The sequence below is a fragment of the Theropithecus gelada genome, chromosome 4 (assembly GCF_003255815.1).
Source record: "Theropithecus gelada isolate Dixy chromosome 4, Tgel_1.0, whole genome shotgun sequence".
In the NCBI taxonomy this organism is placed as follows: Eukaryota; Metazoa; Chordata; class Mammalia; order Primates; family Cercopithecidae; genus Theropithecus; species Theropithecus gelada.
In genome coordinates, this window is record NC_037671.1 from 163,955,281 (window position 1) to 164,099,459 (window position 144,179).

At 40.5% G+C, this 144,179-nt stretch overlaps 1 protein-coding gene and 1 pseudogene across 1 annotated transcript; one reads left to right on the forward strand and one right to left on the reverse strand.

Moving 5' to 3' along the window:
- Positions 1-29,050: 29,050 nt before the first annotated feature.
- Positions 29,051-81,119, reverse strand: TXLNB (taxilin beta). The gene is made up of 10 exons (XM_025383769.1): positions 80,900-81,119; positions 77,920-78,363; positions 66,585-66,676; positions 59,216-59,386; positions 51,361-51,555; positions 49,126-49,245; positions 44,349-44,423; positions 36,753-36,845; positions 33,591-33,686; positions 29,051-32,309 (listed from the first exon to the last, which is right to left on the reverse strand). Exons 2-10 carry the CDS (start codon positions 78,347-78,349, stop codon positions 31,515-31,517), a joined length of 2,067 nt encoding a protein of 688 aa, XP_025239554.1. The 5' UTR covers positions 78,350-78,363; positions 80,900-81,119; the 3' UTR covers positions 29,051-31,514.
- A 52,852-nt stretch (positions 81,120-133,971) lies between these two features.
- On the forward strand, positions 133,972-135,540 carry LOC112623539 (annotated as a pseudogene).
- The last annotated feature ends 8,639 nt before the right edge of the window (positions 135,541-144,179 follow it).

Consider the following 144,179-nt stretch of genomic DNA (forward strand, 5'->3'; position numbering starts at 1 on the left):
TCAGCAGCACTTGATAAAGCTGCCTACTCCCTTTTTCTTGAAACACTTTCTTCCCTGGTTTCCATGACAATGTACTCTTCTGGCTTTTTTTCCCCCTACCTCTCTGGATGCTTTTTAGTTTTTCACTACCCATCTCTTAAGTCTTCTCATACTATACACCCTGTCAAAGGAAGAGAGAAATTCCTCAGCAGTCTAACAATTCTCTTAAAAGTCATCCACACCCATCAATGTTTCCCCTCTTCATCATTCATGTTTTCTCAAATATAAGCTAAAGGTGGTTGACAGACCAGTGATGGTGATTTGAGGCCACTTCCTAAAATTTCTGCAAAGACAGTCCAGTTCCACTCTAGAATGTGAGGTACCTTAGCACTTATACTTAGTCTTGGGACTTGAGTTGAAATTGGGGCAAGAGGAAAAAAAAAAAAAACATTGGTGTTCTGGTATATGCATGAATTTTTTTAAAAAAATTCCTATTTAAAGCCTTGGTTTAGAGCAAACTGTGCTTCTCTAAACTTGAAGTGCATCTCTCTATTCTCTGACATGTTAGACAGCTTGCTGAAATGAAGTTTCCATTAATGTCCTATTTTTTTTTTCTAGATGGAGTCTTGTTCTGTCGCCCAGGCTGAAGTGCAGTGGCACGATCTCAGCTCACTACAACCTCCGCTTCCTGGGTTCAAGCAGTTTTCCTGCCTCATCTTCCCAAGTAGCTGGGATTACAGGTGCCTGCTAGGGCTACCATGCCTGGCTAATTTTTGCATTTTTAGTAGAGATAGGGTGTCACCATGTTGGCCAGGCTGGTGTTGAACTCCTGACCTCGTGATCCACCTGCCTCGCCCTCCCAAAGTACTGGGACTACAGGCATGAGCCACTGCTCCCAGCCTAATGTCCTAATTGTTATATTCTTCTGGATGGAGGCACTCCCATTCTGCAGCACTCCCATTCTCCAGCTCAAGCCCAGGGAAGCAATCCCTGAGTATATCTCATAGGGGCTTTTGGGGAAGGCAGCCAGTGAACCCAGGGAGGGGTCACAGGGTGAAAGAAGCTCCCAACTGAATTTTGTGATATGATTTTGAGTGGGCATGAACTTCTTTCATTAGAATCTGGGGGGCAGGTGGGAAGTGTGCTGCAGACACAAGCACAGGAGTTAGGCACCTGGCATTGTGGGTAGGTGGGAGGGGCGAAGCCTAAAAGCCTAAAAGCCCTGCTTGCTTTCTCAGTGCAGAAGCTTAGAGCCTGGGGCAGGTCTGAGTTCTGTGTGTGGGCTGCCTGGATCTAAACCCAGTGCTGTTAGCAGGGCACTGCAGGATTGAGACCAGCCTCGCCAACTGCATGGGAGCTGGGTGAGGCCTATCATTCACCCAGCTATTCTCCACTCCCCTTGTAAACTCTACTGTACACCAGAGTCAGTTGTACTCCCCTATGGAACATTACCCCAGTGGCCTGAGAACCACCGCCCATCCCCACAGTGGCTGTGGCAAGCCCTGCCAAGGAGAGTCTGAGCTCAGACCTGCCTAACCCTGCCGTCACCTGATGGTATTTCTCTACCTGCCCTGATAGTTTAACAAAAAGGACATAAACTCTTGGGAACCCATTGCCTGAGAAACCAGAATACTTCCCCTGGCCAACTTAGGGCAAGTTCAAATCCCACTGTTACTGCCAGAGCTGGTGCTCTCTTGCAAGCACCACCTCCTGGCTAGAGGCCAACCAACTCAGGGCATTACAGCAGCTCTTGGCAGCCCTCTGGTTTCAAGCGATTCTCTTGCCTCAGACTCCCGAGTAACTGGGATTACAGGCATGCACCACCACACCTGGCTAATTTTGTATTTTTAGTAGAGACGGGGTTACACCATGTTGGCCAGGCTGGTCTCAAACTCCTGACCTCAAGTAATCCACCCGCCTCAGCCTCCCAAAGTGCTGGGATTATAGGCTACTTAAAGAAATTTAAAAACCAATCCAGGATATGGATGAAAAATTTTCCAGATAAATAGATATCATAGAGAAAAAAACAATCAGAACTTCTGGGAATGAAAGACACACTTAGTGAAATACAAAATGCAGTGGAAAGTTTCTACAATAGACTAGAACAAGTAGAAGAAGGAATTTCAGAGCTTGAAGAAAAGGCTTTTGAATTAACCTGATCAGACAAAGACAAAGAAAAAAGAAAAGAAAGAAAAAAAAAGAACAAAGTCTCCAAGAAATATGGGATTATGTAAAATCTCCAAACCTAAGAATATTTGGTGTTCTGGAGGAAGAAAGCTGTAAGTTTGGAAAACCTATTTGAGGGAATAACTGAGAAAAACTTCCCTGGCCTTACTAGGAATCTAGACATCCAACTATAAGAAGCTCTCCTGGAAAAGTCATCGCCAGAAGATCATCACCAAGGAACCCATTCATCAGGTTATCTAAAGTCAAGATGAAGGAAATAATCTAAAGAGCTATGAGACAAAAGCATCAGGTAACCTATAAAGGAAAACATATCAGACTAACAGCAGATTCCTCAGCAGAAACCTTACAAGTCAGAAGGGATTGGGATCCTATCTTTAACTTTCTGAAACAAAATAATTGTCAGCCAAGAATTTTGTATCCAGCAAAACTAAGCTTCATAAATGAAGGACAGATAAAGTATTTTTCAGACAAACAAATGCTTAGAGAATTTGCCACTACCAAACCAGGACTAAAAGAAACGCTAAAAGGAGTTCTAAGTCTTGAAACAAAACCTGAAAATATAGCAAAACAGAGCATTCTTAAAGCATAAATCTCATAGGGCCTATAAAATAATAACACAATGATAAAAAAACAAAGTAGGCAACAACTAACATGATGAATAGAACAGTACCTCACATCTCAATACCAACATTGAATGTAAATGGCCACTTAAAAGAATGTAAATACTCCACTTAAAAGACACAGAATGGGTCAGGCGCAGTGGCTCAAGCTTGTAATCCCAGCACTTTGGGAGGCTGAGGCGGGCAGATCATGAAGTCAGGAGATTGACACCATCCTGGCTAACATGGTGAAACCCCGTCTCTACTAAAAAATACAAAAAACTAGCCGGGCGAGGTGGTGGGCGCCTGTAGTCCCAGCTACTCGGGAGGCTGAGGCAGGAGAATGGCGTAAACCCGGGAGGTGGAGCTTGCAGTGAGCTGAGATCCGGCCACTGCACTCCAGCCTGGGCGACAGAGCGAGACTCCGTCTCAAAAAAAAAAAAAAAAAATACAAAAAATTAGCCAGGCATGGTGGCACATGCCTGTAGTCCCAGCTACTTGGGAGGCTGAGGCAGGAGAACTGCTTGAACCCAGGAGGTGGAGGTGGAAGTTGTAGTGAGCCGAGATTGCACCACTGCACCCCAGCCTGGGCGACAGAGTGAGACTCTGTCTCAAAAAAAAAAAAAAAAAAAAAAAAAGGATACAGAATGGCAGAATGGATTTTTTAAAAACCTACCAACCAAGTGTCTGCTGTCTTCAAGAGACTTACCTAACACATAAGACCTCACATAAACTTAAGGTAAAGGGGTGGAAAAAGATATTCCACACAAATGAAAACCAAAAGCAAGCAGGAGTAGCTATTCTTAGACAAAATGGACTTTAAACCAACAACAGTAAAAATAGACAAGGACATTATATAATGACAGAAGGATTAGTACAACAGGAAGATATTACATATGCACCTAAATATATATGCATCTAACACTGGAGCTCCCAAATTTATAAAATAATTACTATGATACCTAAGAAATGAGATAGATAGCAACACAATAATAGTGCAGGACTTCACTCCACTGACAGCACTAGGCAGATCATGAAGACAGAAAGTCATCAGAGAAAAAATAGATTTAAACTATACCCTAGAATAAATGGACCTAACAGATATTTATAGAAAATTCTACCCAATAACTGCAGAATATGCATTATTCTCATCAGCACATGGAATTTTCTCCAAGACAGACCATATGATAGGCCACAAAACAAGTCTTAATACATTTAAGAAAATCAAAATCATATCAAGGACCTTCTCAGACCACAATGGAATACAACTGGAAGTTAACTCCAAAAGGAACCCTCAAAACTATACAAATACATGGAAATTAAATAATCTGCCCTTGAATGATCTTTGGGTTAATAATGAAATCAAGATGGAAATTAAACAATTCTTTGAAATGAATAATAGTTACACAACTTATCAAAACCTCTGGGATACAGCAAAAGCAGTGCTAGGAGGAAAGTTCATAGCATTAAACGTCTACATCAAAAAGTCTGAAAGAGCACAAATAGGCAACCCAATGTCACACCTCAAGGAACTACAGAAACAAGAACAAACTAAATACAAGCCCAGAAGAAGAAAATAAATAGCAAAGATCATAGCAGACTGAAATAAAATGGAAACAAAGAGAACTACAAATGACAAATGAAACAAAATTTGTTTCTTTGAAAAGATCAGCAAAATTGATAGCCCATTAGTGAGACTAACCAAGAAAAGAAGAGAGAAGATCCAAACCAGTTCAATTAGAAATGAAACAGGGCCAGGCGCAGTGGCTCACGCTTGTAATCCCAGCACTTTGGGAGGCCGAGGTGGGCAGATCGCTTGAGGCCAGCAATTCGAGACCAGCCTGGCCAACATGGCAAAACCCTGTTTCTACTAAAAGTAGAAAAATTAGCTGGGCATGGTGGTGCACACCTGTAATCCCAGCTAGTTGGGAGGCTGAGGTACAAGAATTGCTTGAGCCTGGGAGGTAGAGGTTGCAGTGAGCCGAGATTGCACCACTGCACTCCAGCCTGGGTGACAGAGTGAGACTCACTCTCAAAAAAAAAAAAAAAAAGAGAGAGAGAGAGAGAGAGAGAGAAATTGGAGATATTACAACGAATACCACAGAAATACAAAAGATCATTCAAGACTACTATGAACACTTTTATACACACAAACTAGGAAATGTAGAGATGGATAAATTCCTGAAAATATACAACCCTTCTAGATTAAATCAGAAAAGAAAATGGAAACTCTAAACAGACCAATAACAAGCAATGAGATTGAATCAGTAATTTAAAAAATTACCAACAAAAAAGTACAGTACCAGATGGATTCACTGCTGAATTCTACTAGACATCTAAAAAAGAATTAGTGTCAATTCTGAAACTATTCCAAAAGATAGAGAAAGAGGGAATCCTTCCTAAATCATTCTATAAAGCCAATATCACCCTAATACCAAAACCAGGAAAGGACATCACACAAAAAAAGAAAACTACAGACCAATATCTGTGATGAACATAGATGCAAAAATCTTCAACAAAATACTAGCTAACCAAATTCAACAGCCTTTCAAAAAGATAATCCACCATGATCAAGTGGGTTTCATACGGGTTTCATACCCAGGATACAGGGATGGTTTAACATACACAAGTCAGTAAATGTGATATATCACGTAAACATAATTAAAAACAAAAATCATGTGATCATCTCAATAGACATGGAAAAAACATTTGACAAAATCCAGCATCACTTTATTATAAAAACCTTCAGCAAAATTGCCATAGAAGGCACATAGCTGAAGGTAATAAAAGCCATATATGACAACCCACAGCCAACATTATACTGAATGGGGAAAAGTTGAAAGCATTCCCCTTGAGAACTGGAACAAGACAAGGATGCCACCTTTCACCACTTCTATTCAACATAGTACTGGAAGTCCTAGCCAGAGCAGTTAGACAAGAGAAAGAAATAAAGGACATCCAAATCGGTAAAGAGGAAGTCAAACTGTAGCTGTTTGCTGATGACATGATCATATATCTAGAAAACCCTAAAGACTCATTCAAAAAGCTCCTAGAACTGGTAAATGAATTCAGCAGTATTTCAGGATACAAAATTAATGTACACAAATCAGTAACTCTGCTATACACCAACAATGACCAAGCTGAGAATCAAATCAAGAACTCAACCTCTTTTACAATAGCTGTAAAAACAAACAAATGAACAAAAACTTAGGAATATACCTTATCAAGGAGGTGAAAGATCTCTACAAGGAAAACTACAAAACACTGCTGAAAGAAATCATAGATGGCACAAACAAATGGAAACACATCCCATGTTCATGGATGGGTAGAATCAATATTGTGAAAATGACCATACTGCCAAAAGTAATCTACAGATTCAATGCAATTCCCATCAAAATACTATTATCCTACTTCACAGAACTAGAAGAAACACACCTAAAATTCATATGGAACCAAAAAAGAGCCCACCTAGCCGAAGTAAGGCTAAGCTAAAAGAACAAATCGTGTACGTAGACCAATGGAACAGAATAGAGAACCCAGAAATAAAGCCAAATACTAACAGCCAACTGATCTTTGACAAAGCTTACAAAAAGATAAACTGGGGAAAGGATACCCTATTCAATAAAAGGTGATGGGAAAACTGACAAGTCACATGTAGAAGAAAGAAACTGGATCCTCATCTCTCACCTTATACAAAAATCTACTCAGGATGGATCAAAGACTTAAATGTAAGACCTGAAACCATGAAAATTCTAGAAGATAACACTGGAAAAACTCTTTTAGACGTTGTCATGGACAAAGAATTCATGACTAAGAACTCAAAAGCAAATGCAAGAAAAACAAAAATAAATAAATGGGACCTAATTAAACAAAACAGATTCTGCACAGCAAAAGAAATATTCAGTATTGTAAACAGACAACCCACAGAATGGGAGAAAATATTTGTAAACTATGCATCTGACAAAGGATTAATATCCAGAATCTACAAGGAACTCAAACAAATCAACAAGAAAAAAATATTCCCATCAAAAAGTGGGCAAAGAACATAAATAGACAGTTGTCAAAAGAAGATATACAGTCAACAAACATATGAAAAAATGCTCAACATCACTAATTATGAGAAAAATGCAAATTAAAACCACAACAAGCTACCACCTTACTCCTGCAAGAATGGCCACAAATAAAAAATTAAAACAAAACAAAACAAAAAAACAGATGTTGGAGTGGGTGTGGTGAGAGGGAACACTTTTATGCTGCTGGTGGGAATGTAAACTAGTTCAACCACCATGAAAAACAGTACGGAGATTCCTTAAAGAACAAAAAGTAGAACTACCATCCAATCTAGCAATCCCACTACTGGGTATCCACCCAAAGGAAAATAAGTCATTATATTAAAAAGACACATGCACACATGTTTACAGTAGCACAATTCGCAATTGCAAAAATGTGGAACCAACCTAAATGCCCATCAACCAACGAGTAGATAAAGAAAATGTGGTATAGAGACAACATGGAATATTACTCAGCCATAAAATGGAATGCAATAATGGCCTTTGCAGCAACTTGGATGAAGCTGGAGGCCATTATTCTCAGTGAAGTAACCCAGGAATGAAAAACCAATTATCATATGTTCTAATTTATAAGTGGGAGCTAAGCTATGAGGATGCAAAGGCATAAGAATGATATAGTGGACTTTGGGGACTTACAGGGAAGAGTTGGAGGGGGTAAGGGATAAAAGACTACATATTGGGTACAGTGTACACTGCCCAGGTGTACCTGATGCACCAAAATCTCAGAAATCACCACTAAAGAACTTATCCATGTAACAAAAATCCACCTGTACCCCAAAACCTATTGAAATAAAATAAAAATTAAAACAAAGGGACCTAGACAAGCTACAACGCCTATCCTTAGAACAGTGCAGGTATTTTGGCGAGAATGAGGCCTGCAGTGGTCTCAGAATTTTGTGAAAGGTTCTGAGAGATGTCCAGGGTGGTATGTGCCTGTTCTCCTAGCAGCACACCTAATGGCTAAATGTAGACTTGTAGCAGCTGACAGCAGCCTAGAACTTAATACATTTAGTACTTGAAAACCACCCTTTTGACTACATCATGGGAATTAAAGAATAAGTCATATAAGAAAAGTCTATGAAGTCAGCAGCTGAAAGATTGAGTGGAAACATGTTTTCAAAGCCACTTTGCACAGAAGCTTGATAAAAGAAGGGAGAGGGGATGGGGAGGAAACATAATAATGGAATATTTATGAGTGAAAATAAGAGGTAATGTAAATATTTATTGCATAATATTTAAATTATTGCCCACTTCAAAAGTAAAATCATAGTCAAATAGCAGACACTTTAGCAGGATTAACGTCTGCTTCATCCTGCTTCACATATAATTTTCACAGTAGTTGCTTAAGAAATTTTAGCTTAGGCTGGGCATGGTGGCTCACGCCTGTAATCCCAGCACTTTGGGAGGCTGAGGCGGGCAGATCACGAGGTCAGGAGATCGAGACCATCCTGGCTAACACGGTGAAACGCAGTCTCTACTAAAAAATGCAAAAAATTAGTCTGGCATGGTGGCAGGTGCCTGTAATCCCTGAGGCTGAAGCAGGAGAATCACTTGAACCTGGGAGGCAGAGGTGGCAGTGACCTGAGATCGTGCCACTGCACTCCAGCCTGGGCGACAGAGCAAGACTCTGTCTCACAAAAAAAAAAAAAAAAAAAAAAAAGAAATTTTAGCTTAGTTTGTGAATATTGCAATCAGTCTTAAAGCTATGAACATTGTGTCCAACATGACACTGATTTGCCCGTTTCCAATAATTTGTATTTACCTGGTCTCTCCTTTGAGAAGAGGAGTCACACCTATATAACTCATTAGAATATGCTTAGACGTCAGCCGTACACGGTGGCTGAAGCATTAGTATCTTTCAGTAGAGTAGGGTCTCCTTCAGGGTGTTCAGCTTCTACTGCTCAGCAGCAAATGTGTGACCAATTCACTATGTGTTGGGTTCTTGGCTTAATAGGGTGCTTAATTACTAACTTATATAAGCAAGTACGAGTACGTTTGTATGTATGCACATATTTAAGTAAGGTTTTCTGATGTCATTAGACACTGAAAACATAAAATATATTTTATTAATAATTGCCAGAAATGTGCTATTAACACACATAGATGAATCTGTGAAAACCATGAAAAGATTTAGCACTTTGAGAGTTGTCCTGGCAAGATTTTCCAAGAGGCAGGCCCAGCAGATACTTAGGGCATCTGCAAAGCAGCAATTTTGTGAAGAAGATTCCTAATATAGGCCAGGCACGGTGGCTCACACCTGTAATCCCAGCACTTTGGGTGGATCATCTGAGGTCAGGAGTTCGAGACCAGCCTGACCAACATGGTGAAACTAAATGTCTCTACTAAATACAAAAAATTAGCCAGGCATGGTGGAGCATGCCTGTAATCCCAGCTACTTGGGAGGCCGAGGGAGGAGAATCGCTTGAACCTGGGAGGTGGAGGTTGCAGTAAGCTGAGGTTGCACCACTGCCCTCTAACCTGGGTGGCAGAGCAAACTCCATCTTAAAAAAGAAAAAAAAGATTCCAAATATAATATTATTTGTTAATTGATGATTTATAAAAATCAAAAAAAAGCACTGAAGAAGTCATCATGGCTTCTGGATCTCAGCTTGGCGACAGCAGCCATGGAACCCACGGGAAAATAGAAAGCTGGTTCCCCCAAATTCCATCCTCGGAGATAGGCTCTCTGTGGAGTAAATCGTGGTTGAGTTCTTGGAGTGTATTTTGCCAATTGTGGAATACTGGTATAGGTTCGCTATCTTTCTATTGCTTGTCTAGTGTAGTTCATTCATACTTCTATCCCAGTGCCTCACCCAGTGTCTAGCACGGGTTAGTACTCATTATTTGGTGTTCAACTCCACAATTACTGACTCGCCCATTTCTCACTGAAGTGGGATACAGCCTGGATCCCAACTGCAATTTGGTTTCATTTGTTCAGAGAAAAATAAACTTCCTTGAGACTTTTTCAGCCTAACAGTGGTAAACAATCACTCAGGTTGGCAGAAGAGGAGGCCTACTTAGTCACTGTACAAAGGTGGTTTTCAGTCCGGTTGCTGAGTACACAGTCCTGCCAGATTTAGTGACAAGCAGGCCTGAGCTGACCGAGTTGCTGGCTACATCTCCAGCGGTTCAGTAGGTGGCACTGCTGTTCTCTCTGTGCAGAAGCTGGCGGCCGCACGGAGGCTGTATGTTTGGGCAAGCAGGAATGCAAATCATCAGCTCAAAGCAGCCTTTCTGGGCAAGCGGCAACACAAACCCATTATCAGTGCGGTGGCAGCTGCTGCTGTTTGTCCCTGCTTGCAGGCAGTTTCAGAGTGAGGGCCTTTGGAATGTGACCATGAGACTGGAGACGTCAAGAAGCAAAGCCACTGGGCTAAAATAAGCAGGTTAGGAGTCAGTTATCTGGTTCTCCACAGATGTGTCTGGGAGCAGCTGGGAGGCTGAGGCGGCAGGCAGGCCTTTCCTTCTTATAACTCTGGTCTGGAAAATCTCATCAACCTGGCCAACTCTCTAAAGCCCCATCTTGGAACCAAGTCAGCAAAAATCTAGAATATCTTGAACTGGTGGCAGAATTATATTTGTTATACCTATGAGCTGACTTTTCCTGATCAGTCTTGATTTCTAATGTTCTGTTTTCTGACTGATATAAGAGTATTAGGCTTTGTCCAACCGGATTTTCAGTTGTGGTTTAGAAAATATGGTTACCATAATTACCCTTCATTTCCTGACAGCTGAATCTCAATTGATATTATGGACTGACTGTGTCCCCCTCAAATTCATATGTTGAAATCCTTACTCTGAAACTGATGGTATTAGGAAGTGGGGCCTTTGGGTAATAATAAGATCATGGGGGTGGAACCCTCATGAATGGGATTAGTGCCCTTATAGAAGAGACCTCAGAGAGATCTTTTGCCCCTTCCGCCATTTGAGGTCATTGTGAGAAGATGGCTGTCTATGAAGAAGCAGACCTCACACACACTGAAACTTCCGGTATCTTGATATTGGACTTCTCAGCCTCCAAAGGGAGGCAAGAGTGAGGTAGCCGTAAGTCTCTCAAATTTAAGTGGATACAAAGCAACTGCTCAGAGAGCTGGATCCATATGTGTGTCACCATATCTGTGTCTGACAAATATATGCTGCCCCTTCACCTCCTTCTAGGGTTGGCGTTATTAACTTATTATGACACACTTTCCTCCCAGACCAGTTTTGGCCTCAGACAGATTCTTTGGCACATAGGATAAAACTTACTTGCACAGTTTCAACCATGGTTGACCTTTAATATTTCCATTATATCAGATAATGATAAAGGTCAAAATCTTAGCTAAAATAAAAAATCTGATCCTCCATAGCTGGCTCTTAAATAAAACAGAAACTCAGAGGAGCCCAAATCATAGAGCCCAAATACTAGAGCTCAAAGGAAATATGATGCATCTTCAGAATCTCAAGATAATGAAATTGATGCTCAAGAGACAAGCTGGATGGGAATTCTGCTTCTTGTAAGGGTAGAATCAGTTGTTGCAGGGTAACCCTGCATCCAAGAATAACTAGGAAAACCTGATATAACATGTAGAATGTCTGTTGGAAGGTACTGGAGAGCTACCTAGGCAAAAAAACTTGAAGGGTCAAGAAAAGCAAAAAGAGAAATGAAGTAACATTCGGACTGGCTTTACCCTTGAAGGTTCTTGCAAATATGCAACCTGTGACTGAGGATCAGATGCTAAGCAAAGCATCCTTCAGTTTCATGGGACACCAGAAACAAAAATTGGATTTTAGAGACAGTGAATGGTTTAGGGCCTTGGCAAACACTCCATGCTTTTAGTTGGGACCCTCAAAAGATTACACTACAGAAAATAAAGTTCCCCAAAAAGTCTGAAGCCCAACTTCAAACACCTCAGTTTATGATTGGGTGGGATAATTGGTTCCATCTTAACTGCCTGCTGGGAGCAAAAATAAGTACTCTCTTCAGGAAGATAACACTATCCAGAGATTTAAATCATCTCAAGTTTTCTTTCTTCCTTTTTTTTTCCCCAGGAACTGCCTTGCATTCAAACAAAAAATATCTAGTATATCTCTAGGCAAAATTGCTGAAAACTAAGACAAAAAACACTTAAGATATCCAGATATTGCAATGATCGGATGTGGACCTGAAAATAATTGTGATTTGTACATTCAATAAATTAAACAATGAGATAGAGAATTGTACAAGAAAACTGGAAACTATAAAAAAATAAGATACAATGTCTAAAACTGGAAAATATGATAGCTGAAATTAAGAACTCAATGAATTGGTATAACAGTGGCTTAGATATAATTGAAGACAGAATGATCATAGGATGGATGATGAATCAGAAGATAGGAGTAAAGGATTAGATGGAGTTAAAATGTTCTAAGGCCTTGTTTTGGCCAGGAAGTGGCAAAATAATATTATTCATTAGACTTTAGTAAGTCAAAGATGAATGTTGAAATGCCTGTGGTGTCCACTAAAAGCTTAAGGAAAAATTGAATAACTAAAAATAGCTAACAGAGAGGGGAATATGATAATAAAAATAATAAAAATAGATAATCCAAAGTCCAAAAGAATTTAAGAAGAAAGGAATAAAAATAAACATAAAACAGATGGCACAAGTATAAAATAAATAGCAAGGTGATGAGTTTAATTTTATATATATGAATCAAAATCTCTAATTAGAAGACAAAAATTGTCAGATGAGATAAAACAAACAACATAAAACAAGCCTCTATATTGTACAGAAGTACATATTGCAAGTTAAAAGAATTTGGGAAAATTGAAAATAAAAGCGGGGAGAAAGATACAGCATGAAAATATTAACCACAAGAAAGCTCATGTACCTATACTTCTAGCAAAGTGGACTTTAAGGCAATAAGCAATACTACAGATAAAAATAGATAATTCACAACAAAGTGGTCAATCCAACATAAAGATACACAAGTATAAATTTTTATACACCTAATAATAAGACAACACCTAATAGAACAAAATGGAGACATATGAAAATCTACAATGGGCTGGGCGCAGTGACTCACGCCTGTAATCCCAGCACTTTGGGAGGCCGACGCAGGCGGATCACAAGGTCAGGAGAATGAGACCATCCTGGCTAACAGGGTGATACCCCGTCTCTACTAAAAATACAAAATTAGCCAGGCCTGGTGGCACACACCCGTAATCCCAGCTACTCTAGAGGCTGAGGCAGGAGAATTGCTTAGAACCCGGGAGGTGGAGATTGCAGTGAGCCGAGATTGCGCCACTGCACTCCAGCCTGGGTGACAAAGCAAGACTCCATCTCAAAACATAACAACAACAACAACAGAAAAACCAAAAACTACACTGATAGTAAGAGCTTTAACTGACAGGACTGAATATATTGGTCAATGGACCAAAAACTGGTCAATAGTTTGGTCAATGGACCAAAAATAAACAAATGAATAATCAACAGGGGTAAAGAAGATTTGAACAACAGGATTAATAAAATGACCTAACTGATACATATAGAACACTGCCCGCACTCAACAATTGCAGGTGGAACATTTACCAGAATTGACTATATGTGAAACTGTATAGTTTCAACATGTTTCAAATGATTTAAATCATACAGTATAGTCCATGACTGTAACACAATTAAACTATTAATTAAAAGATAAAAGTTAAGTAGAAAATTTCTCATGTTTAGAAATGAATCAATATACTTTTAAACATATGTGAAGGATGAAATCACAGAGAAAATTTAAAAATATTTTGAATGGAGTGATAAGAAACATAATAGATCAAAACTTGCGGGATGCAGTTAAGGCCATTCTTAGGTAGTCTTAAATGCATTTATTGGGATAGGGGAAGGAAGCAAATGAATGATCTAAGACTCTAGCTCAAGAAATGAGAAAAAGAACAACAAATTAAGTATTAAGAAATTAACACAATGAATTAAATAGAAAACAAATGTACAATAGAGAAAATAAAATAGAGAAAACCAAAGGCCAATATTTGGTCTGTAAACAATGTAATATAATTGATAGCTTTCTGATAAGACATAAGGAGAAGACATTATCACTATCAGGAGTGGAAAATACTGCAGATATTACAGGATTTCCAAAATTAACAGAATATAATAAACATTTGTGCCAATAAATATGAAAATTAAGATGCAATAGATTAATACCTTGAAAAATATAGCATACCACAACTGACACAGAAAATTGAAAACAATTAAAGAAAATTAAATCCACAATTTAAATCCTTTCCACAAAAACTCCAGATCTAGATAACTTAACCAAAGAATTCTTCTAAATATTTAAGAAAAAAAAAGAACACTCAACATATACAAACTTTTCCCCAAAAATAGAAAAGTAAGGCATACTTCCCAACTTATAATGACAAGAACATTGTAAAAAAATGAAAATTACAAAGAATTTCTCTCATGAACATAGATGCAAGAATCCTAAACAAAATACTAGCAAACCAAATCCAGTAATGTACAAAAGAATATTACTTTTTTACCAACCTGAATTTGTTCTAAAAATGCAAAGTTAGCTTGACATTTGAAAATCAATCACTGTAACCCACCTCATTAACAGAAGAGAAAAATCATGATTATCTAAACAGAAACAGAAAATGCATTTGACAAAATTCACACCTATTTATGACAAATACTCAAAACAAATTAGAATGAAAGTGAATGTCCTTAATCTGATAGAAAATGTCTACAGATGCCATATAGTAAACATTCTATTTAATAGCAAAATATGTAAGCTTTCCCTTGAGATCAGGAATAAGCTAAGAAGTCCACTATCACCATAAATATTCAAATTCTACAAGAGGTCCTTGTAAGTACAATAAGGCAAGAAAAATTAATAAAAGAGACAATGAGTGGAAAGGGAGAAAAAAATGCCATTATTTCTAGATGATATGATTGTGTGTTTAGAATATCCAAAAACATCTACAAATAGCCTATTGTAATTAACTAGTGGATCTGATGAGGTTGCTAGCTACAAGGCCAATAATAAAAAAATTATATTTCTGTATATCAGCAGCAAAGAATTAGGAAGTGAAATTTTAATAACTGTATCATTTTCAATTGTATCATAAAACATCAAACATCTAGAATTAAACCTAATGAAAAATAAACCAAGACACCAAGAAAATATAAAATGTTACTGAAAATAGTCAAAGAAGAACTAAATAAATTGAGATATTTACCACATTCCTGGATTGGAAAACTCAGTATTGTAAAAACCTCAATTCTCTTCAAATTGATTTATACATTAAATTCAATCCCCATAAAAACCCCAGTGTGGGTGTGTTTGTGTGTGTAGATTGATAAGCTGATTCTAAATTATATATGGAAGTAAAAGGGCTAAGAAGTTAAAAATACTTTGAAGAACAACAAAGCAGGAAGACTTACATTACCAGCTATAAAGATTTATTATGAAGCTACAGTAATTAAAATTATATGGTATTGGTACAAGGATAAACAAATCAACTGAACAGAATAGAGTTTAGAAAAAAGACACACAGAGGTCAGGTGCAGTGACTCATACCTATAATCCCAGTACTTTGGGAGGCCGAGGCATGTGTATTGCTCTAGCACAACAGTTCCAAACCAACCTGGAGAACATGGAGAAACCCTGTCTCTACTAAAATTACCAAAATTAGCCAGGCTGGTGATGTGCTCCTGTCGTCTCAGCTACTCAGGAGGCTGAGGTGGTAGGACCACTTGACCCAGGATGCAGAGGTTGCAGTAAGCTGAGATTGCTCCACGCCACTGCACTCCAGCCTGGGCCACAGTGAGACCCTGTCTCAAAAAAGAAAAAAAAAAAAAAAGAGAAAAAAACACATATACACATGAACATTCAGTTTATGACTAAAATAGCACAAAAATGACAAAAACAGAATACAAATGTATTTGTCAAAAAAGGTAAAAGATTGATAAATTGAGCACTATTAAAATTGATAAATTCCTTTTATCAAAGTATATCATTAAGAGAATAAAAAGGTAAACCACAGAATAAGAGAACTGATTTGTAATTGTGTTAATAAAGTACTACTTTCCAGAAATATAAAGCATTACTACAAAGGAACAAGAAAAAACAGATAAACCAATAGGAAATGAGGGAAAAATCATGAATATGCATGTCACGAAAGAGGCTATACACTTGACCAATAACTATACAAAAAGATGCTCAACCTCATTAGTCATCAGAGAAAGGTCAATTAAAACTACAATGAGGGTCAGGTGCGTGGCTCATGCCTGTAGTCCCAGCACTTTGGGAGGCTGTGACAGGTTGATCACTTGAGATCAGGAGTTCAAGACCAGCCTGAGCAACATGGCAAAACCCCATCTCTAAAAAAAATACAAAAATTAGCCAGGCGTGGTGGTGCACACCCATAGCCCAGCTACTGAGGAGGCTGAGGCACGAGCATTGCTGGAACCCAGGAGGTGGAGGTTGCCGTGAGCCGAGATTGCACCACTGAACTCCAGCTGGGGAGACAGATCAAGACTCTGTTTCAGAACAAAACAAAATGAAACAAAACAAAAAAAAACTACAGTGAGAGGCCAGGCACGGTGGCTCACACCTGTAATCCCAGCACTTTGGGAGGCCGAGGTGAGCGGATCATGAGGTCAGGAGTTCGAGACCAGCCTGACCAACATGGCAAAACCCCGTCTCTACTAAAAATACAAAAATTAGCCAGGTGTGGTGGTGCGTGCCTGTAATCCCAGCTACTCAGGAGGTTGAGGCAGGAGAATTGCTTTGAACCTGGAAGGAGGAGGTTGAAGTGAGCCAAAATTGTGGCACTGCACTCCAGTCTAGGCGACAGTGAGACTCCCTCTCAAAAACGAAACAAAACAAAACAAAAACTACAGTGAGATATTACTATACACCTCCAAATGGCTAAAATGAAAACAAGTGATACATGATGTGTGGGGAGGACATAAATCAATGGGAACACTCATACACTGGTAGTTGAAATAATTGTTACAATCTTTGGAAAACTGATTGGCAGTATCTCCCATACCTGAAATAGATACATGCCATATAACCCACCAATTTGTCTCCTACATATACACATAGGAAATGTCACAGCAACATTTTTTATAGTGGACACTAATTGGAAACAATTCCAATGTCAGTCAACATTGGAATAGATAAGTTGTGGTATATTCATACTATAGATCACTATATGACAATGAAAATCAGTTAATTACTCCTGCAAGCCACAACATGGATGAATTGCACATATATAGTTTTGAGCAAAAGAAGCCAGACATAAAAGGATGCCTTCACAAAGTAAAAACAAAAACAAAAAACAGTCCCTTTACACACGCAAATGCACACATGCACACGCACCCATATACACACATAGGCAAAACAAATGTGCTTTTCTCTAAGGAGAAGGGAGGGGTAACTTGTAGGATGCTTGACTGTGCTCTATTTCTTGACCCAGGTGATGGGTTACATGAGAGAATTCACTTTGTAATAAGTCATCATTTTTGCAATAAAGAGTTTTTAAAGATATGTTGAGAAATTAAAATGAGAAATGAGATTTTGGAATATTTCCATAGAAGTTAATTATTAGAATTTGGACCCCTTTTCTTTTGGTGTGCCACCATGGTGTAGCCATTCACACTTCTTCTCATCTCTGCTACTCATTGCTCTTTGGATGCAGATGACAGCAACCCGACCAGCAATGCAACAGCATCCTCTTAAAAAGGGAAAGTAGGCTGGGTGCAGTGGCTCACACCTGTAATCTCAGCACTTTGGGAGGCCGAGGCAGGTAGATCCCCTGAGGTCAGGAGTTTGAGACCAGCCTGGCCACCATGATGAAACCTCGTCTCTACTAAAAAAACAAAAAATTAGCTGGGCGTGGTGGCGGGCACATGTAATCCCAGCTACCTGGGAGGCTGAGGCAGGAGAATCACTTGAACCTGGGAGGCGGAGGTTGCAGTGAGCTGAGATCATGCCACTGCACTCCAGCCTGGGCAACAAAAATGAAACGCTGTCTGAAAAAAAAAAAAACAAACAAACAAAAAAGGAAACTGATTGATCTAAAAAGACCAACATGTTCCAGGGGTTGAAATACGGTCACCAGGATTAAGTTTTTCTTTTTGCAACTCCACTTACCTCCTCTTGGCTTCATTCTATATGTAGGTGATTCCTCTTGGTAGGCAGAATTCCAGCAGAAAAACCCCAATAGCCAGGTTAGACTGGACCCCACTTGGTACACGTGGGCACACTGGATCGGAGTGGCTTCAGTTCACACAAACCCCCAGATAACATATGAATAAAATCAGTGTGAAAGTGCAACTTCATGACAAGCCAAATAGTCTCCTGCCTCACTTTCAACCCAACTGCAGTCCATAAGCCTTCTTCTATGGCAATTCTGGAGCTGCCACTGTCTTCGAACTAAATACTATATCAAGTGTTACACTGTTTTAGGCCTGTCCCCTCAGGCCAGGACTGGGTGAGTGGGTAGGGCTCTGTACTTGATGGTCCCATCTAGACTGCATGTATCCAGGACAAAGTATTTTTTCCAAGGAAGGGACGTGGGCAGGCAAAAGTAATATGTCTGCTCTTTGCTAAATAATTTTTATTTTTGCACATTAGGGAAAGATGATCAATACTTCCAAATTGCCCTTTGGAAGAACTCCTACAAATGTATAAGAAAAGGACAGATGATCCAATACCATACTGATCATTTCTGCCCTCATCCTTTCTAATACTGGGTATTACCAGTATTGAAGTTTTGTCAGGCTAATAATCAAAAGTGATTGCGTGTCATTTTAAAATTTTATTTATTTATTTATTTATTTTTGAGATGGAGTTTCTTTCTTGTTGCCCAGGTTGGAGAGCAATGGCGTGGTCTCGGCCTACTGCAACCTCCACCTCCTAGGTTCAAGTGATCCTCCTGCCTCAGCCTCCCAAGTAGCTGGAATTACACGTGCCTGCCACCACGTCTGGCTAATTTTTGTATTTTTAGTAGAGACGAGGCTTCACCATATTGGCCAGGTTGGCCAGGCTGGTCTCAAACTCCTGAATTCAGGTGATCCACTGCCTTGGCCTCCCAGAGTGCTGAGATTACATGTGTGAGTCACCATGCCCGGCCTTTTTTTTTTTTTTTTTTTTTTTTTTTTTTACCTGATGTGTTTTAGTTATTTGCATTTCTTCTTCTACAAACTGCCCATTCATATCCTGTGCCGGGAGCTTACAAATGGGGATGGGACACACAGCGGGAGTGGCCCCTTCTGGTGGGGAGGAAAACTACCACTCACATTATTTGGGACTGCTGTGCATGATGACAATAAAAAGCAGACTGGCTTGTGGTTGGTCTTATTACTATTAAACATTCTCTGATAGACAATGCACCTCCCACCCCATCTTCGATTGCCCTTGCCCACTTTCTTCTGAGTTGTTTGTCTTTTCTTATTACTTCGTGCTTTTTCTTTTTTTTCCTGGACATTAATGCTTCATTGTATTTACTGTGACTATATTCTCCCATTCTATCCTTGGCTTTTATTTATGTTTACCTATTTTGCTCCCTTTACCTTTTGAAGATTATTAATTAACATGTGTGGCAGACAGTTAATTTGTTATAAAAAGCTCTTCTTCTCCTTCCTCTGGGTATTGCTTTAAATTACTCCCAGACTGAATTGAAGGACTTCAATATCGATTTTCTAATAATGGGCAAGGGAGAAGCCAGATGGTCCACCTACAACTATATAGCTAGTCAGTGCTAAATATTTTGGGGAGATGAATTGTATCACAGCAAAAACATCTCTTGGCACAAAGAATGAGTTATGGGCATGGCTGATGGGCCAGTAGGATCTGCAATCAGCCCTGGTTTGCTACCTTCTGACTCACTGATTAAAACATAAATGTATTGGACACTATTTCTCTTTGGCTTTTGGTTCAGGGAAACTCTTCAGGGGCTTGATTTCAGCTGGATAATAGCAGAGAAAAAGGAGAATGGGACTCTGCCTCTAAGGACGTCACCCTAGTTAAAGATAGTAACCATCTGAAGAGCTCCGCTCCCACTTAGGCAGGCCAGAATGGATTTAGCCTGTTTGCTAACCCTTCTTGTGCTCCATGCTCTGCAGCTGGTCTCTGTGAGGAATGGCATGGAGAATTTCTCAAGACATACTCCTTGCCTTGCCTGGGGATGGAATTGTGAGTCCATGTTGACTGTCACATTGGGCTGGTAGTGCATGCAATTATTTCATGAATAGCTGACACTATACTTGCAGCCTCACACACCTGCCTGTTTGTTCAGAAGCCAAAAAAAGTGAGCCTTGTGACATTGTAAGCAAAAGAGGATTAGTTGAGCTAACAAAAGTCTGCAGCAAGATGTGATCCTATGAAAAAGTAGTTAGCCACATGACTCAAATTACATCTGCAGTGTTTCAGCTTTTCAGTTCCCAGCCCCAACACATAAACATTGTAAACTTGCGTATAACCATCACCCTTAAATAGGCTCCATTACTTTTATTATGCATAAATACAGTCACATGCAACTACAAGCATTCATACAGAACTACATACATACAATGCACTTCCAGAAAACTACACATGCTGGCACGTTTTACACACAAATACTCATATATACCCTCACACACAAGTACACACTGACACATAACTACATGAACACACAAATAACCACACACACATTTCATAAAACCCCCATTCTCTATCAAGAATCTACAGTCTCTACTTGGAGATCTGGGTATCGTTTGTAATAAACATGCTTTCAGAGGTTTCCTTCTTGTTTTTCAGTTGCTGAACATTTGGGGGTGAATGAGACAGCCCGGAGTCTCTTCCAGGCCCTTCCCATGGTGCTGAGTTCCTAGCACTGGAAGTGGAGGGAGTCCTCAGGCCTGAGTCACGCAACAAGATGCTCTGATCCGGAGCAGACAGGGTCAAGGTTTGGGTGGTCCCGAAACCCTTTGCTTAGCCTTGTAACCACTGTCATTGCAGGGGCTAGCACAGAACCTCATGCAGAGAAGGCCCTCAGTATACGTTGAACAAATCCTTCATCCTTCCCTATTTAATTTTTAAACTTAAAAGAAATTATATGAGTAATTTCTTGTCTCCTTTTTCTTTCCTGACTTAACAGAAGTAACCCAAATGATGTGCAGGTCTCATAGAATAAAACCCTCCCTGGAGGTGGGGAAACTTCATAGTCTCTTGAGATTTTAATTGGAGACACCAAAATCCTTATGTATTTAGTAAGGAATCTCTAGTCTGAGGTTCTCATTTTATAGGTGAGTGAACTGAGGCCCAGAGATGTTAAGCAATATCTCCAAAGTCACCCAGCTAGTTGGCAGCAGAGCAGGGACTAAGCATTCAATAGGCTGGTTCCTGGATGAGTACTATCCTTGATTAAACTTGGATAATTTTATTCCAGGAATAACTTGTTGATAAGAATGTTAAGAAGACAAATGAATTGAACATGAATTTCTTTACTCAGAGCATTACAATAGTCTGACTGTGAGGAATTATACTGGTTTGCATAGAGCATTTACTACATTCTAATAAATCTGGCCTATGGTATCACACTGTGTATTCATCTGTTCTCACACTGCTATAAAGAACTGCCCAAGACTAGGTAATTTATAAAGGAAAGAGGTTTAATGGATTCACAGTTCCACATGGCTAGGACTGGACATGGGGAGGCCTCAGGAAACTTACAATCATGGCAGAAGGGGAAGCAGACACATCTTACATGGCGGCAGGCCAGAGACAGCATGTATGAAGGAGGAGATGTCAAACATTTATAAAACCATCAGATCTCATAAGAACTCACTCACTATCATGAGAACAGCATGGGAGAAACTGCCCCCATGATTTAATCACATTCAACTGGGTCCCTCCCTCAACACTGGGGGTTATGGGGATTACAATTCAAGATGAGATTTGGGTGGGGACACAGAACCAAACCATATTATACTTGTAGTACTCTCATCTAATATATATTTAATCTTATGACTTTAGATATGATTAAAGTAGTCCTGTTGTACTAGTTCTATAAATTTGAACTCTGACTTTGACATTTTCTTAGTATATGGGATTTCTGAATACTCCATGGCTTGTTACATCTTCCTGGTAGCTATATTAGAGCACTCTCAGGTTCATGACAGTTTTTATCCTTGCTCTTCTTAACAGGTATGAAACAGCTAATGCTGGTGACCATCATTTCCCTAGAGCAACAAAACCACTAACTGTCTCACCAATTTTGAAATGTTTGAATTTGTTTTAGAACCTTGACCTTTAGCCAATGCTATGATTTATGGTATTATCATATCTTTCATGTCACTTTATAAACAGTTTGACTTTTTCTCTTGTTTTGTTATTTGCCACATTTATATTTTTCCTGAGTTGGTCTCTTATGTATTTTTTGAGCTGTGTTGAGTTTAAACATCTTGCTCTATCCCATGTCCAGGAGGTTTATGTGGAAACCTGTATATGTGTGTTGAAATGTTTAAGTACAATGTGTGGCAAAGCTTTGTAACAACATGTATGAATGCTGGGTATTTGTATTTACATAGTCATGTTTATTCAATAAATAATGTAATACGCTTCTATGTTTTCATGATAAAGTGAAATATATAAAATTTTACTACACAGTGTAAACACTCAAATCTGATACCTACTAGTAGCTATAATTCTCACCTGTACTACTGTGCCCTCCCTAAAAGCCAAACTAACATAATGTTAAACTTAAAAACACATTCAAATAATTTAAAATATACTATTTTATATACTGGATGCTGACAGTGGTTACATTAGAGTGATATAATTATGAGTAGGTTTTCTCTATTTTCTGAATGTTTATTATGTAATTTTATTATTTTTATAAGAGAAGAGAATGCCTTTACTACACACACACACACACACACACACACACACACACACACACATATATATATATATATATATATATTTTTTTTTTTTTGAGACAGTATCTCACTGTCAGCCAGGCTAGAGTACAGTGGCAGGAACATGGCTTATTGCAGCCTCGACCTCCTGGACTTAGTGAGTCTCACGAGATCTGATGGTTTTATAAGTGTCTGGTGTTTTCTTTGGTTGCACTCACTCACTCTGTCCTGCCACCCTGTGAAGAAGGTACCTGCTTCTTCTTCACCTTCTGCCATGATTGTAAGTTTCCTGAGGCCTCCCCAGCCATGCAGAACTATGAGTCAATTAAGCCTCTTTCCTTTATAAATTACCCAGTCTCAGGTATTTCTTTATAGCAGTGTGAGAATGAACTAATATACTAAATTGGTACCAAGATAGTGGGGTGCTGCTATAAGGATACACAAAAATGTGGAAGTGACTTTGGAACTGGGTAACAGGAAGAGGTTGGAACAGTTTGGAGGCTCGGAAGATGTGGGAAAGTTTGGAGCTTCCTAGAGACTTGTTGAATGGCTTTGACCAAAATTCTGATAGTGATATGGACAATGAAGTCCAGGCTGAGGTGACCTCAGATGGTCATGAGGAACTTTTTGGGAAATAGAGTAAATGTCACTCTTACTATGCTTTAGCAAAGATACTGGCAGCATTCTGCCCCTGCCCTAGAGACCTGTGGAACTTTGAACTTGAGAGAGAGGATTTAGGGTATCTAGTGGAAGAAATTTCTAAGGGGTAAAGCATTCAAGAGGAAGCAGAGCATAAAAGTTTAGAAAATTTGCAGCCAGACGATGTGAAAGAAAATAAAAATCCATTTTCTGGGGAGAAAGTCAAGCCTGCTCTGCAGAAATTTGCGTAAGTAACGAGGAGCTGAATGTTAATCACCAAGACAATAGGGAAAATGTCTCCAGGGCATGTCTGAGACCTTCACAGCAGCACCTCTTATCACAGGCCTGGATGCCTAGGAGAAAAAAATAGTTTTGTGGGCCAGGCCCAGGGTCCCACTGCTCTGTGCAACCTCAGGACATAGTGCCCTGCAACCCAGCTGCTCCAGCTCCAGCAGTGGCTAAAAGGGGTCAAGGTGCAGCTCAGGCCATTGCTTCAGAGGGTGCAAGCCCCAAGGCTTGGTAGCTTCCACATGGTATTAGGTCTGTGGGTGCACAGAAGTCAAGAATTGAGGTCTGGGAACCTCTGCCAAGATTTCAAAGGATATATGGAAATGCCTGGATTTCCAGGCAGAAATTTGCTGCAGGGGCAGAGCTGTCATGGAGAACCTCCACTAGGGCAGTACAGAAGAGAAATGTGGGGTCAGAGTCCCCACTGAGACACTGCCTAGTGGAACTGTGAGAAGAGGGTCACTGTCCTCCAGACTCCAGAATGGTAGATCCACCAACAGCTTGCACCAGGTGCCTGGAAACGCCACAGGCACTCAGTGCTAACCAGTGAAAGCAGCCAGGAAGGGCACTGCACCCTGCAAAGCCACGAGTGGAGCTGTCCAAGGCTATGGGAGCCCACCTGTAGCATCGGCATAACCTGGATGTGAGACAGGGAGTCAAAGGAGATCATTAGGGAACTTTAAGGTTTAATGACTACCTAGTTGGATTTCAGACTTGCGTGGGGCCTGTAGCCCCTTTGTTTTGGCCAATTTTTCCCATTTGGAATGGGTATATTCCCTTGGGCCTGTGCCCAGGGACCTAGGTGAGGACAGGCACTCCAGCTTTCACACCAAAATGTTGCATTTTCCAAGACCACCTGGGCCTGCCATGCCCCCCATCCTGTGCCTATAAAAACTTTGACACCCTAGCAGGCACAGTGGCTGGATGTCAAGAGGGACGCATCGGTGGAAGAACACACAGGCAGCTGGATGTCAAGAAGAGCAGAAGAGCACACCAACAGGCACCAGCAAATGCTGGTAGGCCATCAACGGTGGAACAATGTGGAATTTGGCCGGGAATGGTCAGAGAAGAGTCTGGACGCTGGGCAGCCTGACTCCAGGGGAAGACCACCTTCCCACTTCCTCCCCATTCCGGCCTCTCCATTCACCTTACTGAGAGCTACCTCCACTCAGTAAAACTTTGCACTTATTCTCTAAGCCCTCATGTGATCCAATTTTTCTGGTATACTAAGGTAAGAACCCGAGAGACAGAAAGCCCTCTGTCCTTGCGATAAGGCAGAATCTAATTGATCTGATTAATGCAAGCCACCTGCAGATGGCTAAACTGAAAGAGTGCACTGTAACACACGCCCACTGGGGCTTCCAGAGCTGTAAACACTCAACCCTAGATGCTGCCGTGGGGTCAGCGCTCTCCACGACCTGCCCTTCTGCATGCTCCCCTAGGGGTATGAGCAGTAGGGCACCAAAGAAGCAAGCCACACCCCCATCACATGCCCTGCCATGGGGATAAGGGCACTTTTCCCATTTCAATAGTGAGTGAGTTCTCACAAGATCTGACGGTTTTATAAGCATCTGCATTTCCCCTGCTTGCACTCACTGCATCCTGCTGCCCTGTGAAGGCACCTGCTTCTCCTTTGCGTTCTGCCACGACTGTAAGTTTCCTGAGGCCTCCCAAGCCATGCAGAATGGTGAGTCGAGCCTCTTTCCTTTATAAATTACTCAGTCTTGAGTACTTCTTCATAGCAGTGTGAAAATAGACCTAATACACAGGCTTAAGTGATCCTCCTGCCTCAGCCTCTCAAGTTGCTGGGATCACAGGTGCCTGCCACCACACCTGGCTAATTTTGTAATTTTTGTAGAAGTGGGATTTTGCCTTGTTGCCCGGGTTAATCTACAACTGCTGAGCTCAAGCGATCCTCCTGATCCGCCCATCTTGGCCTCCCAAGGTCCTGGGATTACAGTCCTGAGCCACTGTGCCTGACCACCTTTATTATTCTAAAAGAAACACAAATAAGAAAACAAGGCAGCAACCCTACAAACCCTGTTTGTAAAAATTCCCCAGGTTGGAGCTGTGGTGTTAAAGTGTATTAAGGTCATCATGAGTTGGACTTTATTGCTATTCTGCTTCCCCAAAAGGGCTCACTAGTTTATGTACCTCTTCCTTTCATTGTTCTTAATAGTCTTACGGTTTTATCTTATATGCCATATCTTAACTTAAGGTCTTACACTGTACATAATAGCTTATAGATTTGAACTCTTTCACATGTTTTTGAAAATATGTAATGTATTGGCCAGGTGCGGTGGCTCACACCTGTAATCCTAGGACTTTTGGAGGCTGAGGCAGGTGGATCAGGAGGTCAGGAGATTGAGACCACCCGGCTAACATGGTGAAACTCTGTCTCTACTAAAGATACAAAAAATTAGCTGGGTGTGGTGGCGCATGCCTGTAGTTCCAGCTGCTCGGGAGGCTGAGGCAGGAGAATTGCTTGAACCTGGGAGGCGGAGGTTGCAGTGAGTCAAGATCAAGCTACTGCACTCCAGCACCTTTAGACAGAGTGAGAGACTCCGTCTAAAAAAAAATGATGTAATGATGTGTCTATTCTAGATATTTTACCTATAACACATATATACATATGTAATAGATACAATTGCTATCAGATTGAAAGTATTTCCTTTTTTTCCCCTTGTAACATAATGTCTTCTTGCTTGGCTTCTAGCAAGCAGTTTTTGTGTTATTTGACATAAAATGTCATCAACTGACTGTCAGTTCTGAAATAATGAGTTTTACACGTCGGTATGTTTTAGTTATGATATGAGGTAATTGAACATTATATCACTTAAAAAAAAAGTCAAAGTAGAATAGATGTTGGCATGAATAGAAGTCTCAGGCTCTGAAATCCAGCAGGAAGAAGGACTTGCATTTGGGTTTAGCCGAGCTTGATTGTGCTGTTGAAATAATTTATCCTTTTTGTTATCTCCTGGCAAGGTGAAGTAGCTTCTGTGAATAATTTTTGTTTCATAGATCAGTGAATTTCTAGGTTTATTTTGCTAGTTAAATGTTTCTACCAAATATCCTTATTCACACAGGAAACGATTCTTTTTTATAGTTTGTTCTTTCAGGAAAGATAATACTAAGTATCCTTTGAAAATACTGGTGAAAGCCCGGGCATGGTGGCTCACGCCTGCAATCCCAGCACTTTGGGAGGCCGAGGTGGACAGATCACTTGAGGTCAGAAGTTTGAGACCAGTCTGGCCAACATGGTGAAACCCCGTCTCTACTAAAAATACAAAAGTTAGCTGGGCATGGTGGCAGGTGCCTGTAATCCCAGCTACTCAGGAGGCTGAAGCATGAGAATTGCTTAAACCTGGGAGGTGGAGGTGGCGGTTGCAGCGAGTCGAGGTCACACCACTGCACTCCAGCCTGGGCAATAGAGTGAGACTCAGTCTCAAAAAAAAAAAAAAAAAAAAAAAGAAAGAAAGAAAAGAAAATATTGGTGTAAATACTCATCTATGGGACCAGAATTAAACTTAGATCAAATTTTATACCTCTGTATTTACGTATATGTATGTGTGTTTGCATTCACATGCACATGTGACAGAAGCTAGCATTTGTAGAACTTTCATCAAGAGATACCACCAAAGAGGCTTAACTTCAGTATTGAGGATACAACTTAATAGGGCTGAGAAAAATCATTATCATCACATGAAAGCTTCTGTTCCAACAGAGTGCTCTCATGGAGAACCTTAATTTTCAAGTTCTAAAATACAGAAATGGAAATTATTTAAACCTTGTGAAAATTGAACCCTTATGCCCCACTTGCCTGTGAAACCCTCCTCGCCAGTTTATGATGAGAATGAACTTCGGAGGCCAGAGTCCTTATTTTCATTTCACATCTTCCATTAGCAAATGCTTTACATTTTAAATTATTTTACTTGGTCCGGCGCGGTGACTCACGCCTGTAATCCCAGCACTTTGGGAGGCCGAGGCGGGCGGATCACAAGGTCAGGAGATGGAGACCATCCTGGCTAACATGGTGAAACCCCGTCTCTACTAAAAACCCAAAAAATTAGCCGGGCGTGGTGGCGGGCGCCTGTAGTCCCAGCTACTCGGGAGGCTGAGGCAGGAGAATGGCCTGAACCCGGAAGACGGAGCTTGCAGTGAGCCGAGATCGCGCCACTGCACTCCAGCCTGGGCGACAGAGCGAGACTCCGTCTCAAAAAAATAAATAAATAAATTATTTTACTTTCCCAAATACTAGATTTAACTACTGGTTAGAGGAGAACGGGCTGGGAAAATTGTCCTGAAACCATCTCCCTCTCCTGTTTCTTGTTGGTCTTACTGAAAAGCAGCATCAGTTTTACAACGAACACGTTACTTTTATAATCCCCAAAAAGAGGGTATTTAAAAAGTGTAAGTCAATATCAGGCCAAAAGGAGCAAAATCAGCCTTACGGGCAGGCCTTACCTTTTCTCCCTTCCTAGCTCACAATCCTCTTCTCACAGCATGCTAGGGAATGTGGTGTTTGAGAAGCCCCTCCCAGGTCAGTGAGAAGAATCAAAAGGCAGAGCAGCTGGGTCTCTGAGTCTTGTTCGATGAAATTCCTGGAGCAGTCAGGAGGGCTGGAGAGAGGAAAAAGGCACGGACACCTTCTATGCTTCCTCCCTTCCTCCAGGAGGACACACGGCAGAAAAGCCTGTGGAAACGTGGTCTCATGGGAGGTTGGTACTGAGAAGCGTATCAGCCGGGTGAGAACTGTCCACCAGCACTGCAGGGCCAGGCAGAGGAGTCTGGGTATTGTTTTCTTATTAGCCCCGGGCACTCCGGTTCCAGCGCTTCTCTCTTGCAGGCCTCAGTGACATTTTTTCTTTTTTTGAGACAGGGTCTCACTCTTTCACCCAGGCTGGAGTACAGTGGCATGACCATGGCTCACTGCAGCCCCTACCTTCCAGGCTCGAGCTATCCTCCTGCCTCAGCTTCCCAAGTAGCTGGGACCACAGGCGTGTGCCACTATGTCTGGCTAATTTTTTTAAAAAAATTTTTGTAGAGATGGGGGTTTTACTATGTTGCCCAGGCTGGTCTTGAACTCTTGGGCTCAAGTGATCCTCCTACCTTAGTTTCCAAAGTGCTGGGATTATAGACGTGAGCCACCATGCCTGGCCTCCGTGATTTTTAACTGTAGCCTCATTGTTATTTCTCCCTCCCTTTCTCTCTTTCTCTCTTTCTGTCACACACCCCCCGCCCCCAATGTTTTCAAAGTGTTGGCTACACGTAATTCTATTTAGTGACCAAAAACTTAATTAACTACAGAATAAAACCATAATTTTCATTAGGTATTGTTGAAGCATAGAAGTAACAAAAATTAAAATAAAATAGGTGAAAGTTAAAAAATACAATGACTACTAGAGAATTTGGGAAGAGAAGTACCTTTTTAAATAGATATATAAATTATAGTTATTTAATTTAGAAAACAATAACTTTAGTGTTTCTAGAAAGTAGATGGCATTTCTAAAAAATAGTTACATACACTTGATAAAGAACAGATATTCCTTCTGCATTTAGAACTTTATGAGTTATTGTTACAATTAGTAAGGCTAAATTCTAACACAAAGGACTATAATAAAACATTCTTTTAATGTTAAAATAATTCCCCCAAAACCTATATTAAGCTTTACAAATTTCAGGCAAGTCATTCCATCTGAAACTCTGTCCAAGATACACATGGCTGTGAGTAATGTGTTTCTGTGAAAGTCTTTTGGATGAAAATAATGAACTTTGGGTTTTAGAATATTTGATTTACTGCCTTTGGGTTCCTCTCCTGCCTGTTTCTCTTGCTAAACATTCAGACTGAGACTTTACTGTGACTAATCTTACTCCATTCTTGGACGTTCTGCCTCTGTAGTGGGGAAGGAGACCCTCCTGGATTATGGTGAATATTTAGCTTTGAATCAAATGAATGTTTAAATCTCTACGACTTGCAATAATGTTGAATTTGGCTGGATACCCTGTGGTTATAATATTTTAAGCCTTTAAAAATATACAGATTCTCAAATAGCGACAAGCTTTTTTCCTAATTTTTTTTTCCTGCCTAGCAACTTTGTTATTATCCTCACTGTCTACTTCAAACAAACTGTATGCAGTTTACAATTCTTGTAGCATATGGTTGCTGCCTACAAGCACTTTGTGTGCCTTGGCAAACAGCCACATGCAACATTGAAGAATGGTTTCCTGGATGAGTACTAGAGAATTTTGTTTCTATCCATTTTTCTACTTGAGTTCAACTTTTAAGATAGAGTTGGATTAGACATTGTTTCTTCCCTTCTCCCTCCTTCCTTTCTTCCTTCCCTTTCCTCTCTCTCTTTCTTCTTTCCTATTTCATTGTTGCAGCTATCCTTTACCCTAGGTAATTTATGTTGTCAGTATCATTAGAGGTTCTTATAATGCAATGTTAATATAATATTCATGTTGACAATCCCAAGTGTTTCTAGCTTTTGCCTTCTCCTGAATCCTCACCTATATTTCAAATCATTTTGATTAAAATCCATTGGTTTTTTGTTTTGTACCTCTGGTCTAAAGAGAAATCCTCATGGCAGAAAATGTGTTGGTTTGTAAGCCTCATCACTGATATTGAGACCCAGTGTAGATTTCTGTTTTGGAAAAACAATAGGTTTATTTAGCATTAATTGAGATGAGGGCTGGGTGTAATTTTCTACTGCAAAGGAGAAATTGGGAAGGAAGGATCAGAAGAAGCTTTTAGAATATAGGCTGGGTCTGACAGCAAGAGATGAATATTCTGTCTTGAGACATTGGTAGTGCAAGATGCAGGGGATCAAAGCACAGCCCCTTCTTAGTGTGAGGTCCCTTCACCCCTCAATCCCTAGCTCCCTTTCCCACTTCTAACCCTTTCCTTACAGGAAGCCTGGATTGGGACACCCTGGCACATGAGGGGGCAGCAAAGCAATGGACTGAAAAGTATAGGAGAAGCAGCCGCCAAGAGGTGAGCTTGTGTTTCTCTTTTCTGTTTTGGGCCCCTAGTGGCCATCTTTGTGTCCATACTGTCTGCACAGATTGCAATCTAACTGCTTTTCTGTCATTTGATCAACTGGTTGAATTAATTTATCTACCATTGGGTTACTTATTTTTGCCCAACATAATGATAGCCTAAATACTTATGGTCCAAACTCACTTCAGATTTATAGAGCATTAGTCTACCATAGTCCCAAGTGCAAGTAAGAGATCATTTTTTGATTAGCATCTAAATATCCTGCACTGAGAAAAATGCTCTAAGGGGTGAGAGAAATGTATGTGTAATAATGCATTTATATATACATATATAAAATATATACCTGCACATATGTATATAAACACACATATTCACACATCTATATATATATGTGTACATATACATGTACATACATATGTATATATTATGTATATGTATAGTTTAAATGTAACCTGGACATCCATAAATTACTATGGAACTTATTAAACTACATATCCAAATAGGCAGAACATCACATTTTCAATATTTATATATTGCAGTAGAAGTCTTTAAACATCAAATCTTACTGGTGATTAACAAATTTAATTAAGTATTATCTTAACAGAAAAGTAATATAAATTTGCTGTCTGATGTTTTGTTGCCCTTTGGGAAAATTATATTGTCAACCAGTGTTAAATAGAAAACCTTCAGTTACAAACTGGCAACAAATAGCAAAGCCTGAATGAATGTGTTCTGCATAACATTAAAAAATGACTTGATCCTACTTCTCTTTCATTTGACATCTCTAGCCCTTAATGCCTTTTTCGGAAGACAATCTGTTATGCTGAAGGTGCAAAGAGTCAGGACGAAGCCTCTGAAGGCATGGCGAGGCTTAGTCGACACCTTCCAGATTGGCGTCAGCCAGGTTGGGCGGCTGAGGCCCAGCTGAGGCCCCTACTGGCAGCTCCTCTGCTGCTGCTGCTGCTGGTGGGGGCTGCCTACTGGGCTCGCATGCAGGCACCATGGCTGCAACGTGCTCTTCAGCTGTGCATGCTGGAGTAGGCACATCTGCCTCCATCTCCTGTAGGGAGGCCTCGGTGGGAGCCTGTGGGGCCTGACTGGAAGCTTCTGCCTCTGGCTTCCAGGACTGCTGATCAGCCTGTGCTCCAACAGGGAGACCCTCGCATTGGGTTTGTGCTTCCAACCCGGCAGGCGAATTACTAGCCTTGGAAGGAGGTTCAGCCTCACTGCCTCCTTCGGCTTCAGCCCGAGGAGTTAGGGGAGGCAGGGGACTCTCTGAATCCCGTGAAGGGATCAGAGGGGGTTGCTCTGGCTCTTTGAGAGCAGCATCACTGCTCTCCTGAGAACTGCTGATTTTGGGTTGGGTTTCTTTGGACTGATGCGGGGTTGACTGTGAATGATGAATTATCATGAAGGCTGTGGCCAGATTTTTCACAGCGGTTTGGACACTATTAACCTCCTCTGCGTCAATCTCTTGATCCACAGAGACGTTTGACTCTGGCTCTTCATCAGAGGTATGCTGACTTTGGTCATCCTTTTCAGATACTTTTGTGTCTCTGATTTTTTTGTAGAGTTCGTTTCTCTCTTCTTGTAAAGCACGGCAGAGGTTCTCTAGCCTCCCAATTTTCATCACGAAGCACTCATATTCTTTAGCTCTCAGTGCTTTCTGTGATGTGAAAACACACGCACATACACGCACAGACGAAATGACATGATAAGCAAAATGTCCAGGATGTTCTCTGGAAACAAGCAAAACTATTTGTCCCAGAATTTGTCTACTAGGCTCTGGGACCTGGCCACAGAGTAGGGGCTGAACAGATGCTTGGTCATGGACGTCACTTCCTTTTTTTTTGGCATTGTGTACTAGACTGGTAGATTTTTAATCACCATAGCCTGTTCACTGGGAAAGAAAGAGTCAGGCTTCCTTCTGCTTTGGTCCATAGCCTCTCAAATCTTAGAGTAGATGAATTTTCTGCTTCTGAGACTTAGAAGGTAGAAGCAAGACTTGTGGCAAGATAAATGAGATGGATTGGGACTTGGGTCTCAGCAATGCCTTCCTTATCTATTCTATGAATAAACTGCTATGTGCTAACCCCAGCAGCCATTTGATTTATGTTGATGAGTAATAAGTATATCTCTTTGGAATTGGTTACAATTTGGGAAGAATTGTTAGAACAGTAATTATAACCATAAAAATTCACCACATACTAATTCATGATGCTGGCTGCTCAAATGGTTCAATGTTTTCTTTGAGAAATGTCTGTGTATTTGTGCATGAAAATGTTCCTAATTATCTCACTCCTTTACCCCACCTCTTAGCTACTCTTTGCCTTTGAGACCCTTTTTTCCCACTTGTTATACATGGAGAGACCTTCACCTGTAAACCCTACTTCTCAGGTCAGGGGCCATGTATCTCTGCCTTTGGACTCTCAAAATCTACTTGGAGCCTGGCATGAGATCAGTACTTAAATTTCTATTGGAGGAATTAAAAAGAGATATCTCCATATCTGTTTATATTAGAAAATAGCACATGCACTGGACGCTTGGGCTGGTGTCTTCTTGCAGTATATTCAAATCAACTGATTAATTTATTCAGCACCTGTTATGTGTCAGACACTGGGAAAATTCAAAGTAAAGTAAGACACTCATCCTGCCTTTAAGGAATTCACAGCCCTCAAAGGGGACAGCTGCCCTGGGTACAGCTATTGAATCAACAGGTAAGGATGTGACTTAGGGTCACAAAGCACTTTGTGAGTCTGGACCTGATTCTAAATGGACTTTGCTCTTTTTATATTTATTACAATTTAAAATGTCACATCCCTCCACCGAAAATTCAGCTCCTTTTCAAACATAACCATTTGTACTATTATCAGGTTATAATTGTATCATAAGTATGAATATATTGACTAGACAGATGGGATTAAAGCTAAGGGAGAAACTTCCTCACCTCTTCAATCATGTCCAGCAGAGCTTTGTTACAGTTCTCAAATCGGGCTTTCCATGTGGCTGTGTCCTTTTCCAGCTTCTTCATTTTCTTAGTTGTCTACAGAAATTAGAGTGTGTGAGTGTTAATCTTGAAGAGTTAATATATCAAGGAAGCTATTAGCTCCATATGTGAGACCAGGAGAAGTCCTTTTGTTACCAGCTGCTGAAGCAAACAAATGTTCAATGTCAAGAATGAAGACTGCAGCAGAGCCATGATTTATTTCTGAGCCAAATAAGCAAACTTATTTGCACCTGAGCCAATTCAGGAAACGGGAAATGACTTAGGGGCACGTGGTTTTGTCACTGCTTTTTCTTTCATTTAAAAGAAGAATATCTTTATGGAGTCCCATGAACAAGCCTGTAATTTAGGATGTTTACGGTATTGAACAGAAGACTATCACAGTGGGAAAGCTGGCATGGCCTTTTTAGCCATTAAAATGTTGATAATATCTGGGCACATCTGAGAAGTAGCTGCACAAAAGCAGCCTCTGTATTTTCTGGGTCTTTACATTTATAGAGTGAGGTAGAGTTCACAAAAATCCTTGAAACAGTCCCACAAGGAAGGTTCTATTTTCAGCCCCGATTTTATAAATGTGGAAACCAAAGTTCAGAGAGGTAGAGTAATATTTAGGTGAGTTAACAGAAGAGTGGGGCTGCCATTCTTTTATTTCATTTAATGAAGCATATGGAATGTCTGGTGGTCACCAGGCCCTGGGCTGGGTGCGAGGAGGTGAGAAGTGAATACAATGCAGCCCGTCTTTTTTGAACCTGAGGCTACTCACGTTCTTGTTTGTAGGATCTCTTCTTTGCTTGGATGAAGTGGAGAACAAGGCATGTATTCAGGTGCAGCTTTCCTGGATGAAACACAGCTGGGCACTCGTGGCATGGTGCCAAGCTGCCTGAGGCTGGGTACCCATGGAGGCCAGAGGCTGGGCCCAAGACTCTCAGCCCCTGGCTCTGTAGAGAAGCTAGGTTTTTAATTTTGATCATATTTTAATTTAGTAGTTTGTAAACTTCTTTTTTTGTTGTTTTCTTGTTTTTTTGTTTTGTTTTGTTGTTGTTTGTTTTTCACTCTGTCGCCAGGCTGGAGTGCAGTGGCGCGATCTCGGCTCACTGCAAACTCTGCCTCCCGAGTTCAAGCGATTCTCCTGCCTCCGCCTCCTGAGTAGCTGGGATTACAGGCGCCTGCCACCACACCTGGCTAATTTTTTGTATTTTCAGTAGAAACAGGGTTTCACCATGTTGGCCAGGCGGTCTCGAACTCCTGACCTCAAGTGATCCACCAGCCTTGGCCTCCCAAAATGCCGGGATTGCAGGCGTGAGCCACTGCGCCCAGCCAGTTATTTGTAAACTTTAAGGTCATCGATCTTTTTAAGAATGTGGTGAAAGCTGTGGGACCACACTTCACAAAAATGTGCATATGTGCATCTTTCTTTGCTAATTTCTAGGGAGTTCTCAGGTCAACTACTAACCCCAGATTAAGAACTCCTGATTTAATATTTATTCCACTCTTAAAAGTACATAATTTTGAAGTAAAAACATCTTTTCCTGTTCTAATTTATACCAGTCTTAAAATGCTAGAATTAAAAAAAAAATTTAAGAAAATAGATAGTTCTATTCTGCAATGGGAGAACTGTAACATTTAACAAGTGTCAATCTTCTTCAGGTTGCTCATTTAATTGTAAAATATATCATAGTATTTTAAAAATATATTTTAAGAGGATGTTTTCTACACTTCAAAACCATTAATGCCAATCCCTGTTCAGAAACACAGTTCTGATGCTGATTTTGTATTGGAAAGACACTGAACAAGCTTTAAACATTACATTAAATAATAATACTGGCACCTCATATTTGAAAAATAATTGTAAAAAGTTTAAATCCCTTCCAAAATACATTAATTTAAGTTCACAATCTTGTGAGTTAGGCAGGGGAAAGTGGTATCTGCATAGATTAAAAAAAAAAAAAAATTAGAGGCCAGGAGTGGTGGCTCATGCCTGTAATCCCAGCACTTTGAGAGGCCGCGGTGGGCGGATCACATGAGGTGAAGTGTTCGAGACCAGCCTGACCAACATGGTGAAACCCCGTCTTTACTAAAAATATGAAATTAACCAGACATGGTGGTGCATGCCTGTAATCCCAGCTACTTGGGAGGCTGAGGCAGGAGAATCGCTTGAACCCGGGAGGCAGAGGTTGCAGTGAGCCGAGATCGCGCCATTGCACTCTAGCCTGGGCAACAAAAGCAAAATTCCATCTCAAAAAAAAATAAATTAGATTCAGGAAGTTAAGTGAATTGTCTAACACCACTGGAGAATTGAATTCAGGCTTTCATCTTCTTATTCAAGGCTCTGTCAGTTATATCATATTATATAAGTTAAGTTTTCTTCTAAGAAGGTTCTTGTAAGATGGCATTTCCTATCCTAACATTCTTTTGTATATTTGTATAAAGGTTTTTTTTGTTTTGTTTTGTTTCGAGACAGAGTCTTGCTCTGTTGCCTAGGCTGGAGTGCAGTGGCACGATCTCGCTCACTGCAGCCTCCGCCTCTTGGGTTCAAGAGATTCTCCTGCCTCACCCTCCTGAGTAGCTGGGACTACAGGCACGTGCCACCATGCCCGGCTAATTTTTGTGTTTTTAGTAGAGATGGGGTTCACCATCTTGGCCAGGCTGGTCTCAAACTCCTGACCTTGTGATCCGCCCGCCTTGGGCTCCCAAAGTGCTGGAATTACAGGCATGAGCCACTGCGCCCGGCCAAATGTTTTTTGTTTTGTTTTGTTTTGTTTTTTAATTCTTAGAAGGTTATATTTTGACTTTAGTATATACAACAAAATGTTAAATTGCTAGCTCTTTTTTTTTTTTTTTTTTTAAGTTATCCATGGGTTAGAAAAAGAACTATTCTTTCTCAGAGTGAAAATGTAACCTAGAATTTTTGTACTCCTGCTAAGATTAATACACTAGATACTTACCAATTAAAAAATACAACCCAAACCTCATTCCTACTTATAAACATTTCATTACTTTGTGAAATGCACCAAAATATCCTAGTGAGAGAAAAAGGAAACCAAAGGAAATTTGCCTGTCAAAATAGAAAATGTCAATATTTTGTTGGTGATAAGCAATACTCACTTTGTCCATTTCCTGTTTGAAAGTGGCAAACACCTCATTGCTTTTTGTTAGCGTGCTCTGGAATTCTTCAAACCTTCCTGAGTAGAGAGTGAGCTGTAAACAGAGGAAAGAGTGGATCTTTCAGAATACTTCCAGAAGAAAACAACAGGTCATTGTTCATTATTTAAAGGAATTCTCAATATAGGATTAGTAATATGTTTAGTTATTTTATTTACTACAAGATTAACCTAGGTCAGTGAGCATGATTGAAATGCTTCTTTAAAATAAAAATGAAAACATAGCCCAGGCACGGTGGCTCACGCCTGTGATGCCAACATTTGGGAGGCCAAGGCAGATGGATCACCTGAGGTCAAGAGTTTTTGAGACCAGCCTGGCCAACACGGTGAAACCCCATCTCTACTAAAAATACAAAAATTAGCTGGGCGTAGTGGTGGGCACCTGTAATCCCAGCTACTTGGGATGCTGAGGCAGGAGAATCCCTTGAACCCGGGAGGTGGAGGTTGCAGTGAGCTGAGATCGTGCCGTTGCACTCCAGCCTGGGCAACAAGAGCGAAACTCCATCTCAAAAAAAAAAAAAAAAAAGAAAAACGAAAAAAGAAAATATGTTATCATTATATTAAAACTTTTATTAACATATGTTGAGTACTATGTGCATGGACTGTATGTACAAAAGTATTTAACACGTGCGTCTGCACGAGGGACCTGAACTTCTAATGGGAAGACCATCTCAAAGACAACTTGACTATGGGACAATGGCTGCAAAGTCAAGTCAGTTAAGGACAGTGGGTGATCGAAGAAGGTGAGTGTGGCAGGTGATCATGTGAGTCACATGTTTATGGAGAAGGTGAACCTGGAACTTGGTCTTGAAGGAAGGGAAAAATTAGACAAATGAAAAGATGTGATAAAAGAAATGTGGGCTGGACACGGATAAGGGCCATTACCATGATGCAGGTTGTATACCACTCTAGGCAGGTGCCATTTCTGTTTCAGACATCAGAGTTTTGTATGTTTCTGAATATGGCATTCCAGCCAATAGCAGTTAAATGTCCCTTTTTATCAAAATCAGTTTATTGCATCAGTTTTCCACAGATGGAAGTGATGAGTCTTGAAAAATAGATGCCTTTTTCTAATTTGCAGAGAAGCATTGTATGGGTTAGCATTTGCCAAGTGTGTGGCTCACCATAGAGACATGGCGAGGAGCATTTGTATTGCCAAGTCCTTAATTCTAGCGCTTGCATTCAGGGTGGAAATGGGGCAACACAGGGAAGCAAAGTGTGTAAATACTTGATCGTTAATGACAGTGATAAAATAATAAAATCTTGTCTTTGAAAATAATATTAGGGTAGCATGTTTTGAATAAGAGAGGATTTAGTATGGATGATTCAGATTGGTCAAGACTCAATTTTCAAATGAATCTTTGGTACTCTTGAGTGTCCAGAATAGTCCCAAGTCCTCAAATGGGTATAACATTTCATACAACACATTTTTTTGTATGAAGAAGCAGACTTGCAGCATCCATCAACAAACAAGGGCCCTGGCTGCACTGGACAGACCAGGAAGGCTGGGTTATCAGCTGGAAGGAAGGCATCGACCAGTGTTATCAGTGTGAGTGTCTTTTTTAAAGCACAGAAAGCAGCCTGAATGAAAGCTGGCAGATTGGAGAGTTTCCAGTCTTGGGGGGTGTGTGTGAGAGGGAGTATGTATGAGTCAAACAATCCCTAGAGCCCAGAAAATTGCTTATCTAGAATGAGTTTTCCCCAATAATTTGGAGTAGCAGAGATTTTACTGCAGTAGACAGCAATGATAACATAAATTATTTCTGTAGAATATAGATTATCCAAAGAAAAGCCAAATGACAGCTGATCATCATTTTGAAATCTCTCATTAGTACTGTGAGTATGTGACATAACCAAAATTTGTTTCTCATGATTCCTTGACACACAGATTAAAGAGACAGAGTAAAGGGGCATCAAGGAATCCATGGCCAAGAAGGGGCTCTAGGGTTTTACATACACAGACACTCTCTCTCACACACACATGCATGGTGCATAAGACAATATTTACTGTGGTTTTTTTTTTTTCTTTCTTTCTTTCTTGTAAGAGACAGTCTGATTCTGTCCCCCAGGCTGGAGTGCAATTGTGTGATCCTAGCTCACTGCAGCCTCAACCTCCTGGGCTTAAGGGACCCTCCTGCATCAGCCTCCAGAGTAGCTACAACTACAGGCACAAGCCACCATGACTGGCTTTTTTTTTTTTTTTTAAACCTAGGCTGGTCTCAAACTCCTGGCCTCAAGCAATCCTCCTGCCTCAACTTCCCAAAGTGTTTGGATTACAGGTATGAGCCACTGTACCCAGCCAATCATGTACAATGTACTATGACATATTCTGTTCAATTGTGTTTTCATTTTTTTTTTTTCCAAATACTGGCTGAAATCCACTGTGGGCCAGAATTAATTTCGGGGACCACATATGGGTCAAACCTCTCAGTCGGAGACACTGTGCCCTAGGGTTAGCTCTTGGGGACTGGCTACCTACCCTGCACATCATCCATTGGCCTAGGGTGGGAACAAGTACCCCCAGCAGATCCCAGTCACCTTCTGTCACAACATCTTTCCATTTGTATTCTCAGTCCGGCCTCTTTTGTTAACTTTTTTCCTTAATTTCTCCCCATTCTTTTTCCAACTTATCAGTAACTCTAGCAGAATTACGTAGACGGCAGACACTGTGGTCTCCTGAGCTGGTCCTCCCGATCCCTCTTGCAGCCCTGTAGTTGCAGGCTGCAGACAGACGGGGCAGGAGTGAGCACATGTCTGGTCCATCTCACAGATGCAGCCTTCTTGGAATCAGCAAGAACAACCACTCCCAGGGCTTCAGCTTCAACATGAGCTAACAGACATTAAAAACTCTCAGGTTCGATTGTCTTCACTTGACTGGGTAAGGCTGTCCTCATGTCTTACTTTTCCATGTGTACCTGTTAAATTTTTCCATCGTGTCTCAAAGTGAAGGCTTTATAAAAGAAAAAGGCAGAATGTTCTTTGTGGTGTATTAATTGGGCAGATTTTGTTTCCGTTTCTTATGTTTTCTTGTTGCTGGCTCATTAGCATGGAGAAGACAGACACACCCAGAGTTCTGAGAAGTAGTGTCTTGATTCATCACCAGCTCTTCTGTGCTTTTTCTAGTTATGGTTTTAGTTTTTGTTTTCTTTCTATTAAATAAATTAATTGTAGTAAAATACACATAACACAAAAGTTACCATCCTAACCATTTTTAAGTGTAGAGTTCAGAATTGCTAAGTATGTTTCCAACATGGTGTAACCAATCTCCAGAACCTTTAACATCTTGCAAAATGGAAACTTTATACACATTAAACAACAATTCCCCATTTCTTCCTTCCAGTGACCAGTCTAATATTTTGCTTTTCTTCCTATTTGACCTCTCTGTCTGGTGGCAAAAACTATGGATTTCTCAGATAACTCTAACACTCTCCTACTTATTAAACATTTGTACTTCTTGTTTACTAAATGGATATTTGTTTGGGAGCGTCTTCCCTCTCACTATCGTGCTGACATGATGCATGTTTGGTTTCATGTGTCATGTTCCCAGTATCACTTTGGTATTTCGGAGAGCCAGGGAAGGACATCCAGAGGTCATGCACAGATTTCCCCTGCCAGAGGCACAAATAGAAACAAACTCTTCTATGATTAGAACAACAACAAAAATTGCCTCAATATTTCACTTTTAAATGGGCCAACTGACAAACACAGTCTTTTTACTGAGCACTAAATTTTAATTACAGACATTCATAGAGTATGGGAAACAGCTGTGTCCAGGAATCATCTTGGAGAACCTGTGAGATTTGGTTTGGGAGTAAGTCCCATGACAAGAACAGGTGCAGCAGTGCTCTCCTCTCACCCTGTAGAGGTATGGGGAGGATTTCAGACTTTAAAGACTCTGATTACATGCTTTTAACAATTTACCCACTGATCTTTCCCCTCGGGTAGTATTTTGTGTCCACATCAGATATTGCTGACTTCCCACATCTGCTACTGTCTTCATCCTTATTGATCCAATGAACAGTCTATTTGTAGTGACAATTGTATCCCATTGATCGTCTCTGACATTTATTCTGTTGCCTTGGCTTGTATAATTGAAAGCCAGACATCGCTTCCCTAAGTGAGAAGCCTGCCCTCAGTTGGCCAGCAGATGTCTTGTGACTGAAAAGTGACTTCTCTAGGAAAATAACACAATCTGTCCTTGATAATTCTCTTGCCCAGACCTTAGAAATGGGGCCTTCGCCTTGGCCTCCTGCTACTCCCACCCCTTTAAAGACAGCGTAAAACCAAAGGAAGTGTTGGAGTGTTACGCAGAAGAATCTGTGATAGAGTTTGTTTTCAAAGTTTAAAAGTTTTAAAAATATAATGTTGATACTTTTTAATGAGGAGTTTGTTTAAACATGATTACATGTAGGGATTCAGGACCTCTATTTTCTTCTTGAGGCTTAAGTAATTACTGGAATTTCAAAGGTAACTTGGAGACAAAAAAGAAAGACAAAGGAGGGTTCTTGCAATTAGTGAGGCTGCCTGCCTGCACTGTGGAACACTGCGTGCAATGGAGAAGAAGGCGGGGTCAACTTAGCTTAGGGCCACACTTCTTCAGGTCTGGAAGTTCTCTATGGTCATGAACTACAGCAGAATAGCATCTTGAGATCATCTTTTCCAGTGTTTCTTCAACTTTTTTGCAACTTAAGACTCCTGTTGGGCCGGGCGCGGTGGCTCACGCCTGTAATCCCAGCACTTTGGGAGGCTGAGGCGGGTGGATAACGAGGTCAGGAGATCAAGATCATCCTGGCTAACACGGTGAAACCCCATCTCTACTAAAAACACAAAAAATTAGCAGGACGTGGAGGCGGGCACCTGTAGTCCCAGCTACTCAGGAGGCTGAGGTAGGAGAATGGCGTGAACCCAGGAGGCGGAGCTTGCAGTGAGCTGACATCACACCACTGCACTCCAGCCTGGGCCACAGAGAGAGACTCCGTCTCAAAAAAAAGTCTCCTGTTGTCTCATATTTCCTTATACGAATCCTTACCTATGAAATAATACTACTAGTTCATACACTAATTAATAGTCAAGCAGAGATTTTTCTCTCTCTTATTGATGATTATATCGCCAAACCTAGAACCATGCCTAGCACTTAGTAGATGCTCAGTAAATATTGGTTGAATTAATTATGCTTATTTTGGGCCAGACACTGAGCAAAATGCTTTGCATGCATGACTTGAAAACCAACTACATATATTATATATGCATTAACTGATGTTCCTTTTAAAAAACTTAAACATAGGCATAATTTCCATCCACAGTTGCTGAGCAAGAAGTGAAGTAATATCGGAAACAACTACATTTTAGATAGGAGCTGCTACCTTATGTGCTGATGTTCGAGAAACGCTGAAAAGTCATAGGCCTCTCAGGGGTTGCAGGACTCCAGACTGGGGTCATTGATTCATTATAGCACTTTCATTTTGCAGACAAGGAAATTCAGTTCCTTAGTGGTTTAGGTGAGTTGCACAGGGTCACACAGCTTCTCAAAGAGCTAGCACTCGGACCTGGTGCCTGGACTCGGGGATGAATGAGGAACAACAGCAAATCTAGAACCCCTGGTTGATGGTTTTTTAAGTTTGAGGGGGTATAGGTGGGAAATTAGATCAAAACCTTTGTATTTGTATTGTACAGGTCATTAAAGGCCTTGATTCTGATGCCAGCTGAGTGAATCACTCTGTTGCCCGCAGTTTAACAATATAATCTACTCTGCTCTAGTTGATTGTCTTCATTTTGCATGGAGGAGTAGAGATTGCATGTAGCAGATGATGTGAACAGTGCACAGCTTCAAGTATTATTTATTGTTCCCCTCAAGGCTCTGTGTGGTGAATGAGGCACAGATAGAATTCGAGGCCTTGGCTTGATTCCTTGAGGTCACACCCCCTTTCCTTCTGCTAGACAGCCAGCAGTCAGCCACCCACCCTACACCATGATGCGATGAGTTCTGTGACTGCCTTAAGGATGATCTTGAGTTTGTAACTCCGGGCCCTTTGATTCAGACACATTATGGTTCTAACCTCTATGCACCTACTGTATTAAAACAATTCTTCTTTATTATCAGAGAATAGTTCATACTGGAGAAAATAATTTATTATTGCTTTGCTATATCCACATTGCAGATATATGCTTTAAGAAGGCCAGATATGAAAATGTTCCCTGTATTTTGTCTATGTAGTGGTATAATCTGTGATTTAAAATTTCTTACTTGCTTTTTTCTTTTACAATGAACACGATTTGTGTGTGTGTGTGTGTGTGTGTGTGTGTGTGTGTGTGTTTACAATGAACAAGTACTCAGCTGTCAGCACATAAACATTTACAAATCTTAAATTAGTGATGCCCAGCTTGGAAGGCTTCTGATTTCCTTGCCTTCAGTGAATTTCTCCCTGTGACCTCACAGTTCCTTTAGCACTTGGGTGTTTCCCGGGGCAGCGGAAGTCCTTCTGTGGCCCGTGGCAGGACGGTACTCCTGGAACCCACAGGGACCATTGTTTAGGATGGGCAGAGCCCCAAGGTAGGGGGAAGATGGGTAGGTCTGGCTTTCTTCCAGAGTCACCTGGGGCATAAATGTCCAGAATGGTCCCCTTTTCTTTTTAGAATCTGAAATAGGACCCCCCAGAGACTAACAGAAGCACATAAAAGTTGCCACGCAGCCAAATCAAAATGGTTCCTGACTTGCCTGCCACTTCTATCCATTCACCACTGACAAGGCCAACCTCTGATGGCACAGAAACTTGAGTGGTGACTATTTTTCTCATTTATTTTCTTTTTCTTTTTCTAATTGAGATGGAGTCTTGCTCTGTCACCCAGGCTGGAGTGCAGTGGCGTGATCTCGGCTCACTGCAGCCTCTGGCTCCTGAGTTCCAGTGATACTCCTGCCTCAGCCTACTGGGTAGCTGGGATTACAGGCACATGCTACCACACCCGACTAAGGTTTGTATCTTTTTAATAGAGACAGGGTTTCACCATGTTGGCCAGGCTGGTCTTGAACTCCTGACCTCAGGTGATCTGCTCACCTCGGCCTCCCAAAGTGCTGGGATTACACGCGAGCCACCGCGCCTGGGCCTAATTTTCTTTTTATGATAAATAATATCAAAACATGAGGACATTTTAAGAATCGCCAGTCATAGATGGTGCATCTAAGCAGTTTACATTTTCTTCTTACCTTAACAGGGCAATGAGAGAGAAAACACAGCAGAAATAAGAAGCGCTAGATGGGAACCTGGACACTGGCTGACACTGTTGACCATTGTACTGTCATCCATTGTCTGTCAACAAACCTTTGACTGGATGTTGCTGGTGCAGAACATTTCTTTTTCATAGATATAATATTGTGCTTTTATTTTTACTTAAAAATACGAATAAATGTGAAGTTGTTCTTCATTTCCAACTCCCCCCCATCCCCTGCCACATAGGAGGACCTCTGCTGCCCACCTTTGGCCCCAGCCTTTTTATCTGGGGACCGCGAGGACAGCGCCCCCATGCCTTGTCCCCTTGGCCTCACCTGAGCCTGTAGGACTGTCTCCTGCTCCTTCAGCACTTTCGCCTGAAGCTTCCACTCTGCCGCCTGGTTCAGCAACTATGAGAAGAGAAAGTGTGTGGAAAGATGGTCAGATTGACCTTTTAGATTACTATTTGGCTGTAATTTGTCTATAAAACTTAATAACCTGCTCATTAACCTCCTTAAGTAATTTTTTGGAACTCTGAAAAGAATCTAAGAAAGCTTAAAAAAAACCAGGCCCAGCATGGTGGCTCATGCCTGTTATCCCAGCACTTTGGGAGGCTGAGCTGGGAGGATTGCTGGAGGCCAGGAGTTTGAGACCAGCCTGGGCTACATAGGGAGACCCTGTCACTAAAAAAAAAAAAAAAAAATTAGTCAGGGGTGATGATGCATGCCTGCAGTCCCAGCAACTCAAGAGGCTGAGGCAGGAGGATCACTGGAGCCCAGGAATCCCAGGTTGCAATGAGTTACGATGGGGCTGCTGCACTCTAGCCTGGGCAACAGAGTGAGACTGTACTTCTAAAAAAATAAAGGAAGAAAAAGAAAAAGAAAGCTAAGAAAATAATTGGCCTAAAAACGTTGGATTCTCAACTATAAACTAGCGGTTTTAATGAAAAAAAAAAGCCTCCAGCTTAAGTATGAATCACAAAAAATTCAACTTCCCACCACATTCTGGAACCCTCTCTAGCAATCATGGCCAACAATCATTCAGCCTCTGCTTGAACCTCTCCAGAACTTCCTCACTTGGTGCACTTTTGTCAGCAACTGTTTCTTTTCTTTCTTTTTCTTTTTCTCTTTTTTTTTTTGAGATGGAGTTTCTCTTTTGTCGCCCAGGCTGGAATGCAGTGGTGTGATCTCAGCTCCCTGCACCCTCCACCTCCTGGGTTCAAGCGATTCTCCTGCCTCATTCTTCTCAGTAGCTGGAATTACAGACACCTGCCACCACGCCCAGCTAATTTTTATAGTTTTAGTAGAGAAGGGGTTTTGCCATGTTGGCCAGGCTGGTCTCCAACTCCTGACCTCGTGATCTGCCTGCCTTGGCCTCCCAAAGTGCTGGGATCACAGGTATGAGCCACCGTGCCTGGCCAACAACTGTTTCTTGATAGTAAACCCGGAATCATTCTCCTAGACCACTGTTCTCCACCATAGCACATGTGATACAATAAGAAATATGTATGTCCTTGGTCTTTGTCCCTGATTCCTGACACAGAGCTTCTAACATGCATCAGAATCTCTTATGGAACATATTAAAATGCAGATGCCTCTCAGATAATATGATTTAGGAAGTACAGGGTGTGACTGAAATCTGTGCTTAAAGAAAATACCCAAAATGGTCTGGATATCAGTGGTCTGTGGATTACATTTTGAGAAATACAGGTTAGAAGTTTGACTTACTGGTCTGAATCCTGGCCCCTGAGAGCTGATGGGTTAAACTGAAAAGGTGATTTGGGCATACAATGACACACTCATATATAAGCTTGTAATTTTTAACTTAAGATGAATGTCTATTTCTCAATTTTGAGGAGGGGCTGTGGTCTTTGTTTTGGGTATGGATCTTCTGATTAGAGTTCAGAGGGTTTTTTATTTTGTTTTTATTATTATTTAAAAAATCACATACATAGTGTGCCATATAAGATTTCTAGGTTGTTAGGCGTGTGTGTGTGTTTAGCAATAGTGCTACAACCTAAAAATACTTGTGAAGCAGCTTGACTGGATAATTCTCTAGAGTTTTCCACTTCCCCCCAGTCTTTTATAGCTACTCATATCTAGTTTGACAGTTTTTTGCCACTTGTTTGCATTTAGTCTTTCAAAGCACTAAGCATAATTTGCACAAACAGTTTTTTGTTTTCATACTTATATTTCATCAGTTTATGTAACATCCTGTTGATTTACACAAAAGCAAGTGCAATTGGAAAGAAAAGGTTTGTGCAAAGAGCTGATTCTTGGTAAGCTCCACTTTACTAAACTGGGGCAAATATTTGTAGCCCTTCCAGAGAGTGGCTTGGTAGACCTGCGAGTCAGCATGCTGTGGGCATCAGTTAGTGTGTTTCACAAAGACAATAGTGAACATCAGAGATCAATTTGGCTAGTCTGTCTGGAGGCCATCAATTAAGAAGTTTCTCTTATATTTGAAGATAGGCTGATTGAAATTTCCTACTTTTAGTTTATCCTTATTGTAAAAAAATGTCCACGAGGTCTAGGCATTGCTTATGTAATCGGAACCAAAAAAACCAACAATACAATCATTATTTTTAAAAACTGGAAAGCATCTTTTTCCTCATCTAAGTTTGTCTTTTTCCTACGGCCCAACCTCTCCATTTGTAAAATGGGTTGTATTTGTTCCTCTATGCTTCCCAGTGTGCAGTGAAGATTGATTCTTAATAGAAGTGCAACTGACTGGTCCTATGAGAGGACTAGGGCAGCTGTGGAATAGAAGCCCTACAGTGTCCCCTCTGGCCATCTAAGGGGAGTGTTGGCACTGTGCCTGCTTATTGTGAGCTGGCTATGCAGCCTTGTTGTGACTGGTGACCCCTGACCTCGAGGGAGGCTGGTGGCTGCCTATTCTGCCTGGATGACCTGATACCTCATCACTTCCACAGGGAGGTGCCCGAGCTGCAACCCAGGTAGGCGGCTAGCTTCGAAGAACTGAGGGGAGCTCCCTCTCTTTGACTCAAATCTGTTTTGCTGAACCAGAGCGGGGTGCTAGTTTCTTGCTAAGGCTGGATCGTCTCAAACCTGCTCTCCAATGTCTCTCATGTGCATCTTTGTCTAGTTCTTTCTCGGTCGTGTCTCATGTGTTATATAACAAAGTACTGATATCCTGTGGGAAGCATATTTTACCCAAGAGGGTAATTACACCAATGGTGGAATTTCTATTCTCTTGGATTGTGAATAATAATTGAATGTTTTATTTCTTGCTTTCAGAGCTAGGTTGTAGATGGATTTCATAAATTAATCTTTTTCTTAAGAGAACATGGACTTCTGATTTGAAATTATCCAATGTCCACCAGATTATATTGCCCAAAATTTGTCTTTTTGTTGCCATGTTTGAAAAGTTATTTTAAAATTACTATTCTAACCAATTGAATTGATTCTGGTCTGATTTTGGGTAAATGAAAAGCTCAAGATCAAAATGTGAAATGGCCAAATTTGAATAATTGGTCCATGGACTATGTTTTACCTCTCTCTCACCCCAGCAACAGATACATGCCTCAACTCATACCTCTGAAACACACATCTGAGTGTGATGCATCATCACAGAGAGTGTGGGCTTTGGGAACAGACGCACAGAAGATCAAAACACATCTTGCTCAGTCAGCAGCATGTGACCTTTACAAGTTGCGTATCTTCTTGGAGCCTCAATTCTCTCATCTGTAGAATGGCCCTACAGTTTTTTAGGGGGTGCTTGGAGTTAATGAGATATCAATAAACACTGCCACTCAGTTTCCTCAGGCCAAAACTTAGGAGTCATCCTTGACTCTCTCCTTTTCTCTTTGTCACCAACTTCAGGTCTGCAGCACTGCCTGTTGATTTCACATTGAAAACAACTTTCATCCATCTCCAACCCTCTTCTCTGCTGCCATATCCCTAAACCAGGTCATTGTCACATTTCATCTGATTGCTATAGTAGTCCCCTAATTGTCTTCTTGCTCTTTTGTCCCTCTGCAGTCTATTTTCCATCCAGGAGCCAAATTAATCTTAGCAGATGCAGAGTAGATCATGCCATCACTTCCTTTGCAGAAGTACCCAGTACTTTCCCATTGTATTTAGAATGAAATCCAAATGACTTTTTAAACCCTACAAAGCTACCCAGTTTGGCCCCTGCTTACCTCTCCAGCTTCATTTTGAACTTTTCCCCCATGCTCTTGCTTCCCTGACCTTTTCCTGTTTCTGGAGCACACCAAACTGGCTCCAGCATTAGGGCGTTTGTTGCTGCTGCAGATGCTGGAGACGATGCTCCAAGTGGCAGCTCCTCATCGGGCAGGGCTTAGCTCAATCAAGCATTCTTCCCTCCAGGAGGCCTTCCTGGTCACTCAATCTAAAGTACGTCCCCTTCTTTGGCCCCTTCTCAGTTTCTCTTTATTTCCTTAGTAGCAGTGATTATTATCTGTAATGACCCTTCCTTGTTTGCTCGTCTATTGCCTGTCTTTTTCCAGTTAGACTCTGATCTCCATAGTGGGAGATGGCCCTTCTCTGTCTTGTTCACGGCTATGTCCCAGCACCTAACACAGTGCTTAGCAGATAACAGGCACTTGAAAAATATGTGTGGAATGGATGAATGACGATTTTATGTAGAAAGTAGTGTAGATACAGTGCCTCAGACTGGGCTGGCTAATTTAGTGCTCCATAGAAGTTGGGGCTCTTTCTCCATCAGTCTAGTGCTCTTTGACCATTATAAAAACAACTTGCAGCCAGGCGCGGTGGCTCACGCCTGTAATCCCAGCACTTTGGGAGGCCGATGGGGGTGGATCACCTGAGGTCAGGAGTTCGAGACCAGCCTGGCCAACAGGGTGAAACCATGTCTCTACTAAAAATACAGAAAAAGTAGCCAGGCATGGTAGTGGGCGCCTGTAATCCCAGCTACTTGGGAGGCTGAGGCAGGAGAATCGCCGGAACCTGGGAGGCAGAGGTTGCAGTGGGCCGAGATCGCACCACTGCATTCTAGCCTGAACGACAGAGACTCTGTCTCAAATAAATAAATAAATACAAAACAACTTGCTCAGAGTGTCTCTGACACTGAGTTGGAGCAGATATGCAGAATGACTAAAATGATAAGTACATATTCCTTTTCTCGTTTGTGTCGCTCCTCTGCTTCCTTCATCATTTCTTGGGCCTGCTCAAGCTTTGCATCCACCAGCTTCTGCTGCAGTTCTCTGTGTTTAAATATTTTGTCCAGATGCTAAGAAAAATAAAGTATACATAGAAAGTTTGGTTTATTATTGGTGCTTAAAAATGCAAAATAAAATAATTCACATTAATATACATTCTCCAGGTTTTAAGATGTAAAAGAAGAGAGGGATAAATGCATTGGCATCACTTACAGCTTTATACTAAAGCTGTAAATTGGTGAACCATGCCCACCCCCAACTTTGCACCACACACACAAAGGTAGCTACAAAAGGTAGAGGCACCAGAGTTCAGCAGTGTCGACACCAAAAGATCCATACAATATTTTTCTACATTTGGTAACTATTAGATATGATGCTATTTATTATGTTAGACAGCGCAGACAATCATCTATCAGTATACAATAACAGGGGCTGCAGTTGTATTATTTGGTATTTTGGCTCTTTCTGTGACTATAAAACCACTTTTAATCACAACATTAGTGCAATTTATCATGATGAATTCTCCGCATTCTTGCCTCTGGCGTTGTGAGAAAGTCTTGGGGTGCCAGCATGTGGTCTGAGGTCTGGGAGTGAGGCCTGAGCCCCCCTGAATTCTACTCTGTTGCTCTGGTGGGGATGACAAGGCCAAGGGTCATAGAGAAATTGATTTGCAAATATGCAGAGCTCACCACACCTTTTGACCTCTGGACTAGTTTGGTGAAGAGAAACTTACAACTCTACCTCAGTATGGATAACTTCCTGATCACTAGGAGGTCCCATCAGAAACAGGACATGGAATTCTACCCTTGGGCTTTACTTAGAACCAGTCCCAGGAATATACAACTAGTATAGCAGCCCATTCCCATCTGAGATCTCTCTGAAGAGTATGGATATTTTGCTTTCACTCCTTCCTTTCTTCTTTAGTCTGAACCTCCACTCTGGAGCAGGATTGATCCTCGTGACAAGATAAAATGGTAGCATGGCATTTTGGCTTACTGTGAGGAGTTTCTTGATTTACCTAACCACTGCGACCATATGCTGTTGGCTCAGTTTTGTGCTTGATAAAATCTTAGCATGTTGCCAACGGAGCCGCTTTGACTATGTTATGTTACATTTTAAAGCAGAGATTTAAAATTTGGGTGGGATAGGGAAAGGAATATGATGTATCAAAATCCTGAGAGGGTATCTGGAATCTTAAAAACATATTAAATATTAAAATATAATTTGGTGATAACAAAAGACGTTGATCATCCCCCTAATATAACCTATTCAAAGTAAAAGGCTTTTGGCTCTTGTGACTGTGGGTAAGTGGTTTAATCTCTTAGCTTCTGCTTCCCATCTATAATATATTATTAACTAGTGCATAAGATTGTTGAGACAATTAAATGCCATATGGTATGTAAAGTTCAGCACTTAGCACATTGCCTGATACAAACTAAGCACTGAATAAATGACATCATTATTATCACAATGATTACATTATTAAAACTATTATTGGCCTAGTAGGGTACAGACTCCTTTTTTTTTTTTTTTTTTGAGATGGAATCTCACACTGTCTCCTGGGCTGAAGTGCAGTGGCGTGATCTCAGCTCACTGCAACCTCCGCCTCCCAGGTTCAAGCGATTCTCCTGCCTCAGCCTCTTGAGTAGCTGGGATTACAGGTACCCACCACCATGCCCAGCTAATTTTTTTGTATTTTCAGTAGAGACAGGGTTTCACTATGTTGGCCAGGCTGGTCAACTCCTGACCTCTTGATCCGCCTGCCTCGGCCTCCCAAAGTGTTGGGATTACTAGGCATGAGCCACCACGCCCGGCCAGAATACAGGCTCTTAATTTAGATGACATGGCAATTCTTAAGGAGTGCGTGAGTTATTTCTGGCTATACAGAGAGGATTTTTAAAAGGCTGAGAAATATTATTTTCAAGGAAAACTGTGCCCACAGCCTATCACTTTCTATTTATTGCCTTTACTTTGCAATGATGCCAGTTTTGAAGAAATCCCATATGACTTTCAGTCAGGTATTTTGTAAGACCATCTGTCTTCATTTTGGCTAGTCAAGGAAATCCAATCCTAAATATGAATCTGTTGAGAGGGCTGGCTGTAACTGTCTTATTAACCAAGTTCCCACCTTGACCACCCAGATCCGGATCTATGTCCTGTTCTAAGTTGTTTGATGTGGTTCTCACCTCCTCTCTGAGCTCATACTGATCAATGATGCTTTTCAGCTTTTCTGCAAGCTCTGTGTTCTCCTGACAGAGCTTCATATTTCGCTCGCTCTGCTGCTCAATCTGGCCCTGGATGTCCGTGAGGGTACTCTGGAAATGGCTTGTGATTTCCTTCCTTTTCTCTTCTTCCTCACGTGCCCGCTGAAGCGCCTCTTCCTGCGAATAAAAAGCAAAACATTTTGTTTAAATGCACCCCGGGTTTATAGAACTCAGGATTAGGTCACCCAGAGGAGATGAGTGTGCAGAGTAGGTGGGATGTTTTTTTTTCAGTTCCCTAGAGCTAAAGCTGCTCAGCCCCAAAATAAATGTATGAGTAAAGGTTTCAGCTGTGAGTACATAGTTACTCAGAACAGGTGCTGTGAAGGCCTTGAATTTGTAGTCAGTGATGAATAGACTTGTTTTAAAGATGACGGGTCTCTTGCTGAGTGAATGAACTGCAGCGATTTCTAACAAACACACAGTCACACAATTTTGATCTCTTGGCTGTGGCCTGAAAAAAAGGCCCCTTGAGTTTACTGATTGATGAGACAGATCATGTGTTTCTCTGGTTTGGTAAAGGGAGAACAATAGATCTTATATTTCCCTATAAAAACCATGGCATATTAACCACATAATTGTATTACCAAGTTTTGTAAATATAAGTGATCACAATAAAAATTTTCTCTTTGTGAGAAAAAACTTTCATCAAAGAGCTTTAAAAAAGGAAACTAAGATAGCATAGCTCAATTACAGCCATTCAAGAATATAAAAGGGAATCTTTCCAAATATGCTGGATATTATTTTGTTTTTGAAAGAACAATCATTAAATGTGTCACATAGGGTAATTAAAATGTTCAATGTAAATTTTGAATCTGAAAGCAATATTAAGTTTCAAATCTTCTTTAACTCTAAAGTGAAACATCTAATTTTCCTTCTTCCGCTTTGTTAACATTGAAGAATTGCAAATTAACTTTTATATCATTTCTGTTCTCTTTTCTCCTAAATCAAAACTCTCCATTCATTGCTAGCCACTGACAATGAGCTCCAATTTCCTCCATATCTATATTGAGAAGTGCTTTGTGATTGTTATTCTTTTCGAATAAAAGGGTTTAATCTTGCTACATCCTACCAAAGATAGAGACATTTACGTGGCTGACAAATGATACAGACATTTTAGGATTCTTTTCAGTTCTGATTGTTAATATGAAAGCTTGCTTCGTTGTTGGCAAGTAAAATTATACTGCATTTGATTGCCTACCAAGTTCAAATTATGTAACAGGATTTTTTAAAAGAAATAATAATTTTTAACAGAAGTAATTGTACAGATCTTTATCATAACAAAATAATGTGATCAAAATAAAAACTGATGCTGAAAATATATGCTCTGAAAATATTTTATCATTAGGTTTCTTCTTTCCTCTACAATAACACAATTCCTAACTCTAATGTGACTCCTGATATCAAAATCATAATTTATTCATGTTATAAACCTTTATTAAGCAACAACTTCTCAGGGGTATTGAAGATATCTGTACTTCCTAAACTGAAGAAATAAACTATCTGAGATATTATTTCCCTAAACTTTGTATACTAACACTTACTATATGTATTTCGCTAAAAATAATTATGGCTACCAGTTAACAGCAATTAAATATATGTATGATTGTGATTGTTTCCACATTGGTCCTGATTAGCTTAAAAGTCAGCAAGTTTGGAATCAGAACTACATACCATGATTTGAATGCCATTTGTATTTATAAATATTCCATGAATGAATAAATGAACCACCCCATGCAAGTCTGAAGTTTTTTTGGTTTTGTTTTGTTTTTTTTATTGGGAACTGGTTATAGAAAGAAGGTACAGATGTTAGGATGGCACTAAATAAATGTCAAACAAAGAATCATAACCCCCAATCCTGGCCCAAAAGATGTCATCTTGCATTTTTACATATATATATATGTGTGTGTGTGTGTGTGTATATATTTTTCTTTTTTTTTTTTTTTTTTTGAGATGAAGTCTCACGCTGTCACCCAGGCTGGAGTACGGTGGCACAATCTTGGCTCACTGCAACCTCCACCACCCGAGTTCAAGTGATTCTCCTGCCTCAGTCTCCTGAGTAGCTGGGATTACAGGTATGCATCACCAAGCCCAGCTAATTTTTTTATTTTTAGTAGAGATGGGGTTTCACCATGTTGGTCAGGCTGGTCTCAAACTCCTGACCTCAGATGATCTGCCCACCTTGGCTTTCCAAAGTGCTGGGATTACGGGCGTTGAGCCACTGCACCCGACCTATGTTGTTTTTCAATGAGACAAAAAGAAATCTAGCAATATCTTAAAACATTTGAGTCCATTGTTAAAGGATTTTCAATCATTTGGACAGCATCTGAGATAAAATTATCTTTTCTTTATCAAATACATTATTCAAAGTCAAAATAATGTCAGTAAAATTGAGGGATGAAGTCTGAGATAACAAAGGAAAAAACCTCGCAAGCATCATTGTGCATTTTACAACTGGTGCTGTGCCTGGCACATAATCCATAGGTATTCAGTAAATGTTTATTTAATGAATCAATGAATTATTAATTTATGTACAGACACATGAGTAGCTTGGACTAGATCATTTCTACAGTCCTATCCACATTAAAATTCTGTGATATTCTGATAACAAATGCTTCTCATTTCTTTAGGAAAATTATGCTCCCTGAGACACTCACCCCTCTCTTACTAGGCAGTTCTTTTTCAGTATAGTTTGAGGCTCAGATTTATCACTTCAAATATATGTATCATTTTGTTGAAACAAACCCATGTCTCAGACTTTCATCAATCCTTTCTTAAGTTATCCTAAATTGTGAGGTTCTATGTGTGTGTGTGTTTGACTCATTGAAGGAGCGGTTTTAATAATGAAAAGTAAAAGCTAAAATTTGTGATGGTAGAAATACCTAGTTATACATTGTCTTTCTATATCTTCCCAAGCTCCCAGCACATGGATTTTAGATTTAGGTATACTTAAGCTGTTTCACTAGTATGGCCAAGGAAGCTCATATCAAGTTGACCCTTCTGCAAATAACAACTATAAACTCTGGATGAAATGCAAGAAACAATGATGACACCAGAGAGTAAACAAAATCAGACAGACTCTGGAGGGAAGTTGGCACTTGTACATGAGTTTCCTATTTTTTTACAGCTTTTAGCTTGAGAGAAATCTGCAGTTGGCAGGAGTATGAGGTGGGCAAAATTCTCATATAAAACATACCATCTTCCATATTGGAAGAATAAGAATACAGAGTTCTGGACAACTAGAGTCCCTCAACAGTGAGGGGGAGATCACCCCAAAAAAGAGAGAGTCAGAGAAATAGAGCCCAGATCCTGTGAATAAACTTCACACAAATCTGATCGGCCTTGAGCCACATGTGTACAAAGCCGTCTAGCTAAGTAAAAAAGAACTGAACTGAGATTTCAGCTGCTGCTCAAGAGACAAAGTTTATGGTTTGAATCTAACCAAATTAATTGTCTGCTTAAAAAAATAGAAAGTATTCAGCATATAGTAGAATCCAGATTCTCCACAACATAATAGTCACAACATCCAGGATCCAATAGACAATGGCTTGACATATGAAGAATCAAGAAAATGTGATCTATTCTCAAAAGAAAAGACAAGTCGAGGAGGCCTGTTCTACAATGCTGCAAATGTGGAATTAGCAGACAAGTATTTAAAAACAGGTATTATAACTATGGTCAGTGATGTAAAGGAAAATATTATCTCAATGAATGAAAAGGTAGAAAATCTCAGGTGAGAGATTATGTATAAAAAAAGAACCAAATGGAAATTCTGAAATTAAAAATTGCAAAATCTGAAATGTAAACATCACTGGATGGATTTAGAGCAGAACAAAAATAAGAAAGAAAAGAATCACTGAATATGAAGATAGACCAATCAAAATAAGGTAATCTAAAAATAAAAGAGAAAAAGTATTGGTGAAGAATGTGAAGATTGACTCGAAGGCCTGTAGGACAATATCAAAAGGTCTAATACACATAGAGTTAGAATCTTAGAAGGAAAGAAGATGGAGAGAAAATGGAGCAGAAAAACTATTCGAAGAAATAATGGCTGAAAAAAATTAAAATTTGGTAAAAGACATGTAATTACAGATACAAAAAAGCTTAGCAAATACCAAGTAGGGATACATACGAAAAAAACCACTCCTGGCCATAAAGCAGTAAAAGTTCTGAAAGTGAAAGATCAATACAAAGGCCTTCAAAAGGGCAGAGAAAAAGGACATAACACATGTGGAGGAACAATAATTTAAATGATTGTTGATTTTCATGAAAAATTTCAAAAGCCAGTATAGTGGAACATTTATATAAGGCTAAAAGGAAAAAAAACCCATGAATAGGTTCTCTCAATGCAGAATTCTATATCCAATGAATTTAGCCTTCAATTAAAAAAAATAAAGATGTTTTAAAGATAAAAGACAACTAAGAGAATTGATTACCAGATTTTTACTGTAAGAAATACTAAAAGAAGTACTTCAGGCTGAGGGACATGACATCAGACAGAAATGTGAAGCTACAGAATGAATAAAAAGTATCAGGAATGATAAACATCTGGGTAGATAAAAGGGATAGTTTTGTCTTTAAGAAGAAATACATATTATCGTTTAAAGTAAAAATTATAACAATGTCTCCTCGGCTTTACAAAAGTATGTAAATATAATACATATAATGATGATAGCTTAAAGGCTGAGGGAGTAAATTAATCTATTTAGTTGCAGTGTTTCTATGTGTTATGTGAAGTAATACAACATTAATGCCAGGAAGACTATGAAAAATTAAGAATGTATATTGTAATCACAGAGTAACTACTAAAGATAATGCATAGTGTTATAATTTTAAAATACAAGAGATAAATTAAAATGTAATTTTAAAATATTCAAATAATCCAAAGGCAGGCAGGAAAAGAACAAGAGAAACAAAGTAGAGGTGACAAATAATAAACAAATAATAAAATGGTAGACATATATCAAACCACATCAATACATACATTATATGTTAATGGACTAGTGCTGCAATTAAAAGGCAGATACTGTAGGAATGAAAAGAAGTAAGATCCAGCTATATGCTATCTTGAAAGGATGCACTTTAAATATAAAGACCGAGGCTGAAAGTGAATGGATGAAAAGAGATACACCAGGCAAACAATAAGAGTAAGAAAACTAGAGTGGCTAAATTGATATCAGATAATGTAGACACCAAGACAAAGATTATTACTGGCCTGGCGTGGTGGCTCACACCTGTAATCCCAACACTTTGGGAGGCTGAGGTCAGCGGATCACGAGGTCAGGAGTTCAAGGCCAGCCTGGCCAAGATGGTGAAACCCCATCTCTACTAAAAATACAAAAATTAGCTGGGCATGGTGGCAGGTGCCTGTAATTCCAGCTACTTGAGAGGATAATGCAGAGAATTGCTTGAACCAGGGAGTTGGAGCTTGCAGTGAGCCGAGATTGCGCCACTGTATTCCAGCCTGGGCGACAGAGCAAGACTCCATCTCACCAACAACAACAACAACAAAAAAGATTAGTAAGGGACATTTCATAACGGTAAAATCACCAATAGGACATAATAATCATAAATGTATATACACCTAATATTAATGCTTCAAAGTACATAAAGCAGAAATTGGCCTAATTAAAATAAGCGGACAATTCCACAATTATATGAGATTTTTAACTCTCATTTCTTAGCAACTGTTAGATAAAAAAATTTAAAAAAAAAACAAAAATGATTTAAAGCTAATTGTTACTTATGGAACACTACACCCACCATCTGAAAAACATTCTTTCGAAGTACATATGCTATCAAGATAGAGCATGTATGATAGGCTATAAAAATTAAATAACACTTCTAAATAATCCCTGGGTCAAAGAAAAAATTAGAAAATTTGAAAATATTTTGAATTTGAATTCTGATTTTGACATTTAAAATATACTTAACCTTGGACAACTGATTGGGATTGCTGAGTGTCAGTTTCTTCTTCAATAAAGTGGAGATATTAACCTTCACTGGGTTATCGTGAAGATTAAATGAAATAATGTATGTAAAGCACTTAGCATAACTTCTGGCATAATAATGATACTTAATGTCGTTGTTCATAATGAGAAGCCATGACTGAGGGTATATGGGCACACTTACAGGGTCTCCTGCTACTTCCATCATTCTGTCTTTGTTTTTTTTGGTGGGGGAGGGTCTCTAACCAGTTGGATGGTATTAATAAGATCTCTCTCTCTTTTTTTTTTTTTTTTTTTTTTCTGGGGCATTGCTCTGTCACGCAGGTTGTAGTGTAGTGGCACAATCATAGCATACTGCAGGCTCTAACTTCTGGGCTCAAATGATCCTTCTGCTTCAGCCTCCCAAGTAGCTGGCACTGCAGGAATGTGCCACATTCAGCTGATTTTCTTGATTTTTGGTAGAGACAATGTCTCACTATCATAAATGTTGCCCAGGCTGCTCTCAAATTCCCAAGCTCAAGTGATCCTCCCACCTTGGCCTTCCAAAATGCTAGGATTACGGATGTGACTCGCTGTGACCAGCTGATCATTCTGTCTTTCACTACTACCCAAGAAGACCATGCTGTATCATTCTACTCTTTATATTTCTTTGTTGATAAATGATCCCGCCCTATCTGATTTAATTTTTATCTCCTTACTGTGTAACATTACACAGTGGATTTACGTAGACACACAAGAGATTTATGCATCCTTTGAATCCAAATCTTGAGTTGAGGACAATGCTTCCATCCTCAGGCCCCCATTCAGCCTGGGTGTCTGTCTTCAGTACCATTGTTGACAAGACGCCAGTAGCCCATCTCCTAAAACTTGCAATTTGAGACTTCGACTTCATCACGCTGGTTCTCCATTTCCCAGATATCAAAAAGCAATTTGGAAAATGAGGAACCATGATTATCTTCTATTTTTTTTTCCTAACTCAATTGTACAAATTCAGCAATGATTTTCATGTACTCTGTTTTTTGAAGTATCTCTTTTTAAATGCTTATAATAATAACTACCTCACAGGAACCTTGGTGTCTAATTAATTATTGTTTGTCAAAAGCTTTAGGATCTTCAGCTGGAAAGGGGATCGGGGAAGCACACAGTGTCATCTTGGAGAGCTCTGCATCTTGCTATATTGAATGGAGCTAGTGTCTCTGTGTAATCAAATTGACCACACTGCTAGGGCTTACGCTGTAATTAATGAAACCCGTGCAGACCCAATGAAGTGAACAGTCTATTATTTTTAGATTGAATAATTAAGCCTGAAGAGCTTCAGTGCTTTTTCCAATAGCTTCCTTTTTTTCAGATGACTATTGACATTTTGGTTCTCAATCTCATTTCATTGTGTCAATTCGGTGTGTGTCCATTTATCTCATGTCATGCAGAATTCATTATAATACCAAAAATGCTGAATCTTTACAAATGTATTTTTTAAAAAGAACTAAGGCCTACCTTAGAAACAAACTCAACATAATAAAAAAGTAAGGGGAATGGTATGCATTTTATTAAGGGCCTGCACTGTGTCAGGTACTATGTGGGTACCTTACATATTCAACTTCATCTAATTTTTTTCGAGCCACAAAGTGAAGCTGGTCTAATCTCCATTTTATGGATGAAGAAAGTAGCTCGAGGAGGTAAAATTATTTAAGGATACCAGCAAGCAAGGGGCAGAGGCAGTATTTGAACCCAAGCCTCTCTAATTCTAAAATTCACACTCTTTCCACGAGTAGCAGAGGCCTGTCTCTGTGCCCATTCAAGAAAGTATGTTATTCTGAGCCATTGGGACATACCTTGAGAGTCTTGTTGTGTCTCTGCAGCTCCCGGCACAGACTCTCCAATTTGCTTCGAGCGAGGATAGCTCTGCTGTGTTCACCTTGTAACTGGTCCTTTTCTTTTTGAATTTGTACCTGTTTCTTTTGGAGGAGCTTTAACTTCTTTTGCTCAGTACGATGTTCATCCAGCTGTACACATGGAGATACAAACATGAAAGAAAATGGCAGGGATCTCCTTGGAGTCGATAGAAAAAAAGCAAACCTAAAGATTACTCTATGGTTGTTTGGAAACATTCTTTGCTATTATCTCTTCCTCTGGAAGTAAATGAAATTCATAAGTGTCACCTTTGTAGTACTTGAAGGTATAGTTTTCAGAGCACAGCATTGATAGGTTTTTCATTATTACTAGTCTCTTTTTACTTTGATCTATGTTTGGATGGTCTAGAAATATTTTTCCTGAGTCTATCTAACCAATATTGAATAGCCAGACAAAATCGAAAGGCATGCCTTGGAATCTGTAAACTGCCGGAGTTCATGACGATGCCTTGCATTGAGGCAGTGATCAACAGTCTGTCTGCCTGGGTTGCATTTAGTTCGTGTAATTCTTCCTTGAAACAAGCTTCTAGCACTATTTTTAAAAATAGGAAAGAGAAATGCAGCCTTCTGGTAAACAGAAGATGAAGTCCTCTTCTTTATAATTTTGGGCTCTGAGTGTGGATTGTTTGTGTGTGGGAAAGGAGAAGAGAAAGTATCCTTCCACTACCTAAGTATTGACGGGTTTTCACCAAACCATCAGAAATAGCTACTGCATGATTCAACAGCATGAATAGCAAATATCTGTAACATGCCTTGCTGCTCCCCACCCACACCCGCCCTGTGCTTATAATAAATAGATCATTCTGCTGGTTTCTGCTGAGTCCAGGTGAACTCTTCTCGTGTTCCTCCAGCAGCCACAAATGCCCTGGAACATGAAATCAACTTACTACTGTACTTTCCATCTTGGATGCTGAAGTTCTAGGATAGGATTGTCAGTAAAATGCAGGACACCCCGTTAAATTTAAATTTCAAATAAACAAGAAATAATTTTTAGCATACGTTTTAATATATTCCAAATATTGCATGAGACATATTTTTGCCAAAAAGTTATTTGTTGTTTATCTGAAATGTAAACTTAACTGAGTGTAATGTATGTTTATTTGTTACATCTGGCAACATTATTATGGAGTTCTAGACCTGGTGTGGGGAGCATGGGGATAAACCTCAGAAGCCTCCAGAGAGAGATCAGTGGACTCTAGGAGTGTCGATCTCAGACTGACCATCACTGGGGCCACATTCAAGCAGCAGCCGTTTGTCCCGAGCCATTTCCTCCACTGGCCTTAGTTCCTGTAGTGCCCAGATGGTGATGAAGTCAGGTAAGTACTAGTCCTAATAACGACTTTGTTGATGAACAGAAAGGAAAAGCCCTGGTTCTTCTGGACCTCAGGTGTTCTGGTGCCTCACAGAACCTAATGCAAATGGATACAGATGCCACATGAGTTCTGACACGTGCCTCAGTTTCCCCATTTTAAAAAAGCCATTGGGGCCAGGCGTGGTGGCTCATGCCTGTAATCCCAGCACTTTGGGATGCAAGGCAGGCAGATCATGAGGTCAGGAGATCAAGATCATCCTGGCCAACATGGTGAAACCCCATCTCTACTAAAAATACAAAAATTAGCCGGGCGTGGCGGCGCACACCTGTAATCCCAGCTACTTGGGAGGCTGAGGCAGGAGAATTGCTTGAACCAGGGAGATGGAGGTTGTAGTAAGTCGAGATTGTGCCACTGCACTCCAGCCTGGGTGACAGAGCAAGACTCCATCTCAAAAAATCATAATAATAAATAACAAATAAAAAGCAGTTATTCTTTCTGAGTGAGATGAACACCTGTCACACTTTCTTCAGTTCACATTTTATTTCTTTCCTCTCTCCCTCCTGCCACCCTAAAATAAGCATTATAAACCCTTGCCAGATAAAACTAAGGCTATGTATATATGATATTCTATCTTCAAACTTAAGTGCAATTTCTAGCTACTAGTGGAAATTAGCATTGTAAAAACAAGACCCATATTACTAAAAATATTGATTGAAATAGATATGCTCCTTGGAAAATAAATAATCTGTTATTTCTCATGCTAAGCTTGCTCATAGATGTGATCCTTTCATTTTGCACCATAGTTATAAGATAGGCATGAAATTTCTTGCACATATATTTTGATTTTAAATGACTATTGTCCTTTCTTGAAATTTATATATTGTAGATCGGGCATGGTGGCTCATGCCTGTAATCCCAGCACTTTGGGAGGCTGAGATGGGCGGATCACCTGAAGTCAGGAGGTCGAAACCAGCCTGGCCAACACGGTTAAACCTCGTCTCTACTAAAAACACAAAGATTAGCTGGGCCTAGGGGCGGGCGCCTGTAATCCCAGCTACTCGGGAGGCTGAGGCAGGAGAATCGCTTGAGCCTGGGAGGCGGAGGTTGCAGTGAGTTGAGATCGTGCCACTGCACTCCAGCCTGGGTGACAAGAGCAATACTCCATCTCAAAAAAAAAAAAAAAAAAAAAAAAAGAAACGAAATTTATATATTGTTATTATTCTTGCCATTCTGGTTTAGACTTTACTTTCTGAAGATGAAACCTATATCAGGGTTTCTGAACCCCAACACAAGTAACATATTGGGCCAGATAATTTTTTGTTGTTGGGGCTATCCTATGCCTTGTAAGTTGTTCAACACTATCCCTGGCCCCTACCTGCTATATGCCAGTAGCACTGCCCAACTGCAACACCCCAAAATATCTCCCAACAGACATGCCTATTGTTGCCTGGTGGACAAAACTGTCCTTGTTTAGGGAACTCTGCACTGTGTGGCTTTATCTGAGTGCCAGGAGGAAGACGCCCTATAGGTGTTTCATAAGTTGAAAGAGAAATGATTTGTGCTTGCTCATTATCCATTTAATGTTTTATTTTTATTTTTAATTTTAATTTTTTTAGAGACAGAGTCTTGCTCAGTCACCCAGGCTGGAGTGCAGTGGCACAATCACTGATAGTTCACTGAAGCCTCAAACACCTGGCTTCAGTCATCCTCCTGCCTCAGCCTCCTGAGTAGCTGGGACAACAGATGCGTGCCACCATGCCCAGCTAATTTTTTTTGTAGAGATGGGTTCTCGCCATATTGTCCAGGCTGGTGTTGAGCTCCCGAGTTCAAGCAATCCGCCTGCCTTGGCCTCCCAAAGTGCTGGGATTACAGGCACGGGCCACTGTGCTCAGTCTATTTTGTTTCTAATATTAATCAAGATAATACACCAGAACTTTCCTTTATATTTTAAAAAGTTTAAATTATTAACAAAGTAATTCAGCCAATATTCAAGTGATTCTTGGCATCGAAGACAATGAAAATACACATTCCCTGCCCTCTGGGTTCTTACCGCACAGCTTCAGTCAAATGCAGGCTTTGCGATTTTACTTAGGCATAGTCCTTCTGTACAATTGTAATAGGCATATAGAATGTCTGTCTGTAATTTCTCTTGTTTTCTTTCTCTTTTTTACTAAGTTAAAAAGTAAAATTATTGCTAAGTACTAAATTAAAATCCTATTACTGATGTTGTTTTAACTACATAAGAAATGAGGAAATTAAATGCAAAAAATATTTCTCCCAGGCCATTTCCTAATTTAGTCATGAAGTGTCCTTACTTATTAATGAGCTTATCTTTATTTATTAATGAATACAATGTCAGGTAATATTACAGGATTTAGACTCCGCAAGGATGAGTGAGCTAGAGTGGCAGTTTGATTCACAGCTTTGAATTTGATGATTTATTCCATGTGAACACTTATATTTCAGTCGTTTTCTATATTAATATCCAAATCAGTGAGCAAGGAAATAGGCTTTAGTCTCCACGTAAAAAATTGAAATTCCTCATAATTTTTCTTTTCTGAAAAGGAAATGTAATAGGTTTTTTTGGGTCAATTTTCTCCTATTCATTTTTTCTAGGATGACCTCTCGGGTTTGAAAGTTTATTACAAGAGATGATACAAATGCCAAAGTATAGCAAGTAAGGCTTGAATGGAATATGGTCTCTGGAAAAACAATCTCTTGTTTATTGGGGGTGACTGCTTTGGTAGGAGGATGAGTAGGTACAGGGAGTTCCCTGAGACCAGGATGAACAACACTGGCTCATGGAGAAAATATCGGTAAGTCTGGAAAAGTGATGCTTCCCCAATGTACTGCCGTGGGACTGCAGCACCATACATCACTTCCTGTATTAGTCTAGAATGCTGCCCAGTCCCCTCAAGTATAGAACATGGCGCTGGAAATGAAACATGAATGGCCTTGGTATGTGTTGGTAAATTGAAGGGGCAAAGGAAAAACAACTCAGAAAATACTAAAAAGAGCAAGGATGGATAGGTGAGAATCGCATGGAAATGTGAGAGTGGGGGCCAGATTTGGAGAGAAAATATTATTTTTGACACCTAACTTATGGTATTGAAATTCTTAATAGCCAGTGCAATACAAGTTGCAAGAAAATTGATACACTGATACTTGCTTTGTGAGTTTCTACTGCTCTTTTGGGAAGCAATATGGCCATAAAGTTTAAAAACCAGAAAGCACTCATCTTGTTTAATTTGGTAATCCTATTTCTGGAAATTTTTCTTAAAATCATAAAAAAGAAGGAGAAAAAACAAAGCTGATACGTGATGATGTTCATTGCAGAAATATTTGGTAAAGCAAAATAGTGAGAGGAATTTAAATATCTTCAAATTATTGAATCAGTAGATACAGCCACTTAACGGAATATGATACAACCTTTACAAAAAATATTTATCAAGACTATATATTATATGGAAAAATACCTGTCATGTACAAAACCAGACATCAACTTATATGTACCTTATGACTATAATTATAATTAAAAGCATCTCTGCATATACAGCAGAATAGGAAAAGAATACGCATAAAACAAAGTTTGTATTTTACATGAGGGATTAGAGGTATTTTTATTTCGTGTATTCACCACTATATATATTCATAATGTAGTTTGTATGTCTAAAAAATAATCTAAAAATATTGTTGGCAGAGTTAAGTAATCAGCCAGTCACTTAGAGTTTCAGAATTTTTCTGGATCTATTGCATAATAATTCAGTATAACAGGATGCATCAGGTAGAAGGACAGAAAGATTACAGGACTAGATTCAGAGTGAAAAACAAAGAAAACAAGTCACTCACTGAAGTGTACTCCATCTACAGGGATGAAGAGTTTGTGGGCCTGAAGCTTATTCAGTTTTGGAGGCCCTCTTAAAAAAAAAATTAAAGCGAATTAGGCCCCGGGCCTCAAAGGGGTCCATGTAAGTGAGATGTCCTGAGGTTTAAGCTTCCTTAGCTGCAATGGTAAATCTACTGTTGGGGGCAGTTCAACCTACTGTCTGGAGGAATTTTTTGCTATATGGAGTCTTAAGTTTCATTCTCCTGTCACTGTTTCTTCAAAAGAAATAACTGAAAGAACTTGTATTTTGCCCCAAACTACTTTTTATTTGCAACTAAATTTTAATTGCATGATTTCATGCAATTCTTCTAAACAACAAGGGCACAAAATAGACTTCTTTGTGTATAAATAACTTACATATGCCCCATATAGTACATGTTGAAAGTTGCTAGAACAGCTCTTCCACTCCTATAATGTTCTGGTATCCAACAGTGTTGATGCGCAATATATAAATGCCAAGTCCAAGATTAAAAACTCAGGCAACTGACTAACTTTTAAAAAGTTCCCCAAACTATGTCAATATATCTAAAATGTATATATATATACATTTTAAGAAAGATTATTCTCAATAAGTTCTATTAAAAATAAGTTCAATTGTTTAGTCCATCTAACTTCACTACTATTAGTATGAGCTTTCAGTCTACAGTAAGATTTATTTTACCTTTTTCTCAACGTGACACCAACACAATCAAAAGGAGCTAGTGAGGTGCTAACATGTGAGAATCAGCCCAGTGATTCTGGTCACAATACATTTCAGGGAGAGGAACCCATGTCGCTGGGATTGGGGGATATGGTTTATTTTCCTTCCCTGATTTGGATAACCAAATGGAACAGATAGAGATTCTGATGGGAATTCCTTCAAAAGAATTTTTGTAGAAGCAGAAATAAAGGAGAAGGTTACTGCCGAGCTTTATTAGAGAGGATGCCACATCTGAACTGTGGGTCTCATAGTCTGCAGGGTTAGCACACAGACCTCAGATGTTGGTCTTTACAATTCATTCTCAGATTGGCAGGTGTTTGTTTTTCCTTGAAACTAGAGGCACTGGGCTCACTAAGTCCTCCCCTTTTCTCCCACCAGCCAATTTTAGAGTTACTAGTGAGGAGACAGTCCACTTTGAGGATTCTCTGATGGTTGAGGGTAGCTTCCTTTGCTCCTAGGGGCCCCAATTTATTGAGAAGGCGGCTGCCTAGGAGCACTTAGAACAGGGTACAAAACAATTCACATGAAATGCTTTGCTATTGTAGGCAAGAGGGAGAAGAATGAGGCTCAAAGATAATAAATACAGAAATGGACCAGACTAGAATGTGCCATGAACTGAAGGATGGCATGACTCAATCCCCTGCTGTCTTCCCTTTGTAGCTCTCAAAAATCCTAGGTAGGAGAACTGAGTGAAAGTTTGAAAATATGTTATCTATCTATCTGTCTATATTTATTTATGTATGTATTTATATTTAGAGACAGGATCTTGCTGTCACCCAGGCTGGAGTGCAATGGCACAATCATAGCTCATTGCAACCTCAAACTCTTGAGTTCAAGCAATCCTCCTGCCACAGCCTCCTGAGAAGCTAGGACTACAGGTGCTCATCACCATGCCCAGCTAATTTAAAAAACTGTAGAGATGGGGGCTCACTATGTTATCGAGGTTGGTCTTGAACTCCTGGCCTGGGGTAATCCTCCCACCTTGGCCTCCCAAAGTGTTGGATTACAGGTGTGAGCCACTGCACCTGGCCTGTTTATCTTTATAGTGAGTATATTTCTATTTTATTACAAAACTAAAAAGAACTTTAAAATATCTACAATTTTCAATCACATATACTTCAGTCTCCTAGCCCCAAAATTACACACATATTGGAGGTGGTGGTGGACACTCCAATTCTAGCCTCTTTCTTCCTCTTGCTGTTATTTCTCAACTTTTCTTTCCTTTTTTTTTTCCTTAAGAAATTCTTCTTTTATGAATTCTAGCTCAGGCTTGTTCAAAGGTACCAGCCATGGTCTTTATTTAATGAGGTGCCTGAAAAACTAAGTCTCCTTTTCTCAGCTCTAACTGGAGCCTGAATCTTTCTGAGAAAAGAAGCTAATCAAAGATCTTACCAATTCAGCATACTTCTTGAATAAAAAATCGAACTTTTCTTCAGGTGTTGGCAACTTGTTCAGATTTTGCATTAGCAGGTTGGCTTCTTTGCCTTAAAAAAAAAAAGACATGAAAAAAATAAGTGTTGAATTTACAGTCAGGTGATAAGGGCTGGCGTCTCAGATTGACCACTTGCTAATTATGCCCCACTTTGGCCAAGCCATTCATCTTATCAGATGTAATTTTCTTTCCTATAGAAAGGATGACACCTACTTACAGAGTGAATGTTAGTTGGGAAGTTTGTGAATGTGTGGCACAGTGTGAGGTTCATGGCAGACTCTCAATAAATGTTTGCTATAACAGAATCCCCCAGTTTTCATCACAAGAATCCATTCTTATTACTCCTCCCTGTATTCTTCAGAATCAAAAGATTTTATGCATCAAAAATACTGACTTTCTGAAAGACTACATCACCCATTTTCCCATTTGAATTAACAAAAAGGAAGCAAAACAGCCAATCAAAATTTCTGACTAGTATGAAACAGCAACACGGAGTTGCTAGGATTCCAGCCAAAAGCAGAGAAGCTTGATGAAGTAGCCTGCCCATTTTTCCCCTGTGTTTTTCGTTCTTTTGGTAACTCTTTTCCCTCTTTTAGAGGGAACCAAGTTTCTCTTTTTTGTACATAAACCCATTCCTTGGGATTGGAGTGGGAATACCTCTGATCCTGTTTCCTACCAAACAGAATAAAATCATTATAGAAGGAAAACCAAGTGAAGACATGGAGGGCCTTTTCACAAGCCTTTTTGTGTCTCTGTGATAATGGACGCAGCCTTCTCTGGCCTTCCTTTCCTTCACCTAGGCCTTAATATCCGTTGGCAGTTTCATTTTGTTTCCAGTTGGAGCTTATGCTATATTAAAAAAAATTAACCCTGTTAAATAACAATGAACAGGTGGGGCATTTTTCCCATCCCTACCTATCTATGAAAACCACTCTGTTTAATCAGAGTGGAGTGGTCAAGCCACACAACAAAGCCCACACTTCCTGATATAAATCTGCTTAAGAAAATTAACAACTTGGTTGGGCGAGGTGGCTAACACCTGTAATCCCAGCACTTTGGGAGGCCAAGGCAGGCGTATCACGAGGTCAGGAGTTCGAGATCAGCCTGACCAACATGATGAAACCCCGTCTCTACTAAAAATACAAAACTTAGTCGGGCGTGGTGACGCGCACCTGTAATCCCAGCTACTCAGGAGGCTGAGGCAGGAGAATCATTTGAACCAGGGAGGCGGAAGTTGCAGTGAGCTGAGATCGTGCTACTGCACTCCAGCCTGGGTGACAGAGTGAGACTCCGTCTCAAAAAAAAAAAAAAAAAAAAAAGAAAAGAAAATTAACAACTTTGACCTTTCCCCCAAGAACAGACATTTCCCCTTGGCTAGAGTACTTGCTTTCATCTTGGAGAGACATATATGTCATGAAATTAGGGTTACCAGATGAAATATAGGACATGGGGCACACTTGTACTAAAAAATGAGTGGTGTTTACCTGAAATTCTAATTTTTCTGGACATCCTGTATTTTCCTTTGCTAAATCTGGCAACCTTACATGGAATCAAGGAATTTGATGTCTAGAAGGAATTTCAAACAGCATCCAGACTAATGGGTTAATTTCATGGATTTTAGTATTTAAGGCCCAGAAAAGTCCAAAGTTACATGATTAGTGCTGGCAGAGCGAAGGCTTGAATCCAAGGCTTGTCTCCTTGTTCTAAGTCACTCCACTCTCATGTGGAATTCTGATGCTAGAGAAACCTAGAGAAATAGGAAACTTTTTTTTTTTTTTTTTGAAAAAATGACCTCATTTCCAACAGTTAGTTTGGTCTATCTTTGCCTAGTGAGTCAGTTCAGATTAGCCTAAGACAGGGGAAGGTGGGTGTGAGTAGGGTCCCTCCCAGCTCTCCAATTATGGCCTGTGGCATCTGCAGCTGATAATCACTGCTGCCTCGCCCCTGCCGGGCATGTGCTTTGGTTATCCCTCTACTGACAGGGATGGATTTGTATTGGTCAGGCCATTCCTTCACCCTTGTCTTCAGTCCAGGGAAGGTGCCCACATAAAGACTACAATCCCAAGTTAGAGTGTCATCTATTAAAGTCAAGAGACTGTACCCTTGATTATTCTTGGCCCAGGATGCAACGTAGCATTTGGCCCATGGCAAGTGCTCAGTAAATGATGATAATAATAGAATAAAACAAAGCTGTCCAGGTGCGGTGGCTCATGCCTGTAATCCCAGCACTTTGGGAGGCTGACGTGGGCAGATCATGAGGTCAGGAGATCGAGACCATCCTGGCCAACATGGTGAAACCCCATCTCTACTAAAATACAAAAAATTAGCTAGGCCCAGTGGTGGTGTGCGCCTGTAGTCCCAGCTACTAGGGAGGCTGAGGCAGGGGAATCACTTGAACCCAGGAAGCAGAAATTGCAGTGAGCCGAGATTGCACTGCACTCCATTGCAAACAAACAAATGAAACAAAACAAAAACAAAGCCAACTAGCTCAAACTCATATCATGGGAGTCAAATAAACAATGTCATGAAAACAACTTTTTGTGACCAACCAGAGGAAAAACAGGTCTTACTCTCACCTGTGATGTTTTACGTTTCCTGGGATACGGCTCAGTGTGTGTACTGAGATATAAAACCATTACATGTCTTGTTTGGGAGAGACAGAAATGAGTGAGTCCAAAGGTTCTCGCTTTCTTCCCACATTAAGTATCTTCTCCCCTTTGGTTTTATTTTCTGTAACTGTGAGAAGAGGTTTCTTTTGTTTTGTTTGTTTTGTTTTTTAAACTTCACACACTCACTGAGGTCTCTTTCTGCTCTAGTCTTTTTGCTAGAAGGTTAACATCCAGGTACATCAATATGCCTTCAAAAATTATTCCTCCCGCCAACAAAAAATCCAGGAAACAGAATTTCTGTTTGTAAGTCTCACAGGAAAAGCATTAAAACTGGAAATTAATAAAAAAAAATCCAGCCGGGCGCGGTGGCTCAAGCCTGTAATCCCAGGACTTTGGGAGGCCAAGACGGGCGGATCGCGAGGCCAGGAGATCGAGACCATCCTGGCTAACACGGTGAAACCCTGTCTCTACTAAAAAATACAAAAAAAAAAAACTAGCCGGGCGCGGTGGCGGGCGCCTGTAGTCCCAGATACTCGGGAGGCTGAGGCAGGAGAATGGCGTGAACCCGGGAGGCGGAGCTTGTAGTGAACGGAGATCGCGTCACTGCGCTCCAGCCTGGGCGACAGAGCCAGACTCCGTCTCAAAAAAAAAAAAAAAAAAAAAAATATGGGCATGTGCAGAATTCATAAATTTATGACATTACTGACCTCAGTTTTTAAACTTCCTCTGGTGTTGTTGGACTAGGGTGCTATGTGGAGTAATCATGAAGGAGGGGAGTAGACAGAGACTTGCTCATTATCTACAAAAGGCTATCATTACATCTCCATGGAAATAGGGTCATTTGGTGACAGTGTCAAACACAAGAGGAAAAACTGACTTTATTCAGGGACGCTTTATCAGGAAGGAATCACCTGCCTTCTCCCTAATGTGTCCTTCCAAAGCAAGCTGCATTTCTTCCTCATGAAAGCTAGGAAGGTATGTGGGCATGTAGCCACCGCGCTGCGAAATGCTCAGCGTGGTAGGAAGTCTACATGAAAGTGGAACCACCTGTGCAGTAGACACAGCGCTGTCGCATATGGCTGTGGTCACTGGCACAATTTTATTGGAAGATGGAGAAATTATTTTTAATCAAAGAAACAAAAAACTGGCTGGGCGCGGTGGCTCATGCCTGTAATCCCAGCACTTTGGGAGGCTGAGGCGGGCAGATAACGAGTTAGGAGATCGAGACCATCCTCGCCAACATGGTGAAACCCCGTCTCTACTAAAAATACAAAAATTAGCTGGGTGTGGTGGCGCGTGCCTATAATCCCAGCTACTCTGGAGGCTGAGGCAGGAAAATCGCTTGAATCAGGGAGGCAGAGGTTGCAGTGAGCCGAGATTGCGCCACAGCAGACCAGCCTGGCAACAGAGCGAGACTCTGTCTCAAAAAAAGAAAGAAAGAAAGAAAAGAAAGAAAAGAAAGGAAGAAAAAGAAAGAAGGAAGGAAGGAAAGAAAGAAAGAGAGAGAAAGAGAGAGAGAAAGAAAGAAAGAAAGAAAGAAAGAAAGAAAAGAAAGAAAGAAAAAGAAAGAAAAGAAAGAAAGAAAGAAAGACAAACCTGAAATTAAAGGCAACTAAGCCAGCTGAAGAAATGTGGACCAGGATTTTTCTGAAACTTTTAGCATAGTAATGATTGTTTATACTAAGTTTGGTGACAACTTATGCAGATTTAATGTGTTCAAAACTATGCCTTTTCTGGCCGGGCACAGTGGCTCACACCTGTAATGCCAGCACTTTGGGAGGTCAAGGCAGGCAGATCACCAGAGATCAGGAGAACCAGCCTGGTCAATATATAGTGAAACCCCGTCTCTACTAAAAAATACAAAAATTAGCTGGACCTGGTGGTGCACGCCTGTAGTCCCAGCTACTTGGGAAACTGAGGCAGGAGACTTGCTTGAACCCGAGAGGCAGAGGTTGCAGTGAGCTGAGATCGGCCACTCTACTTCAGGCTGGGGGACAGAGCGAGACTCTGTCTCTCAAAAACAAAAGTATGCCTTTTCTCTTCCAAAATTTTTTTTTTAGAACTTTGGGGTTAAATTTGATTATGAATAGGTACTTGTGTACCTTTCTAACCACCTTCCTGATTTCCATGTATTGTGGCAGAAACTTAAAGCCAAAAAAGACTGTGAATGTCCCTCTTTCAAATGTTAGGCCTAGATTCATATTTCACTGTTAGTTTTGTTATTCTTCTAATATGATATGATTTCTAAAAATAAGCATGAGATAAATAATTCCTGAGCATCTATAGATATCTTTTAAGGGAAGTAAAATTCATGTATGCAGAGGATAGGAAGGAAAGTATTATTAAATTCATACTGGACTAAGGATGGAAGACCTGGTTCCAGAACCGACTCTGCCATCAACTAGTTGAGTGATTTTTTTTTTTTTTGTAGACTCTCAAACTCTCTGGCTTTAATTTCCCTGTCTATAAAATTAGTGGGTTGACTAAATGGATTCTGAGTTCAACCTTTAAGAGTTGGTCATTTCACAACTAAAATAGCTTTCACCATTTTTAGCTTGATTTAGATAACAACAAAAGTAAAAGCAACATTGTTTGGATGGCATATTTGTTATCTTAGACTATTATGATCCACTTTTTAAATTTACAAAGGTTCTCTTACTCCTCACTGTCACCATTCATTGTCAGGGTTTTCGTTCGCTTGTTTCATTTGGTTTTAAGGCTTCTAGCAGTTTCGAAAATACCACCTAGCCTGTGTTTTCTTATCAGATTTTGTTCCATTTGGCTGACATTTTCTATCTCTTCTCTTTCAGTGGCCTTGTCAAATTTGTAGGGGAACTTTGGCCTCTCACTCAGTAGGAGAGTGGATCTGATCTGAAGTTCTTAATAGGTCAACTGATGATGTGCATACACTATTACCAATAACGAAAATAAAAATATTAGAAAAAAACAGTAAAATATTCATCCATCCAATACCTACCTTGATCAGAAGAGAATACTAATAATTTTTCTGAAGACTTTTCTCTCCCCTTCCATCTGCTTCTGTAAACTCTCCTCCCTGTCAAGGTCTGGTCTAGGTTCTAGCTTCTCTATGAATCTACTTGTCAAGTTTTGTCTCTGCTTATTCCTCTTTCCCTTGAATTTCTCTGGTCTTCTTACCATCTCCTTCAGAAAATTTAGTCTCCTTGAGAAAATACCATCTCCTTCAGAAAATATCAAAGCAGCAGGTTATTACTCTCTCAGAGAAACTAGAAATCAAGCTAAAACAGATGAAACAGACTGTCTGGGAGAGTGACCAGATCGTTCAAAGGAAGACTAGGGGCCGGGCACAGTGGCTCACGTCTGTAATCCCAGCACTTTGGGAGGGTGAGGTGGGCAGACCACTTGAGGTCAGGAGTTCGAGACCAGTCTGGCTAACATAGTGAAACCCCGTCTCTACTAAAAATATAAAAATTAGCCATGCATGGTGGCACGTGGCTGTAATCCCAGCTACATGGAAGACTGAGGCAGGAGAATCGCTTGAACCTGGGAGGTGGAGGTTGCAGTGAGCTGAGATCGCACCACTGTACTCTAGCCTGGGCAACAGAGTGAGACTTTGTCTCAAAAAATAAAGGAAGACTATGTAAATGGATGTCTGAAGACATTTCAGAATACTGATGTCCTAGTCAGGAGCCTCTCAGAAGGTACCACTGAAGCTCACTTGTAACTAGAAAGACAAAATTCATTAACTGAGCTGTAATACATGCTCCTTAGCCAATATGATGCTTGCTTCTGTACCACTTTGGTCCTACGATGACACAAGGTCCATCCCTTGCTTTATGACTAATCTCGCAATCACATCAACTAGATAAGTCACATTTTTTGGCGGACTCTGAAACTCCCTAGGCTTCAATTTCCCTGTCTATAAAATTAGTAGGTTGACTAGATGGATTCTGAGCTCAGAATAGCCCTATGAATGAACTTTGTTTTTCTCCTAGCCCACATAATGTTGTCAAAGAAGTGATAAATGAGAGATACCTCTGAGCCTGGAGGATACGAGTAGGAGAACGAAGCAGATACTTTAGATGTGAACACGGCATGGTGCTGCATAATGGGAAATCTGTTTTCATTTCTTTCATTTCACATGCCAAGGGGAAAGTGGCTTTACCCCCAGAGAGATTTTTAAATATTCCCCAACTGCTCTGGTAAGTACTGCATTTATTGTACAATATGCAGCCTGAAAAGGAAAAATAAGTCCTGGGTGCTTGGGTTGTAGAGACATTTCCCAAATATTCAAGGTGTTCTGGAAAAAAAAAAAGGTTCTTGGCCAAGCGCAGTGGTTCATGCCTGTAATCACAGCACTTTGGGAGGCTGAGGCAGGCGAATCACCTGAGGTCGGGAGTTTGAGACCAGCCTGACCAACATGGAGAAATCCCATCTCTACTAAAAATACAAAACTAGCTGGGTGTGGTGGCATATGCCTGTAATCCCAGCTACTTGGGAGGCTGAGGCAGGAGAATCGCTTGAACCCGGAGGGCAGAGGCTGCGGTGAGCCGAGATCACACCATTACACTCCAGCCTGGGCAACAAGAGTGAAACTCCATCTCAAAAAAAAAAAAAAAAAATGTCTCTCACTGATCCAATAAGTCAGTAAGTTTTGGAAATGATGGAAACTATACCCATCACTAGTTTAGATTTTCATTGTGTATACAGTAAAGGTCAGAGAATTCTGGCAGTAAAGAAACTGTTTAACTTTGTGAAATCTCAAGCATCTCAAAGTAGACACACTTAGGAAAATGTTGTAGTAGAGAGTCAAAACATTTTAGCATCTCAAATGTGCCAATAAAGCAAATAGCATCTGATAAAGACGTCTTTGATCAAGTACATAAGCAAAAACTAAGAATATATCTTCAGATATGGGTTGAATGACTTATTATCTAAGAGGTCCAAATAGGTTATAAAAGGAGACCACAGCCAGACGTTTATATTTTCTCCAAAAGAGTGAAGAAAACACTTTCTGAAGAATCAGAACCATTGCTCCCACAATCTGTTTGTGTCAAAATTACCCAGGGTGAACATTTCCCATGCTCTCCTAAAAATTTTGCTGTTCCTGGTCTTGCATTTATACTATATGACAATTAGCTTATGTGTCTTCTTTTTCCTCTCTACCTAGTGATCCTTGACGAAAGGCCATGACTTATTTATTTTTGTGCCACTAGCACAGTGCCTCATAAACACTAGGCATTAATAAATACTCATTGTAGGCCAGGCACGGTGGCTCACGCCTGTGATCCCAGCACTTTGGGGGGTTGAGGTGGGCAGATCTCGAGACCATCCTGGCCAACATGGTGAAACCCCGTCTCTATTAAAAATACAAAAATTAGCTGGGCTTGGTGGCGCATGCCCGTAATCCCAGCTACTTGAGAGGCTGAGGCAGGAGAATCGCTTGAACTAGAGAGTCAGAGGTTGCAGTGAGCCAAAATTGCACCACTACACTCCAGCCTGGCAACGGAGTCAGACTCTGCCTCAAAGAAAAATAAATAAATAAATAAAAATAAAGAAATAAGTACTCATTGGGGATTTGAGGATAGGTAGAAATTCCTAGGTAAAGAAACTAGAATGTGCACAGTCCTTGTGGGAGATGGAGTATAGCATGTTCAAAGAACTGAGAGACAAGATCAGGCTTCACTCCAGGCCTACAAACTCCAAATATCTGTGTGTGGGGGCTCAGGAGCAGCATTTTTCACAAATTTTGCAATTGATTCTAATAAAGTTGGAAAACCATTAGTCTAGACAATAGCACAGTACCATTTAACTGAAAAGTAGCTAAGAAGGCTGCCAAAGCTACTTGCAAACAACTGAAAGTTTAAAATGGTGGTTGCAAGTTGAGAGCCTAAAAATGTTGTTTTCATGCATGATGTAGCTGTTAAATAGTACAGTGTTTACAATAATATGCTAATGATGAGTGGGAAGACACAAAAAGGTCATGAGCCCACACACACTCAATTAGAGTGGATACACCTAGATACTCTAATCCACAAGCATTGATTTTGGTCAAACACAGTCAGTTGGAATTTGGTAATTTGTAATAGCGGCAGAATTAGAGAGTTGGAATTTTTAAAAACATCATCCTGATTATTTGGTAATTGTAAGATTAATGCAGATTATAAAATAACTCATGGAAGAGAGTAGAAATCCAAATTGGTTATTTTAACTTTATCCCTATTTTCTTCATATCTTTCCCCTCAACAACACACACGCACACGCACGCGCACACGCGCGCGCGCACACACACACACACACACACCAATTCCTATGTAAAAGTTTTAGGGTGATTGAAAAATTACCTTTCTGGTTAGGAACACTTGAAGTTGCTTACCTCTGGGATAAGGTTTTGTATATTGTCTTATGGAAACTTGAATAATGACTAGCTTTGCAAAGGGACACATTTGAGATGTTTGGTCAAAGAAGAAAAAATTGCTCTGTAACACAGAGTAATTTTATTATGTTTTTCCATGTTCCAAAACACTAGAGTGATTCCAACCCTGCACTTTGGAACTTGAAGATACTTTAAAGTTATTATCTGGGTTCTTTTAATTTTATACTAGTTGGGTCAAGTATGCTATCTCAATGTGTCATTTAGCCCTTCTTGAAAGCATTGTAGCAATGGGTTTTAGCATCATAGCGCTATCTGTAGGAAAACAGCCCATTGCATGGCAAGAGTGATGCCATTTTAAAGCAGACCTGCCATGATGACAAATGTTTGACTCCTCCATACCAAGGTGTTCTGCAGCAGGGATCTCCAACCCTGTCTACCAGTCCATGGCCTGTTAGGAACTGGACTGCACAGCAGGAGATGAGTGGCAGGCAACAGAGCAAAGCTTCATCTGTATTTACAGCTGCTCCCCATCACTCACATTACCACCTGAGCTCCACCTCCTGTCAGATCAGTGGTGGCATTAGATTCTTATAGGAGCATGAACCCTATTGTGAACTGCGCATGCGAGGGATGTAGGTTGCACACTCCCTGTGAGAATCTAATGCCTGATGATCTGTCACTGTCTCCCATCACCCCCAGATGGGACCGTCTAGTTGCAGGAAAACAAGCTCAGGGCTCCTACTGATTCTACATTAAGGTGAGTTGTATAATGATTTCATTATATATTACAATGTAATAATAATAGAAATAAAGTGCACAATAAATGTAATGTGCTTGAATCGTCCTGAAACTGTCCCTCCCCAGTCCATAGAAAAATTGTCTTCCCTGGTGCCATAAAGGTTGACTGCTGTTCTGCAGCAAGGTCTTTAAACAATGCCTATAACATAGATGATCCCTCAGAAAGATGCTTATCTAATGTTCCCAGTGGTCATGACTTTTGGCAAGAAAGTCTGAGATGTGACCAGCTGCACATGACTTTACCTAAAAGCTTGCTATGTAAAGGACACTTTCTGGAGAGTGGGTGCAGGGATCCACTGTCTCACTGCTGCCCAAGACAGCACTACTGTTTGTAAGCCCCTATTAAATATTTCTTTCTGCGAAAGTGGATTTGTCAGCTTCTGCTTTTGGCCTTCAGCTCCCTTGGTCTTTGTGAGTAGGTTTGTATATACCTGCTCACTGCAGAAAAATATTCTACTCCAGTTTGGGATATTTTTGGGTTTACAGATAATCTGGTTACTGGAGGTTGAACCCAGTTCTGACACCAACGCTTATGATCTTTCACTCTACCACACAGTCTTCCGGAAACAAATAAGATGTGGTCTCTGCCCTTGATAGATTCTCCAACTAGCATGGGAGATGGGTTATAAACAAATGACTTGCTGCAGAAAATTTAGTGGAAAACTAAGGAAGGTGATGCTGACTCTACCTGGGCGTATCAGGGAAAGTATCACACAGGAGTGGGTATTTGTAGTGAGTGTTTCCACCAGGAAAGATAAGCAGAGGGACTTTCCTATGTACAGTAACATGCTTTCACTCATAGTTTAAAAAATTAACATTCTCACCCTTTTTTCACAGCCATCGTTGGTGTTACCAATCTCCCATGCTCTCCTAAAAAATTTTCCTGTTCCTGTTTTTGCACTTCTCCTATATAATTAATTTACGTGTCTTCTGTTTTCTCTATACTTAGAGCTCCTTGACCAAAGGGCCATGACTTATTTACCTTTGTGCACCTAGCACAGTGCCTTACAAAGACTAGGTGTTAATATACAGTCATTGGGCACTTGAGGATAGGTAAAGATTTCTAGGTAAAGAAACTAGGATGTGCACAGGCCTTGTGGGAGATGGAGCATAGCATGTTCAAAGGCCTGAAAGACAAGATCAGAATGACTAGCTATTAGGCAGTAGTGGTGGTGGTAGTAATAGAGGCAGAGTGTTCAGGAAGGTGATGTTGTAGGGTAGAGTAATCTGAGATAAAACTGGGACTGGTTGGAGTTAGATCATTAGGATCTTAGAGAACATGTTAAAGATTTTGGTCTTCATCCTAAGAGCAGTAGGAAGCCATGGAACAGAGGGTCAATGGGTAACAGACTGAAAAGTTCACCTGAGCTGTATTGAGGGGAAAGGGCTGGGGACAAATACAGCAAGGGAAAATGTAGAAGGCTATCACAGTAATCCAAATATTAGATGTGGCTTTTAGTGAAGGTTGGAGGAAGTGCCCCTTTTTCAGGAATACTATACAGAAAAGTCAAATATTTGAGCATAACTACTTGCCTAATCCTTTTAGGATTTTCTTTTCCAATTTTTGCTCTTTATTGCTGACAGGCTCTTTGACAGTGGGTGGCTCTCCAGAAGCAACAGGTTCTCTTCCAGCCTCTTCAGTTGTTTCCTCACAGTCCCCATCCTCGTTGTCAGGTGATTCCGCATTCTCAGGCTGCTCACTAGCCCTGGCAGTGAGACCCATAAGTTTCCCTGCTGTGCTGGCAGCAGACCCATAAGTGTTAATGATGTCTTCCAGCTGTCGATTCAGCTCTTCAGAGATATCGGGGTGCACATCTGCCTCTTTCTCCGGTGGCTGGACTGGGGTTGAAGAATCCTGACCATCTTCCTTCTCCAGGCCATTGTGACGGGGTAATGATGAACTGTCCCCTGGAGGTGTTGACTGTTGTTCCGCTGAGAGCTGTTCAGTGTGATTAGCCTCCATCTTGGGACTGGTATCTAGTGGTAAGCACATTAGGCTTTACATAGCTAACCTAGATGCTACATATCAATGCTTCATTTCAATGGTAAGGATATCCCCCAAGTGAATGCCAACTAATTATGGTCTCTAACATAGAGTGAATGTCCTTTCACAAACCATTGATGTTACAATTATTAAAGTAGGAACACTGAAAAGTTGTTTTTCCAAATCAAGTCACACTACTGGCATATTTTTGGTTTTGCTCTTCACTTTCAACAGTATTCCTTATTATTCACATTAAGAAAGTAATTCATGCTATTGTTTCTTTGTGGCCTTATTTGTCATTTTGCTTACACTAGTCAGTTTGTGTTGTCATTTTCCTGTATAGTTCTATATAGATTAACAATCACTGGAGGTACATGACTGTGTGTATTTAAAATGCTTAAATCTAAAATGGCATTAGTTTTCTTTCAAAGTTAAAATATTTAATAGAAGAGCCATCAAATTTATTTAAATGACTCATAACAATAACATCTCTAAGCTCTATTTGATCCATAAATCAGTATTTTGCTTAGTATGAATATTTTGATGTAAATGCATTATTACACTGGATACAGGAAACATTTCTCACTTTTCTGGCATTTTCTTTTTCAGATAAGCAACACGAATGCTTTTTCTGAGGCTCAAACTGGCATCATTTTTCGATTAAGACAGGGAATGAGGAAAGGTATACATAAATAAACCAAGTAGTATAGAAACACAGGCCGGGTGCGGTGGCTCATATCTGTTATCCCAGCACTTTAGGAGGCCGAGGTGGGTGAATCACTTGAGTCCAAGAGACCAGCCTGGCCAACATGGTGAAACCCCGTCTCTACTAAAAATACAAAAATTAGCCGGATATGGTGGCGGGCACCCGTAGTCCCAGCTACTTGGGAGGCTGAGGTATCAGAATTGCTTGAACCGGGAGGCGGAGGTTGTAGTGAGCCAAGATTGCGCCACTAAACTCCAGCCTGAGCGACAGAGCAAGACTTTGTCTCAAAAACAAAACAAAAGCATGATGCTGCTTATAACAACAATTCCTTAAGTTTCTATAATACTCTTTTATTCCAATATATAAACCAACATTTTAAAAGAGAAAAACAGATTACAACTTTCTCTTCTAAGTCAGGAAGCTCTAGAAAAACAATAATTTTTAAGAAGTAGCAATGTTTCATAAACGAGGAGGAGACCAACTCGAGAAATAATTCAGCAATAATAAGGGCCCTTGGGAAAGGGTGAGAGATGGAACTGAGTCAGAGATTCCAGTGTTTCTGACTATTACCACTTCTAGGGTTGCAATAGATTTGGTTTAGGCCTTTAAGTTATGGTGCATTTTATTTTTAAGTAATATTTAACAGTGATGCTGCTAAATAGCAGCATAAAAATAAGGCAAGATCCTCATAATTCGCAGGTTTTGCTGTTGTGGTAACATGAAAGTGAAAACAAAAGCATACTGTTCTACAACTGCATAGCTTCCTTTTCCTGTTCTTAGGGCAGCAGATGTCAATCAAATGCTCGGACACCAACAAGAACAGAAAATTCAACACACAGACATTGCCACTGATGTGATGCTCACTAAACACTCATAACTTAGAGGAAGTACTTTTTTTCTTTCACTGATTTGAATTCACCAACTTAATTATCAAATAACGTAGCAAACAATTTCATTATCTTCATCACTGGGATTTCTTTATCCTGACCTCTACTTGTTGATTGCACTCATCTATATATAACTTAGGCCTCCCCTAAACACGGAGAAAGACACACGGCACCTGCTGTCCAGCCAAAAGTTATTTTAAGCTATTCTAAAATGAGTCATGCCATTTAGCACTTCATCCTTAAAAATCAAGAAAATCATTTTTCAATCAAATTGAAAACAGTAAACATTTGCTGGCTTAAATCCATACGTAGGTTTTAAAGTTGGGGAGACTATCTTAGGATGAAATAAAATCTCAAGTAAAATGAACTTCAAAATAATTAATTTAAAATAAGCTGTCCATAGGAGTTTTACTTTGGTTAGTCTAAATGCAAGTGGCTGTTTGTATTCAATTTGTTCTTTATCAGATGCCACAATCATTGATTTTTTAAATTATTAATTCCATGGCTATTCTTTAAACTCCTGTTCCACATTTACTTTAAAACAGAACAGTCATTATAAAGCCTAGGACAACTCAATTCCTAAAAGTAGTCTCAAGACAAGTTAACAAGAGGGAAAAAAACAAAGTCAAAGAACTTCGTTACTTTTCAATCATCCATTTTATATTATGTGGCAAAGAAATTATTTCTAACTTTTATCTTATATAAACTTTATTGCCTTATTTTCCCCTCCCCAGGGAGAGAACTTTTCACTTGTGTTGGCTATTCCAGATGACTATCACAGACACATCCCTCCCTAAGCAACATATTTATTTATAAATACAACAATGAAAAGTTCTCCAACAGTTCACTGGCAATCTCAAAGTTGCAAGTTTCAAACACCACAAACCGCACCCTACATCTTCTCACGGGGCTTGGGGGAGGGTTTATCATACTTACCAGAAGGCAAGAAGCTAAGCAAGAAGAGAGAGGAGAGGAAAGAGGCAGGAAAAAGCAAGTCAGAGCTGCAGCAACAGCAGGGGAGGGCGGGCTGGCTGTGTTCTTACAAGGGAGAGAGAAACCCAATACACACACACACACACACACATATATACACGCGCGCGCGCACACACACACACACACACACACACACACGCGCGCCACAGGCACTGCTGGAGGCAGCAGTCTGGAGGAGGTGGGGGTAGGGAAAGGAACATCGTATGACACAGCGAGGGGAAAATACATCCAAGCTTCCCTAGCTGTTGCCACGGGAAATATCTTAGCAGAGAGAAGCAGCTGGAAGATCTCATCGGACTCTCCATGTTTTGTTTGTCCTTTCGGAAATTTAAACTCTGACTATATCATCCCCTTTGCAAATGCAGTCTTTCACCATTGTTATCCTTTTGGGTAGAGATCAGTTTTTCTTACTTCTTGGTTTATCTCCAGTGTGGTGGATGATTCATCTTCTTTTTCTTCTTCTTCTTCTGCTAGCTTAATTGGTGTCAGGTTTGTTATAGGAATCATGGAAAAAGAAAAACAATGGCATAAGAACAGGGAGGTGGTGGAACTATTTTAATTCTGATGTCATTGGTTTGTTTGCAGAGTTTGAAATAAACATGTAGATGGTGATTTTGGAGCTGAACTGAGTATAATCTTCATGCACATGGTAATTGGTGTGACCTTGGAGCACAGTCTTTCCCAGGTAACTGTTCCCACCTCAGACAAACCCTCAGGGAAGCAGTCTGCTTTTTCTTCCTTAGCTGGTGGCTTTCCCACACTTTGTAAATCCTCAACATGCTCCTGGATCCTCCTCAGAAAAATAAACTCCTTCTGATTCACCATCAAATGCCTCTCTATTAATTTACGTCCATTCCCTTTTTATTTTTCTTTCTGGAGCTTGTGTTCCTATACTTTCAAAGCAGATTCCTCCATCAGTCTCTGCTCTGGGGACAGGCTGGGCATAGTGGCATCCCTTGTGGTAGGCAGAATGATGCCACCCAAAACATCTCCATGTCCTACTCCTTGGAACCTGTGAATATGTTACTTTACATGACAAGAGACTTTGCAGATGTGATTAAGAATCCTGAGGTAGGGAGATTATCTTGAACTATCTGGGTGGGCTAAATGTGATCATAAGGGTATTTATTTATTTATTTTTTGAGATGGAGTCTCGCTCTGCCACTCAGGCTGGAGTGCAGTGGTGCAATCTCAGCTCACTGCAGCCTCCACCTCCTGGGTTCAAGTGATTTTCCTGCCTCAGCCTCCTGAGTAGCTGGGATTACAGGTGCCCGCCACCACACCCAGCTAATTTTTTGTATTTTTAGTAGAGATGGGGGTTTCGCTGTGTTGGCTAGGCTGGTCTCAAACTCCTGACCTCATGATCTGCCCGCCTCGGCCTCCCAAAGTGCTGGGATTATGAGCGTGAGCCATTGCACTCAGTCTCATAAGGGTCTTTATAAATGAGGGAGGAAGGCAGTAGGATTGGAGGCAGAAAAGGAGATTTGATGACCTCAGCATAGGTCAGGAAGCTTCTAGAAGCTGGGAAAGGCAAGGAAGCAGATTCTACTCTAGAGCCTCCAGAGGGATGCAATCCTGTGACATTGATTTTAGCCCAAAGAAATTCATTATGGATTTCTGACCTCCAGAAATATAAAATAGCAAACTTATGTTGTTTTTAAGCTGCTAAATTTGTGATAAGATGTTATGGCAACAAAAGGAAATGAAAACATCCCAACCCCAATTTTGTCCTACTTATTCTCTGAGTTTAGGGGAGGCCTAAGTTATATATAGATGAGTGCACCCAACAAGTAGAAGTCAGGATAAAGAAATTCCAGTGTTGAAGACAATTAAGCTGTTCACTATATTATTTGATAATTAAGTTGGTGAATTAAAATTGATGAACGAGTAAAGTACTTTCTTCTAAATTAATGAATACTTGGTGAGTGTCACAAATTGGGTGGCACTCCATCCTGGATTGCAGCAAACTGACCTGATCAGATCTCTTAGTAAATATAAACAAGTCAGTGTTTTTCAAATTTAAATAATGTATAGATTCACTTAACAGAATAACTTAAATAATGTGGAAATTATTTGAAGGATTATATTATTTGAACCTACATGTACTAAAATGAAAATGGGATAAACTCCTTATGCTTACAGTAGTTACATGAATTTTAAAATGTATATCTTTTCAAGCCTACAAAATCAATAAATGTGACTCAAATTAATAACACTACTTTTATGTGACAGATATTGTTTTGCTGAACTTAAATTGCTACTTGCAACATGAATATTATATTGACTGCTGGGTTTTTTGAGTTTCTGGTACTCTTCTACCATGTGGTTTGGGAATTTCCTCAACACTTGATTCCTTCAAATTATTACATAGTTTTTATTCATATGGCCTGCTATGATCTCATGGGGCTCATTTGATACGGCTGCATCATTTATTGCTTGCTGTGGTCTGAATGTTTGTGTCCCTCCAAAAATTCACGTGTTGAAATCATAAACCCCAAGTGATGGTATGAGGAGGTAGGGCCTTTGGGAAGTGATTAGATTATGAGGGTAGAGCTTTTATGAATGTGATTAGTGTTCTTATAAAAGAGGTCTGAGAAACCCCTTACCCCTCTGCCATGTGAGGCTTCAGTGAGAAGATGGCCTTGTATGAGGAAATCACCAGACACAGAATTCGCCTGCACCTTGATCTTAAGACTTTCCAGCCTACAGAACTATGAGAAATAAATTTCCATTGTTGGCCTGGCAGGGTGGCTCACGGCTGTAATCCCAGCAGGTTGGGAGGCCAAGGCAGGTGGATCACTTGAGGTCAGGAGCTCAAGACCAGCCTGGCCACCATGGTGAAACCCCGTCTCTACTAAAAACACAAAAATTATCTGGGTGTGGTGGCGCATGCTTGTAATCCCAGCTACTCAGGAGGCCAGGGCAGGAGAATCATTTGAACCCAGGAGACAGAGGTTGCAATGAGCCGAGATTGTGCCACTACACTCCAGCCTGGGCTTTTGAGACAAGTCAAGAGCAAGACTTGTCTCAAAAAACAAACAAACAAACAAAAAAATCCATTGTTTATTAGTCACTCAGTTTACGGTATTTTGTTTTAGCAGCCTGAATGGATGAAAGCCCTATTCTTTCTCATTCTCCTGCAATTATTAAAGTAGTGCTAATTGGCCTTAACTTGAATACACACACACATGATAGTGGAGGTATCAAAATGACACTTACACAGTAGTTACCCAGATCCAAAACAGGCATATGCATTTTCAATTATAATTGAAATGAATACAAGCACGCAAAACTGTGACACCCAAGAATTTATCTGTGGCCTGATAGGGGCCCAAAAAACTGGGATAGGTTAATAAAGACAGCAAATTAATAGAGCTCAATGTTTTATTGTAAAATCAACTTTAAGAGAACACAAAGTACACATCTAAGGCTTTGAATTTTTGTAAAGAATACATTTATTTTTTGAAAATGCTTTAAATGTTCATGCAAATATCACAGGAAAATAATTTGAAAATTCAAATGATGCTAAAAAGGTCATCCTAAGAAACAAAAACTCCTTGTTCCTCCACCTTCCTCCAACCTTGTGATGCTTTCTAGAGGTAATAACATAAAAATGTTGTAGATTTTTTTTTCAGGATTTACTTTATCATTTGTAAATAAAATGCCTTGATTGCTATCTGTCAACTCACCAATTTTTGACATTATTTTTGTCTTCTCATAATGGTAGATGAAGATTTTCATTATTTACACTCCCTTTTTTCTCCTCTCTTCATTTTCCCCATAAAATTACATCTCAATGTTTAATTCATATCCTATACTGTCTTTATTGAAATAATGTTTACTGTTAAACCAGGTAAAGCATTGTGATTATAGTTCTATTCATATGCAACTTTCTGTTTTTCCTGGAGTTGATAATTTCCTTTTCTTTTCATTTGCCTAGAATTGAGAATACTCTGTCTTCCCAAACAACATAAGAGACCTATAAATCTCTCTATACAATATTCCCAAAGGTCAAAGGTGTCAAATAATTTATGTATTCTAGTATTTTTTGGAGATATTATCCCCACATACAAACACCCTTAGAACCTTGACCCCCCTCCTCCAGCCTGGGCTGGTAGTTTCTAGGCCTGCTACACAGCTGTGGTCCTGGCACTTCCCCTGCTGTCATTCTGGGAATTCCCTTTACCTCTCTCCTGTTTCCTGGCTCCCATTCTTCCTCTTTCTTAGTTTAATTCCTCATTTAAGAAAACATATCCTCTAGTGGCTTCCTGAGAAAGCATTTATGGGAGACTGTGTGTGTGCGCCTGAAAAATATTTTTGATACCCTTATACTTACTTGATTGATAGTTTGGCTAGATGTAACCTTTTAGGTTGAAAATAATTTTTATTAAAAATCTTAAGACATGACTTGGGAGGGGCGGAGCAAGATGGCCGAATAGGAAGAGCTCCAGTCTCCAACTCCCAGCGCCAGCGACACAGAAGACCAGTGATTTCTGCATTTTCAACTGAGGTACTGTGTTCATCTCACTAGGGAGTGCCAGACAATCGGTGCTGGTCAGCTGCTGCAGCCTGACTGGCGAGAGCTGAAGCAGGGCGAGGCATCACCTCACCTGGGAAGCGCAAGGGGGAAGGGAATCCCTTTTCCTAGCCAGGGGAACTGAGACACACAACACCTGGAAAATCGGGTACCTCCCACCCCAATACTGTGCTTTAAGCAAACGGGCACAACAGGAGAGTATATCCCACACCTGGCCGGGAGGGTCCCACGCCCACCAAGGAGCCTCCCTCATTGCTAGCACAGCAGTCTGCAATCTAACTGGAAGGCAGCAGCGAGGCTGGGGGAGGGGTGCCCGCCATTGCTGAGGCTTAAGTAGGTAAACAAAGCTGCTGGGAAGCTCGAACTGGGTGGAGCTCACAGCAGCTCAAGGAAACCTGCCTGTCTCTGTAGACTCCACCTCTGGGGACAGGGCACACCTAAACAACAACAAAAGCAGCAGAAACTTCTGCAGACGCAAACGACTCTGTCTGACAGCTTTGAAGAGAGCAGTGGATCTCCCAACACGGAAGTTGAGATCTGAGAAGGGACAGACTGCCTGCTCAAGTGGGTCCCTGACCCCTGAGTAGCCTAACTGGGAGACATCCCCCACTAGGGGCAGACAGACACCCCACACCTCACAGGGTGGAGTACACCCTTGAGAGGAAGCTTCCAAAGCAAGAATCAGACAGGTACACTCACTGTTCAGAAATATTCTATCTTCTGCAGCCTCTGCTGCTGATACCCAGGCAAACAGGGTCTGGAGTGGACCTCAAGCAATCTCCAACAGACCTACAGCTGAGGGTCTTGACTGTTAGAAGGAAAACTATCAAACAGGAAGGACACCTACACCAAAACCCCATCAGTACGTCACCATAATCAAAGACCAGAGGCAGATAAAACCACAAGGATGGGGAAAAAGCAGGGCAGAAAAGCTGGAAATTTTAAAAAAAGAGCGCATCTCCCCCAGCAAAGGAGCGCAGCTCATCGCCAGCAACGGATCAAAGCTGGACGGAGAATGACTTTGATGAGATGAGAGAAGAAGGCTTCAGTCCATCAAACTTCTCAGAGCTAAAGGAGGAATTACGTACCCAGCGCAAAGAAACTAAAAATCTTGAAAAAAAAGTGGAAGAATTGATAGCTAGAGTAATTAATGCAGAGAAGGTCATAAACGAAATGAAAGAGATGAAAACCATGACACAAGAAATACGTGTGACAAATGCACAAGCTTCAGTAACCAACTGGATCAACTGGAAGAAAGAGTATCAGCGATTGAGGATCAAATGAATGAAATGAAGCGAGAAGAGAAACCAAAAGAAAAAAGAAGAAAAAGAAATGAACAAAGCCTGCAAGAAGTATGGGATTATGTAAAAAGACCAAATCTACGTCTGATTGGGGTGCCTGAAAGTGAGGGGGAAAATGGAACCAAGTTGGAAAACACTCTTCAGGATATCATCCAGGAGAACTTCCCCAACCTAGTAGGGCAGGCCAACATTCAAATCCAGGAAATACAGAGAACGCCACAAAGATACTCCTCGAGAAGAGCAACTCCAAGACACATAATTGCCAGATTCACCAAAGTTGAAATGAAGGAAAAAATCTTAAGGGCAGCCAGAGAGAAAGGTCGGGTTACCCACAAAGGGAAGCCCATCAGACTAACAGCAGATCTCTCGGCAGAAACTCTACAAGCCAGAAGAGAGTGGGGGCCAATATTCAACATTCTTAAAGAAAAGGATTTTAAACCCAGAATTTCATATCCAGCCAAACTAAGTTTCATAAATGAAGGAGAAATAAAATCCTTTACAGATAAGCAAATGCTTAGAGATTTTGTCACCACTAGGCCTGCCTTACAAGAGACCCTGAAGGAAGCACTAAACATGGAAAGGAACAACCGGTACCAGCCATTGCAAAAACATGCCAAAATGTAAAGACCATCGAGGCTAGGAAGAAACTGCATCAATTAACGAGCAAAATAACCAGTTAATATCATAATGGCAGGATCAAGTTCACACATAACAATATTAACCTTAAATGTAAACGGACTAAATGATCCAATTAAAAGACAAAGACTGGCAAACTGGATAAAGAGTCAAGACCCATCAGTCTGCTGTATTCAGGAGACCCATCTCACATGCAGAGACATACATAGGCTCAAAATAAAGGAATGGAGGAAGATTTACCAAGCAAATGGAGAACAAAAAAAAGCAGGGATTACAATACTAGTCTCTGATAAAACAGACTTTAAACCATCAAAGATCAAAAGAGACAAAGAAGGCCATTACATAATGGTAAAGGGATCAATTCAACAGGAAGAGCTAACTATCCTAAATATATATGCACCCAATACAGGAGCACCCAATACAGGAGCACCCAGATTCATAAAGCAAGTCCTTAGAGACTTACAAAGAGACTTAGACTCCCATACAATAATAATGGGAGACTTCAACACTCCACTGTCAACATTAGACAGATCGAGACAGAAAGTTAACAAGGATATCCAGGAATTGAACTCATCTCTGCAGTAAGCAGACCTAATAGACATCTATAGAACTCTCCACCCCAAATCAACAGAACATACATTCTTCTCAGCACCACATCGCACTTATTCCAAAATTGACCACATAATTGGAAGTAAAGCACTCCTCAGCAAATGTACAAGAACAGAAATTATAACAAACTGTCTCTCAGACCACAGTGCAATCAAACTAGAACTCAGGACTAAGAAACTCCATCAAAACCACTCAACTACATGGAAACTGAACAACCTGCTCCTGAATGACTACTGGGTACATAACAAAATGAAGGCAGAAATAAAGATGGTCTTTGAAACCATTGAGAACAAAGACACAACATACCAGAATCTCTGGGACACATTTAAAGCACTGTGTAGAGGGAAATTTATAGCACTAAATGCCCACAAGAGAAAGCAGGAAAGATCTAAAATTGACACTCTGACATCACAATTAAAAGAACTAGAGAAGCAAGAGCAAACACATTCGAAAGCTGGCAGAAGGCAAGAAATAACTAAGATCAGAGCAGAGCTGAAGGAGATAGAGACACAAAAAATCCTCCAAAAAATCAATGAATCCAGGAGCTGGTTTTTTGAAAAGATCAACAAAATTGACAGACCGCTAGCAAGACTAATAAAGAAGAAAAGAGAGAAGAATCAAATAGATGCAATAAAAAATGATAAAGGGGATATCACCACTGACCCCACAGAAATACAAACTACCATCAGAGAATACTATAAACACCTCTACGCAAATAAACTAGAAAATCTGGAAGAAATGGATAATTTCCTGGACACTTACACTCTTCCAAGACTAAACCAGGAAGAAGTTGAATCCCTGAATAGACCAATAGTAGGCTCTGAAATTGAGGCAATAATTAATAGCCTACCAACGAAAAAAAGTCCAGGACCAGATGGATTCACAGCTGAATTCTACCAGAGGTACAAGGAGGAGCTGGTACCATTCCTTCTGAAACTATTCCAATCAATAGAAAAAGAGGGAATCCTCCCTAACTCATTTTATGAGGCCAACATCATCCTGATACCAAAGCCTGGCAGAGACACAACCAAAAAAGAGAATTTTAGACCAATATCCCTGATGAACATTGATGCAAAAATCCTCTATAAAATACTGGCAAACCGGATTCAGCAGCACATCAAAAAGCTTATCCACCATGATCAAGTGGGCTTCATCCCTGGGATGCAAGGCTGGTTCAACATTCGCAAATCAATAAACATAATCCAGCATATAAACAGAACCAAAGACAAGAACCACATGATTATCTCAATAGATGCAGAAAAGGCTTTTGACAAAATTCAACAGCCCTTCATGCTAAAAACGCTCAATAAATTCGGTATTGATGGAACATGCCTCAAAATAATAAGAGCTATTTATGACAAACCCACAGCCAATATCATACTGAATGGGCAAAAACTGGAAAAATTCCCTTTGAAAACTGGCACAAGACAGGGATGCCCTCTCTCACCACTCCTATTCAACATAGTGTTGGAAGTTCTGGCTAGGGCAATCAGGCAAGAGCAAGAAATCAAGGGTATTCAGTTAGGAAAAGAAGAAGTCAAATTGTCCCTCTTTGCAGATGACATGATTGTATATTTAGAAAACCCCATTGTCTCAGCCCAAAATCTCCTTAAGCTGATAAGCAACTTCAGCAAAGTCTCAGGATACAAAATTAATGTGCAAAAATCACAAGCATTCTTATACACCAGTAACAGACAAACAGAGAGCCAAATCATGAATGAACTTCCATTCACAATTGCTTCAAAAAGAATAAAATACCTAGGAATCCAACTTACAAGGGATGTAAAGGACCTCTTCAAGGAGAACTACAAACCACTGCTCAGGGAAATAAAAGAGGACACAAACAAATGGAAGAACATACCATGCTCATGGATAGGAAGAATCAATATCGTGAAAATGGCCATACTGCCCAAGGTTATTTATAGATTCAATGCCATCCCCATCAAGCTACCAATGAGTTTCTTCACAGAATTGGAAAAAACTGCTTTAAAGTTCATATGGAACAAAAAAAGAGCCTGCATCTCCAAGACAATCGTAAGTCAAAAGAACAAAGCTGAAGGCATCACGCTACCTGACTTCAAACTATACTACAAGGCTACAGTAACCAAAACAGCATGGTACTGGTACCAAAACAGAGATATAGACCAATGGAACAGAACAGAGTCCTCAGAAATAATACCACACATCTACAGCCATCTGATCTTTGACAAACCTGAGAGAAACAAGAAATGGGGAAAGGATTCCCTATTTAATAAATGGTGCTGGGAAAATTGGCTAGCCATAAGTAGAAAGCTGAAACTGGATCCTTTCCTTACTCCTTATACGAAAATTAATTCAAGATGGATTAGAGACTTAAATGTTAGACCTAACACCATAAAAACCCTAGAGGAAAACCTAGGTAGTATCATTCAGGACATAGGCATGGGCAAAGACTTCATGTCTAAAACACCAAAAGCAACGGCAGCAAAAGCCAAAATTGACAAATGGGATCTCATTAAACTAAAGAGCTTCTGCACAGCAAAAGAAACTACCATCAGAGTGAACGGCAACCTACAGAATGGGAGAAAATTTTTGCAATCTACTCATCTGACAAAGGGCTAATATCCAGAACCTATAAAGAACTCAAACAAATTTACAAGAAAAAAACAAACAACCCCATCAAAAAGTGGGCAAAGGATATGAACAGACATTTCTCAAAAGAAGACATTCATACAGCCAACAGACACATGAAAAAATGCTCATCATCACTGGCCATCAGAGAAGTGCAAATCAAAACCACAATGAGATACCATCTCACACCAGTTAGAATGGCAATCATTAAAAAGTCAGGAAACAACAGGTGCTGGAGAGGATGTGGAGAAATAGGAACACTTTTACACTGTTGGTGGGATTGTAAACTAGTTCAACCATTATGGAAAACAGTATGGCGATTCCTCAAGGATCTAGAACTAGATGTACCATATGACCCAGCCATGCCATTACTGGGTATATACCCAAAGGATTATAAACCATGCTGCTATAAAGACACATGCACACGTATGTTTATTGTGGCACTATTCACAATAGCAAAGACTTGGAATCAACCCAAATGTCCATCAGTGACAGACTGGATTAAGAAAATGTGGCACATATACACCATGGAATACTATGCAGCCATAAAAAAGGATGAGTTTGTGTCCTTTGTAGGGGCATGGATGCAGCTGGAAACCATCATTCTCAGCAAACTATCACAAGAACAGAAAACCAAACACTGCATGTTCTCACTCATAGGTGGGAACTGAACAATGAGCTCACTTGGACTCGGGAAGGGGAACATCACACACCGGGGCCTATCATGGGGAGGGGGGAGAGGGGAGGGATTGCATTGGGAGTTATACCTGATGTAAATGACGAGTTGATGGGTGCTGATGAGTTGATGGGTGCAGCACAGCAACATGGCACAAGTATACATATGTAACAAACCTGCACGTTATGCACATGTACCCTAGAACTTAAAGTATAATAATAATAATAAAAAAATCTTAATACATATTATTTTCCCATCTTTTAGTTTTTAATATTTTTCTTAAAAATGCAAGGTCATTCTTATTCCTAATCCTTTTGATATGATCCATTTTTTCCCTCTCTGGAACCCTTTGGCATCTTTATCATGATGTTCTGAAGTTTCACAATGATTAAATTTGATGTAGATCTTTTTTTCATTTATCATTTTGGATGCTCACTGGGTTTTAAAGTCTGGAGACTCAAATGTTTAGCCTCTTTTCTTTTTTGTCATTGTTGCTCACCCTTGTCCTCTGAGCCTCATATCTCTCCATTCAGAGTCTGGTTAAGGTTCTTCAGAGAACAATCCTCAGGTATCCTGAAAGGGGCTTGATTTTGAAGGGTGGCATTTAGGACCCTTTGTTCTAACTGTTCCTTCTCCAAACTGAAAACAAACAAGCCAGGTGTGATAGTGTACAGCTGGTAGTCCCAGCTACTCGGTCTTTGGAAGACCGGGGCGGGCGAGAGGATCATTTGAACGCAGGAATTCAAATCCAGCCTGAGTAACATAGTGAGACCCCATCTCTGAAAACAAACAAACCCAACAGCCATCCAGCCATCCTACTATTTACAATCTCCTGCTTTACTGCCAATTTCAGTAGTATCTCCACTTGCAGAGTATTAACCTCAAATTCCTTAGTCTTTTCAGTCTACCAGGCAAATTAGCTTGCCTCTCACTGCTAGGCTGTCCCACTTACATCCAACCCCATCCCTGTGAAGCACATTCCCTGTTGAATCATTTATCACTATGTATTGTGTTCTAGTCCTCATCCGTTGCGGTTTGGGGTTTATGGATTCAATTCTTCTGGCTTCCCTAACATTAGAGCTTCCCTTTTTCTGCTTTTTGTTCCTCTTCTTCTTTACTGGTGAATTTTATGGAAGAAAGAAGTCAGAATTGTCTTCATTACCACAAAGATGTGTTTAAGCATTGTAGCAGTTCAGTAATGAAATGACCTATCCCTCAAAATAAAAAGCATCAGCATTGGAAATATCCAGTAGAGACTTGGTTGTTCTTTCTTTCAGGAATACTAAAGAAGAGAGTCTGGAAAGGGGGCAGGGGTAAACTAAATGACTCACTTAAGATCTTTTTCAAGTATACAAGTTTATAAAATCTGTACTATTCTACCATGGGCTGAAAGGAAGCAGAAATCATTAAATAATTAAGATTATGAGCCTTAAAATCAAGTAGCTTCCATGTGAATTCCAGTTGTATTTTAATTTCTTTAGTTTCAGTTTCCTATTCCGTAGAATGGGGACTACCTATTGTATATGATTGTTATGAAATTAACACAGTAAATGTGGTTTAATATAAACACATAATCTTTGTTAATTAATTCCAATAATTATGTGTTTAAATAAAGCCTGTGAATGGGAATTAATATTTTCCACACTAATAACATTTTCGAATTGTTGCCGCCTGGGACCAAGTTGAAGGAATCTATTGTATCGTCTCTTGGTTGTGGTATTTATATTCTTGACCTATGCTAGATCTGGCTTGGATCTATACTGCTTCTACTCAGCAGACATCACCTTTGTCTTTCGAAAATGGAGGAAATGTGGGCTTGTAATCAAACAAAGTAATCAAACAGAGATTATTTTGTATTAATCCAAACACAAAACCACACAAGAAGTTACAATATTCAATTCCCATGGTGACAACCCTTTAATTTGTACTAAAAGTGAAATATGATTCCCACCCTGTGAAAAGAATTTAGTTTTATCACTTTTCAGCCAAATTAGGCAAGCGAATATTATTTCTAGTAAAGAGTAGATGGACTTGCATAAATAAAATAGTGTGAAATTTGTATAAATATTGGGTGCTACGCTTGTACTTGCAAAGAGCCCCACTTCTTAAGTAGCTTTATTACGCTTACATTTTTATATTAACAATTTCATCATGAACGTCTTCTTATAAATAATGCAGACAGATTCTAGGATAGGCTCCTTTATACCAATTCTCTGTTGAATTCAAATTAATAAGACATTGCTGCATGCATTCCACAGGGGACATTTGGCTCATCAGAATAAGACGTGTTATGCTGCAGGAATATTGGACCTCCCGATCTTTGAAGAGCTCCTCCTTATCCCATTGCTGGATGTAGTAGAGATTCAGAAGCATAGAACCACATGTTGACTTGTTCATCCAGAGTGTCCACTGAGGGTAGAGTTGGATTTTAGTGGCTCCTACGGGCTGCAGCAATGACACTCCCCCAAAGCAGACTCCACTATTCCAACCCCTGCATGCCAGCAAAAGGACGTGAAGGTCAAGTGATTGGTCCTGATTAAAATACGTGACATAGTTTGGATATTTGTCCCCTCAAAGTCTCCTGTAGAAATTTGATCCCCAGTGTTGGAGGCGGGGCCTAGTTGGAGGCATTTGGGTCATGGAGGCGCATCTCCCATGAATGGCTGGGTGCCATTCTCTTGGAATCGAGCTCTTGCTCAATCAGTTTCCACAAGAACTGATTGCTAAAAAGCACCTGGTAGCTTCCTCCACTTTCTCTCCTTCTTCCTCCCTCTTGCCATGTGATGCCTGCTCCCCTTCACCTTCCATCATGAGTGGAAACGTCCTGAAACCCGCCCCAGAAGGAGATGCTGGCACCATGCTTCTTGTACAGCCTGCAATACTGTGAACCAAATAAATATCTTGTTTTTAAATAAATAACCCAGCCTCAGGTGTCCCTTTATTGCAACACAAACAGACTATCTGTGTTGCCATTCGCTTGTTCCCATTGGCTTGCCCCAGGCTGCTCCTGGGGAGGGGTCTCCTTGTTGCTGCACATGGGCAGGAAAGCCCAGCTGGCATGTGAACAGTCAACAACCCTGGGAGCAAAAGTTGCTGAACTCAGAGGGCTCATGTCACCTTTTTTGTGGCATCCTGCTTCCTTTGACACGTGTTCCCTATAAGAAACTTGGGAAACATATCCCACCTGAACGAACTCTGGCCACAAGATACCCAAATGTACCTCACTAATGACGAGAAGGCGGCAATGATGCAGATTAACTGAAATGTCAAATGGTGATAGTCTGAACTTTGAAGTCCTTAGGCCACCTATGGTTTTGAACTGGGACCCCCTAGATAGGGATGTTTCTTCCCTCCCTTCCTTCTTCTCATTCCTCCTTGTCCTGGGGTTTGCCAGCTATCATGGGGTCTGCAGAATCTTGGTGACTGAAGGGACCTCACAGATCATTTCCCCACCTCCCTCAGACTCGGAGGTCCTGTCTAGAGCCACCCTGATCTGTCCTTAGGTAGATGACATTTGATGAAAAAAAAAAATTGGCTCTTTTAAATAAGAGTACCACTTGCCGACAGTTAAGTCTCCAAAGATGATAGATCCATGATGTTTTACCATACAAGCACTGTGACTCCTTTCAGAGGTTTGATAAAAGCATCCCTTTCAAATAGCCTTTTTGAGGTTTTCTAACTAACTAACTATAAGGTCCATTTTTCTCTTCTCTGTCTAGTATGATAAGTTCTTTTGATTCCCCTCCCTAAGGGTCAGAAGTTCTTCTCTCCCTTATGTGAGTGTCACGAAGCCCCTCCTCCCCTGCTGATCACAAAGCAATTCTCAGGATGGGTCTAAGGTTGAACTTGTGTTGAAAGGAAAACCTGTCATTTTGATGTGTTAGAAAACAGGTGTGTGGTGGTCACCTAATTCTGAGCTGGTGGACACTCCTTCCTTCTTGCAATGTGGTTCTTATCAAAGAGCATGGACTAATTTTTAAATTCTATGTGTGGTCTTTTTCTCTGTAATAATTTGGTGTGGCTTTGATAGGATCTAGAACAACACAAACCCTGGGAACGGCAGAGATGGTCAGCAGGATTGGGACTAAGTGAGCAAATGCTTAGACTCCTGCTACCTTGCCACTTTATCTTCCCAATTATGTCTCTTTTTTACCTCCCTTTCATGGTGAGGGGATGCCTAGGCTAACTGTCCATTGACAGGCTTCATTGTCTCAGAGAGAGCCCATTACCTGAACCTAGCCTTTCTAAAGGCTTTCAGAGCCTTTCTGCTCCTAATATATCTTATATGACTGGTTTGTCCTTAGAAGAGAATAACTTCAGCCGGGCGTGGTGGCTCACGCCTGTAATCCCGGCACTTTGGGAGGCTGAGACGGGTGGATCACAAGGCCAGGGGTTTGAGACCAGCCTGACCAACCGGGTGAAACCCCATCTCTACTAAAAATACAAAAATTAGCCGGTGTGGTGGCACACAGCTGTAATCACAGCTACTCAGGAGGTTGAGGCAGAAGAATCACTTGAACCCAGGAGATGGAGGTTGCAGTGAGCCGAGATTGCACCACTGCACTCCAGCCTAGGCGACAAAGTGAGACTCCATCTCAAAAAAAAGGAGAATAACTTCCCTCATGTGTTGTTTAATTCAAGCTCAAGGACTACAAAGGAAGCACCACGTCTCTTCTATTCTTTAAACTGTTTCAGGGCCCCCGTGCTGTCTAAATTTGGAATTGTGCCAGTTAGGAGCCCAAATTGTAGTTGGATCCTGGCTGAGACGCCTTGTTGCCCAACTCCAAGGGTCACTGTTCAAACAAAATAGATGTGGGACCCGCTGGGTTTGTGGAACATAGTGGTCCTAGACTCAACTTGGGACCCTGATGCCAGAAACTATGGCTAGGTGAAATCATTATCTCTGTGAGAAGGACAAACTCCTAGTTGTCTTTCTCATACATACCCAAGAGAGGTTGCAAAATCATTTAAAAATATGAAGGAAAAATTGCAGGGGAATTTTCTTGGGTATCTGTATAGTGCTACCAAATACAAAAGATGACATCTTAGATGACCTTATTGAGATGAAAATTTACTATTATTAAAAGTAATGATACCTGCTACTGGGGACATGAGTGTCTGAGTAAGCCTCTGCAACTTCCATTGTCCCCTGAGTTCCAAAGCTACCTTTCTATGAGGCCCCATAAACCTCCATCTATCTTTCCTCTAGGACTGCTAGGAAATACTCTATAGATGGTCTGGAAAAAAAGAGTAAGCTCTTGAGACGTTATCATTAAGCCTTCCATGGGTTAGAAGAGCATACCTGAGATATAATGCATTTGGAATCATCAGAGTCCTCACCGAAGAAAGTGCTGTACTCTAGTGGCCCACACTGAATGGGGCACTGAGTCCCCACCAAGTCCGTGCACAGAAATCAATGCTTCCACTCCCTGCCCTTTACTTTCACAGTAAATTGATATAGATAATAATGAACTAATCCCCATCCCCCAGACCATGGTACATGTTTTGATATTTATTTGGTACTTAGTAAGCAACTCTGTGTGTATTAATAAAAAAAGACTTGTCCCTTCCCCTAAAACAAAACAAAAGAAAAAACAAACAAAGCAAAGCAAGGAACCCTTGACAGGCTGATAATATATTACAAGTTCTTAGAATTCAAAATTTTAAATTCAGAGATCTTAGGATCTAAAGAATGAATTTTTTTTAGGGGGGAAGCAAACAAACAAACAAACAAACTATATATATATATATATATGCTTAATTGAAACTATGATAGGGTAAAAGCATATGATAAAAAATGTATTTGAATATTTTGCTTAGATGCATTTTTGCATATTTAGCTAAAAAGATGACAGTATGCATGTAGGTATATAAAGTTGAATATCATATGAATTAAGCTGTTTTAACAAATGCATTTTAAGTCAGATTTTTAAGCATAAGAAGAGAAATGTAGTTTTGTGTTAGTATGAGGAAAATAAGGCCAACAAAGGGATTATAAACTGGGGTCAGGGTAAAGGTCTGAGAGAGAGGAGAAAAAAAAGAAGCAGCTGTTTTAAATCAGTCCTAACAGCAAAAACCCCATCTAGAAAGACAGAGTTTGAAAAACAGCAACCACAAAAATGAATCTAGTGGGTTTTCTATAATATTTATTCCAAAATTGGGTGATTTTGTATTAAAAACCTGTTAAGCTAGCTGGGCATGGTGGCTCATGCCTGTAATCCCAGCACTTTGGGAGGCTGAGGCAGGTGGATTGCCTGAAGTCAGGAGTTTGAGACCAGCCTGGCCAACACAGTGAAACCCCACCTCTACTAAAAATACAAAGAAAAAAAAAAATTAGCCGGACATGGTGGTGGGCACCTGAAATCCCAGCTATAAGGGAGGCTGAGGCAGGAGAATCACTTGAACCCAGGAGGAGGAGGTCGCAGTGAGCTGAGATCGCGCCATTGCACTCCAGCTGGGCAACAAGAGTGACACTACGTCTTGAAAAAAAAAAAAAAAGAAGAAAAAAGAAAAAAATACCTGTTAATCTTTGAAAGGTAACTACATTTATGTTGTGTAATAAAACTGGAAACTTAATGCGATTTTTTGGTTTCTCTGTATAAGGATAAGTGATACAAATTCAGATTTCTGCATAAAAATTGACAGAGAAATATGCAATTACCTTATGTAAATGTACATAATATTTCCATTAAACTGTCTTATTTTGACACATTCTGCTTATTTTCTGATATTCTAAAGTGGTTTTTGAAAGTTTGAATTCATAAAATATTGAAGTAATGGATATTTTGATTTATCCAAAGACCTCTAAAAAATTAGAGTTCTATAGTAATGTCACTGGTAATTAACTAATGTGCTTTTGATAAGTGATAATTCATCAGATAACATATTTAAAATATATGAATTTTGGATTCTGGGTCAAAGAAGAGACTTTCAGTTTAAACCTCAAAAGCCTGAGTTTGCGTGTAATGTTATTTGCTTACAAAGTCTCTCCTTGATCTTCTTGCAAGAAAATGACACACTTTGAACTGGTCTGGCACTGGATGGAAGTACACATATATATAGTACTAACTGGGCAAATGACTTGGGTTCCTGAAATGCAAATAAAGCATTCCATGACATATTAGGTTCCTGAGGGAATAAGGAAATGTTGCATGCTATACACAAGGAAGTGTTTATGGCTCAGGAAAGGGTGGAATGCATTTTCTTTCTGGAGAACCTTCTAAAAACAAAAGTATGTAGAAAAGGTTAAGCTTAACTCAGTACTTTATCGTTCATACTGATGTTGGTGTTAGCATCTTGGCACTCTTAGGCAAATGAAGAATATGAGTAATTATAAATTACTTAACTTTATATAATGATTCTTATATAAGACAGAATGTGCTACAATTATAGAATTCCTCAAATTAATGAGAAATGTTGTACTTTTAGAACAGAATTAGAAATATTAACATAAACATAAAATTTAAAAGAAAACATTTGTAGTTTTGACACGGAAATAATCTAGGAACAATGTCAATCCATGTTGCACCCAATCACCCAGTTCCTGGTCTTATTTTGTTTTGTTTTGTTTTTTTTTAACTAAAAGAAACTAAGGATTCTTAAGAGAAACATCTGTCTTTGGCCCAGAAATGCGCAAGACAGCTTGAATCACCTTGTGCTAGAAAACAAGAAAGCTTTCAAAACTTTCTAAAGTAATATCAAAAAGACGTAAGAACCTACCTAAAAGAAACTACCACTAGCCAAAGTTGTATCATTAAAAATTATAATAAATCTTCCAGTCAACCGAAATCTATTAAACAGCCATGATTCCATAGCAATGAACAAAAAGAAAATAAATAACATGAAGTATTTGAAAAGAAGGTGAAGAAGTTATTACTGCTGAGCTTTGTTATTTATTCGGCATTATTGGCTCATCTATTGTATAATATATTATATAAACATATCAGTTAAAGGCACTTTCTGACTACAAGTCAGACAAAAGTTATGGAAAGTATTCAAAATTTGATTATATCAGTTTTTAAATGATGCAAAGAATAGGAAGAAATGTGTCCTGTACAGATGTTTTTAGAGATAAATGGAAAGGCCATCACCACCATGATGCACAAAAGGGGGTCACTTCCACTAAAAGAGCAGTAAAAGAAGAGCTCAAGAGGTGATGAGCAAGGTTATCAACCAAACCTGCTCATGTAAGCTGAAACAAGTGGCAACAGGATAGAACCAATCTTCAGGCAAAAAATGAATGTAAACAAAACAGAATAGGCAAACAAAAGTAAAACAGGTAGAGATGGTTACCCAAGAACCTAAGAAGACTCCTGCAGAAACCAGAGAAACTAACAATGAAGAGAGTCCAGCCTCCAATGAAGCCAAATGAAAAAGAAGTGAAGTTCAATGAGTGTCATAAACCAACTCTCACCTCTGGTCTCCGTATACCTCTTTGTATCAATCCAGAGGTATTTGTGTCCACTCTTCTCTAAATGCAAATTTTGGTAGCTCTAGGAAAACAATTTAAAGGAGAAGATACCACCTCATTCCATTTTTTAATAAAACATATTTAGGTGGGTGCTTTCTTTGGGTATAAATCCTGTTTTTTAAAGAGGTAAATTACTGTCTTGTTTGTCAACTTAACTTTCCACAGGCTGCACAGGGGCAATTTTAATAGCCTGCAATATTAAATATAACTAAATAGAAATTTGAAATCACAATCATGAATTCAGCATAACTTAAATATTTTAAATTACTTTTTCCACTCACTTTTAAGTAGAATTGTTCCCCCAAAAGCCTTCTCCTTATTCATAACTCTCCCATTGAAACTCTGACATCTTAGGTAGTGGTAGTCCAGTTTTTCTTACAACTTGATTGGTGTGTTGTGAAAGACTGGAAAGTTTTGAGCATGTGGTATGTATGTGTTAAGACATAAATTGGAGGGAAATGAGATCTAACAACTTACCAGTATTTTAAAATACTCATATTTACAATCCTCTATTTAAGGACAATTTGCCTACAAGTTTTAAGATAGAAAGGCACCAGAAAAATTGCTATGGATTATAACCATATGCATTTAAATTTTTTTGGTATTTGTATTAAGAATTGCTTCCACATAGTTATATAACATCTGTGGATTGACCATGGAACAAAGTCTCATTTATAAAAAACAGTTCAATGAAAAGGCATCTAAATCTTTCACGGTGTTATCAGTTTGTAAATTGTTAGAATCAGAAAGATATTCACATATTTTAAAAATCCCAAACACATTGAATGGATCGTCCTGGACAGTAGCTGTAGATTTCTATGGGAAGACAGAAGAATTAGGTACTAGGTATAATGTAAGTCCAAGGAAGTGCACTGAGTGATAACTTCTATCATAGTTGTGGAATTATTAACATAATAACTATAAGTAGACTTTTGCATGTATCATTAGGTCTTGGGAAAGGATCCAGATCCTCCATCTGTCTCTGATAGTAAATAATCTCAATTAATTAGGAAGATATTCATCTTCCTTAATGAGTTTGCATTTTTTTAATCCACAGAAGATTTGGAATTAAGTATAGCACAATTTAAAGGAATCAAAATGATTTATTAATATTTGTGTCAAGTAGGGAACTAGAAGATCTTCCTAGGAAAACAGCCCTGATTGTAGCATTTCATCAATTTTCATTGCAATGATTTATTTGTCTACGTCCCCAGGAAACTGTGAGTTCCTTGGGAACAAGAATGGTGTATTTTATCTCAGTATACTCAATTCAGTGCCTGGCCCAGAGTCAGTGCCCAGTAACTATGAATGAATAAATGAGGTCCTTAAGGTTGTAATGAGATTTGGTTTCCATCAGCGTCTCCTTCCACAAAGATCAGAGAAAAGTCTGTCCCCTTCCAGTCCTACTGAGCTGCTCCTATTTTTGAACACTCCCTCCTGCAGCCATCTCAGAATGTACTAGAGACAGAGGAAAAGTTTTCTCTGATGTTTTTGATGTTTATTCCAGAGCATGCTCACAGATGGAAAGGGTCAAACTTCTGGGACGCTCCAGAGACACAGCCCTTGACATTCTCTGTGAAAGGATGTGCTATACAAAATGTGCCTGCCAGCAACTGGGCTTGAATGGCACATGGTTGAGGCATGAAGACAGTGTTTCTTTCAGACCCTGCCTAAGCATTTGTTATCAGGTGTCACAGATAAGATATTTCAAACCACTTCCTCATGACTGCCCTTCGAATGTCTGAAAACCATATGGGCCTTTGATCTAAATATTCCCGCTTTCTTCAATTGTTCCTCATATGATATAGTCTCCAAACCTTTCCTCAGCCTGATTTTCCTGCTCCAGTTCATCCCTGTATTGTTGCAAAAATGCAGAAGCTAGCACAGCATGTGGGATGTAGCCTGACCAGGGTAGGCAGCAGGGGACCCTACTCTGCTTCTGGGCACTGCATTTCCACGGCAGCCAAGAGCCATCATCTGCTTGGTGGTCTTATCATGTTCTTGACTCTCACCATACTTACAGCCAAGTCAATTCCCTGTGTTTTGCTTTATTTTGTTCTTTCTTTCTATGATGTTTTAAAACATGATTCTGTAATTCTGTGCTTACGTAGTTGCTATTTTGAACCTAAGGATTTAACTGGTCTACTTGGATCATTATTCCAGCTTAATGTGACATTTTGGAATCATGATTCTACTGTTAAATGTTTTAAATCTCACACTGTTGCCACCTGTACTTTTGATAAGCCTATTGCTACATCTTCACTGATTAAAGTATTGACCAGGACAGGTTGAGCAGAGAGCCCAGAGAACACTATTCGCTTTCAACAAATGATTGGGATTTTTTGTTTTAGCTTTGTTTTTTAGAGATAGAGTCTCGCTTTGCTGCCCAGGCTGGCACAATCATAGTTCACTGCAGCTTTGAACCTGGGCTCAAGCAATCCTCCTGCCTCAGCCTCTTGAGTAGCTGGAACTACAGGTGTATGACACCACACCTGGCTAATTTTTTATTTTCTGTAGGAACAAGGTCTTGCTATGTTGCTCACTCTGGTCTCCAACTCCTGGCCTCAAGTGATCCTCCTTCCTCAGCTTCCCAAAGTGCTGGGATTATAGGCATGAGCCACTGTGCATGGCCTCAACAAATATTTATGAATCAAATCATAAATTTGGCTGAGGAAAAGTAGATCATAGTTTTTGCCTATAGTAGCATATTCAGGTGAGCTTGTGCCCTTTCAATTATTTTCATAAGAGAATGTAACATACTTTTCCAAATTACAGTTTTCTTGCCTATATAGAGATTTCCAGGACAACCTTATTATTCCCATTCATTTTTTTCCTCTTCTATTCATTCTTGTTCAACATAGTATTGGGTATTCTTTGGATATGTAAACAAATGGCTTTTTAAAGGCAATATTAAATTTATTGTTAAATGTTGGCTTCATTATGAAAGACTAAGAAATAATTATATCATTTTATCTGTATAAATATCTTAAAAACAATTTTGCTAAATTGATTTTTATCCAGACATGTTTTAACACAAATTTGCTCCTGATTAATTAAAACACATGGGCCTAGGGACCCAGAGTGGAAGTGGGGGGTAATATTGACACAGGGGTTCTTCTGCATTCGAGATTTCAGAACCTAAGTGATCAATGCTTCCACATGACCACAATGGCTCTTTTAAAATGAAAGCTAAATGGACACCTACCTACTTAGAGCTCCGGATGCTATTAAACGAAGAGGCAGATAAGCAGAGAACGAGGGCTAATGGTTGTTAAGAAACTGTTTGGAGTCACTGACTCTGGCTACCATGGGCATATATGGTTATTGCTATATAAGAAGGACAGAGAAAAGTATGGATGGATCCTAAGCGATACAACTATCTGCCTGACTACAAAAATTAATGAAGACCACTGCACCACTATATCAGAAGGACCTCCAAAGACAAACTCTGACCAGCTCAGACGCTGTCTGAAAACAAAGGCAAGAAGTAGTAGGCAGTGGAAGAGGGAGGCTGTAAATACTGCACACATCATAAATATCTTGTGAAGAGTTACAGATATGACTACTGTAGCCTTAATTTGTGTTCACTTCCTTGTTTCACTATATATTCCAACTAATACTTCTTTTAAAAGTTTTTTGTTGTTTTCCAACCACACTATTGTGTATGGACTATGTTGTTAGTGGTTTACTTTCCAATTTTGTCCATACTTACATTACATGAAGCTAGATTTAAATGGTCACTGGAGGAAAAATGATAATCACCCAGAGATCTTAGGTTTGGAGCTGAATGTAGAAACTATTGAGATGTTGGGTCATTTCCCTTTGAGGGGGTGGGTAAATTTCCCACTAGATAATGAGTCATGTTAAACAGGAACATTTATTTTAACATGCAAATTTTTACCATAAAGGACAAATGACAAATATAGAAATCACGAAACCAAAGTAGTAAAACAACAACGAAGGCTTGCCATTGTGTTGACTGCTCAGCATCCAAGTCTTCTTTCTATTTCAAACCTTGAATAAGGATAAGTCTTGGTGATGGGCAGGGTTCTGTCTACCCCTGTGAAAGGTAAAGAGGGGCATACATTCCATTCCCTATTTGACAGCTAGGAGTAGCACATGGCCTAGCCTTGTCCAATCACACTCTCAGCTGGTACTTTGAATCTGGGCAGTTATGCAATGATGCAGGCAGCACAGGTTATTTCCTGGGGCAGTGGTGAGTGTCCAGCGGGGTGGAGTTTCCAGCAGCCCCAGTACTATGGGAAGAGGTTTCAGTAGCAAATGTTAATCAGAGTTATTTCTGGGTCAGGACTCTTCTGCTTAGATTTATATGATTCCTTACCATTTCCCAAACCTGATTTTCCATATTTCTTTTTTTTTTTTTTTTTTTTGTATTTTTAGTAGAGACAGGGTTTCACCATATTAGCCAGGATGGGCTTGATCTCCTGACTTCATGATCCGCCCATCTTGGCCTCCCAAAGTGCTGGGATTACAGGTGTGAGCCACCGCGCCCAGCCTGATTTTCCATATTTCTTAGATTCAGTAGGCTAACTATGAATTCTCGTTCTGTTTAAATATGCCCAAATCAGTTTCTCTTCTTTGCAACAAGATTTCTAAACAGTAGATTTTGTGTACACACACAAAGTACACATGACAGGCCTTTGTAGATGCATATTAAATGTTAATTTCTTTTCTTTCTTCTTTCCTTTCCCAGTTGCATTATAGGCCCTTTAGGGGCCTATATGTTCTCACTAACATAAGCATAAAGGTGCTTGTACAAAGAGAGTAGTCAATATTGCCTCTTGTCCAAACCACACACTTAGTAAAGTAGAATTCATCATTAATTCCTCAAAGATTCTCGACAATAAAATACAAAAAGGGCCAGGCACAGTGGCTCATACCTGTAATCCCAAAATTTTGGAGGCCAAGGAGGGAGGATTGCTTGAGCCCAAGAGTTGGAAACCAGCTTGGGCAACATAATGAGACTCTGTCTCTATTTAGATAAATAAATAAATTAATTAAAGAAACATAAATGGGCCCTGGCAACCCACAAATAAAATCAAACATACATGGACAACAAATTTTTGAAAAGGGCATCAAGAAGACACAATGGGGAAAGAATAGTCTCTTCAATAAATGGTGCTGGAAAAACTAGATTACCATATGCAAAAGAATGAAATTGAACTCTTGTCTTACACCACACACAACAATCAACTCAAAATAGATAAAGACCTAAATGTAAGACCTGAAACCATAAAGTTTCTAGATGAGAACATAGGGGAAAAGCTTCTTGACGTTGGCTTTGGCAGTGATGTTTTGGATATCACACTAAAAGTTCAGGTTACAAAAACAAAAATAAATAAATGGGGCTCCATCAAATGAAAACCTCTGTGCAGCAAAGGAAACAATCAACAGGATGAAAGAGCAACCTACAGACTGGGAAAAAAATAATTGCAAATCCCATACCTGATGAGGGGTGAATATCCAAAATTTATAAAGAATTCTTACAACTCAGTAGCAGAAAAACGAAGAATCTGATTTATGAAAAATAGGCAATGGACCTGAGCAGATATTTCTCCAAAGAAGAGATAAAATAGCCAACAGGTGTATGAAAAGGTGTGCAACATCACTAATCATAAGGAATGACTTTATACACTCACTAAAGTGATACCTTCCAAAACAGAAGCTATCTAGCCTACATATAAATGTCTTCTTCCACAATTCACACAATACAACCTATTAGAAGCAAATTTCTGGCAGTTTAAGGATAGCCACTCTATCTATCTAATTCTGAAGCCTTCAGATTAAGCTCAAAGCTCCCAGCTACCTAATGAAGAAGAGTTTTAATTATTAAAAAGGACAAGTATATGTCTTTTGATTAAATTTTAATATTGTTGCACTGTAGACTAACAATATCATTCTGTTTTGTTTTGGTTTTTTTTGGAGACAGAGTCTCGTTCTGTTGCCCAGGCTGGAGTGCAGTGGCGCAATCCCAGCACACTGCAAACTCCGCCTCCCGGGTTCAAGTGATTCTCCTGCCTCAGCTTTCCGAGTAGCTGGGATTACAGGTGTCGGCCACCACGTCCAGCTAATTTTTGTATTTTTAGTAGAGACAGGGTTTCACCATGTTGGCCAGGCTGATCTCGAACTCCTGACCTCAGGTGATCCACCCGCCTCGGTCTCCCAAAGTGCTGGGATTACAGGCGTGAGCCACTGCGCCCGGCCTATTCTGTTTCAATACCACACAATTGTTAAATCTTATTGTGTTTAAGTACTAAGATATAAAAATTGATGAAATGATAACTTAAATGTCAGTCATTTCATCTGGAGCTGAGGCAAACACACAAGCTTTCCAGCCTGCAGTTTGGAGCTCTTTGGCCAGCCTAGACCCTCTCTGCCTATCCTGCACTTTGTGTCACTGCAAACGGTGGTTGAAAACGTGGCCCTAATGCTTTTTGACATCTTGATCAGTGGAAGCTGGAGAAACTTTTCAAAAAGTGGCAAGCAAGTCTGCTTGCTAAAAGAGAAATTTCAGCTTATCTCTGAGCAATTATCTTTCTTTTCTTTTGCATAAAATCTCTTGAATGGATAATTTAGTTATACAAATGTAAATCAAGAATCTGTGGGCATATCTGAACACAGGACGTGAGCTGCAGACTGTTCTGTTTGGTGATGAAACTATAACTTGTCCATAAGCCTAAGCCATGATTCTGAGACTTTACTTTGTGATTTTTTTTGGGGGGGGGGTGTGTGTGTGATTATGAATTTAGAGTCTACTGTTGAAAAAGCCTCTAGCTGACCTTGTGATGCTGCATATGTTCTGCCTTAAGCAAGTTATTGTCGCTAGTTTCGTTTTTACATGAGATGTACTAAACTGGAGAAACTGGAAGGAAGGACATCCAGAAGGAATCTTTAACTCTTATAGAGGAAAAACAGTCAAGAGAACAGGACCACGTCAACTGCAGCTCCAACTGCTGGACTGTTTGTGGCCTGTCTTAGTTCTGGCAACAATAGCAAAGTACCGTAGGCTGGGTGGCTTAAACAATAAACATTTATTTCTCTCAGTTCTGGAAATTCGAGAGCAGGGGGATAGGATGGCCAGGTTCTTGTTGAAAGCCCTCTTCCTGGTTTGTAAATGGTGTATTACATGGTAGAGAGACTGAACTCTAGTCTCTCTTCTTCTTATAAAGGCACTAATCTCATACCCTCATGACCTAATCACCTCCCAAAGGCCCCACCTCCTAATACCATGTCACTGGGGCTTAGGATTTCAACATATGAATATTGGAGGTACACAAATGTGTAGTCCATAATATGTCCTATATCCTATATAAGAGTGAATAATCCAAGACGATTAACACTACACTATTATGTTTTGGTGTCATAGTTTTGATGCCGTCATGATGCAAGACAACACTCCATTGGGTAGGGGTAGGCTTTCCTGTGAAGGAGACATCTCTTCTCCTTGAATAAGAAGAGCCGATCTTAGGACATTAGACTTGAGGAAAGGTAAAAATCAAGCTATTATTTTTCTCTTAAGCTGTCTTAGGTGATCTGGACTGTTAGGCACAGTTGTAGTCAAAAACATAATTCCTGTTAGTTGGAATAACGTGACCCTTACTCTGTTGAAGCTGGCTGGGCGCAACGCTATGAGGATTCTGAAGTTAAGTTGAGATTAAACTGTGAGGGTTGCCACCTCCCGTAGTTTTTGCAAGATACCTTTCCATTTGGGTACCTGGCCTCAAAAACCACAGTGTTTTATTAAGTGCTACAGTTTGAACTTAGCTGCGTGATGTAGACTGAGGGGAGGAGGCTGACCCTTAGGCCCGAGTGGAGTTAGCAATGACCATCATCCTTGGAGTTATAGGAGACTTGAATATGAACCCCAAAACATCCCTCTGGATAAGGATTATTTTAAGCTGATTATATAGCATACGCAGGAGAAGCTCTGAAAACAGTATGTTACCCTTTTGTAAGGATAATTTGTATTTTATAAAGGAAATATCCATGTGAGGGTTTCTCTCTCTGTACTGAGGAGAGGATGACTGTAAGTCCTGAGAGACTCATATCCGTGAAGAAGGCACTGACTGAAATCTGCATAACAAATCTTACCCTTGTTTACTATACTTTTCCTGGTCACCTTCCAATAACTTGCCTCTCACACATTATTTGTTTTAACTAAAGATAGTATTTAAGCCCAAATTATAGGCACCTCTTTGAGTTACTCATCCCTGAGTTTCTCTAATGTATATTTATGTGATGTACATGTTAATAAACTTCTATTTGTCTTTCTCTTTTTTTTTTTTTGTTTGAGATGGAGTTTCGCTCTGTCGCCCAGGATGGAGTGCAGCGGCACCATCTCAGCTCACTGCAAGCTCCGCCTCCCAGGTTCACACCATTCTCCTGCCTCAGCCTCCCGAGTAGCTGGGACTACAGGCGCCCGCCACCACGCCCAGCTAATTTTTTGTATTTTTAGTAGAGACGGGGTTTCACCGTGTTAGCCAGGATGGTCGCAATCTCCTGACCTCGTGATCCACCCACCTCGGCCTCCCAAAGTGCTGGGATTACAGGCGTGAGCCACCGCGCCTGGCCTGTCTTTCTCTTTTTAATCTGTCTTTTGTTACACGGACTTTAGCCAAGAACCTAAGAAGGCAGGAAGAAAAAAAAAGTTTCCTCCCCTACAGAGTTTAGCTGCTCTTGCATCACAGCAATTTCAGAATGTGTATCAGGTGAGGAAACAAGAAAAGAGTACCTTGACCAGGAGTTTGGGGCAGAAGAACCAGGTACAGGAGGCATTGTTGAACATCTGTGAGAAAGAGCTCTGTGTGCGTTCAGAAACAACTGAGGGCAGTTTGTTATTGGAAAGTTTATGCTGGGAAGGTAAATTTTAATTATCAATTGAGCTGCTATATATTTTTTAAGTCACCTTGTGGCAGGCAGCCCCAGTATTCATTTATGAGATTTTATTTTTTTCACAAAATAGGATTTCAAACTTTGTGATGTAAACCAAAAACAAAATTCTAAGCCCCCGCAACCGACTGAATGAACCCTCCTCTCAGCCAAGGGCATTCCAAAGAAAACCCGAAAAACTAAAACTAGCTCGGGCCGTGATGGAAAGAAGGAGTCCAGGCATGCCTCTTTCTGCTCTCCTCCCTTTGGAATTCAGGCACAGTCCACCAGCATTAACATTAAAACAGAGATCTTAAGACTGACAAAGAAGACTCCTTGTAGCAGTAAGATACTAAATTCCAACCTGACCCGAGTATAGCATCACACGACAGATAGCAGGCCCCGAAAGAAATCAAAGCATTTTACCTCAATACACATTGCTTAGACATGTTTTGAAATGGCCCTGCAAAGCTATCTCTTGCAGGGGAAATCTACATTCTGTAGAGAATCCTCCTGCTTTTCCAGGTCTTTTTCTGATACAGAAGAGATTTCAGTAAGAGTCTGGGACCTTTTAGGGTCTGATAAGAGACATTTACCATATATTCCTCTGAAGCCTATGACCTGGAAGTTTCATCTATGTAACAAGAACCTTGGCTTCCACAACGCCTCCTTGTCTTAACTACAGACATTTCTTTCTGCTGACTTACACTCTTCAGGCAAAGCTTAACCCTTTTAACCAACTGCCAATCAAGAAATCCTTGAATGTACCTATGACCTGTAAGCTCCTGCTTCGAGTTATCCTGCCTTTCCAGATGAAGCCAGTATCTACCTCACATGCACTGATGGCTATCTTATATCTCCCTACGCTGTATGAAACCAAGCTGGAACCCAACCACCTTGGCCACATGTTCTCAGGATCTCTTGAGACTGTGCCTTGGGCCTTGGTCACTTATATTTGGCTTGGAATAAATCCCTTCAAATATTTCATGGAGTTGACTCTTCTCCCTTGACAGTGATTACTTGTATCTGGAACAATACTAAGTAGTTTTGAAACCGTCTTTGCAAAATTATAACTGAGGAAATTATGACAGTGAAAGAAATCAGACCTAACCAACTCCATCTTGCTTCTAACCCTCAAGTTGTCCTTGTTCATTCCTGGGCGTAGGGCGAAGTAACTTTGGGAAGGAATTCAGTTCATGGTTTGACTCTGAAACTAAATTGACAACAGCCCTTTTCGGAAAAGACCCCCTTCTTGCCTGGGGTCCAGTCCGCTTTTGCAGGACAAACAAATTCGCTACAAGATTAGAAATTACAACGGAGGGATCATGCAACCTTTGGTTCCAAAAGTCTGAACCTCCCGAAATTGTTCCTGGGGACCTAAGATCAGTGCTTGATATTTGGCAGACCCTGAACTCAATGGATCAGCTGGCACCACCTGGACCCGTAATCTGGCTCAACAGTTCTGCCATTCCCCCCAGGAACAGAAGACAGCAAGAAAACCACATTTTGACCCCCTATGATTCCATCTCCAACCTGACCAAGTCATACTCCCCACTTCCTAAGCCCCTACCCACGAAATTATCTTTAAAAACTCTGATTCCCAATTGCTCAGGGAGACTGATTTGAGTAATAAAAACTCCAGTCTCCCGCACAGCTGGCTCTGTGTAAATTACTCTTTGGCCTTTGCAATTGCCCTGTCTTGATAATCAGCTGTCTAGGCAGCAGGCAAGGTGAACCCATTGGGTAGTTACATTTTTTTTTCCTCCACTTGTTACTGACATAAAAAAGAATAAGTTATGAGTAAAATTCACGGATCTCTGCATTCTTTGAATGAAATCTGCAAACATGTAATTATTTGTTAGACCTCTGGCTGAGAATAGTACTCACATGAATGTTGTAATGAAGAAACAACTGTATGAATACTAAGTTCATACAAATAGAATATTTATAATATCCCAGGCAAGTTTGAGTTTCAGATTCCCTTTAAGTAGAATATATTATAAAAATTGTGAGAGGCAAGGATGAATATTCAGACAAGGGAGTTTAAAATTCTTCATGAGAATAAAGCAAATGATAGAAGAAAAAGAATTTATACTGAGATGAATAAAATGTACGTGGGCCAGCTTTTTAAAAAATCGCAATTACTTTCTTATAAGTTTAGAAATAAAACCATTTAATCAAGAGACTTAAAATGGATGTTATTTTAGACACACATAACTTATAAAGAGAATCTGGACTATGAAGTTATAAGCCAAAAAGATACAGAATTTAAAATGATACAGATTTCAATAAATAAGAAATGTGAAAACTAAATTATATAATATAGTAATAATAGTAAAATTTCATTAAGTTTAAATAATAAGTAAAAAATGACAGGGAGAAAAAATATTTGGTAAGAATATACAGAGAAGAACGCAAAAATCTTGTTAGAAAATTTCCACTTATAGTTGTGACGCAGGAGGTTATATTGGACTAACCCCTCTCCTCTGACAAGGGTCAAAGATTCTTTGCTTGGCTAAGCTTTAGTCAGGGTCCTGAACCTTCTCTTAGGCCCACCTGTGCACTTCCTTATAAAATTCAGTTTTAGGAAAGAATGCTATTAAGTCATTTTACCAAGAACGTCCATCTTTAATATCTGATCACCCTTGATATATGATCAGGTTTCTTATCCCTCCCCTCACACCACAGGTGATGTTTGATCACCCTGGCCTGTCTTCAGCAAGAATCCTGTTAGGTTGGTTTAGTCAGAATTCCCTTACCCCTGATGTTTCCTGCTAGTAATTTTTTTTCTTATCACAGACCCTCTACCCTGTTTCTTAGCTATAAATTCCCACTTGCCCAGGCTGTATTTGGAATTGAGCCCAATCTTTCATACCACAAGACCCTGTTGCGGTGGTCCCTAAACATATGCTGCTGATCTTAAATAAAGTTTTCCTTACTGTGCTTTAACAAGTATCACTGAACAATCTTTTCTTTAACACAAGAATAACAAAAAAGCCTGTAAAAAGTATTTTTTAAAAAACAGCTTTTGGGGACATCTGAGAACAACTAAGACTGTTGCAATTAATGGTACAAATTCTGAAGTCAAGGGAAATGCATTGAGGTAAACCTCACATTCTTTGTGGGTTGTCCTTTCAAGCCATTTTTCAATATGTAAGTGGCCCAGGTGAGACGAAAAGCAGAAGTAAAGGCCTAGAACAGTTAAGGCTCATAAGGCTGGGGAGGCAAAGGTTGGAGTTCAATACTAGTTAGGTACTTGAGGAGCCAAGACTGGAGAAAAGGGAATTGCAGAAAAGTGCGTTTGATATTCTGCAACTTTTTTTCCTCGGGGAATTTAATTATTCCTGAACTTCCAGTGTGAGAATATAAACAATAAAGCAGAAAGTGGAAGCTAAGACGCTAAGAAAGCAAGTAGAACTTGAGATAGTTTCACAGTGTTTGAGAGAGACAAATATTGAGTTCAGACATTTCCAAAGACCTCTCATATTTTAGTTCAGTCATTGATTGGATCAAGATGATGTGTACCTTCTCTTTCAGAAAAAAAAAATCTTCTCTAAAAGAAGATATTATCCAGTGATCTTGTAACTCATCATACACAATGATTGGCATAAAGTAAAAAATTACCAGACATCCCGAGAGACAGGAAAAAAATGGGGAAATACTAAAGCAGAAACAATGTATGACCTATATATTAGAGTTATAAAGACAGAGGCTTTTAAATAGTAACAATAGATTTAAGAAAATAGATTTATAAATATAAAAGTTTGCCAGAGAACTGGAATCTATAAAAACGATCCAATGAAAGTTATAGTTGAGAAATACAAATAATCAAAATTAAGATCTCATCAGATGACTGAGGCAACAGGATCACTTGAAGCCAGGAGTTCGAGACCAGCCTGGGCAATATTGTGAGAATTTTTTTTTAATTTAAAAAAAAGAAAAAAGATCTCATCAGATGATTTAAACAGCACATTAGACAGTAAAAGAAAGGATTATGGAACTGCTAAATAGGAAATATGAAATTAAAAATATGAAAAATAGAAGAGGAGATATATGAAAAATGGTAATAATTCTTACATATGTGTAATTAGATCCCCAAAAGGAAAAGAGAAAGAGAGATAAACAATAATTGAAGGGATACTGGCTGAGAAGCTTCCAAAACTGACATAAGATATCAAGTCAAACATTCAAGAATCTCTATAAAACCCAAGTACATCCAGACACACCTTGGTAAAACTGCTTAAAACCAAAGACAAAGAGAAAATGTTAAAAGCATCCAGAGGACAAAACACATTATTTCCAAGCAGAAACACACTGATGAAAGCTAGATGGCAATGGACTGATATTTTTAGCATACCAATCAACTTAGAATTCTATAAGCAGTGCAAACATCTGAAGGTAAAGACATTTTTTTCCAGACAAACAAAATATGAGTGTTGCCAATACATCCACATTAAAATTGATGTAGCAATCCCTACAAATATTAGGTGATATAAATGAATAAACTAAAATTATGAATTGACAAATGGTAGTTAGCCTTTTTTCAAGTCTAAGAAAGTAAAGCTTTGTTAAGGATATTAGATCATCTTCCTTCCTTTTATTTTTATGAGATGGAGTCTTGCTCTGTTGCCTAGGCTGGAGTGCAGTGGTGCGATCTCGGCTCACTGCAACCTCCACCTCTCAGGTTCAAGCGATTATTCTGCCTCAGTTCCCCGAGTAGCTGAGACTACAAGCACGTGCCATTATGCCCAGCTAAGTTTTTGTATTTTTAGTAGAGACGGGGTTTCACCGTGTTGACCAGGCTGGTCTTGAACTCCTGACCTCGTGATCCACCCGCCTCGGCCTTCCAACGTGCTGGGATTACAGGTGTGGGCCATCATATCTGGCCAATGTCTTCCTTCCTTTAAATTTTTTTTTTTTTTTTTTTGCAGAGATGTGGTTTTGCCATGTTGCTCAGGCTGGTCTCAAACTCCTGAGCTCAAGCAGTCTGCCTGCTTTGGCCTCCTCAAGTTCTGGGATTATAGGTGTGAGCCCCTGCACCCATCCTTTCTTTCTTTTCTTTCTTTCTTTTTTTTTTTTTGAGACAGGGTCTTATTCTGTCACTCAGGTTGGAGTACAGTGGCATTACCACAGCTCCTTTGTTAAAGGAGCAACATGAAGCTAAGTGTGGTGGTTTACACCACACTCCAGCACTTTGGGAAGCTGAGCTGGGAGGATCACTGGAGCTCGGGAGTCTGAGACCAGCCGGGGCAACACAGGGAGACCCCATCTCTACAAAAAAAATTTAAAATTAGCTGGACCTGGTGGCATGTACCTGTGTGCCAGCTATTTGGGAGGCTGAGGCAGGAGGATCACTTGAGCCTGGGAGGTCAAAGCTACAGTGAGCCATGATTGTGCCATTGCACTCCAGCCTGGGTGACAGAGTGAGACCCTGTCTCCAAAAAAATAAATAAGTAAAAGGCGCAACATGAAAACAAATCCTTTTAAATGAGTATTTCACATGAATTAAATGACTATTTATAGTATTTAACAATTACAACAGGAAATGAGACATTTAGAAAAGCTTAACAATACACAGTATAGTGAAGTGCGAAAAAACTTTAAAAAGTTATTAAAAAATACATTTCTACTACTTTATAAAGATTTGAATTATGGCCATATATATATAAATAACTGAAATATCTCAATTTGTAGTGGTTATTGAATATGTATCTTTTTTTACATTATAATTTGTTAAAATTATTAAAATCTAATGTGGTATTAAATTATTAACTCTTTAAAATAAACATTAGTGCCTGGTTTCTAACTTCTCTTTCCCTTAAATAAAAGTTACTTAAGTAACTTTTTTTCTTTTAATTTATTTTTTATTATAATTATACTTTAAATTCTAGGGTACATGTGCATAACGTGCAGGTTTGTTACATATGTATACTTGTGCCATGTTGGTGTGCTGCACCCATCAACTCGTCAGCACCCATCAACTCGTCATTTACATGTGACTAAGCCTATATGTTTTCTAAAATTTTGTATAACACGTAAGTTCTAATTCATCAATTTGGGAGTAAACAATTACATCATATTCTTATTCATATTATCAATTTTGACCACTAATCTATTCTTCCTTTAGGCTTCTGTTTCCAAATAATTTCTGGAAACCAAAAAGAATATTTACACAATTAGTGAGACAATTGCCTTCCTCGCTAGCGGGTTATGAGTTGACAGTTTCAGTCCTAGAGGAACACAACTGTTGCCAGTAAACTCAAGTTTCCTTCGCTAAACTACTACCGTCACCAAAAATCCAAATTCACGGGACTGGGTAGGAGATGAGACACTGGAAATCAAATAGGTTCCTTTTTATTTCAATTATCGTTTGCTCAACTCTTAAAACTCCACTTTTGGGGCATTTTCCGTGGGCAGAAAATTTTCTAAGCATATAATCATATTATTATTATTTTTTTACCAACCTAGAGGTGAGCATCCAAATTCATGGGACTGGATAGGAGATGAGACACTGGAAATCAAATGGGTTTCTTTTTATTTTGATTATCGTTTGCTTAACTCTGTAAAACTCCACTTTTCGGGCATTTTCTGTGGGCAGAAAATTTTCTAAGCATATAATCTTATTTATTTATTTATTTTTTTAACCCATCTAGAGGTGAGCAGTGTGATTTGTCTTTTGAAAATGGGAACAATCTGTGGCGGAGACAAGTTATCAACTTGCTCAAGACTTTCTAGCTCTGGACTGGTACAGACATGATTCTCACTGGACAAGGTGACTTCAGAGTCTGTATCTCTCCCATGCTACGTAGCCACAAGTCATTGGGTTACACTTCTAAGAAAGCTCTTCTGCCCTTTCCCACTTTGTCTTTCTTCTTACCTGAAGCAGATGTATTTGCTAGAGCTACAGTGGCCATATATCACCTCTAAGGCAACTGTGAAGATGAAAGCCATGGTCTTGGGACAACAGAGCCGAGAGGCAAAAGGAACTGAGATCCCTGTTAATGTCATGTACCTGATTGTTAGGTCTGAAATACCTCCAGACGTCCCTGTTCTTTCAGACACTATTATTTGGGTTTTCTACCTTATCCAATGGATTGAACCCTAACTGATACCAGTGCAGGAGTGTCCCAAGGTCACTGGACCTTGCTATTGTCTGAATGTTGGTGTCCCCACAAGATTCAGGTGTTGTAGTTCTAACCCCCAACATGATGGCATTAAGAAATGGGGCTTTTTGGAGGTGAACGGGTCATGACAGTGGAGCCTTCATGAATGGCATTTGTGCCCTTACAAAAGAGGCCCCAGAGAGTTACCTTGTGCCTTCTACCATATGAAGATAAAGTGAGAAATCACCGTCTGTGAATCAGAAAATGGGCTGTCACCAGATACCAAATCTGCTGATGTCTTGATCTTGGGTCTCCTAACCTCCAGAACTATTGTGTCCAGAACTGGTGGGTTCTTGGTCTCACTGACTTCAAGAATGAAGCTGCAGACCCTCGTGGTGAGTGTTATAGTCCTTAAAGATGGTGTGTCTGGAGTTTGTTCCTTCAGACGTTCAGATGAGTCTGGAGCTTCTTCCTTCTGGTGAGTTAGTGATCTCCCTGTCAGGAGTGAAGCTGCAAGCCTTCTCCGTGACTGTTACAGCTCATAGAGTCAGCGTGGACCCAAAAAGTAAGCAACAACAAGATTTATTGCAAAGAGCAAAACAACATCTCTTCCACAGTCTGTAAGGGGACCCCAAGAAGCAGCCACTGCTGGTAGCGGCAGCCTGCTTTTATTCCCTTATCTGGCCCCACCCACACCCAACTGATTGGTCCATTTTACAGAGAGCTGATTGGTCCGTTTTGACAGAGTGCTGATTGGTGTATTTACAAACCCTGAACTAGACACAGACTCACAGAGTGCTAGTTAGCTAGATACAGAGGTAGCTAGACACAGAGTGCTGATTGGTGTATTTACAAACCCTGAGCTAGACACAGAGTGCTGATTGGTGAATTTGCAATCCTTGAGCTAGACACAGGGTCACAGAGTGCTAGTCCTCCAAGTCTCCACTAGGTTAGCTAGATACAGAGTAGCAATTGATGTATTCACAAACCCTGAGCTAGACAGAGTGCTGATTGGTGTATTTACAAACCCTGAGCTAGACACAGAGTGCTGATTGGTGAACATAGGATCCTCAGGCTAGCTATAAAAGTTCTCCAAGTCCCCATCCAGTTCAGGAACCCCGCTGGCTTAGCCCAATGGATCCTACAGTAGGGCTGCAGGTGGAGCTGCCTGCCAGTCCCCAGCCTCGCCTACACTCCTCAGCCTTTCGGCTGTCCACGGGACCCGGCGCCACGGAGCAGGGGGCGGCGCCCCTGGGGGAGGCTCAGGCCGCGGGAGCCCACCGCAGGGGAAGGAGCTCAGACATGCCAGGCTGCAGGTCCCGAGCCCTGCCCCGCGGGAAGGCAGCTAAGGCCTGGCGAGAAGTTGAGTGCGGCGCCGGCGAGCCAGCACTGCTGGGGGACCCGGCGCAACCTCCGTAGCTGCTGACCCGGGTTCTAAGTCCCTCACTGCCCTGGGCCTGCGGTGCCAGCCCGCTGCTCCGTGTGCGGGGCCCGCCCAGGCGGCACCCGCGCCCGCGCCCGCGCCCGCAGGAACTCGCACTGGTCCCCGAGCGCCGTGCGCAGCCCTGGTTGCCGCCGCCGCCTCTCCCGCCACACCTCCACATAAGCAGAAGGAGGCAGTTTCGGCCTCAGCCAGGCCAGAGAGGGGCTCCCACGGTGCGGTGGCAGGCTGAAGGGCTCCTCAAGTGCCGCCAGAGTGGACGCGGAGGCCTAGGAGGCGCCCAGAGCGAGGGCTGCTAGCACGTTGTCACCTCTCACTATGAGAAGTACATTTCTGTTGTTTATAAGATACCCAGTCTATGGTACTTTGTTATAGCAGCCCAAATGGGCTATGACAGATCTCTCCTTTTTTTTTTTTTTTAAATTATGGAGAAGTTATATACAGAGACTTCTGAAAACTTTTACATTTATGTCTTTAGCCCAGGCTACTCTCTTTTTTTCTTTCTTTTTCTTTCTTTTTTGAGATGGAGCCTGTCACCCAGGCTGAAGTGCAGTGGCGCAATCTCGGCCCACTGCAAGCTCCACCTCCAGGGTTCACGCCATTCTCCTGCCTCAGCCTCCCAAATGTCTGGGACTACAGGCGCCTGCCACCACACCTGGCTAATTTTTTTTTTTTGTATTTTTAGTAGAGACGGGGGTCTCACCGTGTTAGCCAGGATGGTCTCGATCTCCTGACTCGTGATCTGCCCGTCTCGGTCTCCCAAAGTGCGGGGATTACAGGCGTGAGCCACTGCGCCCCGCCTCTCAGACTACTCTCTTGAACTACAGATTCATTCTTTTTTTTTTTTTTTTTTTTTTTTAAGAGAAGCAGAGTTTTACTATGTTGCCCAGGCTGGAGTGCAGTAGCTATTCACAGGCACCATCATAGCACATTAAAGCCTTGCACTGCTGGCCTCCAGCAATCCTCCCACTTCAGCCTTCTGAGTTGCGACTGCAGGTGCTCCACCACGCCTGATTTCACAGCCTATTGACATCTCTGCATAGGCATTATCATTGCTGTGTTGCACTGCTGTAACAGAATACCACAGACTGGGTAATTTATGAAGAATAGGGATTTATTTCACACCATTCTCGAGGCTGAGACGATCAAGATCAATGCCCTGGCATCTGACGAGGGATTTTTTTTGTTGGGGGGACAAGTGCTATGTCCTCACATTGGCAGAAGAGCAGAAGAGAGTGAATCCACTCCTGTCAGCCCTTTTCATGGTGACATTAATCCATTATTAATCCATTCATAAAAGGAGAGCCTTCATGAACTAAACACCTCCCATTAGGCACACCTCCTTTCCAAAGAAATTCCTCCTCCAGTCTTCCCCATTATAGAAAATGACAACTCCATCTTTTAGTTACTCTGATAAAAAATTTGGACTCATGCCCGACTCCTCTCTTCTTTTTCCATCCCACATCTGATCCAACACACAAATCCGCTTAGTTCTATCCTCAATACAGTGCAGAGTTCAACCACCTCTCATCCAAGTTATCTTAGTAACAATTGCTTTCCTGGCCACTCCCCTAAAATATCAACACCTCCCTAGCCCAGCTTTATATCCCTATTGTTCGTTCTTTCTCTTTAGAAAAAAAACAGTGCACATTTTCTGTACATTTTACTTATTTGCTTTGTTTATTCTATGTCTGCTCCTCTCGCTGTATGCTGCATGGGGGCAGGCATTTTTGCTGGGTTTTCCCTGCTGCTGAATCCCCCATGAACAGTTGCTAATTGAATAGTGGCTTCTCCAGGACAGAGGCCCATGGGGCTATCACTTTTTTAAATGTCCATTTCCCTAAATCCCTTTATCTCTTCTGGATCTGTCCTCATGTTAAAATGAGAAACTAGCATTTCTGTGAACGACTGGAAATAATTTTAATTGTCATTTCAGTAAGAAGCTTCATTTTGGACCAGTGACTATGATTATCCTTCCTTAAAGACATAGGAAATCATTTTCTTGGTGTTGACATTTCTGTTCAGCACAAGATGAAGAAGGGATGGGGGTCAGCGTGTGGTTTGGGCTCTTTTGTTTGCAAGAAACCTCTAGAGATGTATTATAGTGACCCCAAGAAAAATAATTCGTTTAGGTTTTTTTATTGCTGTTGAAACGGAATCTCGCTCTGTCGCCTAGGCTGGAGTGCAATGGCACGATCAAGGCTCACTGCAACCTCTGCCTCCCAGGTTCAAACAATTCTCCTGCCTCAGCCTCCCAAATAGCTAGGACTACAGGCGCGTGCTACCACGCCCGGCTAATTGTATTTTTAGTAGAGACGGGGTTTCACCGCATTAGCCAGGATGGTCTCCATCTCCTGACCTCGTGATTCGCCCGCCTCGGCCTGCCAAAGTGCTGGGATTACAGGCGTGAACCACCGCGCCCAGGCTCGTTTAGTTCTTTAATTTACTTGTATAATAATAAATAAACATGTAGACCTGGGCTGGGAACAAGCAGGAAAGTCACCAAGAATCACAAGGCACGTGGTTTGTCTCTGCACATCTGCTGCATTGTCTTCTCTAGGCTTACTTACCAACTTCCGCTGCTTACTCATAATTTCTGTTTCCTCTTCGTTTTTCCTGGGCCCTAGTCTACCTCCAGGCTTCCGTTGGCATCAGCTTCCATTCCCCTACGTGTGATGGCTCAGTCTCTGTTTCTCAAAATTAGGCAGCTCTGGTTTCCAACACGGGACAGTCCACAGAATGCTCCAGTCAGTGCTCACCCCTGTCCTGTCTGCTGTGGTCGGGATTTGGAAAGGGTCCCATAAAGCAAAACACGCCCCCCAGAAGCTTTGTGTAGGGAAGGTAGATGGGAGTCACGCCCCTCCCCCATTGTCACCGCCATAGAAACGGGTTCCTGTTTATTCAGATGACTGCCTGTTTAACCTGTTTCAACTCCACTTTGACTTGGAAAAGTACTCTGGGATACTGACATTGTTTTACGATTCCCATCGTTGACCACCTTATCCTAGCCCCATGTGTTAAACATGCAGCCCATTAATGCTTGAGCTTAGCTTTGTTTTCAGAATCCTCTGCCCGAAACTTCTAGCTTCCTTCCAAGCTCTGGGGACAAAGAGGAGCCTCCTCTTTTGTGAAGTGTATTCAATGTGTATGTATATTTTTTTAATTTAATTTTTTTTTTTTTTTTTTTTTGGTTCTGTGACTAGTTCAGGATGACATTTTACAAAATCCCTTTTTTTGCTCTGTTATTGTTTCTGGAAAGAAAAGTTTTATTTCTTTGTTTATTCTGTGTCTTCTCCTCTCTCCTGTATGGTGCATGGGGGCAGGAATTTTTGTTAGTTTTTTTCTCCCTGTTGAATCTCCCATAAACAGTTGCTGATTGAATAGTGGCTTTTCCAGGACAAGGGCCTATGGAACTACATTCAATGGTTTTAACTTGAATGCAGAATAATTTTCTAAAGAAAATTAAATCTACAATTTTTTAAATCTCTTAAAAGAGATTAGATTTTATTTCCTTTTATTTTTATTTTTATTTATTTATTTATTTATTTTTGAGACAGAGTCTCGCTCTGTCGCACAGGCTGGAGTGCAGTGGCCAGATCTCAGCTCACTGCAAGCTCCACCTCCTGGATTGACACCATTCTCCTACTTCAGCCTCCCAAATAGCTGGGACTACAGGCGCCCACCACCGCACCTGGCTAATTTTTTGTATTTTTAGTAGAGACGGGGTTTCACCGTGTTAGCTAGGATGGTCTCCATCTCCTGACCTCATGATCCGCTGTTCTCGGCCTCCCAAAGTGCTGGGATTACAGGCATGAGCCACCGTGCCCAGACAGGTCTTATTTTTTTAAAAAAAATCTTAAGTTTAGTTCAAATGTATGCCAATACTTTTCAAGGCAAGGTGTAATATTAAGAGACTGTTGTTCTCAATCACCTAGTATAGAGAAAGTTCTGGAATATTCCTATTCCCCTTATACAGCTGAACCACTGCTGGAGTCTTGTCTTCTGCTGCCATAAAGAAACAGATACGGAGTCATATGTGGTTAAGAGCAGAGCCCCACTAATTTGATATCTGAATATTAGTCACATGTCATTTTGATTCTGAACATCCTCTGTGACTGGAAGATAAAATTAGTTCCTTTTTTTCCTATGCTTTTATGATACTGTGTTTGGTTCCTAATGTTCTGAAAAATGCTAATGTGTGTTTTTCATAGAGCAAACTAAAATATATTTCCTTTAAGAAAACAACAGGCTCAGCCCAACTGTAGAAATTATATTTACTCTGTAAATCGAATTTGTTGCCAGCCTCTGCTTTTGTGGTCAGAGAGGGAAACAATTTACTAACTGCAATTGTTACTTCCTCATTTTTCAAGGGGTGTTAATTTTATGCATGCTGATGGCTACAATTTTTCTCAAATGCAAACACACAGAGTCAAATAATTTGACATTTGTCAAATATTTTACGTTGTAGTTAGAAAACATAAATCGTTTGTTTTCTTTTAAAAACCCAACCTCTAAAGCTACATGTTTCTCGAAGTCAGTAGTGCCTTCATTTTATGAGGGAAATAAAATCAATCATCCCTGGGTAATCAAGAATTAGGATAGAATTGCTCCTGACAACCCTGACAGGGTGACACCAAAACAGCTCCTCCCTGACACCTGGCTAAATAAAGTGACGGGGATCAGCCTGGGTCCGTGTCTCTTGGCTGGGAAATATTTCCTGTGCTACCGGGCCTTGGGTTCCTGCCCATTCTTCACAACTGCATTACCCACACTGCTGTGGCCACTGTCTGCCGTTGGTTACTCCGCTCCTTCTGTGGAATGGCTGCCTCCCTTACTGCTGATCTGTGAATAAGTCCCAGGTGTTTGCCTGCTTGTTTGTCTTTATCTACCCTGGACTCCAGGTTACATGAAGGCAAAAGAGCTGTCTCTCCTATTCATCTTTGTATACCCGGTGCCAGTACCAAGCAGGTGCTCAATAAATGATTGTTGACTAATGAGGGAATGCTCACCATAAGTTAGCAGCAAGCACTCATGTATTTTTTCTCATATTAAAATGCAGTTTTTAGAAAATCAGCACCATATGCACATATATTAATTTCTCATGCAATGGTCTAACAGTGAGAGTCTAAGGGTAGTTGCCTCACCATATCTGTTGCTCTTGGTGGGACTCAGAAAATGATACCCCAGAATGAAGGCCTCAGAAGCAAAGTTTCTCTCTGACCTTCTCCTGCCCTCCTGTCTCTCATCCTTCATAGTCCCCTGAGGCAAGTCATAGCAACTGGAAGAAACCAGAATTTTTCTCCCCCATGGTGGGTCACAGAAACCAGAACTCCCTTTCCCCAAAGCAAGTATAAAGACTCAAAATGTTACTCTAACCTTCTCTCCCCTTTCTGTGTAACAGCTGGTCATAAAGAAATTAAGACCCTCATTCCAGAGGGGTCCTGCCCCCATAGCTGGAGGAAGGAATTGCCACACAGAGAAGGCAAGAATCCGAGCCCACACTTCCAGGATTTCCTCCTCAGTTTATCATGTTAGTCTTTGGGGGAAAACCGTTGGCTCAATCACGTTTCTACATAGCCGTCCATTCTTTGTCAAACCTAAGCATAAAAATTGATAATTTCCCCTGTATTTTTGGGTCTTCATTCCAAAGGCTCTCATGTTACCTAAAACTATGATCAAACACATTTGTTGGCCGGGCATGGTGGCTCATGCCTGTAATCCCAGCACTTTGGGAGGCTGAGGTGGGTGGATCACAAAGTCAAGAGATCGAGACCATCCTGGCCAACATGGTGTCTCTACTAAAATACAAAAATTAGCTGGGCATGGTGGCGTGTGCCTGTAGTCCCAGCTACTTGGGAGGCTGAGACAGGAGAATTGCTTGAACCCCGGAGGTGGAGATTGTAGTGAGCCAAGACCGTGCCACTGCACTCTGGCCAAGGCGACAGAGCAAGACTCTGTCTCAAAAAACAAAAAGCACATTTGTTATGCTTTTCTCTTATTAATCCTTTCAGCCCTTATACTATCTGCCCCGCTGTTAGCTTTATTTGACTGATCTGGCGGTTAAAACAGGTGTTCATTTCTGGACCATGTTTCTGCCACCTCCCCCTCACTCCTCAAGCTGCAGCCATACTGGCCTTTCAGTTCCTCAAATGTGCCAGCCTCTTTCTTGCCTCTGGCTCTTCCGGCTTTTTCCTCAGCTTGGAATTTTCTCTCTCTTGACCTCCTTGTCTTGGCTAACTCTCGCCATTCTTTCAGAATTCAGCCTAAATGTCAAATTCCTGAGTTGCATTCTCTGATGCTCTGATATCAATGATCTCCCGTGTTTCCCTCCTAACACTCTGTTTTTGAATTCTGCATAGCACTTATTATTTTATCACTATATAGTTAGCTGACCTTTTCATTTGTTTATTTGATGCCTGTCTCCTTCATTTGGCTGTTAGTTTCATAAGCATGGGGTTGAAAATTCAGTGCCTAACACCTAGTGGGTGCTCAATAAATATCTGTTGAAAGAATGAATTAGTGACTGAAGAAATAGAATGCATAAATGACCTAACAGCTCCATGTATGTTAAAAGTGTTTTTTTTTTCTTTTTTTTTTTTTTTTGGTTTGGATGGCAGTGTAGACACAATATAAATTAAGCAATGAATACACTGGAGCAAAATTTAGAGTACCAACATCAAGAGACAGTGTGGTATTTCATTTCAGGTTATATCGCTTATTATTAATCACTACTTAATTGGGAGTCTTGTTTCCTCATCAGTTTTTAGAAAAAAGTTTAAACCTACACTTTATGATTTGTGAACCTTCACAGTACTCTCCATTTCCACAACGCTTTTTGCTTTAGCATCAAAAAATTTGTGTACATAACTTTTCTTCAACTTTATGTGTAAATTCAGAAGTTAATGTATATTTAAAATTTATTATTAAAGCTTTACTTCCAAGCAAAATTTGAGGCCACTATCATACTACTAAGACATTTTTCAAACATCAGACAAATAAGTTCATATAAAGATTAAAGCAATAGTTAGACTTTTAAGAGAAGAAAATTGGTTACTACAAAAATCTAATGTTGAGGCCAGGCATGGTGGCTCATGCCTGTAATCTCAGCACTTTGGCAGGCCGAGGGGGGTGGATCACCTGAGGTCTGGAGTTCAAGACCAGTCTGGTCAACATGGTGAAACCCCGTATACTAAACATACAAAAATGGGCTGGGTGTGGTGGCTCACGCCTGTAATCCCAGCACTTTGGGAGGCCGAGGCAGGCAGATCATGAGGTCATGAGATGGAGACCATCCTGGCCAACATGGTGAAATACAAAAATACAAAAATTTTTGTCTGTCCTAAAAATATGAAAATTAGCTGGGCATGGTGGTGCATGCCTGTAATCCCAGCTACTCAGGAGGCTGAGGCAGGAGAATCGCTTGAACCAGGGAGTCAGAGGTTGTGGTGAGCCGAGATCACACTACTGCACTCCAGTCTGGTGACAGAGCAAGACACTATCTCAAAAAAAAAAAAAAAAAAAAAGAAAAGAAAACAAAAGAAAAATACAAAACATTAGCCAGGCATGGTGGTGAGCGCCTGTCTTCCCAGCTGCTTGGGAGGCTGAGGCAGAATTGCTTGAACTGGGGAAGCAGAGGTTGCAGTGAGCCGAGATCTTGCGCTGCACTCTAGTCTGGGCAACAGAGTGAGACTCTGTCTCAAGAAAAAAAAAAAATCTGATGTGGAATCATTAATGTAATTTTATATGTAAATATTATTTAGATTTAACATAAATTTAGCAATATAGATATATATTTTAGTTTCCTTGTAGACAAGAACAAAAAGGAAACAAAATGGGTTCTAGAGGTCCCTTTAAATATTATAAAAGAAACATACAAACAGCAAACGAAACCCCTCAGTATTCCCAACATTGTATGCCAGGCAGGAATTCTGTTCCAGAAGGAATTCCTTGTAAGGATTTATACAAAGCAGAGAAGCAATTGATAACGCAGTAAGCAGTACCTTTAAATTTTGTTTTATGGAAGATATTAGGTTGGTGCAAAAAGGTCTATGAGGATAAGGAAAATGTGGCACATATACACCATGGAATACTATGCCGCCATAAAAAAGAATGAGATCATGTCCTTTGCATGGATGAAGGACAGGGATGAAGCTGGGAGCCATCATTCTCAGCAAACTAACACAGGAACAGAAAACCAAACACCGCATGTTCTCACTTATAAATGGGAGTTGAAAAATGAGAGCACATGGACACAGGAAAGGGAAAAACACACACCAGGGCCTGTTGTGGGGTTGGGGGTGAGGGGAGGGAGAGCATTAGGACAAATTCCTAATGCATGCAGGACTTAAAACCTAGATGACAAGTTGATGGGTGCAGCAAATCACCATGGCACGTGTATACCCATGTAACAAACCTGCGCATTCTGCACATGCTTAAAGTAAGGTAAAATTTTTAAAAAGGTCTATGAATGGCCATTTCCTGCATTAACCTTTGATGGGTTCTGAGAGGATAATATTAAACTTTCACGAAGGCATTTCAGGGAAGAGTTAAGATAATATATGCATGTTGCTTTCTGGTGAACTAAGCTAAAAGAAAGGCAAAGTTTATTAAGAAAAGAAACAAGTAGAGGTAATGTCCTTATCAAATATCATGTATAGTAATAGAACTAAAGTAAAGCAGAAAAAGATATTTCCCCTTTGCCTCCTACTCAAGTTTCCAAACTGAGTTTCTGGGTTAAGTAGGGCATTACTGAAATCTAATTTTGGTTGTAATTACATTCTGAGAATTATTTGCAAAATATACCAATACTACACCATAAACTGCCCTGTTAAGTGGAGTTTTTAATTTATTGTCTCTGTAGATTTGAAATATGTCTCAAAGTATTTTAGTATAGCTTATCCTAAGCTGAATCTTCAGACCAGAAGTAGATAGTGAGTGCAGCTGCTTTCCTACTGCCCTCAGAGATTTTAATACAAGTATTTCAAAAAATGAAGGATAACTCTTATGTCCTGTAATGGACTTTTCATAGAAGAAGGTAGTTTTTCTGGCTTCCTATCATCCATGCATCATTATGGTAACAGGAATTTGTGCAACCAGTCTCTACATTGCATTCTCTGATTGGTTCAGACATTGTCCAGCCACCCAATCTGAGTCAAGCAGGTATGTGACATTTGCTGATTTCTGGGAAAAGGTCTGCTTCCCAGCTGAACAAGAAGCCTCATGGAATGGAAAGCCTAGTGCTGCTACCCTGTTTTGCCTGCATGAAGAGCCAAAGACAGACAGCGGCACAGGGGAAGTCTGAGTAAAAAGACAGCTTGATGACAGCTTTTGAGCCCTGGATCCAGCCATGTTTGGAGAAATATCATTTTTGTTTAGGCCAATTTAGGTTCATTTTTCTGTTACATGCAACCAATATATATCTAACTAAACATCTAAGTAAAACATCTTCCTACTCAGAAGGTAGGAATTATGCTTAACTAAGATCTGAATATCTTTTACACATGCACATATACACACATAAGTTGAAAAGACTAAAATACACTCAAGTTCTAAAACATTTAAAATTAAAATTCTGTCTGTCACAATGTCACTCTTATGCATTCTCATCCTGCCAGAATGTTAGATACTGGCTGGAAAAAAAAAAAAAAAAAAAATTCAAAAGCTGGTTCCTATACCGAGATCCCACACATGGGAAAAAACACAGTAAAAATGTGTGAATACCAACATGATTATGACATTAATGTGACTACTTCGTGAGACTGAAAGGAAAAATCAAACAGTGTCCGGTGGTCAGATGGTTGTGTTTTGCGTTTTTCTCCCCCTTGTAAAGGATTGAGGAATCCAGACCTGAAGTCTGAAATCTGACATACACTTTCAAAGGAGGAGAGAGCAGATGTATGCATTTGTAACTTAGAGGAACAACAGAGTTCTTTCTCATGGAGAACATTGATTCTACACAGAGTTGAATTTGAAGAAACTATGCCTAAGACATTAAAGAGAGTAAACAATTGATCGGGATTGAGATTTGCCACTCAGGATAGTTTCTAAAGAATGGCAGGCAGAAGATTGTCTCTTGAGTCTCCTTTTCTTTTCAGGTGACTGAGTAGATACCATCAACCAGCTATAAATGTTTGTCCCAATAAATTATTGCGTGGGAAGCGTCCTTGGAGCTACACAAAGAGGAGACATTGTCGTAAGCCTGCAAAGTTGAGTAAAATAGCTCAGCGGGTCAGAATTGGAATTTGTACTTTCATGGTGCTCTTGTAAAAGCCATAGCATAGGCAACCATGTCCCTAAATCTATATTCATTATTGATCCTATTCTCTATATCCAAGACCTTTCATTCTAGCTCTTTTTAAGGAAAATGTAGATTGAATATTTGAATTTAATACATTTCAATTTAACTATAAAATTGATAGTTATGTATATAACTTATAAATTGCACATGTAGGTACCTATCTATAACTTTAAGGTGTTTTGTTTTCTCTCAGATTAATGAAAGTTCCTTTTGAAAACTTGTCTTTAGGCCGGGCTGGGTGGCTCATGCCTGTAATCCCAGCACTTTGGAAGGCCGAGGAGGGTGGATCACCTGAGGTCAGGAGTTCGAGACCAGCCTAACCAAAATGATGAAACCCCGTCTCTATTAGAAATACAAAATTAGGTGGACCTGGTGAGGCATGCCTGTAATGTCAGCTACTTGGGAGGCTGAGACAGGAGAATCGCTTGAACCCTGGAGGCAGAGGTTGCAGTGTGCGGAGATCGTGCCACTGCACTCCAGCCTGGGTGAGAGAGCAAAACTCTGTCTCAAAAAAAAAAAAAAAAAAGGAGAAAAAGTGGTTTGTTTTCTTTTTTTTTTTTCTTTGAGACAGGGTCTCGCTCTCTCACCCAGACTGGAGTGCAGTGGCACGATCTTGGCTCACTGCAACCTCCGCCTCCTAGGTTCAAGCAATTCCCCAGCCTCAGCCTCCTGAGTAGCTGGGACCACAGGTGTGCGCCACCACTCCTGGCTAATTTTTTGTATTTTTAGTAGAGACGAGATTTCGCCGTGTTAGCCAGGGTGGTCTCCATCTCCTGACATCGTGACCCGCCCGCCTCGGCCTCCCAAAGTGCTGGGATTACAGGCGTGAGCCACTGCGCCCAGCCAAAAACTTGTCTTTAATAACAATTTAATTAAGATATTAAATGTTACTTCTCAAGTAGTGGAGAAGCTTAAATGCCAATTAGGATTTTTTAAATATTGCAGCCATTTAAAAATTGAACTCTGACTTAATACTTGATGGTCTTTTGGAATAAATGAAATCATCCAGGAAGAGAGCTAGTTTTAGCTATTGCTTGATTCTGTGCTTAGAGAATACCATTAGGGTCTGTTTCTAGGTGCTGCACTGTGGTCCATAGCATATTCAACTTTACGTAGTTATTCTACTTTCAAGTTCTGCAGCGGGAGAATTGCCTCCTGCAGCTTCTTTATAATTCTAGGGATTCCCACACTCTCTCTCTCTGACTCAGATTGGGTCAATGTGCTCATCCCATCCTTTAAACACTCATAGTGACTGGGGTCTGGGTGGGTGGACGATGGTGGTGAGGTGAGCTCTTTCGCTTAGGCTCCACCTCACAGTAAAGAGGAGTCACCTTTTCCTAAGCACATGAATTGGGGATGCGGTTGTTCATCCAAAGCAAAATTGGGGTATTGTTACCATCATGAGGAAGAGTGGATACCCTGGGGAAAAAGAACATATATCCACCCTAAGGTAGAACTCAGATGTTCCAGCAGCAGAGCTGGTCAGAATTTGAGGTCAACGATCTCTAGACTGCTTCATGAAATTCTTTTTTCTGATATAGAACTTTAGAAAAGAAGGGTATAAATATCAGTTGAGATATTAAATACTGTCATATCATTGCTACGGACTAAATTGCATTATCTTTCCTGTCACTCCCAATTCATACGTTGAAGCTCTAACTCCCAATATGATGGAATGTATTGTTGAGGATTTGGAGGTGATTAGGATTAGATGAGGTCATGAGAGTGGGATTAGTGGCTTTTTTTTTTGAGATGGAGTCTCGTTCTGTCACCCAGACTGGAGTGCAGTGGCGCAATCTTGGCTCACTGCAACCTCCACCTCCCGGGTTCAAGGGATTCTCCTGCCTCAGCCTCCTGAGTAACTGGGACTACAGGTGTGTGCACCATGCCCTGCTAATTTTTTGTGTTTTTAGTAGAGATGGGGTTTCACCATGTTAGCCTGGATGGTCTCGATCTCCTGACCTCATGATCCACCAGCCTTGGCCTCACGAAGCGCTGGGATTACAGGCGTGAGCCACCGCACCTCACCCTAGTGGCTTTTTAAGAAGTGGAAGAGTAAGAACTTTGACTCTCTGTCACGTGAGGACCCAGGGAGAAGGCAGTTGACTACAAGCCAGGCAGTAGATCCTCACCAGACACTGAATCTGTTGGCACCTTGATCTTGAACTTCCCAACCTCCAAAACTGAAAAGTAATGTCTCTGATTTAAGTCACCCAATCTCTAGTTTATTATAGTACCCCAAGCAGACTAATACAATTGTGTTCAGGAAATGAATAGTTCAAAGAACTTGTCTTCATAGCCCAGACATGCTTTTGGTATATAAAGAGTTATTCTAGTAAAGGTCATCAAGTGTTTCTATTGGAAGAACATTCAAATGTAAAATGTTTGGCCAGGTGTGGTGGCGCACACCTCTAATCCCAGCACTTTGGGAGGCCGAGGCTGACGGATCACCTGAGTTCAGGAGTTTAAGACCAGCCTGGCCAACATGGTGAAACCCCGTCTCTACTAAAAATAAAAAATTAGCCGGGTGTGGTGGCACACCCCTATAGTTCCAGCTACTCGGGAGGCTGAGGCAGGAGAATCGTTTGAACCCTGGGGGCTGAGGTTGCAGTGAGCCAAGATGGCACCACTATACTCCAGCCTGGGCGACAGAGACTTCGTCTCAAAAAAAAAAAAGATTGTTTTTCAGTGTTCAGTATGTTTTCTCACATGCCTATCTAGCAGTGATATCATACAACTTAATCTGTATCTTATGGACGACCACGAAGCATCTTGATTTGGAAATATATATACCTTATATTCGTATTGACAACATTATCCAATCATTTGGAAACATAATTTATGAGGAAACTAAAGGTACTGCATTTCAGCCATTTTGTCAACGAAGTCTCTACCTCAAGTAGTTCACTAATGAGGAGAGAGATTTATTTCTCAGTATCAAGTTTATGACATGAACATCTGTTTTACAGCCAATATTTACCTGGTTTTTTTTTTCATCTTTAATTCTTGGACTTTAGATAAAAAGGACAAAGTAAATCACATAGTCAAATTGGCTGATTCGACATAAGCTCAGAGAGAAGAGTTCTCTTTCAGAAAAATGATTTAATCTTAAATCTGTGTCTGAAAAAATATCATCTGTAAACTTTAGCTGGAAAGTGTTCTAAGAATGTAGAGGTATTCCCCATGGTTTTGATTGTGTTCATCCTGAAAGATTCAATTTAATAAGAGAAAGGGTTGGGTCTTTTGAAAACAGTAAGAAAATCAATTATCAGAGTTTCCATTTTCTCTGGGCAATTTTCACCATTTCAGCATGCCCAAGAGAGAAATGACGTGTGATTTTGTTATGCTGAAGAATTTGGCAAGCCGGCTAATGGTCTTACTAAAAGTGAAGAAATCCCTTTGGTGGCAGATGCAGGAAGTTATGTCTGAATCATTTGGAACCATTGTAGAGAAGCCTTTGTTCCAAAAGAGATGTGTGGGGATTTTCTTGGGAAGAAAAGGTGTCTGAATATTCTTAAACCTCAAACAGATTTATCAAACTTGCTGCTTCATTTAATCCTTTGCCAAATGGGCTCATTCTTCATCCAACAGACTTCTCCCTAGCCATCTTCATCTTAAAAAAAGTCACCCTCAAAACTCATCTTGTGTTTCTTTCACTGCTGTGATGATGAAATCTGTCTCAAAAGAAGCACGTCGGTGTTGACTTCATCATCTTAGAGGCTGTAACATACAGGTAAGGCTGTTACTTAAAAACATACTCTCAGAAAGGTTTTTTGGAAGTTTTTAGGGAGGGGGTGAAGAAGAACTAGGGAAAGGTAGATGGTGAATAGAATAACCTGAAGTCATGAGTCAAGTTCAACAGCAACAGTAAGTCAAAGCAATATCAGTGAACATTGGTGAGAATAAATAGAAATGGAATGAGACTACAGAGGAAAATGAGTAAATTTAGTATCCAGAAATACTCTTAATGGGAAATTCTATTAGCTTGTCTCTCATCAGAGTTAGGTGAAGTAATAATCTCCAAAAGGCGGGCTGTTACCTCTGCAGGCATTTAGAACTGGTCTGAACAAATCGGCTGCAAGCTTTTTGTGGTGGAAGAATGCTGTAGAACGGAGCTGCGAAAGCAAGTATAATTTCTCTGACTCCCTCTGACTTTCACTTAATTATGTACAGGAAGTTCAAAAATCCTGCTGCGTCTTTCTTGCCAATTTCAATACAAATTCTCCCTGGCCAGAAAACTGATCATTTGGTATATAACCTTTTTTTTTTGGTTGATTCCTTAGGTTCTCCACAACATCATCTGACATTCTGCTACATAAATAGCTATAATTTTAAATAAAATGAGTCAAACACTAGTGTCAGGCATTTAAAGAGGCTCTCTCACCCTTTAAGATCACTATAATCCCTCTTTTACATAAGAGGCAATAATGCTCAGACTCTAAGCTAGTGAGTTGGAATGCAAACTCTGAACCATCTCATCAGACTAAAAAAGAGCATAGGTTTAGATTCAAATGAACTCCTGTGTGAATTCTGGCTTAGCATGCCTATTTCTGTCCCAATCTATTCTATAATCTCCTTTATCCTTGTAGTGGAATTATTTTAAATTCTATCTTGAGACCCTTGTCTGGGAGCTTATATGATTCACTCCATCACTGCCCAAACGAGATAGACCAGGCGGCTGGATCCTCCTCTTAGTAGAGGTGGATGCTTTTTTAGTGGATGTAAATGGATCAATCCATGACTTAATTGTGCATGAAATAGAGATTTTTAAAATTTTTCTATAACCAAATTCAATTTCTGTCATAAATGCTAAATTTCTACCTGGTAATGACAAATTTAATTCTTCTAACTCAGGATAAACCTAGCCAAATTAGGATTTTTAAGACATTATTTCACGGTAAAATCATTCAATTTAGGCTTCTTCCCCCAAATTTCAATTAGCCCAAGTGGCATCTAACTTTAAGGAGGTGTTATATGAATTAGGTAACCCCAAGTTATTTGCATTTCTTCTTTTCCTAAGAATGGAAGTAGCAAGGTATAAAGTGTTATAATAATAGTAATTTGCGAAGAGGTAAGACGATCTTACAGGAGTAAACCAGTTTGCTGGAAATCGGTATTTTCAGTTAAGGGCCAAAATTGTGTAGCATTAGCTCCCAGAAAGCCCCTGGAATTGTGCCAGCAGACGCAGCCATGAATTTGGCAGTGGCTGCTGTAGCCTTAAGGCAAGGTAGGTCTTTGCTACAGGATCAAAGGACAGACTGTAATAAGCTATGGATTTTTGGTGCTTTCCTTGTAATTAAAGCTATTATGGAATCGGAATTTTATTTAGAAGCTTCTTTACCCCAATCAAAAAAGACAGTACATTCAATATTAGGACTTTACTGTCCTAATGAAGAGCAACTTCATTTGCTTTAAGAACACTGCAAGATGGACAATTTTGGAAACATATGGAATTCTCCCAAAGTGGCCACTATAATTCCAAATCATCATTGGTGAAATAGTGCCAGTTTGTGAGATGTGTGCAAGCATTTGGGTAATAAAGAAGCAAGTGTCTGTACTGGCAGAAGTACACACTTGAACTGAGATTACCCTTGGGCAAATGATCATGGTCAGTTGAATGTGTTGGTTCTGCGTTTTTTGTCTTGAGCCCCTAACCAGTGGTTGGCCACCCTTGACCAGAGACTTGATAATTTGTGGCCCTTAGCAGATAGAATTTTTGAATATTCTGTCTCTCATATTAAGTGTCAGTTGTAAACACAGAACAGAGGAAAAATGGACCTTGTACAGTTTTTGGTTGGTGACGTGAAGTAAATTTCATTTACTGGGGAACATCAGTTTGACAAACTTTTTATTAACAGCTTTGTTGAGGCCAAATTGACATACAACAAAATGCACGTAATTAAACAATAAACGTTGAAAAGCTTTGACATTTGTTTGCACCCAGCATGACAATCAAGATAATGAAAATATGCATCATAAGCTTCCTCATGCCCCTTGGTAATACCGCCTTCTTCTCCCTGCTCCCTATACCTCTGAGTCCTCAAGCAACCACTGATCTGCTTTCTAACATGGTAGATTAGTTGGTGTTCTAGAATTTTACATACATGGAATACAGTATGCATTTTGAGAAAAAAATACATGTTTTTTCACTCAGCATAATCTTTTTGAGATTCTTCCATGTTTTGTGTGAGTCAATAGCTCACTTTTTGCATTGATTTGTATTCTGTTATATGGGCATACCAAAAATTGTTTATCCACTCACCTGAACATAAATATTGAAGCCTTTTTCCCCCCGGGTTTCTGCTGCTATAAATAAAGCTGCTATAAATGTTCATCTACAAGTTTTGTGTATAGATATATGCTTTGTTTTCCTTTAAGTAAATATCTAGGAGTGGAATTGCTGCATCATATGGCAGGGATCTAATTAGCTTTTTAAGAAACTGTCAGTTGCTCCATTGTGCAACGTGGTAATGGCGGCAACAAAGCCAGGGCTGCTCCATGAAGAGGAAGCAAAGAGGGCTTGCCAGGACAGTGATGGAGAAGAACAAAAAGGGAGGATTGCCTCAATAAAAGGAGGGCAGCTTTGCCAGTTTGTAATTTAAAATACTGAAGCAGAGTCTTTGAAGCAACAAGGAAATGCACACTATGCCAAGGAAGATTACAACGAAGCTTATAACTATTAGACAAAAGCCACAGATATGTGCCCTAAAAATGCTAGCTATTATAGTAATAGAGCAGCCATATTGATGATGCTTGGAAGTTTTTGGGAAATGCTTGGAGATGCTTTCACAGTCAGTGAAATTGGCTGATGGTTTCTTCCGGGGACATCTACGAGAGGGCAAGTGCCACCTCTCTCCAGGGAATGCCATGGCAGCACATTGCAGTTTTCAGAAAGCCCTAGAACTGGATCATAACAATGCTCACTCGCAACAGGAGTTCACAAATGCTAATGCAGTTGTGGAATAGGAGAAAGTCACAGAAACAGGTTTTGAGAAGTGGGCTTTTCAGAAGGTTGTTTTCTGCATGGACTATGCCCTAGAATTTGCTCCTGTCTGCCATCACTTCCACATCCCTCAAAGCAGGATGTTTAGCAGTGCCGGATCATTATCCAGAAACACAGTCTGCGGCCAGTGACATTTTATGAATGGATTCCACCAATGTGGATGCTCTGTATGTACGCGGTCTTTGCCTTTATTATGAAGATTGTATTGAGCAGGCAGTTGTTCAGTTTTTTGTACAGGCTCTCAGAATGGCTCCTGACCATGAGAAGGCCTGTGTTGGGTGCAGAAATGCCAGAGCATTTAACACAAAGAAAGAAGACTGGAATAAAGCATTTAGGGAAGGAAATTACAAACTAGCTGATGAACTGGACACGGAAGCCCTGGGATAGACCTCAACAATATAAAAGCAATTGCTAAACTCTACTGAAACCGGGATACAGTTAATTCTGAGCTTGGGAAACTAGATGATGCAATAGACAGCTGCACAAATGCAGTGAAGCTCCTGGCGCTTACATAAAAGCCTGCTTGAGAAGAGCTCAGTGTCTGATGGACACAGAACAGTATGAGGAAACAGTGTGAGGCTATGAAAAAAGTATATCAGATGGAGAAAACAAAAGAATACAAACAGCTCCTAAAAAATGCACAGCTGGAACTGAAGAAGAGTAAGAGGGATAATTACTACAAAGTTCTGGGAGTGGACAAGAATGCCTCTGAGGACAAGATCAAGAAAGCTTATTGGAAACAGACCTTTATGTACCATCCACATCGGCATGATGGAGCCAGTGCTGGGGTTCAAAAGGAGGAGGAGAAGATCAAGGAAGTGGCAAGGTCTTTACCATCCTCTTTGATTCCAAGAAAACGATTCATTATCACAGTGGACAGGACCTCGATAAGGAGGACATGAATTTGGGTGATTTTGATGCAAACAATATCTTCAAGGTATTCTTCTATGGTCCTGCGGGCTTCAGCTTTGAAGCGTCTGGTCCAAGGAGTTTCTTTCTTCAATTTGGCTAATGAAGGGCAACCATCCAGAATCCAGGAAATGCAGTCACTCAGTTTAAATATAATTAGTAGATCATTTCTATTGAGAGGAATATTTAAATCTCCAACCATAATTTGTCTGCCTCTCTTGTAGTTCTATCAGTTTTTGCTCGATGTATTTTATTATTAGGTGCATAAATGTTTAGATTTGTTTATGACCTCCCTTTGTCATTATGAAATAAACTTGAGAAATTCCATGTAATATTGTTTGCTGTGAAATCTATCGTGTCTGATAGTAATATAGTCACTACAACTTTCTTTTAGTTAAGGTTAGCGAGACTATCTTTTTCTGTCTTTTAACATCTAATGTGTGTGTTTGTGTGTGTGTGTGTGTGTGTGTGTGTGTGAAAATGAATAACACCAAAAGCACTTTCTTTGAGAAAATCAATAAAATTGGTCAATCTCTAGCTAGACTGATATTAAAAAAAAAAAAAGGCCGGGTGCGGTGGCTCACGTCTGTAATCCCAGCACTTTGGGAGGCTGAGGTGGGCAGATCACGAGGTCAGGAGATCAAGACCATCCTGGCTAACACGGTGAAACCCCGTCTCTACTAAAAATACAAAAAATTAGCTGGGCATGGTGGTGGGCGCCTGTAGTGCTAGCTACTCAGGAGGCTGAGGCAGGAGAATGGCGTGAACTCGGGAGACGGAGCTTGCAGTGAGCCTAGATTGCACCACTGCACTCCAGCCTGGGCGACAGAGTGACTCCATCTCAAAAACAAACAAACAAACAAACAAAAAAACTCTCTCTCTCTCTATATATATATGTGGAGAGAGAGCACATTTCTTATATGCAACATATAGTTTGGTCTTCTTTTTCTTTTTCTTTTTGAGACGGAGTTTCACCTCTTGTCCAGGCTGGAGTGCAATGGAGCAATCTCGGCCCACCACAACCTCCGCCTCCTGGGTTCAAGCAATTCTCCTGCCTCAGCCTCCCAGGTAGCTGGGATTACAGGCATGTACCACCATGCTCAGCTAATTTTGTATTTTTAGTAGAGACAGGGTTTGGTTAGGCTGGCCTCGAACTCCCGACCTCAGGTGATCTGCCAGCCTCAACCTCCCAAAGTGATGGGATTACAGGTGTGAGCTGCTGCACCCGGCCTGTGTTTCTTATCTATTTGACAGTCTCTGCCTTTTAACTGAGATGTTTTGACAAAGTTATATTTAATGTGATAATTGATAGATTTAAGTCTGTCATCTTGCCATTTGTCTTCTGTTTGACCCATCTCTTCCTTTTCTTCCCTTTTCCTCATGTCTTTGGTTGAAGAACTTCCTTTGACATTTCTTTCTTTTTTTTCTTTTGAGATGGAGTCTTGCTCTGTTGCCAGGCTAGAGTGTGGTGGTGCGATCTCAGCTCACTGCAATCTCTGACTCCGGGTTCAAGTGATTCTCCTGCCTAAGCCTCCTGAGAAGCTGGGATTACGGGTGTGCACCACCAAGTCCAGCTAATTTTTGTGTTTTTAGTTGAGATGGGGTTTCACCATGTTGGCCAGGATAGTCTTGATTGCCTGACCTTGTGATCCACCCACCTTGGCCTCCCAAAGTGCTGGGATTATGGGCATGAGCCACCACACCCAGCCTGACATTTCTTATAGAGCAAGTCTGTTGGTGATAAATATTTTCAGCTTCTGTATGTGTGAAAGAGTCTTTATTTCACCTTAGTTCTTGAACATACTTTTGCTTGGTATAAAATTCTAGTTTGACGGTTTAATAATTTGTTCATCAGTACATTAAAGACGTTGTGTCACTGTCTTCTCACTTGCATTTTTTCTTATAAGAGATCTGCTATCATTCTTATCTTTGTTTCCCTGTATGTATTGTGATGTTTTTCTCTGGTTTGCAATGTTCTATCACTGGTTTAATTTAATTAAGATGTGCTTTAGTGTAATTTTCTTCACATTTCTTGTGCTTTGGGTTCATTGGGCTTCTTGAATATGTAGATTTATACTTTTCATTAAATTTGGAAAATTATTGGCCATTATTTCTTCCCATTTTTTTTCTGTTACCCTCTCTCTTCTTTTTCAGTGACTTCTATTACTTGTATATTAGGCATCTTGAAGTTTTCCACAGCTCAGTAATACATGGTTTTTAAATATTTATTCTTTCTCTGTTTAATTTTAGATAATTTCTATTGCTATGTCTTCATATACACTAATCTTTTCTTCTGCAATTTTTAATCTACTTCTTAAACTCCTTAATTTTTTTTTTTTTTTTTTGAGACAGAATCTTGCTCTGTCACCCAGGCTGGAGTGCAGTGGCGTGATCTCAGCTCACTGCAAGCTCCGCCACCTGGGTTCATGCCATTCTCCCACCTGAGCCTCCCAAGTAGCTGGGACTACAGGTGCCCATGACCATGCCCGGCTAATTTTCTTTTCTTTTTTTTTTTTTTTGAGACAGAGTTTCACTCTTGTTGCCCAGGCTGGAGTGCAATGATGGGATCTTGGCTCACCGCAACCTCCGCCTCCTGGGTTCAAGCGATTCTCCTGCCTCAGCCTCCCTAGTAGCTGGGATTACAGACATGTGCCACCACGCCTGGCTAATTTTTTGTATTTTTAGTAGAGATGGGGTTTCACCCTGTTAGCCAGGATGGTCTCGATCTCCTGACCTCATGATCCGCCTTCCTCGGCCTACCAAAGTGCTGAGATTACAGGCTTGAGCCACTGCGCCTGGCCCCTTAAATATTTTTTTAAGCTGAGCATGGTTGCTTACACCTGTAATCCCACCACTTTGGCAGGTTGAGGCAGGAGAATTGCCCAGGAGTTTGAGACCAGCCTGGGCAACAAAGTGAGATTCATCTCTACAACTTTTTTTTTGAGACAGAGTCTCGCTCTGTTGCCCAGGCTGGAATGCAATGGTGTAATCTCAGCTCACTGTAACCTCTGCCTCCCGGGTTCAAGTGATTTTCCTGCCTCAGCCTCCTGAGTAGCTGGTATTACAGGCGCTTGCCACCATTCCTGGCTGATTTTTGTATTTTTAGTAGAGATGGGATTTCACCGTATTCGCCAACTTCGTCTTGAACTCCTGACCTCAGGTGATCCACACACCTCAGCCTCCCAAAGTACTGGGATAACAGGCATGAGCCACTGTGCCTGGCCTACAATTTTTTAAAAATTAGCTGGGCATGGTGACACGTGCCTGTGGTACCAGCTACATGCGAGGTTGAGGTGGGATGATTATTTGAGCTTGGGAGGTTGAGGTTGCTGTGAGCCATGATTGTGCCACTATACTCCAGGCTGGGTGACAGAGTGAGATCTTGTCTCAAAAATAATAATAATAAATATATAAAAAATATATATAATATATTATATATATAATATATAAATCTATATATAATATATATAGTGGTAAAAGACACTACATAAAATTTGCCATTTTATCCATTTTTACATGTACAGTTCAATGGTGTTAAGTGTAATCACATTATTGTGAAACATCTAATTTGCTCCTAATTTCATCCAATGAACTTTTCATCCCATTTCTAAAATTTTCATCACTAGAATTTGATTTAGATCTCTTCTACATCTTCCACGTCTTTACTTAACTTTTGATCACATGAAAAACAGTTACAATAAGTGTTTTAGTGTCCTTGTCTGCTAATTCTAACATCTAGGTTGTTTTCAATTGACTGACTTTTTTCTTCATTAAGGGTGGTGTTTTGCTTCCTTCGTGACTGGTAATCTTTTATTTTCTTTCTTTAAATTGTGTTGTATTAGATTTGAGATCCTGATGTATGGTAATCCTTGACTGAATGCTGGGCATTATAGATTTTTTCCTTGTTTGGTGCTGGATAGTTTTATATTCCTAAAAAGACTCTTGGTCTCTTCTTGGATGGTAGATTGGGGACATTGTTAACATGCTTCTCCCCCTTGGAAAGACACAATAGTGTGTAGTGTTTCACGCTGAGAACTTTTCTCCAAGAAGCAACACAGGAACTAAACAGGAAAACTGAAAGAAACCACAGGCCCTTTGAAAAAGGTGGTGGGTTGTGGCCGGGTGTGGTGGCTCATGCCTGTAATCCTAGTACTTTGGGAGGCTGAGGCAGGCAGATCACAAGGTCAGGAGATCGAGAACTTCCTGGCTAACATGGTGAAACCTTGTCTCTACTAAACAGAATACAAAAATTAGCCAGGTGTGATGGCGGGTGCCTGTAGTCCCAGCTACTTGGGAGACTGAGGCAGGAGAATGGCATGAACCCAGGTGGAGGAGCTTACAGTGAGCCGAGATCGCGCCACTGAACTCCAGCCTGGGAGACAGAGTGAGACTCTGTCTCAAAAAAAAAGAAAAAAGAAAGAAAGAAATGGTGGGCTGCAGCCTACACCATGAGTCAGGTGGAAAATTAGGTCTGCAGAATCTGAAGGGGGATACACTGCCTCTAGGATATACACTCCCACTGGGGAACCAGTTAATCCCATTCATGGGGGAAGGCCTTAACCCTTGGCCTTAACTGAGTGCTGGCAGTGATTTAGGGAGCGATGGGGAATACAAAAGCAGGAGCAGCAGTGGGAAGAGCCTTGCGTGCATTCCCAGTCTTCAGCACAGACTGAGGGAAGTTATTTTTGGTCTACCTCACAAGGGACCTCCCAGAAATCTGCCAACTAACTCAAGTGGTGGTTGCAAATTGAGAGAAGCTCCCAGCTGAAATTCATCATATAATTTCAAGTGGGGACAGACTCCCTTGGCCAGAACTGGGGGCAAGCGGGAAGTGTGCTACAGCCATAAGTACAGGAGCTGGGACTGGGAGGAGCAGGGCCTGAAAGCTGCTGTTGCTGTCTCCACAGGGAAGGCTTATGGACTGGGGTAGTTTTGAATTTTAAGTGCAGATTGCCTGCAACTTAGCTAGCTGATACTAGTGTAACACTGCAGATATGAGAGACCTGCCTCTTACTTTTCTTTCTTTTTTTTTTTTTTTTGAGATGGAGTCTCACTCTGTTTCCCAGGATGGAGTGCTGTGGAGTGATCTTGGCTCACTGCAACCTCCGCCTCCTGGGATCAAGCAATTCTCCTGCTTCAGCCTCCCAAGTAGCTGGGATTATAGGTATGGGCCACCACGCCCGGCTAAGTTTTGTATTTTTAGTAGAGATGGGGTTTCACCATGTTGGCCAGGATGGTCTTGATCTCCTGACCTTGTGATCCGCCTGTCTTGGCCTCCCAAAGTGTTGGGATTACAGGCATGAACCACCACGCCCAGCCTGTGACCTGCCTTTCTAAGTGTGTGGGAGCTGGGTAGGTTTACTGTTGCCTGCTATTCCGCACTCCCTGTCAAACTCTTCTGTGCAACACAGGCAGCTGCACTTCTTCCTGGAACATTACCGGAGCAGCCAGAGGACCAGCCCCCAGACCCTACTGGGGTTACTTGCCCTGCATGTGGAGAGCCAGAGCATGGACCTGCCTGACCCAGCCCCCACCTGGCTTTGCTCCACCACCTGCCCGGGTGGCTTAACACAAGGGACAGAAACTTTTGGGAGTTCTACTGACCTACCTATTGCCTGAGATTCTAGAATACCTCCCCTGAGTTACATAAGGCAAGCACAAATCCCACCACTAGTACCACAGCTGACACTCTTGCAAGCACCACCTCCTGGCTGGAGGCCAACTGACACAGTCCATTACAGCATTCTCAGGTAGAATAACACAGAGCCCAGGAAGGAGAAAACTTGCGTGTGACCTCAGCTATCACCATTGCCTGCAGCACCCTGGCTAACCAGGAGGTTCTGAGTCCATCCACACGACCAGTCTATAGCTGTATCCCAACAGTCAGGCAGCCCTGGCACTTGTGAAGGATCTTGGAGAAGGGGACCCTTTTCCCCCTAGTCCATCACTGCAGGCACATCTAGGACTTCTCCTATGGGAGCTTAACATGGGTGCACCTATAGACAGCCTTTCCGGAAAACTTCAGGGTGACTGCGTCACTGCAGGAAGAGTACCCTGCAGGTTCAGGCTTGCATGAGGGGTAGAGTTACAATCCCTCTCTACTTGGAACATCAACATTCCTGCAGATGAAAAGAGGTGCCTGCCTGATTTGAATAACTGAAACACTGGATCAGGAGTGTGACTGGGAGGTGAATGGCTTTACTGCTAGCCTTGCAGTGGAACTGAGGCGACTCCTCTTGATAAGACCTCAGTGCATTTCACCAAGAGCTACCCCAGCCACCTCTGCCAATGCTGAGACCTCTACCCACCATTAGGTATTGCATTTACCTACCTGCTTTAGTCATGACCAGTTTCTACCTAGAGACACCTCCTCTACTGGCCTGAAGCCTGAACTATTGAACCCAGTAAATAAAATACTGGAGGAAAAATTAAATGAATAAAAAAGTGCACACCGTGGAGGAATGAAAAAGCCTCGAGAGACCTCTGCCGTTCCAACCTCATAGGAGACACTGAACTTACTCACACAACAAGCACATTGCTACCATAACCAGCATCTGAGAAAGCCATCATACAGAGACTCTCTACAACCAAGGAACAGAGTCTTCATCCCTAAAGCACCAAGAGCCGTATTAGGCTACAGTAAATTATAAACATTAAAGTCACATTGCTAATGGGGGGAAAAGAAATTTTAAAAAAGAGTAATATCAAAAATAAATTCAACAATAATTACAATAAATAGTCTACCCAAATGAGAAGAAACCAGAAAAATAATTCTGGCAATATAACAAAACAGCGTTCTATATAACACCATCCCCTACCAAAAGATCACACGAACTCTCCAGCAATGGATCTATACAAAGATAAGCTCTTTAAATACCAGATAAAGAATTCAAAAAGTTGACTATTTAGCTACTCAAGGAGATACAAGAGAAAGGTGAAAACCAATGTAAAGAAATTTTTAATAATTCAGGATATGAATTAAAAATTTTCTAAATAGATATTATAAAGAAAAACCAGTTAGAACCCTTGGAAATGAAAGATACATTTGGGGAATTATAGAATGTAGTGGAAAGCTTTAACAACAGACTAGACCAAGTAGAAGAAAGAATTTCAGGCCAGGCATGGTGGCTCACGCCTGTAATCCCAGCACTTTGGGAGGCTGAGGCAGGTGGATCACGAGGTCAGGAGATTGAGACCATCCTGGCTAACACGGTGAAATCCTGTCTCTACTAAAAATACAAAAAATTAGCCGGGCATGGTGGCACATGCCTGTAGTCCCAGCTACTTGGGAGGCTGAGGCAGGATAATCGCTGGAAGCCAGGAGGCGGAGGTTGCAGTGAGCTAAGATTGCGCCACTATACTCCAGCCTGGGCGACAGAGTGAAATTCCATCAAGAAAGAAAGAGAGAAAGAGAGAAAGAGAGAAAGAGAGAGAGAGGGAGGGAGGGAGGGAGGGAGGGAGGGAGGGAGGGAGGAAGGAAGGAAGGAAGGAAGGAAGGGAAGGAGGGAAGGAGGGAAGGAGGGAGGGAGGGAGGAAGGAAGGAAGGAAGGGAAGGAAGGAAGGAAGGAGGAAAGAGAGAGAGAGAGAGAAAGGAAGGAAGGAAGGAAGAAAAAGAAAGAAAGAAAGAAAGAAGGGAAGGAAGGAAGGAAGGAAGGAAAGAAAGAATTTCAGAGCTTCAAGATAAGGTTTTCGAATTAACCCAATCAGACAAAAGTAAAGGAAAAAGAATCAAAAGAAATTAACAAAGTGTCTAAGAAATATGGCATTATATAAAATGGTCAAACCTAGAAATAAGTGGTGTTCCTGAGGAAGAAGAGAAGGCAAAAAGTTTGAAAAACTTATTTGAGGGAATAATTGAGAAAAACTTCCTTGGCCTTGCTAGAAATTTAGATATCTAAATACAAGAAGCTCAAAGAACTCCTGGGAGATTAATTGGAAAAAGGATATCACCAAGGCCTGTAGTCACTAGGCTATCCAAAGTCAATGTGAAGGAAAGAATTCTAAGAGCAGTGAGAAAAAAGCCTCAGGTAACTTATAAAGGAAAAGCTATCAGACTAACAGCAGACTTCACAGTGGAAACCTTACAAGCCAGAAGGGATCAGGGTCCTGTCTTTAGCCTCCTTAAACAGAAAAAACTGTCATGCAAGCATTTTGTATCCAGCAAAACTAAGTTTCATAAATGAAGGAGAGATAAAGTATTTTCAGACAAGCAAATGCTGAGAGAAGTTGTCACTTAAACCAACCAGCTCTACAAGAAAAGGTAAAATGAGTTCTAACTCTTGAAACAAAAGATTGCTATGCACCAGACTAGTACCTCCTACAGGCGTAACAGTCACAGGGCCTATAAAACAGTAACACAACAAAGGAAACAAAATATCTAGGTAACAATCAACTTGATAAGTGGAAGCATACCTCATATCTCAATATTAATGTTGAACACGAATGGCCTAAATGCTCCACTTAAAAGACAGAGATTGGGCAGGGCATGGTGGCTCATGCCTATAATTCCAGTACTTTGGGAGGCAGAGGTGGACGGATCACTTAAGGCCAGGAGTTCGAGACCAGCCTGGCCAACATGGCAAAACCCTCTCTCTACTAAAAATACAAAAAATTAGCCAGGCACAGTGGTGCAAGCCTGCGGGCCCAGCTACTCAGGAGGCTGAGGCATGAGAATTGCTTGAATACAGGAGGCAGAGGTTGCAGTGAGCTGAGATTGCAACACTGCACTCCAGCCTAAGCAAC

Bases quoted from the DNA above. Each gene is read 5' to 3' on its own strand.
- TXLNB (XM_025383769.1), bottom strand. From the start codon at position 78,349: ATGGAGGCTAATCACACTGAACAGCTCTCAGCGGAACAACAGTCAACA. The intron at 49,246-51,360 runs GTGAGAACCACA...TATTTTTCTTAG, and splicing joins AGTATGAGCTCAGAGAGGAG to CATCTGGACAAAATATTTAA. The intron at 33,687-36,752 runs GTGAGTATTGCT...TAATTTCTGTAG, and splicing joins TCAAACAGGAAATGGACAAA to ACAACTAAGAAAATGAAGAA.